The following is a 133,707-nucleotide window of genomic DNA, read 5'->3' as shown; positions in this document are numbered from 1 at the left end:
CAGCTGCACGTGCTGCTGACCCCTGATGGAAGCTCTGTGTAACCCAGGGGTGACAGTACTAGGCCGCACACCAGTTAACCAATGGGGGGGGGGGGCTTGGAGAGCCCCCACACTCAGGAGCACGGGGGCATATGACAGGGGAAGCCTTCATACCCCCTGGCAGGCGGCACCTCTCACCCCTCTGTGGGGACAGGCCATGTCTGTGAGGGGGATTTGGCGCCAATCCCGTCAGCACTCAGACACCGAACACAAAGCGCCACGCGCCCGGGCAGCACCAGCCAATCAGCGGCTGAGCTGGCGGCGGCTCGTCCGCAGCAGCCAATGTGATGCGGCGCCGCGGTGCTGTTACTGGGACAGAAGCCGCGAGGAAGCGCCGGCCCGGGGAGGGGGTAAGGGACGGAACAACACGCTTGACTAGAGCAGTGGCCGGGTCACCAACCCGTACTCGGGCAGCGGGTCCTCCTACCTTTCCGTTGGGAGCGTCGCAGTCTCCTCGGCCATGGTGATCCGTGAGCCAACAACAAGGATTCCTGGTACGAAAAGAGAAAGAGAGAAGGCGGCAGCAGCTCGTATCCCCCGCTGCCGGGAGCCGCTCTTATACCCGCCTACTCGCCGGGCACGCCCACTCCGCCTGCTCGACACGCCCATCTGCTTCCGATGACCTCCGACCTCCCGTCTCTTTCCCGCGCTTTGACTTCGCTATTGTCCCCGGCCCGTGTCACGTGGTGCCGCGCTCAGGTTAGATGTGAGTGTAGTAACAAGGGAGGGCTGGAGTGAGCAAGAGAAGTGGCCCATGGCAACCAATCAGCTGCTCTGTATAATGTTATATTATGCAAATTATAAAAGTTACTTCAGTGCTGATTGGTTGACATGGCCAACTTCTCCCCCTCTGTGTCGGGAGTGGTAAGGATGGACATCACATCATGATGGTCCTCTGCCATTGATATTTTTGTTCTGATGGTAGTATTTTTATTATATGATGGCAGCTTTTCCATGTTTGCCTCCATTGTATAATAAACATTTGCTGGTGTTGCAATGGTACCGCCCCCAGGTATCCGGTTTGACCGGTATTGGTTGAACCGGTATAGGTCCCAACTGTCCCGCTGTTCCTGCATCCTCCCTGGGGCCAGCAGTGTCCTGCACCTGGGGGAGGCATACCTCCAGTGTTGCCAACCCTCCCAGGATGGCCGGGAGGGTCCCGGAAATCGGGTCCCCCTCCCGGAAAGGGGGGCAACCCTCCCGGAAAGCTGTCTGACTCCCAGGAACCGCCCCCTCGACGGGGGGTCTGTGGGTCACCCACCGCAGTGTAATGCCTGAAATACCGTCATTACACGACAGGGGTGTGGCTAAATGACGCAGCCGCTTTGGGCACGCCCACAAGGCAGTCTGCCCCCACCACGCCCCTTTTCCACTCGTGCAGCAGCCCCGCCCCCCTTCCTCACTGAGCTGGCTGCCTTCTCCCAACTGTCCTGCTTATCGGGGGAACGTCCCATTTTTTGGGGACAATCCCACGGCCGGCAACTGACGTCAGGGCCCCTCCCTCCTCACAGCTGGGCCCACCTGTGTTTTTAGGCGTCACTCCCAGAAAACACTGGGGTGCTGCCTACAAAAGCCCCCTAGCTGACAATCAACTTGCAAACAGCTAGCGATGGCTAGCCATTGCTGGCTTTATTCACGAGGGGACCCAGCGCATATGCACAGTGTACCATGCGCATGTGCTGTCATTCGATAATCTGCATGGCTGAAAAAACGCATCCCTGCGGCAGGGTCAAAATTGGGCCCTAATAGTGTGTAAACTCGGTACAATTTGCCTTCCGATGTTGACGATATAGTCAACATCGTGTCGGCATTGCATGCAGATCGCAAGGGTTTTAACCCTTGCAATCCTGATGTGCGCTACCGTATTGCACGGCAGAAAGTCTTGGCTGCATTGACTATATAGTGCAGATCTGCACAATATAGTCAAAACTGTGCCATTGCATGCATGTCGGGAATCACATCGCACGGCACATCTGACCGTGTGTACACACCACGCAAGTCGATTTTGATTAATTTTTTGCTCCTGGTCAGGAATATGTCATGCTTATTATTTTTCAACTAGGTGATTCATCGTGCCCTACGGGCGCTCTTCACACCGTCGTAAGAGGCTGCGCCCCCTTAATTTGTGAACATTTGTATATGAGAAAGATGGTTAGAATTGTATGAAATATGCCTGTATTGCAACTTGAGTTATAGGTGAAATGTGTTAAATAGAGAGCATATGATGTGGAAGGGGGTGTGTATTGTTTTGTTTAATTAAAAAGCGGTTACAGAGTAAGATGTACATTGATAGTGTGGATGGTACAGTGACATTTGTGGGTGTGGGGGAGGCTGTGTGTGCATGTTGTTTAGGTGTGTGTGTGCAATAGTATAGTAGGGTGTTTCTGAGTCAGCGGCTCCCCACTGGCGGAGGTCACGACACAGGAAAACAGGAGGCTGGGTAGTGATAGGGGTGTGTGGGCATAAGGGGGACTAAAGAGGAGGGTGGGAGATACTGTGCAGCTTCTGCCAGTGGGTGAGGGTCCAGCGTGGCAGTACAGGAGTACAGGATGGTGGCCCTTAGTCAGTGTCTCCTCCTACTGGGAGGGAGTTCGGGTGCATGAGAGCAGGAGGCTGGGCTATGAGGCATGATAGGGGCATGTTGGCAAAACAGCGTCAGCTACTCCCCAGTGGTGGAAGTTACGGTTCAGGAGAGCAGGAAGCTGGGTAGTGATAGGGGTGTGTGAGTATACGGGGGACTAAAGAGGGGCTTAGGGGTGCCGTGAATTGCGGGAGGGGCGCGGGGGGTGCCGTGAATCAAGGGAGGGAGGGGGTGCAGGTGTCGGCGAATCGCGGGAGAGGGCGGGGGTCCGCAAAGCGTGGGAGGGGGCGTGAATTGCGGGAGGGGGGGTTGCGAATTGCGGGAGGGGGGGTGTGCGGGGGGTGATGTGAATCATGGGAGGGGGCGTAAATCGTGGGAGGGGGGGGTGCGCGGGGGGTCCGTGAATTGCGGGAGAGGGGGGCACGGGGCGCGATGAATCACCTAGTTGGTTATATATTCTTGTAGAAGGATGGTAGGATGTTGCTGTCATTCAGAATGCATTTACATAAACAGTAATAGTAGCAGTAAAAGATCTGACTTAAAACACCTACAGTAAAACAGAACAGGTGTTATATATTATACAAAGAATTGGTTGATGATGTATAGGTTGACGTGCACATAGTTGTCACTGGAAAAAAATTGCTACAAGAAAAAATCAACACAGAAAGGTCAACACATGTAAATGTTGACATAAGTGTGGCACTTCATTGGTGTCCATGTCAACACATGAGAATGAATATGAAAACATTCAAAAAGAAAAATAAATCTTCAAAAACTCATGTCAACCTTTTTCATTGTCGACCATAGCTGTGTCAGTGTTTTGCATGTGCCATTTAATCCTGGGGTTGCCGTGAATCGCAAGCGGGGGTGGGGGGGAGGGAGGAGGTGAGGGGTGTCCACAAATCACGGGAGGAGGGGTCGTGGGTGGATGCCGTGAATTGCGGGAGGGGGGGTCGCGGGGGGGTGTGGGTGCTGCGAATCGTGGGAGGGGGGAACGCGGGGGGTTGCAGTGAATCGTGGGAGGGTGAGTCGCGGGGGCGGGGGGTTTGCCGCAATGACAGGAGGGGGGGTCAGGGGGGAGAATCCCGGTAGGGGGGGTCGCGGGGGGTGGGGGGTACCGCGAACAGCGGGAGGGGGGGCCCGGGGGGTTGGCGCAAATCGTGGGAGGGGGGTCGCGGGGTGTCACAGGGTGGGGCCGCAAATCGCGGGAGTCGCCGCGAATTGCGGGGGGTGTGCTGCGAATCGCGGGAGGGGGGTCGCCGGGGGGTGCCGCGAATCGCCACAAGAAAAAATCAACATAGAAAGGTCAACACATGTAAATGTTGACATAAGTGTGGCACTTCATTGGTGTCCATGTCAACACATGAGAATGAATATGAAAACATTGAAAAAGTGAAAAATATATCTTCAAAAACTCATGTCAACCTTTTTCATTGTCGACCATAGCCATGTCAGTGTTTTACATGTGCCATTTAATCGTGGGGTTGCCGTGAATGGGGAGGGGGGGGTGCATACCTCCCAACATGACCCTCTCCAGGAGGGATACATTGCTCTGTTTCTGGACTTTCTTCTTAATTTATGGATTACCATCACCTGTGCTTAAACACCTTTTTTATCAATTACCCTGTTTAAAACAGGTGATGACAATCATATATTAAGATGGAAGTCCACAAACAGAGCATTCTGTCCCTCCTGGAGAGGGTCATGTTGGGAGGTATGGAGGTGTGGGGCGCTCACCTGGTGTGTCTGGTGAATAGCTGTGTCTTTGCTGTGTAACATGGAGAGGCAGAGCAGAGGGTGTCTGGCACTGTGGGCTCACTGGGCTGGTTCTCAGTCATGTGAGTCAGAGGCTCCACCCAGCGTTACAGCTTCAGACACACTTTGAGTGACAGATGTAGCCAAATATATAAGAGATTGGAAAAAAGTAAGGGACTGGTTGTTTTATTTATTTCTGAACATTAAGGGGTCCATTTATCATTCTATATTTGCAGCTAGATCGTTAGGATCACATTTGACTATTTACTATGGGTAATATTCCACCCTGATCGCATTTTAAATGCGATCATTGATAAATGGGCCCGAAGCCTGAACAAAAAGTAAAAGGGTTACAATTGTAATGGGGCATACACACGGGGCGATTAAAGCCCCATTTCTAAAGGCCCCCATAGGGACAACTCTGACCTGATCTCACCCTGCAGCTCCTTGGGAGGGGGACACACGATTAGGCACTGGATGTGCCAAGGTTTGCATATGATAAATCACATGGATTTATCATATGCAGTCCCTGGGGAGCAGCAGGAGGAGGGAGCCATGCGGGGGACATCAGCGGGTGGGACATCAGCGGGTGGGGGATGCCGGCTAATAGAGAGCCGAGCAGGGGGAGGCTGCATAGGGAGCCGGGCACTTGAAGCTGTTGTGGTGGGGTGACAGCGGGAGCAGGGTGCCGGGCAGGGAGGATGACGCTGGCTGCCGGGCAGCTGCTGGAGCCGAGAGCAACAACAGATAACTTGAAAAAAAAAAAAAGCCCATACAGATGACTAGCAAGCCATTGATTGGCTGAGACCTCTCTCAGCCAATCAGCGATTGGCTGAGAGAGGTCTCAGCCAATCAATGGCTTGCTAGTCATCTGTATGGGCTTTTTTTCCCCACCAAATCGGGTGAAATCGTGCCCAAATCGCATAGTGTATGGGGGCCTTAAGCGATCTGACTAGATCTGCAGCATGACCTTCGTTAACGACGTGTTCACTCATTTGAACATACAAAGACGATGGAGGTGGTCGTTAATGTTGGGTGCATACACACTGGGCCATATACTGAGCGTTATCGCTCAGAAGGGTTTAAATGAGCGATAACGCTCATTTTATCGCCCAGTGTGTACAGGGTTTAAGTCGATTCTGCTAAGTAAAGCAGCCTAGACTAGTAAAGTATTTCAAACTGAGAAAAAAATTGAATTTGAATTCATTTGAAAACTGGACCCAATTCAGATATAGCAAATATCTAATGCGAAAACAGGACCTGCGAGTACTTGCAAACCCATCTTAAATCCTTGGCAAGAAAAAAACATTTTTGTTTTGGTTCACCAGTGAAAATAGTGAAAAATTATAAAATTAATTTAGGTACTTGTTTCCTAGCAGGGCGCCCAGATTTCTTACGTACGCTCAGTAGTTAATTTAGTTAATTTATACACTGCGCCCGGAGTGAAATCGCATCGCATGGCCCTTTTTTGTGGCGTGCGATGTGAGATATGCGATCTCAGTAGTTAATATGGTAAAACACCACCACTCTCCACGTCACCCCGAAGCATGGCGAGCGGCGGCGGAGCGCGTCCTCCAACCTTTTCATACCCCCACTATCCACGTCGGCATGGAGTTGATTTTATATAGTGTGGCGAGCGCACGCGGAATACATGTAATCTGCGTATGCTCGCCACGCTTCGGGCTCGGTGGCTCGCTGCGCTCCCCACACTATATAAAATCCACGCCGACGTGGATAGTGGGGGTATGAAAAGGTCGGCGGACGCGTTCTGTTGCCGCTCGCCATGCTTCGGGGTGATGTGGAGAGTGGTGGTGTTTTAGGTGTTTTACCATATGAACTATTGAGATCGCATCTCACATCTCACGCTACAAAAAAGGGCCATGCGATGCGCGATGCGATTTCACTACGCAGAATAGCCCACTAGCAAATAGCTTAGTGGGCGCCCTGCTAGGAAACAAGTACCTTCATTTATTTTCTCCATTTGAAGTACCGGTACCTTACTTTCAGGAGTTCCTTATCCAAATGTCAATGCTACTCTTTCCTACTGTGATTATCACTGTGTAGCTACGGGTAAAATCTTACCCTAAAAAACTGATAGCTTTCTGTACACAAAGGTAAAGTGACAATGGCCCTTATTCTGATTGAGTCGGATGGCTCCGAGTTCGGTCGGACGGCCGATGTTTGGTGTTTGCGCATGTGCAGAGGCGTATCTGCGCACGTGCGAATGCCTCGCACGACAGAACACAGCGTGAGTTCCGTGCAGAAAACGATCGGTCGGAACCATCCGAACAGGGGGTGGAGAGGGGCGTGAAGGGCTATTTGGGCTCATTACCATATGTCTATGCCCCGAGTTTCATGGGCGTTCCCCATGGCCGTGACGCACGTGTTGGGGGTGGACAACTGACATAGCCGGATGTCAGCTGGCCGCCCATATCCCTGCTTTCATATGGGAAAATGTCTGAGTGGTCTGGAGCACTCGGTGCTGCCTGACCGCTCGGTCCGTCCTTCGATGGTCGGCGACCATCGAAGCATGGGGGAGGTTCCCACAGATGGAGGAGGTGTTCGCATGACACATTCACTCGCGTCCCGTTCGGTCGGCGTCTTACCTCATTCGGACGGTGTGAGCGATCCATACGGTAGGCGGGGCTAAGGACACCCGGTTCCTGTCCGAAATACGCATCCGTCCAATTCAACTAGAATAAGGGCCAATGTGACAATGTATGACGGGTAAAATAGCCGACGGGAACCCGGCCGCCGGTATTTTGACAGTCAGGATCCCGCCGTCGGGGGGATGCCTGTCGAGATTCTGACTGTCGGGACCCCGTCCGGCACCCGTCAATGGTATGCAAACTATTATAAATCCTGTATTCATATGCAGCCTTTGGGGAGTATGGCACCTTTTTTCTTACAAAAAAAGCACTTATTAATACAAGCTATAGATAGTACATTCTGAAACTAATTGTCATTTGTGGGATGAACAGTCCCTCTCTTGTGAATGGCCACACCCTTTAGTAGTCCCATATGACTGCATTCCTCATGGGTGTCATCTATGTGGATGTCTTGGCTAAAGGGGCATATTCATTTCCTATCAGAGTAGATGCAGGTAGATAAGAGTTGTGGGGCACCAATAACGGGAGGCAGGTAGGGATGGAGGCGGGCAGGGGACATGGGTGCCGGACGGGGTCCCGACAGTCGGGATCCCGACATGCATTCACCCGACGTCGGGATCCGACTGTCAAAACACCGACAGCCGGGTCCCCGACGGCCGCCGGCTATTTTCCCTCGTGGGGGTCCACGACCCCCATAGAAAGACAATAGAATAGGTGGCTCGCATATATAGGGTCCAGACAATAGGGTACAGTAAAGTTCTTCATTGGCCAAGAGGTCAGGTTTCGCTTCTCCTGATTGGTACAGTAAAGATACACAGCTGTGTCTTTGTCCAAGGCTTCGTCATCATATGTCCAGGGCTCATGCTGTGCATCCCGTTTCAGCTGGATCTTTCAGTTAGCCCTTCCTCATGGCAATGTATAACATAAGATATATATTTTGTCCATAACTTCTGGCTGGTAAATGCTACGCATTACAAACAAACACCGGATAGCTGCGAGTGAGAGACTGATCATATTGATACCAAAAATGTCCTGGGGAGATTGTGTATTACCATTTATACTATGTGTAGCGATATTAAACCATATAACTATATTTTATTATTTGTGAGTGTAGAGTATGGGTCTATGTGTATTAGTATGGCTGCCCTCTGAGTTCGCACAATATTCCTACTGGCTTCTATACTCTATTTACGTAATTATGCCAACCCAAAATGGCGGCCATAGTATGCTAGTGCGGCGTGGATGCAACACGACTTCGACAATATGGACATGATAATTATATGATGCATCATTGCTAAGTCATTTTTTAATATCTTTACAGATCCACCTCTGCACACTAAAATCTATCAAATGGGTAATAAACTATTATGTAGTACAATCTGAGTTTGATTTCTCCATGTCAGCCTTCTATGAGCGCTGTGAGGCAGTAAGGCCATTACACCATCCGTGGCAAGTGTCATTAAGGGGGGATATTATGGTTGATTCGCTCGGATGCGAATACGCATCCTTGCGAGTGAACCAGATCCCACCTTGTGAATGGTGGTACGCCGGCCCACCATTCGCAAGACGCGTACATTTGCACTGGCTGCGAATTGAGATGCTTTACAAAAACATCCATTACAGCCTGTGGGGTAACACCCACATCATTCAATGGTGATGTCAACTGCCCCCCCCCCCCCCCCCCCCCCTCACAACACCATCGGCCCATTAGCATGAGAACACCCAGCGTTCTCATGGGATCACCCATGAAAAGCTGGGCGTTCCCATATGCTAATAGTCGATACTTGTGTATTTGTAGGGCGCCCAATTTACATACGTACAGCACCGTGCATACGTGTATGCAATTTTGCTATGCGATGCGATTTTCCTTAATTTTTAATGCACTCCTGCCCGCGGATCGCATCACATACCATTTGCGGTGCAATTTTTCCTTGTATAAGCACCCATGCGTTGAGATGTGATGGTACTTCCTTTTAAAAGCACCCATGCACACCACCACTATCCACGTCAGCCCGAAGCAAGGGGACGCGGTTACGCGCCCTCCCGACCTTTTCATACCCCCACTTTCCACGTCGGCGGATAGTGTGACGAGCGCAGCGTGGCGAGAGCAGTGAGCCCGAATCATGACGAGGGGACGCGGAATACATGTAAAGTTATCCGCGTGCGCTCGCCACACTTTATAAAATCGACTCCACAACGCCGTGGATAGTGGGGGTATGAAAAGGTTGGGAGGATGCATAACCGCGTGCACTCGCCACGCTTTGGGGTGACGTGGATAGTGGGGGTGTACTACATCCCATTGCATCACATTGACATGTACACTGGGGGTGTTTTGCTAAATCGCATTCGATGCGATCGGTGGTCAGGGTGCAGTGAATAAATTAACTAGTGAGATGGCAGCGCACGGCACGAAAACATGCCATGCGATGCAATGCAATTTCACTACGCAAAATAGCCCACTAAGCAACAGGGCTGTGGAGTCGGTAGATAAATGTTCCGACTCCTCGTACTTCTGACACAGACTCCTCTGTATTAATATGCGAATGCATTTGATACATTCCTTGAAGGAAAGAAAGGCAACATACATATTATTACTACAGAAACTAGAGGCTGGGAAGCCAACAGTCTACTGCATTGAACAGTTTAAGCACAGGACAAACACAATGAAAACAAAGTTTTATAAAAAAAAATTATTAATTAATTAAATGGCTGGATAGTAGCAGTAGGTATAAACATCAGGAACAGGAACTTTACCAGTTCAAAGATAAAAACCACATTATTTGGTTGTTTTGGGAACAAAAACAATAGGAAAGGTTCAGAAGTGTGGAGCATGAGTTCCGCATCCTTTGTGACGACAACAAAAATCAACGAGCCACAATCTCCGCTGGTTTGCTTGCTCGTCACCATTCAATTCATGGACACAAGGAACGATTTATTTACTGAATCGTTACTGGTGACGAAAAATGGTGCCTGTACATCAATATGAACCAGCGTAAGGAATGGCTTAGCCAAGGTAAACAAACGACCCCGCGCATGAAACAAGATCTTTATCCGCGTAAAAAGATGTTGTGCGTATGGTGGGAGAGCTTGGTTGAATGAATTTTTCGAGTCTACACCAGGTGATTTCTACCAACGAGGTATTGAAAACCTTATTGAACGTTGGAAATAAGTTGTAAACTACAAGGGAGAATACATTTATAAGTATTGGTGCTCCGAATTGTGCGTTGCGTGCTATAGTGAAGCACATGAAAAGCATGCTTTTTCACGGTCACTTAACGTGTTCGTTTTGCGGTTACGTGAGGCACTGCATGCATTGGTCTTTATTCTTACAGTAGAGAAGTCATTAATTATAATTTTCGGAGTCGGTGCATTGTTTGCCGACTCCGACTCCAGGTACTCGAAATTCCCTTCGACTCCACAGCCCTGCTAAGCAAATCGCTTAGAATACTAATATGATTGTATTTTATAATGTTCCCTGGCCTGAATCTTATACAGTGTACTAAACACCCTGGCCACTGAATTATAAACCTTCTGCCAAAACCAATCCTCTAAAATTCCCTTTTGAATTATTTAGGGGTAAATGCCCCGCTATAACAGTTCCTGCTTCACCTCACTAATGGGGACACCGACAAGATGTATTAACATCTTGCCGGCCGAAGTGGGGGAGCGCTAACTCCCCCTCCGGCGATATCCCCTCCTGGAGACAGCACGGGTCGGGTGTGGTATAATTGACCGACAGTCGGGATTCAGACAGTCATTAGTCAGACTTCGGAATCCCGACTGCACAGCGTGGGGAGCGCAATGAAGCCCCTTGCGGGCTCGCTGCGCTCGCCACGTATTTTATTCTCCCTCTATGGGGGTCGTGGACCCCCACGAGGGAGCAGTCGGGATTCTGACGTCGGAGGAATGACTGTCGGAATCCTGACTGTCGGGGAGCCGTCCGGCACCCGTGCTGTCTCCTTCCCCCCGGCCAGCTGACTGCACATGCCCGGGATCTCGCTACTCAAGCGAGATCCCCAGCCCAGCTCAGAGCCAGCAGCAGGGACAGCGCTATCCCTGCTGTGGGCATAGGGCATCGCCGCCTGCAGCTGTTGAAGTCGATAGCTGCAAGGGGCGCCGTTCATAAATTAGGCAGGAGGCAGTCGCGCAGTACGAAATATCGTAGCTGCGCTATGCCTCCTGCCCTGCACTGCCACGCCACCCAGCAGGTGTCATAGATCAGGGGAAGCGCTATCCCCTGCCTTAACACATGGGGATAGCGCATATTCCCTGATCGACACATCATAAATCTACCCCTCAGTGACATATTGATTGGGAAGGGCCATCGTTAAATGCTATGGCCAGTTATTTCACAGAGGACGTCCGGTTACTCCACACCAGCATTTTTTGATGATGATGAGGATTATCTTGTTCATGACAGATTGACATTGAATAAGACTCCTGCCTCTTTGACAAGCAATGGAATATCGCACTATTTGTGACACCAGTTAGCTTGGCTGTCCACAACATCATGGCTCCGGGCAAACAAGCACCCACAAAAAGCCTTTCCCCAACTCTGACAGATTCATTGTTGTCCCCATTGTGATCAGCACGGTAACCGTGTACTGCTTAGCAATGTTCTTTTATCATTGCCATGGTCACGCACGTTCCCTGGTATGACATTTTCGGGCATCTACTTAAACATTTCTAATTCACGGACCGGGACACGCAAATTTCTGCTGCTGTTAGTACATACTCAGGGTATATAAGCCTCTGATAAGAACGCATTGTGCAGGGGGTGTTACTGGTCCCAGAACTTCTACAGGGCTTTGGGTAGTAACAAACCGACATAGGAGGGCCCTGCACGCAAGCTTACATGATGACCTTCCATATACAGCCTGTGTGGGAGCTACCTCATGCTATCCTTTCTCTAATGGGAAAAACCATGCTGCACTGCAGGTGGGGCAAATGTAACAGGTGCAGAGAGTTAGATTTGCCCCACCTGCAGTGCACATGGTTTTGCCTGTTAGAGAAAGAATTTGATTTTGACATCCGTACTAAATAACCCCCATGAACCAGAACCCCTACATATCTAAGCTATAGCAGCATCTTTTTGTGTGTGTAATGTAGACTCTTGTACACGTAACTGCACACAGAAGAAGGAACAGTGTTAAATACAATAACCGTAACTTGCCATTACCATACACTTTTCATTCATGAAAGAACTGCAGCCAGAAAACGACTTTGGAAAAAGGAACATTTATTGCATAGTCTGGAAACTGGGTTCTGGTCTGGAAAGACACAAAGCGGTGACTGCGCCTATGGAAGGACGGGCTGTACGGGAATACACCGATGCTGTAGCGGGGATCAGATACGGCATCAGGAGAGCTCAGCTTCAGAATAACCTTAGTAGGGATCGTTAAACGGATACATGGGGTGGCTGGCGTCCCTCGCAACAGACTTCCCATCCACCTATAAATAGATAAAGGAATTAAAGAGACAGAATGTGTAATACTTATTATTTGCCATGGCCCCAATTAACACAAGATATCACAATTACATGCCCCGTTATTGTGAGAATGGACTACAATTCCCTTGTGTTAAATATACAGGATGTGCAGAGATACAATTAGAAGGGCGTTTACCATCTTAAACATAGAAACCGAATTTGATGGCAGATAAGAACATCGTGGCATCTAGTTGTCCTTTTCCAATCATCTTTTTGGCAATTTCAACCCTATATGTTTTGCAGTGCTGGGTGAATGGATAAAGTTGCAGTCGCATGAGCAGTAGCGCTGGCTGAATGGATAAAGCTGCAGCCACATGATCAGCATCCCTGGCTGAATGGATAAAGCTGCAGTCATATAAGCAGTAGCGCTGGGTGAATGCATAAAGCTGCAGCGCTGGGTGAATGGATAAAGTTGCAGCCGCATTAGCAGTAGCGCTGGCTGAATGGATAAAGCTGCAGCCGCATTAGCAGTAGCGCTGGCTGAATGGATAAAGCTGCAGCCGCATTAGTAGCAGTGCTGGCTGAATGGATAAAGCTGCAGCCACATGAGCAGTAGCGCTGACTGAATGGATAAAGCTGCAGCCACATGAGCAGTAGCGCTGACTGAATGGATAAAGCTGCAGCCATATGAGCAGTAGCGCTGGCTGAATGGATAAAGCTGCAGCCACATGAGCAGTAGCGCTGGCTGAATGGATAAAGCTGCAGCCACATGAGCAGTAGCGCTGGCTGAATGGATAAAGCTGCAGCCACATGAGCAGTAGCGCTGGCTGAATGGATAAAGTTGCAGCCACATTAGCAGTAGCGCTGGCTGAATGGATAAAGCTGCAGCCACATGAGCAGTAGCACTGGCTGAATGGATAAAGCTGCAGCCACATGAGCAGTAGCGCTGGCTGAATGGATAGAGCTGCAGCCACATGAGCAGTAGCGCTGGCTGAATGGATAAAGCTGCAGCCACATGAGCAGCAGTGATGGGCGAATGCAGAAAGTTACAGCCACATAAACAAAAGCTATATTCATATCTGATTAAAACCATGTTTAATAACGTGAATAATTGGTGAGCTGTGATATATACTTGTATATGAAATCCTTAGAAAATGACAGTATAGGGTTTTGGTTTCTCATAGAATATTACCGTGATTAGTGGAATGATATATCTCCAGTTCTTGTTAAGGGCTCCAATTTGTTTCATCTCCTCCTCGGTCAGACAGAAATCAAACACCTGCCCAATTACAACAGAGAGTTCGGTTTAGTTCACAAATGCTGCGTCTGCTACTAAGCAGTAGTCGCTATGCAGAAGGGATGGCCATTGACGATTCACAATGATCGATGGTTTATGGTCAATGTAGAATAGTTTTGCCATTGATGGGGGGGGGGGGGGGGGAGAACCAGACAGTGTCCCCTCCATTGACATCAAATATATTTTTTTCTACCCCCCCCCCTCCCTCCCTAAGGGGCTGGGACACGAAGCATAGCTCCGGCCCCCGACATCTGTGAAGCCCCGCCCCCATGCTTTTTGTCGTAGTCTTTTTTGCCGTTTTACGGCGGGCTGATGACATCACATGACATCAGCGCCCACCCCCAATTCGGAGAAACCCGTGCAGCAGAAAAGTTAGTCCTGGGTTACTTTTCAGTTGCGAACAGAGAAGTCATTCAATGGTGACAACTATTGAATGATTTTTCCTTTGTGTGGGTGCTTGCGAGTGGATGTGTAAGCGCACACATCCTCTCGCAGCGTAGTGAGGGAATCCGTCCTGCAGGGGGGGGCATGTATTCGCCAGGGTAGTGTTAACCTGCTCGCTAGGCTCCGAAAATCTGCAGCCTAGTGAGCAGTTCCGAATCAGGCCCAATTACCGTTGGCGGGAGGGAGTAACAGACACACGGCCAAATGCACTAAGCTTCAAAAGTGATAGAATGCAGAGTGATAAACAACCAGCCAATCAGCTCCTGCCTGACATTTTTGAAACACAGCCTGTCACATGGCAGGTAGGAGCTGATTGGCTGGTTGTTTATCACTCTCTATTTTATCACTTTTGAAGCTTATTGCATCTGGCCCACAGACAGGCAGCGAGCACAGACCATGAGCAGGAGACATTGCTGGAATCATTTCATTGACTACACTACAGCAATCTAATCCATACTACCAGTTTCCCCAGATTGCTGTATATGGCATAGGATAGAGATCACCATAATTAAATATAGATTTGGATATTCCATTTTTTGCAGGTATGTTATAGACACGTACCTGGATATTCTGCAGGATCCGAGACGGGGTGACGCTTTTTGGGATTACGACAACCTTACGCTGCACCTGCCATCTGGTAGATCACAATGAAATGTTAAGTGGATTCCAAAGTAACTCTGTATGTAATGTAGAAATCTGCCGAATCACAAGGTTCAGCTTCCTAATCTACTGTCTACTAATACATCCTCTCCACAGTGCAGCCTTTAGCACTGTGGAGCAGCTGAAAAACTACTGCTAGGGTTATAGGTCATGGGTTTGAGTCCCACCATGACCCTGATTGTTTGGAGTTTGTATATTCTCCATGTGCTTGCGATTTCCTCCCGCAATCCAAAAATATACTGGTAGGTTCATTGACTCCCGACAATCAAACCCTTATGTGTAAAGCAGCCCATACACGGCCCGATACGGGCGTGCGTTGTGGGCTTGAATAGCACAGATCACATCACATTGCATTGCATGTACATGCGTTGTGCATGCAATGTGATGAGAACTAAGTACAAAAAGTATGTGCAAGCACATACTTTTTGTACTGTGCGATGAGGTGCCGCGGGAGCGCGCACCTCAAAGCAAGGAACGCACAGCCCGGCATCGGGCCGTGTATGGGCAGCTTTAGTGTTAATGTGTGTCCCCAAGGGCAGACTAGATAGACCAATTGGTAATGATCTGCCTTCAAATCCTTTGTTTTTATATATTTTATAAATAAATTATTTAAACATATTTTTAAAAATACATTCTAAACCATTTTTGGGGTGAAAAAAAATATGGTTCTACAGCTTTAATGTGCAAGATGCATCATGGGGAAGCTGCAGGTCCTTCCTACATACTATAATTTGTCAGTAAAGCCTTTTGCTGCCAGAGGCTAGTGCCATGTTTTTGGTTCCAGTGGCCACGTGATCTCTCACATCTTGCTCTGCAATTTTGTTACAGCGGAAAACAGACTTAGTAAGGTATGAAACCGGCTCTACAGGTAACTGAGGAATAAGTGGAGCTGCGCCCAGACACTGTCTGAGATTGGACGTTGAAATGTGAGTTTTGGTTGTCGGATATTGGTCGGAGCTACCTGTAATTTAGCACACCATTCAAAAGCCCCCCATTGCATCAGGATGCGGTCAGCGATTAACCTTCTGGGTGGTATGCCTGGAAATTTTCCGGGCTCAGCTACGCTGCCGCAGCTGGGCTCTCCCGGAAAGATCCGGGCATACCACTATACAGTAGGTCCAGCTGTGCACGACTGGCGCACCACCTCTTGGGCCCCCATCGTTCCCTCCTGTCGCTTCCCCCCAACACCGGAGTTCCCCTGTCACCTCCCCAGCCGCCATTTATAGCGGTGACGAAGGCAGCAGGCTCTGGGATGTTCGGGGAGGCTCAGGAGGACTCGGAAGCGCTCAGGAGTTCATGCGCCAGAGTCCTCCCGAGCCGCCGTGAACATCCCCGAGCCTGCCCCCTGTGGTCACTGCTGGGGCAGCGGCAGGGGAGGTGAGAAAGGGGCCCTACATTCTGTGGTGGAATTTGCTGGGGCAGGACTAACCTGCCCACCAAAACCCACCACTCAAGAGTTTACTGGACATGTCAGTGACAGGAGCACATGGCTATTCCCCCCCCCCACCCCCCCCACCCCCACCCCTAGGACAGGGATTATACATAAATTCACTACAATATCCAGGAGACCTGCGATTCACACAGGTTCTAGGTCTTGTACCTGAGAAGGATCTGGGCTTCAGATTTTCCGTATTTTTTGGCCATCTCCAGAATGCACGGTTCCTCCAGCAGTACAGGATCCTCCGGCTTTCTCCAACTCCGGTCTGGGGAACCCAGCGGACTGTAACCAGTGACGACAAGTCCGTTGGCATGACAGTAAGCGATCAGCTCATTCTGAGCTAGGTACGGGTGGCACTCCACCTGCAAGAGACGTCAGAGGGCAGGAGAGGTCCAATCAGATCATTTCCTTTGGGCTACTTCCTGCGATATTGGGCCACACACGGATATTGCAGTGCGCATAACTCTGCTCTGCAGATCTCTAAATCACTCATTTACTAAAGGTTCTAAAAATGAAAAGAGCCCATAGCAACCAATCAGATTTACCCTATCTTGCAATTTGGCCCAAGGCCAAATACATTCTACGGGAGAGATAGTCAAGACAGTCTATTTTTCTATTCGATGCTGACTAAATGGGGGCATGTATTGGGATCGAATGTGGACGAATACTGTGCGATTCAGACTAACTTTCTATTCGATTTTGACTATATAGCCAAAATCGATAGCTAGAATCGCACCCTGTGTACACAGCTTAACCCTAAATCAAATTCAGCATGGACCACTAATACCCCTTTCAGACAGAAAAATCCCAAAAACCCAGGTATTTCCCGGATACAAATACCTGGGTACAACTAGGCAGCAAGGGGCTGACCCCCTTTCACACAGGAGCAAAAACCCGGGTATTTCCCGTGTCGACCCCTTTCACACAGAAGTCGGATTTTTCCTGCAAAACTCTGTGTGTCATAAGAATAGGACAGTTTTAAAGGCACACAGAGATGTCCCTATAGATTGTAAGCTTGCGAGCAGGGCCCTCCTACATTTTGACTGTCTGTAAATACCCTGTTTTGTTTCACTGTCTGCTATTGTAAAGCGCAACGGAATATGCTGCGCTATATAAGAAACTGTTAATAAATAAATAAATGAGGTCATCAAAAGTGGGTGGTGACTGCTCACTGCATTGCATTAACCATGGCATGACACAAGGATATGTTGTAAACAAGTTTTATTGTTTTTATATACTGGAAGGTACATGTTTCCTCACATGGCTGTCAGTATATTTGCAATGTTTGAGTACACTGTGGCATCTTTGACTGTCCCAATCATCTGTTTGCCGATATCCTCCTCCCCTCTCACTGCCAGCAGCTCTCACCTCTTGCTTCTACCAGTGGGCCATGCTATCCTTTTTTTCAGCTTTCTAATGACCTCAGAGGCCAGCTCCATTGCCATGCCCTCCCAGCCAGAGAAGCCTATCCTGACAACCAATCAGCCAGCACCCCACCAGGAGAGCCAATCAGTGCCTAACAATGTGTAATAATCCCAAAAACCCGGGTCGTTTCCTTTCAGACAGCCGGCGACCCGGGTTTTTGGAATACAGACCCGGGAAAAACCCAGGTAAATACCTGGGTCGAAGTCCCGGAACTTTAGACCCGTGTTGACCCTTTCAGACAGAAGAAAAACCCAGGTCGACACGGCAAGAGCAGGGAAATTCCCGGGTCTTTTTTTCTGTCTGAAAGGGGTATTATTCACAAATTGAGCAATTATCATATGCCTGCTCATGCGTACTGTACACATCGCGCATGCCTCAGACTTACATTTGCACAGATGGCAAAGTCTCTCTGATGTTTCGTAAACTGCAAATGGATTTGCTAATGGATGGTGGTTAGTGTCCCATTCGCAATTCATTTGCATATTTGCACAGGGCACTTTCGCTTTCTGTCTGGGCGGCAGCTTTATGCAATTCACTTCGAATTCTCACATTAGCCATCCGCACTGAATTAAGCCTCAGGTGTCAATTAAGGTGCTCTAGAGCCTGATGGTGTAGCTTCAGACGATGGGCTAAATGGAATCGTTCTCCGTGTTCTGGAGGTGTGGGACTTTTAAAGTAGCAATCATCTACAGGGCAATGCCAACCTGGTGTTTGCCTGGTAAAGGATTTTGCTGTTCAAAAGAAAACCTGACAGACTTGCAGAAAAGTCTCCACAACTCCGGAACTCGAGGGATATTACAATTAGGGGAAGATTTTGGTCCATTCGTAATGAACCAAAATCTCCCCTGCCCCGATGGTCGGGGTTTGGGCACGTAAATAGGAAAATCCTGGCTGCAAACAGCCTTGGCTATTTACACGGTCACTGGGCCAATCGCAGCGGGGAGGGAGTGGGGCGGGGGCGGTATTGACCATGGGACATGGGAACGCCCATAGTTTCATGGGCGTCCCCATGAAAATGCTGGGCATTCCAATGCAAATGCAGGCGGACGAAGTGTGCCTGGGGCCCTTTCTTTGTCCCGGGCCTGCAAATATAAGTCAGTCTCCACAGACTGGAGCCCAGGAGTAATCATTTGATGGTTGCCGATTATTGAATGATTTCCCCTGCTGCGAGCACATGTGAGGGGATGTGTTTTCAGAATCCCCTCGAGGGGATACAGCGGAGGGGGGGGGGGGGCAGTTTTTAACCACGGCGTGCACTTACAGAATCGGGCCCCTGCAACATTGTGTCTTAGGGCCTTATTCTATTCTTACTCCTTATTCACTCTTTCTGACAAAATCCTTCTTAAGGCCCCCATACATTAGGCCAACTTGTCCTAGGGACAAGTCGGACCCAATTTACCTGCGAGCCGCCCGGCAGCTCCCCGGGAGGCTCACATACAATTTGGCACTTGATGTGCCATTTGGCACTTGATGTGCCATTTTTTACATGGGATTAATCGCATGCGATTTATCCCATGTAAAAAAAAACCCGGGGAGCTGCAGGGCGGTGAGGAGTAGTGGGGGCGGGCGGCGGCGGCGGTGGTGGGGGCGGGCAGCGGTGGTGGGGGCGGGCGGCGGGTGCGGTGAGCGCTGCTGACCTGTCCGGTCAGTGTACTTACACATAGCAGCAGCGGGGACGGGACGCGCAGTGGCGGCTATTAGATTTTTAAAATACTTGTCAAATGACCGGCCGCTCTCTGATTGGCCGGAGAGCTCTCAGCCAATCAGAGAGCGGCCGGTCATTTGACAAATATTTTAAAAATCTAATAGCCGCCACTACGCGTCCCGTCCCCGCTGCTGCTATGTGTAAGTACACTGCCCGGCCAGGTCAGTCAGCAGCACTCGCCGGCGCTCAGGGACCCGCTGCCCGCCCCACTGCTCCCCCGGTGTCTGCATGCATATGCCTGTCAGGTGGCAGGCATATGCATACAGGGAGGTCGGACGTGATCGTATGTACAGACCGTCCGACCTCCCTGATCCGGTCCGATGCGCACGGGACCGCGCATCGGATCGGATCAGATATCACACACCTACGATTTTGGGCCGATTTCACCCGATTATCGGCACAAAGTGCTGAAATCGGATGAAATCGTCCCAAAATCGCATAGTGTATGGGGGCCTTTAGATGTACAAAACCATGTGCACTGCAGGTGGGGCAGATGTAACTTGTGCAGAGAGAATTAGATTTGGGTGGGGTTTTACTTCAAAGTGAGATCTATATTGCAGTGTAAAAATAAAGCAGTCAGTATTTACCCTGCACAGAAACAAAATAACTCACCCAAATCTAACTCTCTCTGCACATGTTACACCTGCCCCACCTGCAGTGCACATGGTTTTGTCCATCTAAGAAGGATTTTGTCAGAAAGAGTGAACTAGAATAAGGCCCTAAGTACTTACTGAGCATAGAAAAGACATAAGAATCGTCCATGATATGTGGTACTATTCAGTGGTTGATACATTTCAATATGGGTTAACATCCGTTAGCCAACTCCTAGATTTTGGTATATAAGCCATTAGCCAAACAATGTCCTCTATCAGGACCTAGGGAAATGCAGCCAAACGGTGCCCGGCTGTATATGGATTGATCAAGGCACTGGATTAGGGATGCCAATCCCGGGATTGAGTTTATAACACCCCTCCTCTTCCCCCAAACTGGGCGTGGTGGGGTGGGCAGGAGGCCGTGCAGTGGGTAGGATCAGAGTGACAATTGGGTGGATGCGGGGCGGGCTGCACAGCATGTCCTCCGATACAGCTGGGTTCCGGAGCAGCATCGGAGCGAGTATTCAACGCTACCGGCATTAGATTTGTGAATGCACTGGCTAATCCCGGAATCCTGGGATTGGAAACTCCAATCCCGGTATTGAAATCCTGTTGATTTTAGGGCCCAATCCCGGATCCTGTCAACCCCGATCCTGGGATTGGCCGCAGTAAAGGGGCTTGTGGGGGAACCATACCCTATGTTGAAAAGAAGCTGATTAACCTGTATTACGTGATCATATAATGTATATAAAGAATAACCATCTATTTATTCAATTATTTAAAATGAAGTATGAATTGATTTTACTAAGTTCATTTGTCACGTGTAGTAATATTTACTTCAATCAGAAGACAGCTGGATGAACAGTATCCAACTTTATCTTAAGATCGCATTTGCGTCTAGCCAAGCACAATGACAATATACAACTCTACCAGATAGAACTACAGGGCTGAAAAGCACAGATGGAAACCAGAAAGGTAAAGCAACATGATTGGTACAATTTGCAGGATGGCGTGTACAGGAAGATCACGTGGGAGATGTATCAAAGCCTTCTGAAGAGGGGACAAGTGGGAAAGTGACAACATCGCCCATTGCAACTAATTAACTACCAGCTAGCATTTGTCAAAGACATTCACGTAGAAGCTGTGGATATGGGCAACCTACCCACTTGGCTTGATACATCTGCGAAATCATCAAAGAATGAAAGAAAGATTTAAGATCATTTTCCTCTGGGAGAAGTCCTCCAGTGCGACACAGATAATCCCTGTCGCTCTTTCCAGGTACAAAACTAAATTATGGATTCTGATAATGAGGAATAGAGGCCCCTAATCTGGTTCTTTCGCAGGGGCCGCGAATTCGCATGGGGACCGATGTTTTGCGTATGCACGGCAGCATTTCTGTGCATGTGTATATGTTGGGTGCCTGCAAACTCTGCAAAGAGTCTGTTCCCAGAGTGCACGCTCCCTGCCTTGCGATCTGGGGGATGGAGAGGGGTGTGGGGTGCCGGTCTGGGCCATTAGCATATGGGTGACACATGTGCGGGGGGGGGGGGGGGGGGGGGCGGACAGCTGACATAACCGGATGTCAGCTGCCTGCCCAATTCCCTGCAATTGTACACACATACTGTATGTAAGGGTGGTCTGGGTCACCCTTACATATGCGTGCGCCTTCGCCATCATTTGATGGTTGGCAACCATTGAAAGATGGGGGAGGTTCCCACTGGCATGCAAATGGATCTTCAGGTTAAACATCCATTCGCAAGCCTTGCGAACGCATCCCGTGTGCCGCCGGCTGACCATTCACAAGGCGGGGTTAGTGTGACTCGCAAGGATGCAAATTCGAGTCAACCAGAATAAGGGCCAGAGGCTGCAACATCCAAACCTCTGCCATGGAGAGGATAAGAGATCTTATGCATCAGCCATGGAGGACGGACCTCAGTTTAAGCCACAGGCCCAGAGACGCCCTGTATGAGACAGGTGTATGCATTGCTGCAGATGTAGGAGGGTTGGAGAGATTCCTACCTGTAGTACAGCCGGCTTTATGGTGGCAATGCTGAGGATATCATCAATTTGCCTTTTGTTAAAGTTGGACAGACCGATGGCCTTGGTCAGCCCCTTCTCTATCAGCTTCTCCATTGATTTCCATGTATCCTTGTAGTCGGTGTAGTCGTACTGCAGTGACCCATCTGGGTTTTGTGGGAAGATGTTATCCCCTCTCCTGTAACAAAATATCTTAGTTTGTACAGCTCACCAGATGCCACTTCCACTGGTTACACACTGTATCTCTACTGCCAACACCGGACATCTGGTTCCATATCGCAGTGTGCGTGCGGTACAATACACATTAGTCTGACTGGTGTCATCAAACCTGGCTGGGGTCTGACTGGTGTCATCAGATGTGGCTGGGGTCTGGCTGGTCCCATCAAACGTGGCTGGGGACCTGGCTGTTCCCATCAAACGTGGCTGGGGGACTGACTGGTCCCCTCAAATGTGGCTGGGGGACTGACTGTTACCATCAAACGTGGCTGGGGGCCTGAATGGTCCCATCAAACGTCCGTCCTTGTGCCTCATATTTGCACTGTTACAAAATTTCTGGGCAACTTCTCTGCCATTGTCTGGCATTATTTTCTGCTCCTCCGCAAACTCCTCCAGCTTCGTATTGGAAACCTACACAAAGAGGTACCGAAACCGCACCATATACTGGCCGAACTTTACTGCCTACAGAAAAGACTCGGCCATTCACCAGTCTGGTAAAGAGCAGATAACTAGCTTTCATATTATATTAGATGATTACTAGCAAACCCCACCCTTGCCTTACATAACCTCCTTCAGATCCTTCCCCCACCCTTCACGCTGTCCTGCCCCATCCCCTGCTCTATACAGCCCAGCCCCCTCTGTCCACTCCACCCCCCATACCACTGGTCTGTCCCATTCTCCCTAGGCCTTCACCTGTCGTGCCCCCTCCCTCTCACCGCTGTATCCTTGCCTCCCGGCAGGTCCTTCCCTCCTGTCACTCTAGCAGCGGGAGCCATTGGAGATATAGCACAATCCCTGGCTTCCACTGTGCAGGCATGTTGGGGACAGGACAGACCTCTGCAGATCATCATGCAGACTGGACTCTAGAGCACACACTCACTTGAACGCATATGGCCAGTGCATGAGATACAGGTCCAGATATTCCAGACTGAGGTCTTTCAGTGACTTCTTCAAGGCACCTTCCACATCGTCAGGGTGGTGTTTGTTATTCCATAGTTTAGAGGTGACGAATATATCTTCACGTTTTAAACCCTGCACATAAAGTCAGGATAATGCATTACATATAACATACAAAGCACTGTCGTGTAATACATGTTCTGGGATAGAGATCTAACTAGGAGGTGAACAGATTGGTAATATGAACTGAGGCACTGTTTGCAATAATGTGGTATAAGGTATACTGGCAGACCTACAATGTGACATAACGGGAACCACGGCACTACTGTGGGGCATAATATAAACCAGGGCACTACTAGGAGGCATAACATTAACTAGGGCACTACTATGAGACTATGCCATATGCATTGGCGGATTCCCCCCCCCCCCCGGATCCGCCAATGCATAGGGCACAAGAGGTAGGTCAGCATTTATTGACACCACTTACATGAATATTTTAGCTAAAGGAGAGCTGTCCTTTGAGATGATTGGACTTCTGTGTTTATGACTCGGAGTCTAGGAACACACACCGCGGGGAGTGCTGGGAGGGATCCGATTGGATCCTCCAAGCAATATGGAAGCACATAGGAACGATTTCCATTCATCATTTTTTTGGGGGGGGGTCAAAAATAATGCTGCCTTTCCATTTTGGAAATTTTAAATCTGTATCAGCTGGTTCCAGATTTGAAAATGAGTTTATTCATGTTTGGGAGGAGGGGCTGCTACTCTAGATTCAGATTTGTGTGATTAGAAATACATTTTAAGCCCGATATGTTAAATCAGCTGTGATTGGCTCCCTCCATTACGGGATTAAAGGTGTTTATGAGTGAGAATGGACGGAGTGTCATAGCCTTACCATTCTTCACACTCCTGTACTATGGGCCGTAAAGGCCAGTTACTACCTCTGCGTTATACAGACAAAGCACAGCTAGTAGTATGATAATGGTCCTAGGACCCTCCTGACACATGTGCGTAGTGTGATTTCAGAAGTATCATCGTTCTGTACATAACAGTTTCCAGGTTTGTGGCTCCAGATGGGAGAATTGTGTCAACTGGAAGATATATGTCAAAAGTTATGGTGTCCACTTTCTTAAAATGTCAACATGCAATATGTCGACGGGGTCAAAATGTCAACATTAGGGTAAGGCTGCAGGTAGGATCAGGTCCATTACTGCTGGGCTACCAGGGACAACAACAGGTCAACACTTCATCACTGTCTTCGGTGACTTGCATAGTCGCTGAGCAGTACGCCAGCATCAGGGGGGGGAATGGCTGGAATGGGGCATGCCCATAGGAACATACCTGGGCAGGCCGACGCCTGCCGGGAGGCGGGCAGCTGATGTCACATGACTGTCAGAATCAAAATCACCATATTTTAACCCTAACAGTCCCCTCCCACAGCTTAACCCAAATCACTCTCCCCACACCCGAACCAGCACCCTGGTGGCTAACCCAGTACATAGCTTTAGGATCCGTCGGGTTTCTGACCATTGGGATTTAGAGCGCCGGAATAAGTGGGTATTATGCAATTCTATGATTGATGTCCGTCAGTTTTACCTTGTCAGATGACAGACTTTCTTTGATAGCTTCTCCCACTTCAGTTTCATTTCCATACACTGAGGCGCAGTCTATGTGGCGGTAGCCAACTCCGAGCGCGTATTTCACCGCTTCTTTCACCTGTCGCCAAAAACAACACAGCGAGTCAGTCTTTTTACTAACTACAAGCACTGCAGCTATTGGGATCAATCATTACTAAAGAGATGCTGAATATTAAATTATTTTACCAATAAAACCACTGATGCAACTGGCCTACCCTAAATGCCATGTCACAGGCAGCAAATCTGCCTGTCTGAGCATACACACATCCTAAGTATTTATTTAACATCAGATATCTGTTGCAAGTTTGATTCGAGGAGAAAATTGAATCTGAAAGTCATTCTATACAATGGTATTGAAACAGTTAAAGTGGTGCAGTTTGTTGATGGACCACAAGAGGTCACTCTTGCACAGGAGCCTTGAATTCTACATTCACATTAGGATATTTACCACTACCATGGTTACCAATCATTTGTTCCCGGTGACAGACATGTGATTAATTTTTCCATGATGCACTACTTTTAAAATACTGTGTTAAAACCAGAGTCAAAACAAAAATGTATTTAATTGGAAAACCAAAGTAAACTCCAGATACGTTGTTTGATATGCCTTATATTATTGCAAATTAAGTGCCTGATTCTGAGGGGGATATTTACTAAGAACGAATCGGTATGAATACACATATTCGTACCCATTCAATTTTAAATTTGGTCATTTACTTACAGCCAAATTCATCTTATTTGCCGTATTTTGGTTTATGAATGAATACACCATTAACAGAACGCGGCCATGATTTCTATGGTGATGTACTCATTTTCTATCATTCGCACTGCTAAATTCGGCCGGTAAGTCAGCAGAAAATACGACTGGAAAATAGTAGTAGGAGTAGGGGTCCCGTGTATTTCGGAAACCAGCACCGGACTCAAACAGCCAGTGGCGTCATGCCACAGCCGGGGGACACTATTAACATAAGGTCCCCCAGCCAAAGCATGATCCCCATGGCCCCATGGGGGGAGCGGAGATGGGAGCGAGACCCAATAAAGGGGTCCCCCCCACCCCATGGGAACCCTGGTCAGGGCTGATGGAGTTAAGTGTACAAATTAGAAGAAAGTATTAGGGTCTGTTGTGGAACAAAAAGTCCCAGCAAGCCTCCCCCGCATACAGTTGACACTTGCAGCCCCTCTCTCTGAGAATGAGGGAATCTCCAGTGACGGCAGTCACCGGTTCTTCCCTCAGCCAATCAGGAGCAGGCTCCGGGGGAGCTCCGCGTCTGATTGGCTCCATGCGACTCCATATTATGAATTTAACATGGGCTTCTATAGTGGGAACAGCAAGTGCCCTCAATGGGGATCACCTTGCAGTCAGGCTGAGTTGTCAGTTCCCTCCATAGAACCCCATGTTAAATTGATAACACAGGCTTCTATGGAGCCGCACAGACCCAATCAGGCTCAGAGGTTGACAATAGACAACATTTACTCATCCTTGCTCCCATTTGCTTTGATTTATGCACAATTACAGCTTACAAAAGGTGTGCTACACACAATCAGACCCTCCCGTCCGGCAGTACCAATAACAGGCATCACACGCAGATGTCGTTTATGTTTTACTCTTTTCATGTATTCACTAACAGCCATTGTTCTACATCTAATATCGTTTCATGCCATAAACAGGCCGGTCGCGGCCTATAAGGGCTTGATGCAGATTCTCATTAATACAGAGAACCAGCAGCTGCAGCCTCTGAGCTCACAGAGCGGAGACTTTATTCTGAGATCAAAGGAGGTGACCGGGAGAGGTTCCAGTGATAAATACCGGACTCATCTCAGAGGAGGAAATATGCTAATTTCTCTATGGATTAAACTCATCCTTTCAGAGAACTAATTACAGTCCATACATAATGAACCATCTACTCTAATGATGTATTTGAAGTTCCGTTTCCATGCCGCAGTCTTTTGTCACCGCACGGTATCCAATTAGCCGCTATAATTTTTCACCTGAAAAAAAAATATGCTCTAACAGCCTGATTTTTGATTTATGGTCATTATCGGCCTATGCAAATAGCTCAAAGGATAAAATTGTCCAGTCTTTGGGCAATACCACATGGGATCCAGTATTAGTATCCAGACCCATGTGTTATTGAGACTTTGAGGGCCACTTATTGAGGATTATGCTTTGAGTGCTCGAGGCATGCGCAGCATAATCCCTGAGAAATGACGGCTATCTGTGCTAGCTGGATTGCATGGGCAAATGCGATTCTTGGATACTGCCCACAGAGAAAACGTGGTCTTTTATACCCATTCCAAAGGGTTTAGTAATACCCCTTTCAGACATAAAATCCCCAAAAACCCAGGTATTTCCTGTGTCAACCGCTTTCACACAGAAGCCGGATTTTTCCTGCAAAACTCTGTGTATCATAAGAAAAAGACAGTTTCAAAGGCACACAGGGATGAGGTCATGAAAAGTGGGAGGTGTCTGCTCACTGCATTGCATTAAACATGGCTGACAAGTTGCAGAACCTGGAGGTCATGAGTGCTCTGTGTGTTTTGCTGTTTACAGCAAATCAGAGCATTATGCAGATGCTTACACTGTGCTACCTGGCACAGTGTTATGCCAGGAGGAGAATGGCACAATTTTTGGTGCAGTGGGCTTCCACTCCACGCAGGTATTTGCGCCCCCGCAGGTATTTGCGCCGGAGGAGAGCCCTGATTTGGTCTAGTGTTACCTCCATCCTGAAGTCTACAAGTGCCTCAAACCGGTCGTTGTGGGCCAGAGACCGCAGGCATGGAGAAGCTTTCTGGGTGACTGGAAGCTTTTGCACCCGAGCAGTGGCTGGCACATTTTGGGATGTCACGAGCTACCTTCAACTACCTGCTGGAACTGGTCACCCCGGCACTTACAAGGGGATGCACCAATTATTGGAAGACCATCGAGCCATGCAGGAGACTGGGGATTGGGTTGTGGTGTTATGCAACCCCCGGAGAATACCGTACCATCTCATGTCTGTTTGGTGTGGGCATTTCTACAGTGTGTGTTCTAGTGCGGGAAGTGACACAGGCATTGTTGGAGAGCCTTTACCACCGTTTCATCTGCTTATCCTCTGACCGCCAGCAGCTCATGGACCTCCTCGTCTTCTCGGTTTTTATGCAGTGTGAACGGGTCAACCCGTGTCGGCATACCTGGATCACAAACACAGGTAAAAAGAAGGGTTTTACCCGTGTATGAGATCCGTTCACACTGCAAAAAAAACCCGTGTTAAAGGCAAATTTCCAGGTCTACATGCTAGACCCGGGAATTTGCCTGCAGTGAGAACGGGGTATTACAGGCTGTGTTTGAAAAATGACAAATAAGGTGGAAAGACACCCACCCCCGCTGATTATCTGGTAGTAATACCAGCAGATGAGCGGAAGCGATCAGTGATGATGCGGAGGTGTACATCAGTGCTCATTGCCCAGCCTTCAGGAGCTGCTTTCATAAGTACCTCCCTAGATTCTTTACAGATGATTTCACATGAAGGAACGACTTACCTGTCCAGGTGCACTCTTCCAAGTGCCGAGTCCTATCACTGGTATCTTCTGCCCGGTGCGCAGAGTCTGGAATGGAACAGCGGTCGCCATGTTTGCCTTAAATGGGAAATATTAAAAATAAAGAGATGAAAAGGAAGGCAAGTCATGTTGACAACATATAAGCAATTAAACAAAATGCGTGCTTACAGATTAGGAATAACAAGGCTGTGGTATAAGGCCGCGCCATATGTACAGCAGATGTATCTTGTCCACGTACAACTAGGCGATGTCAGAATATTCTGCATCCCATCTGAGAGAGATCACGGAGAGTTGTCACATTACACAACCTGGAGGCGATTAACAATTTATATCGGAGTCATTGGTTCAGGTCAATAGCAGTGGCACACCTAGGGGGGGGGCAACTCCATCTACCCTGTATTGTCATACCCCATAGTCCTGGCAGAGTAATATAAGAAGCGAGTGGCGGCGATTGTATAGAGTGCGGTTGTATGTTGTACAAACAGACACAAGTCCAGTCTTGCCAGATGCCAGCATTTGGATGTGAGCATAACACAGGAAAAACTACCAGGTGTGTCAGGTGAATTAAGGTGATCTGGTAATACACAATAGGGGCTGGAGCTGGATTCGCGACACTCCCATTACAGAATAATATATAAGGCTAATGCTGGCATTTGTACCAGCAAGTGAGTCCCTTTAACCCTTTGAGTGCCAACATCTGAGAGATAAAATATACATTAAAAATGCCAGCGCCGCTCTCATTTGTTATATAAATCAAATATTTTGATACTTTGTGGTGCCGTCGTTCAATAAAGCTTAGCATAAACAGTCTTCTGAAACTCTCATGGTTCTGCTTTCTCCGTCTTCTCTGTGGAAGTTTATCCAGGTATATAAATAGAGGCAGAAAATTCCAAAATAGTAGAACACTTGTTTATTCATAAGACATTCGCAATGTCAGAGGTAGCGCAACGTGCCAGATAAAGGGGTACAAAGCACAAGAAAATAAACTTATGGGCAAAAGTCAGGTACCACACGGGAGTATCCGGAATGCTGGAAAACAACATCTAGGTCAACACCATATGGTTGATATGGAAACTGCCGACACATGAAAAGGTAGACACTTTTTTTGTACTTTTTATTACTTTATCATCTGCATGGACTGGGAACGATAAAATAGGGCGAAGCATGGAGAGCGAAGACAAGGTACACTATTGGTCCACATGCTCAACTATCGATATTGACACAATTGTGTTTTTTTTTTAAACTCATGGCGACTTTTCCTGTGTTTAACTTGTAAATGCCGACTTTTTGAGTCCAACTGATTGGCTGTTGACCTAGACCACACCCCCTCCCAGGATTGGAAATCCACCATGAGTGTTTTGATCTGGATCAGCAGTCCTCCTCCTGTATTCCACCAATGCGTTTAGGCTTCCTGGAGCCTTTATCATGATGTATTGGTCTATAGGACTGGAGATCTTATTTATCCACCTCTGAATTCCCATTGGTGAAGTGACCTTTACAATAAACAGCACATCACAAAGATCCCCATATATATCCTAACCGCGGTTTGCGCTGAAGTCAAACTTTGTCTTTGTACATCTGAATAATGGTGTCCAGGCCTCGTCTGGAGCACAAAACTTTGTTATTCATTGTGATGGTTATTTACACTCTAGCATAGATTTGGGGTGTAAAATATTCTTATTTTTAAAAGCCAAATCTCTCATCACCCTAAAATGCACAGCGCTGAACACTCCGTTTACTATGACCATTGCTATGTACTAATGTAGGTGATATTTTGATGGCTCCTCCTTGAACCTACACAAATAAAATCAGCTAACTACAAGCTTGGGTGGCAGCTGCCTAGGTTATCATTAATGATCCATAAAACAACTCATCTGCTCAGCTGGAACCTAGACATTCCACAAAGTCATCACCTAATACATAACAGCACAGAATCCGGGGTCCGTAGGGCATGGTCCTACCAAAGTCTCATCCCGAGAGAACCAGAATAACACAGCAAGGATGCTTGGAGCTTATGTAATCTTGGATCTAGGCATTTGTTCTTTAGCATATACGTTTCTATAACAGGTACTTAGATAAGTCCGGAGGGACAACTCTACTTTGTGAACACCTGGTACGGTCTAAAATAAAGTGGATATACCGGATAAACCCTGTATTTCCGGTATGGTGACTGCCAGCAGCTGCTCCGGGCATGGGGGTGAGAGGACAGGCACAGGACAATTTATACAATAGTCAGACAGTGATAGACAGGATGGCAGCTATAGATTACTACAGTGATTAGTATAATGAATGTGATTTATAGTAATGGATAGATTCATAGCGATGGGCTGACATCTATAGACAAACCCCAATATAACAGCGCAAGAAGCAGAGACCCTCTCCCTGCATATAACAGAGACCCTCCCTCCCCAATAGAACAGAGCACTAGTGACCCTCCTTCCCCATTGAACAAAGCCGCAGAGACCCTCCCTCCCCATATAACAGAGCAGCAGAGACCCACCCTCCCCATATAACAGCAGCAGAGACCCACCCTCCCCATATAACAGAGCAGCAGAGACCCTCCCTCCCCATTGAACAAAGCCGCAGAGACCCTCCCTCCCCATATAACAGAGCAGCAGAGACCCTCCCTCCCCATATAACAGAGCGGCAGAGACCCTCCCCATATAACAGAGCAGCAGAGACCCTCCCTCGACCATATAACAGAGTAGCAGAGAGAGACCCACCCTCCCTATATAACAAAGCAGCAGAGACCCTCCCTCCCCATATAACAGAGCAGCAGAGACCCTCCCCATATAACAAAGCAGCAGAGACCCTCCCTCCCCATATAACAAAGCAGCAGAGACCCTCCCTCCCCATATAACAGAGCAGCAGAGACCCTCCCCATATAACAGAGCAGCAGAGACCCTCCCCATATAACAGAGCAGCAGAGACCCTCCCTCCCCATATAACAAAGCAGCAGAGACCCTCCCTCCCCATATAACAGAGCAGCAGAGACCCTCCCTCCCCATATAACAGAGCAGCAGAGACCCACCCTCCCCATATAACAGAGCAGCAGAGAGACCCACCCTCCCCATATAACAGCAGCAGAGAGACCCACCCTCCCCATATAACAGCAGCAGAGAGACCCACCCTCCCCATATAACAGAGCAGCAGAGACCCTCCCTCCCCATATAACAGAGCAGCAGAGACCCTCCCTCCCCAATAGAACAGCGCAGCAGAAACCCTCCCTTCCCAATAGAACAGCGCAGCAGAAACCCTCCCTTCCTATATAATAGAGCAGCAAAGACCCTCCTCCCCATATAACAGCAGCAGAGAGAGACCCACCCTCCCCATACAACAGAGCAGCATAGAGAGACCCTCCCTCCCCATATAACAGAGCAGCAGAGACCCACCCTCCCCATATAACAGAGCCGCAGAGACCCTCCCCATGTTGCAGAGCAGCAGAGAGACCCTCCCATCCCATATAACAGAGCAGCAGAGAGACCCACCCTCCCCATATAACAGCAGCAGAGACCCTCCCTCCCCATATAACAGAGCAGCAAAGACCCTCCTTCCCCATATAACAGAGCAGCAGAGACCCTCCCTCCCCATATAACAGAGCAGCAGAGACCCACCCTCCCCATATAACAGAGCAGCAGAGACCCTCCCTCCCCATATAACAGAGCAGCAGAGAGACCCTCCTTCCCCATATAACAGAGCAGCAGAGAGACCCACCCTCCCCATATAACAGCAGCAGAGACCCTCCCTCCTCATATAACAGAGCAGCAGAGAAAGACCCACCCTCCCCATATAAGTTATATAAAAGAGCAACAAAGACCCTCCTTCCCCATATAACAGAGCAGCAAAGACCCACCCTCCCCATAGAACAGAGCAGCAGAGACCCTTCCTCCCCAATATAAAGCACAGCAGAGACCCTCCCTCCCCAATATAAAGCACAGCAGAGACCCTCCCTCCCCAATAGAACAGCGCAGCACAGTCTCCCTTCCCATAATACAATGGGGCAGGAGACCCTCCCTTCCCACCTGTGGAGCACAACAAGTAGACAGGCAGAGTGCCCCTGCGGCAGGCCTGCATACACAGCACACACTCACCTGTGTATTAGGGAGCCCAGAGTTCGGTCACTGAGTGCAGCACCAGAGAGGGTGTGCAGCAGGATTTGGGCACAGTGAGAGGGGAGGGGACAGCTGGGAGGGCAGATCCTGCACAGTATTAACCCCAGATGTAACCAACAGCAGCAGCAGAGCCTGTTCTGCAGTGTCAGCAACACAGTGGGAAGGATGCAGAGCAGACCCTTAACCCTTTCATATCCCCCAGTGTCAGGACCAGAGAGATCACTTCCTTCCTGATTCATATGAATCATGTGACAAGTCTGGAAGTTTTACCTCCCCCAACCCATAATCTTTTATATGCTATATGTTATATATTCAAGTATATTGTTCTGCAGCTCTTATGAAACTACAAGTACCAGCATGCACTGACAACCTCTACCCTGAGCCACAGAGCTCACACTCTACCATAGGGAAACAATACAAAATAATAACACTGTGCAAGGGATTAAGTCATTAGTTAATCACTTATTAGTCTTTATTATAGAATAGCTGCCCTCTTTACACATTACACTTTATCACACTACAATTAATTTATATATATAAAGACAAACCATACATGCAAAAAATACACAAATAAAACTAAATTAAAAACAATTAGTGTTAACAGCCATCTTATATCATGTGGCATAAGGCAGTATTATCACTAATTAAGTTAAAAAAAGGACATTAAAAAATGTAAAAATTGGCACGTGTTAGAAACATGATTACACCACAGAGGACAGCTCTCCTGATAACTGCTGCCCCTGTTATAGAAGGTCTACTGGGTTTAGGACCCAGGAGTTTGGATGGCCATCGTTGATTGCCTGTGGGCCAATCAAAACATGGAGGCGGGGCTTCATGGGGATCAGGATGGAACTGTGCTCAGTGTCCCTGCCCCTTGGGGAAAAAATAAATAAATAAATATATAAATATATATCCTGCGCATGAATAGAGTGATGCAGAAGCTTATTGGATCCCTCTGAGGGGAAGATGAAAAAAGTCCACAGAATTCTATAGGGCAACGCCATCTGAAGAAGCAGGATTGCCTACTTTCTGGCTGCCAGTTCCTTGAGGCAGGGAGGCGGGGCCGCTGAAGAGATGCAATAGGGGAGGGACAGGGTGGAGATAAGGATGATCGTCATGTTTTGGGGGCATACATTTTAGGCATTACCCAGTGGTGGGCAGCGCTACAAAGGCGCAATTTGCTTCACCTGGTCCTATGGCGGCAAATATTCCAGGAGGCTTGCCCCCCTTTCTGGAGGCGCAAGGAGGGGGACATGATTTCCGGGACCCTTCCGGCCGTTCCGGGAGGGTAGGCAACCCTGTGAAGAAGGAGTTCACATCGTGCCCAAAATCCGTAATGTATTGAATTCCAGAGTTTAGTACATATAGAAAAAAATTGTCCAAAACTCAGAAAACAAGATGTATAGAGCTGTGGCTGCATTTTCTGCTGTAGTAAATCCTGCCCTAGGTTTGATAAATGACAGTTGCTGATTCGTTGGCACTGTCTTTTGCCATGCACAGGAGAGTTAATCTGTGTTGCTGGGTCAATAATTATCAAACCTGCATCCACAGGCAGAAATCCCCCGGGCATGACATGATAACTTGAAGGCTAAGAAAAGTGCAGCTGTGCCAGAACAGACACACGGGAACATTGACTAACTAATTACCACAGTACTGTATATGTCGGATTGCAGTATCAGTCAAAAACAGACAACAATGTTCGTTGCTTTTGTCGTAAGTTTTGACATTTGATAAACACGACAACAAAACCGTCCTGAATAGACCAACACTTCCTGGCGGCTTTCTATAGGGCAAAGCAAACCACATGCCATTTCATGGAATAGGTTGTGGCACCTATTTATGTGAAACTCTGCCCTATTCTTAATTGTTCTTAGCCCAGTGTACAGTCTACGTCTCCTAGGGCATCATGACCCCTGGCCGGCAGCGCAGAAATAGTTTGTTAAATCTAGCAAGTATTGTTAATAACAGCGCTGCCTGCAACATTATATTTATTTGTTTGCAACTATTTGCTGTGCAATGTATTTTCTTCTCACTCAGCACACATATATTATATATATACACATATATGCCGGAGAAGCCAAAATTACTATTAAAACATTCTCACACCCACAACAGATAAGAAGACTACCTTTACACAGACTTGTTCTCTGTTGCAATGAGACTAAAGCTGGGTACACACTATCCAATCTGCATGAACGATATGCATGTTAACGATATCATCGTACATATCGTTAACTCTGTACCCACTATATAGTTAACGATGCACACACCCACAGATCGTTAACGATAACCCCGATTGGCTGAACATGCAGTCCAACCTAACAATATCGTAATTAGCTGCATGTTTGGCAGGGGTCCTGGTGACAGCATTGAACGATATCATACCCACAGGTCATTCATTTTCACAGCACTGTCGCATATTGTACAGTGTGTACAGACAAATCACAATCCTTGCAAACTCCTTGGTGGTACTCTGGCTGCAGTATATAGGGCCTGATTCAGAGTCGATCGCTTATGTGCGAATTCTCAGTTGATCGATTGACTGTGAATGGGTATGGATTGAGTGCGAGTCCAAACAGCAACAGAAATAGTATGGATCGTTACCGCAATCACCCCCCACAGTTTGACTGGCCAGCGTTTGAGGGTGGAAAAGTGGCATTTTCTGTGCTTGACATCACTGCTGGCATCGATCAGCCGACCTCTGTCACAAATGACCGGTAAGGCGCTTTGGGTGACCATAGAAATAGGCAAGAAGGCGATTCTTCGTATAGGGGTGATCTACAGACCACCAGGTCAGGAAGAGGAACTTGATAAGAGCCTATTGCAGGACATCAATACAACGGTATTAAAAGGAGAGGTGATAATCATGGGAGACTTTAATCTACCTGATGTAAACTGGGAGCTGCCTGTTGCAAGTTCCACCAGAAGTAGGGACATTCTGAATTCCTTGCAAGGAGCATCCCTCCAGCAATTGGTGAGGGAGCCCACTCGTAAGGATGCAATATTAGACTTAATACTTACAAATGGTGACAGAATATCAAGGTTTCTGACCCTCCCAGAATTTGCAGGAGTCTCCCGAAAATCGGGTCCCCCCTCCCGGTCCCCGGAAGGGTGGGCAACCCTCCCGGAATCAGGGGGACCCCCACTGAGCCCCCCCGATCGCGGCATTTAAATGCCGCAATCCGCGGGTCTCAGAGGAGGGGGTGGAGCTAAAATGGCACAATCTAGTCATTTTAGCCCCGCCCCCTCCATGGAGATCAGTTATTGCGGCTATTTGCCTTAATGGGGGCGGGGCTTAATGACATCACCATTAAGCCCCGCCCCAAACTCGTAATTAAAGATTCCTCTCCAGGCTTCTCCCGGAGAGGATTTTTTTGCACGTCGGCAACCCTGCAGAATATCTGACACCATATGGTTCAAAATAAAGACAGAGACCGACTCATCGCACACAAAAACAAAGGTGTTAGATTTTAGGAAGGGTGATTTTGGCGAGATGGGAAACTCTGTAAGGGATTCTTTGGCATAGTGGAGGAACTTGGAAGGAGTGCAGGAGAAGTGGGAAAAATTAAAAAGTGCAATACTAAAAGCAACAGAACTTTGTGTCAAAAGAGTTAGGAAAAACACAAGGAAAAGGAAGCCAGTGTGGTCTGCGAAAGAAGTAGCAAGTATTGTAAAAGCAAAAAAGTTGTTGGCCTTTAAGAAATTTAAGAAGACGCAGAAGAATGAGGACAAAGAGGTGTATCTTGTTAGACAGAAGGAGGCTAAGAAGGTAATCAGATGTGCAAAAGCACAGGCTGAGGAGAAAATGGCCCAGTCAGTGGGTAAAGGGGGGCAAACTTTTTTTTAGGTATATAAGTGAAATAAAAACATAAAGTGGAGTAATGAGACTAAAAACAGAGAGTGGAAGTATTCTCGAGGGGGAAAAATGTAATAGCAGATCATATTAATAATTATTTCTGCTCAGTATTCACTGCTGAAAGAAAGGGGAAGGGGCCACAGTTAAGTTGCAAGTATAGTCAGAAAACTGAGGGAGAAACAAGTACATTTACAGAGGAGAAAGTCCTCACAGAACTCTCAAAACTGAAAGTGGATAAATCAATGGGGCCAGACAGGATACATCCAAGGATACTAAAAGAGCTTAAAGGGGAGCTGGTAAAACCATTACTAGAATTATTCAACTAATCACTAGCTACTGGAGTAATCTCAGAGGACTGGAAAACAGTGAATGTAGTCCCACTGCACAAAAGTGGTGGCAAGGAAGAGGTAAGCAACTATCAACTAGTGAGCCTTACATCAGTAGTAGGGAAACTGATGGAAACACTCTTAAAACAAAGAGTTGTAGAATATCTCAAAACCAGCAATTTACACGATCCAAAACAGCATGGGTTTACTGGTGGAAGATCATGTCAAACAAATCTTATTGATTTTTTTGACTGGGTGACTAAAGCAATAGATCAAGGTGGGGCTGTGGATGTAGCTTATCTAGACTTTAGTAAAGCTTTTGACACTGTCCCACATCACAGACTGTTAAATAAACTTGAAAGCTTGGGATTGGATTATAAAATAGTTGAATGGATAAGAGCGTGGTTGCAGGACAGAAAACAGAGAGTTGTAGTAAACAGAGCACAGTCAAAGGAGGGAAAGGTTACAAGTGGAGTACCCCAGGGATCTGTACTTGGACTGGTGCTTTTTAATATCTTTATTAGTGATATTGCAAATGGAATTAAGGATAAAATGTGCCTTTTTGCAGATGACACAAAGGGGTACTTGTTTCCTAGCACGGCGCCTGCGATTTTGATTGTATCCATCGGGTCCTAAAAAATTGTGTAGATTGCATCGCATGCAACCAAATCGCATGCGATGCGATCGACGCGATTGTTGCGATTTTTACATCGGAACCAATGTAAAATGGTCCCTGAGACCCGATTTTACATTGGGCCCAATGTTAAATGCCCCCCAGACACCAATTTTCATTGTATACCCACCCTGATGGGTCAAATGCCCCTCCATTGTTAACGCCACCCCACGATGAACGCCAACCCGAAGCGTAGCGAGCGCACCGAGCCCGCGAGGGGCGTCGGTTCGCGTCCTTCGACCTTTTCATACCCCCACTATCCACGTCGGCATGGAGTTGATTTTATATAGTGTGGCGAGCGCAGCGAGCCACCGAGCCCCGCGAGGGGAAGCGCATTACTTCACAGGTATTACGCATCCCCTCGCGGGGCTCGCTGCGCTCGCCACGCTTCGGGCTCGGTGGCTCGCTACACTATATAAAATCAACTCCACGCCGACGTGGATAGTGGGGGTATGAAAAGGTCGGAGGACGCATACCGCCACCCCTCGCAGGCTCGCTGCACTCGCCACGCTTCGGGTTGGCGTTCATCGTGGGGTGGCATTAACAATGGGGGGGGGGGATTTCACATGTAAAATACCCATAAGGGTGGGTATACAATGAAAAATCGGGTCCATTGGCCCATTTAACATTGTTCACTATGTAAAATCACGTCCATCGCATCGGTCGCATCGCATGCCTTAACTTAAGGCATGCGATGGACGCGATTTTTTAATTGTCGGGGAAAAGGCTAAAAATAGCCCTGAAATCGTGTAGGTCGCGTCCATCGCATACCTGAAGTTAAGGTATGCGATCACCTGCGACGGGCGCCGTGCTAGGAAACAAGTTCCCACAAAAGTATGAAACAGGGTAGACACACCAGGAGGGGTAGAACAAATGATTGAGGATCTAGGTAGATTAGAGGAATGGTCAAGAGCATGGCAACTACATTTTAATGCCAAAAAATGCAAAATCATGCACTTGGGTCTCAGAAATCCAAAGACTAAATATAGTATATATAGTAACTATTTTAGTTGCCTTTCTTTTAGTGCATGGCCTACATCACAAAACTTACCTGGAAAGACTAAAAGATATTAATATGTATACTTTAAAACAGAGAAGGGAAAGGGGGGACATGATAGAAACTTTCAAATATATCAAGGGCTTTAACAAGGTGCAGGTGGGAGACATTCTTCACAGGAAGAGGAGCAACAGAACACGAGGACATGCACTGACACTAGAGGGAGGAAGATTCAGGGGAAATTTGAGGAAGATTTACTTCACAGAAAGAGTAGTGGATAAGTGGGCCCATCATAGATTGTGTGATCGTCTTGGTAAATAATGATACGTGGGGCAAGTTCAGCGGCAATTTGAGATTTTTGCAGAACTCTGACATTTTTTTTAAAGGGGAATTAACTTACAAGGCATGGTATTGCCTTGTAATTGAATTCCCCTTTAAAAAAACATCCGAATTGGGCGGACATCTCACACTGCAGCTGGAGACGGGCGGCATTAAGTATTGCCCTTGGTGTATAGTGTAACCCAGTGGCATACATGTTGTATAGCGTGTGGATTTACTTCATACTTGCTGTGGGTGGCTTGCAGTTACATCAGCCAACCACAGACAGACAGACATACAGAAAGGCCCACCATCCACAGGGAGGGCATTCTGATTTGTGACTGCCTTTGCTCCTAGGGGGGAATTCAATTGGGAGCGAGGCAGAGGTGTAACTCTGGGAGGCAATGGAGTCATCTGCTGCCGGGCTCCTGCTCCTAAGTGGGCACCTCTCCTTCTCTGCTAGTTTGAATCAGTTCATTGAGAGCTGCCTATATCACTTCTGTGGCTGACTCCCCCTCCTAGCAGTACCATAGATATCACACTCTCTTTGTTTTAAACATAATATACATACATACATACATACATACATACATACATACATACATGTATTTATATAAGGTGCTGTGTGTGTGGGTAGTGGTGGCGAACTTATGCCACTGGAGCGAGGTTTAATGAGATGAAAAAAAAAAAGCGTAGGTTACTCATAACGAATTTTGAATTGCTGCGGTTCTGTGTGTTCCCGATACCCATGGTATCAAATTTTGAAGGGTTTTCAGAGACGAAAAACCCCATGGCACAAGTGAAAAAAAAAAAAGAGCAATGGTCTCCTCTCCATCTTTAAATTGGGGTAGGGACTGATGGGAGGCTCAAGAAATGCTGAGTCCAGAATCTGGTTTTCGACTGACCGGGTCTGTGTGAGATGACTGGACTTGAGCTGGTTTAGTACTGTAAAGGGTCATAAACCACTATAGACACTATTCCCTGTTGAACAAGAGCAAGGACCTCCCCTCGTCCATGCACCCCCTAAGTGCTGCCTCTGGATCTCATAAGTGGGCAAGTATGTTATAATTATAAGGGGGAAAGAGAACAGTATGATGAAGAGATGAAGCTTGGTACTGAAAGCAAAGATTAGTGAGGTCAGTCTCTTTATTAAAATATTATCCAATAGATGGTTTTCTGTGTGGTGAGCCCTGTTAATTTGTCATCTGAAGCTTGCATTATTATCACAGAGCTCACTGAACAATGAGGAGAGAGCGCTTGAATGAGCAAGAGCACGTGTAAACCCCTAGAGCAGTGGTAGCCAACCCTAGCCCTCGAGAGCTACCAACAGTTCACATTTTCCAGACAACCTAGCTTCTGCACAGCTGCACTCATTAAATACTGACACATTTTAAAAGATACACAGATGGAGCTAATTAGCTCACTTGTGATTCTGTGAGGAAACCTGCAAAACATGCACTGTTGGTAGCTCTCGAGGACTAGGGTTGGCTACCCCAGCCCTAGAGCATGTGACAGGGAGGACTGTCTCATGAGAAGTGCAAGGTTAATGTTTTGTGGTGATTTAGCCAATCAGGGTTAAATTTGGGGGTGTTTAGTGTATAGATGGCCATCCATTGTTGGTCAACATCGATGGTACCATTCAGTGATGGAATTTACACTAGGCATGTGAGGCACAATACATACATCAATCATGAATCATATGTATGTATCGTGCCGCAGTTGAATGCAGTTGGATGCTGTGCTGACTCTGAGCTAGGATAGGTGCCCTAGAACATTGTCCCAGTGATACAAAGGATTCAGCCCATTCTCTGCTCCAACAGGCAATGGCTACCCAAACCCAGACCAGACCCAGACCATTCAAACTATGTATGAAAAAATAAACATAACAATATATGCCTCCTAGGTATTTCAGAATCTGTAATCTGTGAATGACTTTCAACTTTATCACATTGTATGTGTGTTAGTCCCACAGGCCCTTGGAATCCATGATCACAGTTCTGACCCGCAAGTGGAAAGGGAGCATAGAGTACTAATCAGGACTTTTGAGTGGAGGGTCAGCGTATATATTAATATTACAGGATTTTATTCATTAGACCCTGAGCTTTAATTAGAAAGCGTAGCAGCATCATGAATTTGCCATTATAATGCACTTTTCTTTTATGAAAAATAAAATTGCATACAGAAAATCGACTTTGTAAAAAAAAAAAAAACATTTATTGCATAGACTGGAAGCCGGGTCCTGGTCTGGAAATGCGGAGCCGGAAACGTTACACAGTAGAAAACGGTGACTGGGCGTAGGGAAAGACGGGCTGTATGGGAATACACCGAAGCTGTAGCGGGGATCAGATATGGCATCTTCGGAGCACTCCGCTTCAGAATAACTTTAGTAGGGATCGTTAAATGGATACATGGGGTGGGTGGTGTCCACTGGGACAGCCTTTCCGTCCACCTATAAATAGATAAAGGAATAAAAATGAAACATAGAAACATAGAATTTGACGGCAGATAAGAACCACTTGGCCCATCTAGTCTGCCCCATTTTTAAACATGTTACCTCAAACCATATTTGATCCTAATTTTTTTGTAAGGATATCAATATGCTTACATACCTCCCAACTTCTGCCGAGCTCGATGCGGGACACAGCTGCTGCGCGCCGGAGGCGCGTTGAAAATTTCGGGGGGCATGGCCTAATTTCAGGGGCGTGGCCTATACTTGCGGCTCTCCCGCGAGGCCATGCCCCCATTTTGCCGCTATGGGGGCATGACCCAGAGGCTCTGTGAGCCTCTAGCCATGCCCCCAGCCCCCTGGCTGCGGGAATAGACGCTGTGCGCATGCGCACAGCGTTTATTCCCCGCTGCTTAGCAGCCGACAGGGGGGACTCCCAACAGCCCCCCCTCACCGCGGGACACTGCCGCACTCGGGTGGGACAGCGGGACAGGCCCTGTTAATCGGGACTGTCCTGCTGAAATCGGGACTGTTGGGAGGTATGTGCTTATCCCAAGCATGTTTAAATTGTACTACTGTATTTGCCTCTACCACCTCTGATGGGAGGCTATTCCACTTATCTACTACTCTTTCTGTGAAGTAATTCTTCCTCACATTTCCCCTGAATCTTCCTCCCTCTAGTTTCAGTGCATGTCCTCGTGTTCTGCTGCTCCTCTTCCTGTGAAGAATGTCTCCCACCTGTACCTTGTTAAAGCCCTTGATATATTTGAAAGTTTCTATCATGTCCCTCTTTCCCTTCTCTGCTTTAAAGTATACATATTAAGATCTTTTAGTCTTTCCTGGTACGTTTTGTGATGTAGGCCATGCACCATTTTAATTGCCCTTTTTTGTACAGTCTCTAATGTATTTATTTCCTTCTGGAGATATGGCCTCCAGAACTGAACACAATACTCTAGGTGAGGTCGTACCAATGACCTATACAGTGGCATTATTACTTCTTTCTTTCTACTGCTGATACTCTCCCTATGCAACCAAGCATCTGACTTGCCTTCTTCATTGCTTTGTTACATTGCCTACCTGCTTTTAAGTCCCCTGAAATAGTGACACCTAGATCCCTCTCCTCCTCAGTAGTGTCCATTATAGTGCCATTTATACTATATTGACTCTTTGGCATTAAACTGTAGTTGCCATGCTCTTGACCATTTCTCTAATCTACCTAGATCCTCAATCATTTGTTTTACCCCTCCTGGTGTGTCTACCCTGTTGCATACCTTTGTGTCATCTGCAAAAAGGCACATTTACCCTCAATTCCATGGACAGAATGTATAATACTTATTATTTGCCATGTATCATGAGGACATGACCCGGTGGTGTGAGAATGGCCTATCAGTCCCTTGTAATCAATATAGGACGTGCAGAGATATATTTAGAAGTGCTTTTACCATCCTATAAATGGAGTGTACACAGGACAAGGGGTCTAGGCAGCCAAGCCAATACACCATACAGCAGGGGCCCCCAAATGGATTGATTTTGGTCCAACTTGCCAATAAATCTGGTCACCCATTGTCACATGTGGGGTGACCTGCCGACCAGGGGGCATCTTCCAAATGATCTGTGATTATCACATTCTAAATCAGCTGTCAAAATGGCGGCTGACAGTTTTGAGCCCATAGACTCTCCATCCCACCCCCAGTCCCTATCTGCTCCTACCTCCAATCTCTGTCTCCACCGCTCCCTCTCTCCATAGCCAGCAATTTTGAAACAAATCAAATTGCTTTCACTTTCTGTTATGACATCTTGTAGCACACAAAGGAGTCATTTAGGGGCCAATTCTCATTCATTCGCTTTTTAGCGAGTTCGGCCCCGTCCTGATGTTTTGGGGAATGCGCATGGTCTATTATGCGCATGTGCAGCCCCCCTTTGTGAATAGCTTTGGTGACTTGCATAGTCGCCGAGCTGCTCACAATCATCGGGCGGGTCGGGGGCGGATGGCGGGGGGGGGGGGGATGGGGATTGCCCATGGGAATGGGCAGCATTTTATGGGCGTCCCCATGAAAACAATGGCCGTTCCCATGGGTTTGCGGACAGGCCAATGCCTGCTGGGGGTGGGCTACTAATGTCACAGGACGTCAGCGGCTCGCCCCATCTTCGCCCAGCCACACACTAATAACAGTCAATTTCCACTGATTTCTAGTAGCGAAGGCAGGAGAAATTATTTGAAGGTCAGCAACCATCTCCTGCAGCGGAAGCATGCGTTACACAAGCCCCTCGCATGGTACCAAAGGGAATCGGCGGCGGTCGGGATTACTGAGCAAACCAGAAGCAGGGCCGTAGTCAGTTGAGTGGCCTCTAGTAGTCACTGTCAGTACTTCACCTCATTGAGATGAAAAGTTAGCCTTAGATACTGTAGATCAGGCATGTCCAAACCATACCTCCCAACTTTTGAAGTTGGGAGGTCGGGACGTTTGCGCGGCGAAGCCGCGCGCGCTCCCGAAAAGGTGGCACGGCCTCGAGAAAAGGGGGCGTGGCCTTACGGGGGTGACGCGAACTCTGGCCACGCCCTCGTTTTCGCCGCTCGTCGGCGCTGAATAGACGCTGTGCGCATGCGCACAGCGTCTATTCTTGGCAAGCTGGGGGGCTCCCAACTGTCCCCCCCACCGCGGGACAATGGCGGCCCCGGGCGGGACGCGGGAACGTCCCCGAATATCGGGACATTCCCGCGGTAAGCGTGACAGTTGGGAGGTATGCAAAACTATGGCCCTCTAGCTGTTGTGAAACTACGAGTCCCATCATGCCTTGCCACAGTTTTGCTATTACAGAATGCTAAAACTATGGCAAGGCATGCTGGGATGTGTAGTTTCACAACAGCTGGGGGGGCCACAGTTTGGACATGCCTGGGGTAGATAATAGATAGATAGAATATAAGTAAACCTGTGTATTCTATGAAGTAACAGACCCCCCCCCCCCCCCCCCTTTCACAATGTATCATATCACAGATACTAGGCGGTAAATGTACAAGTGTGAGTTTTTAGAAATGAGAGATGTTGCCCATAGCAACCAGTCAGATTCTAACTATTATCCTCTAGAAGGTACTAGCTAAATGATACGGAGAATCTGATTGGTTGCTATTGGCATTATTCTTATATTTACCCCTAGACGTCACACGTGATTCTTGTAACATGTATAGAATTCTATGGCCATGTGTGCCTTTATATGACCTCTAACGTCCCTATAATATACAGTGTAGGGCTTTGGTTTCCCATATAGAATATTACCGGACTGTGAGGAACGATATATCTCCAGTTCCGGTTCAGGGCTCCCATTTTCTTCATCTCCTCCTCGGACAGACAGAAGTCAAACACCTGCCCAATCACAACACAGTTATGTTTAGTTCACAAATGCTTTTAGTTTTCACCCCAAAAAACATATGATCAGAGTCCCTGCATTGGATAACACCTATTTATTATATATCTATCTCGCCAGAATGGTGCCTTTGCCAACACTCCCAGAGTCTGATTCAGACCAGCTCGCTAAGCAGCGTTCTTTCGCCGGGGAACAAACGCCTACCCCCCTTGGCCGACCGAGTGTCCGCACCTAAATGTGAATGCATTTGAATGCGGCCGTACAGAGGAAAAATCATTCACTGGTCACCGACCATCGGATAATTTTCCGCCTGCTCGCAGATAAAAGTCAGTCTGACCTGACCTGGGCCGGAGATGGACGAAAAGGGGGTGGGTGCTGACATCATGTGATGTCAGCCACCAGTCCCAAGCAGACGTCGGCCCACCTGCCTTCCTAGGGGAACACCAAGGGAGTGGGAGTTCCCCTGCCCACTTTCCGCCCCGTTCCCTCCCCTTTGTGTGTGAACGTCCGCCAATACGCATGCGCAGACCGACATCATCGGTACCCGTACCGAATGTGGTGATGACAGAGCCAGCCTGAATCACCCACACACCCCCTTCAGTGCGGATTACCAAACAGGCAGGGTAGGCATAAAGCCCTAAAGGCCCCCATACATTAGTCCAACTTGTCCTAAGGGCAATTCGGAGCTCACATAAGATACGGCACTTCATGTGCCAGTTTTACATGCGATAATACTACTCCCAGGGAGCTTCAGGCGGGGGCAGGAGAATTTAAAATAAAAACCATTCAAGATAATGGTCGGCTGCTGATTGGCTGAGAGTGCTCTCTCAGTCAATCAGTGGTCTCCCATTCGGGCAGCCCCTGATTGGCAGAGAGAGCTCTCTCCGGCAATCAGCAGCTGCCCATTCTTTTGCGTGTTTTATTTTTTTAAATTCTCCTGCCCGCTGCTTGTCGCCCACCAGGGATGCAGAGCAGGGAGAACGCCTCTCCTGCCTGGCGCTTCCCCGCTCTGCAGATAGATGTGTTCCAGCAGTGCGGTACCGCTGGCACAAACCTAGTATCGGATACGATACATCACAGGTTCTAAAAAGCACTCTGTGCCGCTTGCATGGGACCGCGCGTCGTATAGGATGTCATGCCCATGCCATTTAGGACAATTTTACCTGATTTCTCGGGCTGATCCGCCGGAATCAGGTGAAATCAGTCCCAAATTGCATAGTGTTTGGGAGCCTTAAGGGCCTGCACCTTTAAGGGGCCCTGCCACAACGGATCCATATAATATTAGTTTAATCTTAAAAGAATTGCGTCCAAAAGATATCAAAAATTAATCCATTCATAAAGAGAAAATTACTGCATTAATGTAATGTACACATCAACAACTTACAGTGCAAAATAACCAAAGACCATAACCATACTATGGTTACCATAGACATTAGATTCACAATATTGTTTCCAGATAGTTGGTTAATAAAATGAAAAACAAATCAGGAGATAATTTACGAGGGGCCTCCAAGATTTGGACTGCCTGGGGTCTTCAGTGGGCTATTACATTTGGGGTGGAGGAGTAACAGCCACAGACAGACCATAAGCAGGAGACGTTGCTGAAATTATTTCATTTTCATTCACTACAGAAAACTTCTAAAGTATAAAATCACCTTCTCCAGATTTCTGTACAAGATATAGGACACAGATCATACACAAGAATATAGGGTACTTGTGTATTATCTGGGTGCCCGATATATCACATCGCATGCCACTAGTTAAGGTATGCGATGCGATGGTACCCGATTTTGAGCCTTTCCCGGGAGGAGTGTACAATTTTAATATCGCGTCGCATCGCATGCCTTAACTAGTGGCATGCGATGCGACGCGATTATACCCGATATAACATTGTACAGGCCCCCTGATGCCTGATTACAATATTAAATGCACCCCCAGCCCCGATTTTTAATTGTACACCCACCCTGATGGGTGATTACTATGTGAAATGTCCCCCACATTATTAACGCCACCCCAGTATCAAGGCCAACCCGAAGCGTGGCGAGCGCTGCGAGCCCGCGCGGGGCGGCGGTACGCGTCCTCCGACCTTTTCATACCCCCACTATCAACGTCGGGGTGGAGTTGATTTTCTATAGTGTGGCGAGCGTAGCGAGCCACCAAGCCCGAAGCGTGGCAACGGGCCGCGTATTACTTCACATGTATTCCGCGTCCCCTTGCGGGGCTCGCTATGCTCGCCATGCTTCGGGCTCGGTGGCTCGCTGCGCTCACCACACTATATAAAATCAACTCCACGCCGACGTGGATAGTGGGGGTATGAAAAGGTCGGAGGACGCGTACCACCGCCCCTTCAGGTTGACGTTGATAGTGGGGTGGCCTTAACAATGGGGGGCATTTAACATAGTAATCACCCATCAGGGTTGGGGGTACAATCAACAATCGGGTCTGGGGGGGCATTTAACATAGGAATCAGGCATCTGGGTGCCTGTGCGATTAAAAATCGGGTCCAATCGTGTCGGATCGCATCGCATGCGATATGATTGTATGCGATGCGATTTTTTTTATGTGCAATGAAAAAATCGGGCATCCAGATAATACACAAGTACCGAATATAGATTGGGATATTATATTTTTTGGTGCCTTGGGTGGATCCATGTAGCACATCATAGACAAGTACCTGGATATTCTGCAGGATCCGGGACGGGGTGACACTTTTTGGGATGACGACGACTTTACGCTGCACCAGCCACCTAGTAGATCACAATGAAATGTTAAGTGGATTCCAAAGTTAATTCTGTATATAATCTAGAAATCTGCTGAAACACAAGGAATCAGAAGCCTGGTTGGCTTAGATTGCTCAGAGCTATCTGTAATTTACAATTTCAAAAATGCCCGCAGTTTTATCATGATATGATCAGTGGACATGCGGGTGCCAGGAGAGAATGGCTACCTGCCAGGACAGGGACCCTACGTGTACCTGAGAATGATCTGGGCTGGAGATTTCCCATGTTTTTTGGCCATCTCCAGAATGCTCGGTTCCTCCAGCACAACAGGTTCCCCTTCCTTTTTCCAACCTCGATCTGGAGAACCCAGCGGACTGTAACCAGTGACGACAAGTCCGTTGGCATGACAGTAAGCGATCAGCTCGTTCTGAGCCAGGTATGGGTGGCATTCCACCTGCAAGAGATGTCTGTTTGTTACACCGGCTACATGCTGTGCATGCAATGAGTTGGAGGACAGGAGACGTCTATTGACCAATCAGATAATTTTCTATTAGGCCACATACTGATATTGCAGCGCATATTAGTCCACACGTTCAGTGGACACCAGTGCTGGTAATGTTCCCCACACATGTACTAACCACAGAATTTGTAGGTCACAACTCTATAGCACCAACATTCCGGGCGTGGGGGGGAATATGAGATAGACTCGGGGAAATTTACTAAGAATAGGAATACAACTTAGTCGTATTTGTATTCTTAATACGTCTGTCATCGGTCATAAATTACGCAAAATACAATTCATAAATAGGGAAGATTTACTAATCTGCCGTATTTACTGATTCTTATTTTGCAGATGTATTCCGCCGTATCTGTATTCATATTTAGCGGCCGTATACACGGCGCTAAATACAAACCAGCTAGCATGGTAATGCCACAGCCGGGGGAAACTTATGATATAAGTTCCAGCGGCCAAAACATTACCCCCTGACCGGTCAGCTCGGGCAGGGACCCTAGGGGAGTGGGGACAACACCAATAAAGGGATCCCCCCACTCCAGGGTAAACCTGCCCAAGCTGAAGCCTAAGGGTTGTCCCCAGTACCCCTTTGTGGTGGGCATCGGGCTGATAGCCATTGTGTAAAAGATAGATTAACCATTGGGTTCTGCTGTGAAAATATGAGTTCCAGCAAGCTTTAGGCCACATAGCAGAAAACGCGGCTCCTGATTGGCCGCTAGGCGGAAAAAAGTGCTATTCGGGGGGAGGAACCGCAGAATGTAAACAAACACATGTGCGGCTCCACCAGTCCATGCTGGCATCGCATACAGGTGCTTTTTTATTTTGCCAAGTAACGTGGATGCCTACAGGGACCCAAGAGGACGTGATCTTCTCCGGGGGACCCTGGTGAGTATAATTTCCTTCCACAGGTAACTACATATGGATTACTACAGGATAAGGGGACCGAAGCTACGGGTCAAGGAGTAGGTGAGTATAGTATGGGCTCTGTGTGTATTAAAGTTTTATTTTTCTGGTATCTTTGTGTATTTATGTGGCCCCTTTACACCGCACAGTGACCCGGGTCAGTACAATTTGCAGGATGGCGTGTACAGGAAGATCACGTGGGAGATGTATCAAGCCTTCTGAAGAATGGAGATGTGTACTATTGTAGCTAGCATTTGTCATGGAAATACATTAAATTGATAGGTGAAAGCTGGTTGGTTGGTTGGTTGCTACAAGCAACCTGCACAATCTTTAGAAGGCTTGATACAATCTCCAACAAAATCATCTAAAAGTGAAGAACCGATTTACAATCTCTTTATTACAAACCCCATTGGGAGAAGTCCTGCAATGGTGACACTGATGATGTCTGTCTCTTCCCTTGTACAAAACTGAATTATGGGTTCTCACAATGAGGACCAGAGGACACAGCGTCCACACCTCTACCGTGGAGAGACCTAGACCGACAACCCCAGTACCAGCTGCAGTTAGTAGCGCACCGATCATAATTTCTTTTCTATAGTGAGCCCAGAGACGCCCTGTATGAGTCAGGTATATGCATTGCAGCAGGCGTACTGTAGGATGGTCAGGGAGATTCCTACCTGCAGTGCCGCCGGCTTTACGGTCGCGATGCTGAGAATATCATCAATTTGCCTTTTGTTAAAGTTGGACAAGCCGATGGCCTTTGTCAGCCCCTTCTCTACCAGCTTCTCCATGGCTTTCCATGTATCCTTGTAGTCAATGTAATCGTACTGAATTGCACCATCTTTGTGTGGGAAGTGGTCCTCCCCACACCTGTAATAAAGGAACAGCTGTTTGTGAATCTCACCAGATTCTACGCTGGTCACACACCGCTACTTCACTGCCAACACCGGACATCTGCTTCCATATCACAGTGTGTGTGTGTATGTGTGTGTGTCGCACAAAAATATCTAAACCTCAGTCTGACTGTTCCCATCCAATGGGTCTGCCATTACCCAGTGTGGTAAAGAGCAGATAACTAGCTTTCTTGGTGCACCCTTATATAAACTGCTCCAGAACTTGCACCCACCTCTCGCTATGTCCTGCCCTGTCCCCTACAGTCCAGCCCCCTCTGGCCATTTCTCCAACCTGACTGGCTGATCTGTCCCACTCCTCCCCCATTTCCATCCTGCTCACGGTTACAAGCTAACCTCCGAGTCCCGATGGATTCTATTCCCCTGCTAGGGTCTGTCCTGTGACTGTAGCAGCGGGAGCCATAGGGCATATAGCACAAGCCCTGCACATGCACGTTGGGGACAGGACAGACCTATGGGGATTATTATACAGACTGGACTCTAGTAGAGCAGTGGTTCTCAACCTTGGTCCTCAGGGACCCCCAACAGTGCACGTTTTGCAGGTCTCCTCATAGAGGTGATATAATTAGCTCCACCTGTGATCTTTTAAAATGTGTCAGTGAGTAATTAGTGCACCTGTGTATCTGTGAGGTGACCTGGGAAACGTGCACCGTTGTGGGTCCCCGAGGACCGAAGTTGAGAACCACTGGTCTAGAGCTCGCCTCACACTCACTTGAAAGCAAACGGGAAGTGCATGAGATACAGGTCCAGATACTCCAGACTGAGGTCTTTTAGAGTCTTCTTCAAGGCGCCTTCCACATCCTTAGGGTGGTGTTTGTTATTCCACAGCTTAGAGGTGACGAATATATCGTCTCGCTTTAATCCCTGCACATGAAGCCAGGACAATGTGTTACATATAACAGTGCTGTGTAATACAGGTTCCGGGACAGTAGGAGAGATTTACCCTAACAAATGAGGATATGGATTAATAAATCACAGTACGAAGACATAGAAACATAGAATTTGACAGATAAGAACCATTCGGCCCTTTTAGTCCTTTTTTAACCATATTGTTACCTCTATTTAATCCTTATTTCTTTGTAAGGATGTCCTTATGTCTATTCCATGCATGTTTAAATTGTTCTACTGTCTTAAGGCCCCCATACATTAAGCCGACTTGTCTGAAGGGCAAGTCGGACCTAATTTCCAGCAGCTGCCCAGGAGAGCTCACTACGATTTGGCACTTGATGTGCCATTTTTTACATGGGATGCGACACCCAGGGCAGCCGAGGGGGGGGGGGGGGGGTGATTGCCTGGGCCCAGGCTTACTGGAGGGACCCTGCAGGGGCCCTGGTCCGACCCCTCCCTTCCCCCTCCATCCCTCCCAGGTAGCAACAGCAGCACACACTTCTACAGCATGTGCTGTGCTGATAGCAGGCTCAGCATGAGCATCTCACTGACAGCGTGTGAACTCATGCTGAGCCTACTATCAGCACAGCACATGCTGTAGGTGTGTGCTGCTGCTGCTGCTGCTGAGTTTAGAGCTTTTTCACCCTCCTCTAAACATTTCGGGGGTGTGGCCTAAGTGCGGGAGGTGGCCACACCTCCCACACTTAGGCCATGCCCAAAATTTTTTACCGGGGCTCGGCTTTCCTCTCGGCTGCCCTGGCGACACCTTGCAGATGACAGCTGAGGAATAAATTGAAGGCCTAATTTATTCCATGCTTGTTAGTTATCACCCATTCTGATGTACTGTGGGAGGATGGGGGGGGGGGGGGGGGTAAAGTTCTTAAGGTGACTGCCTGGTGGCTGTGCCAATGTAACTTACTGATTGAACCATTACTCCATGTTCATTGTGCTACAGGGCCAGCTGGGCAGCCTAAAGCCAAAGTCTCCTTCACACGCCACAAGCATTAGATCCTACATGCCCGGTGTATTAGTATAGGGCAGGGTTGCCGACCCTCCCGGAATTTCCGGGAGTCTCCCGAAAATCGGGTACCCCCTCCCGGCCCCCGGAAGGGTGGGCAACCCTCCCGGATTCAGGGGGGACCCCCGCTGACCCCCGGATCGCGGCATTAAAATGCCGCAATCCTCGGGTCTCAGAGGAGGGGGTGGAGCTAAAACGGCACAATCGCGTCATTTTAGCCCCGCCCCCTCCATGGAGATCCCTGAATTCACTGCTTTTAACAGTATGGGGCGGGGCTTAGTGATGTCACTCGTAAGCCCCGCCCCCTGAGCGGCTGCTGAAACTCTCCACTCCGGGCTTCTCCCGGAGAGGAGAATGTTAAAATCGGCAACCCTGGTATAGGGGCACACAATATACAATACAATACAATACATATATAACTAAGGGACCAATTATAAATACGCTACTGCATTTGACCCATCTAGTCTGCCCATGTACATCCACTCTCCATGCATACAAACTCCACACAGTTGGGACCTCCACTGAGGTAATGGGAATTGAACCCATGACCTCAGTGCTTTGTACTGCTCTGCAGCCTGCAGCCAATTTTTAGGTCCAATAACTCACTGGACACAGAAGCATGGATCCTTCTTAAATCGCCATCTATATTGATACTGCAACCTGCCATCGATAGTACCAAACTATGTGATGGATAACTAGCGATAGTTTTAGCTATTGATGTTCATCCATTTTCTTTGACTAACTGGCCTGTGGGCTAATCAGAACATGGGGGCGGCGCTTCACGGTTGTCGTGGGGCGGAGCTATGCTCCGTATCCCAGAACCTTTGGGGGGAAAAATAGAAAAACATTGGTTCTGCTGTGCCATCGATGGAGAGAAACCACCTGGTTCTCCCCCATCGATGGCACAAGTATTCAACATCGCCCATAAATTTTGAATCATCGATGATCGATGGCCATCCCTACTAAAGACAAAAGGTGGCGTAAAGAAGGACCTGATTTGATTTGGGAAAAAGTCAGAGCAAGTAACTGTTATTGGTGGCCCTCAACCCCTGCTTTGATGGGTGGGTTTGAAATGGCAATTATAACTATAATTAGCAATATACACAAATACCGATCTTTAGTAAATACATTCCCATGAGTCACTGGATATATAATTAGGAATAAGCAGTTCTACATTAGACATTTTACCTTGACACATGAGAGACTTTCTTTGATAGCTTCTCCCACTTCGGTTTCGTTTTCATACACCGCGGCGCAGTCTATGTGGCGATAGCCAACTCCCAGCGAGTATTTAACGGCTTCTTTCACCTGTCACAAAAGACGGCACAGTTAGTTGGTATTGTTACTGAATGCATACACTGCACCTATTGGGATCAATCATTTCTAGACAAATGCTGAATATCACATTATTGCTGCAATAAACCACTTGCAGATTTTAAATGTTCCTTCATTTTTCTCAGTTATACTAATAATATTACAGGCAGCAACTCATCTGCCCTCCTGAACGGACATTATTCTCAAGTATTTTTTTACATGAGATTCTGTCATGTTATTGAGTTGAGGAGGTAATAGAATCCTAGGGTGAAATTTAATAGGATGAGAGATTCAAAAAGTGAGAGATTTGGGCCCTTATTCTGGTTCACTCGCAATGGCAAATTCCTTCTCAAATGGACAAAACCATGTGCACTGCAGGCGGGGCAGGTGTAACATGTGCAGAGAGAGAGTTAGATTTGGGTGAGTTATTTTGTTTCTGTGCAGGGTAAATACTGGCTGCTTTATTTTTACACTGCAAATAGAAGTAAAACCCCACCCAAATCTAATGCTGCGTACATACGGATAGATTTGGCCAACGATTCAATCTTGTTAAAAAAATCCGGTACTTATGTACTAACTGGGCTGCCGATTTTGAAATCGGGTCCATCGCATCGCATCCGACCATATCGCATGCGATGCGATGCAATGGACCCGATTTTTCCATAGGATTCAATGTTAAAATGGACTGAGTCCATTTTAACATGGAATTCAATGGGAAAAGGGGTCCTTTTCATACCCCTACTATCCAAGTGAGCATGGAGTTGGATATAAACCTGTCGCTCGCCACGCTTCGGGCTCGGTACGCTCGCCACAGGTTTATATCCAACTCCATGCCCACTTGGATAGTAGGGGTATGAAAAGGACCCCTTTTCCCATTGAATTCCATGTTAAAATGGACTCAGTCCATTTGAACATTGAATCCTATGGAAAAGTCGGGTCATCGCATCGCATCGCATCGCATCTGATTGTATGCCTTAAGTCAGCGTTCGCCAACCCGTTGCTCGCGAGCGACGGGTAGCTCGCCGGGTGTTTTAGAGTAGCTCGGGGCTCAGTGACCTCCTGCCGCGCAGCGGGTCCTTGCTTGGCGGCAGGAGGTCAGGAAGTGAGTAAATGCCGCGTTTCTGGACCTGGTCGGCGGCAGTGACCTCCTGCCGCGTAGCGCTTCCTCACTTGACGGCAGTGTGACCTCCTGACGTCCCCAACATGCCGCACATGCCGCACTTATCGACGCCACAGCCTCTGCTTAACTCGGTCAGGTAATTTTTTTTTTTTTTTAAACTGTGTGTGCGCAACTGTTTACTGCTTGAGGTATAATGGGCATCATGTGTATGGCATATGTTTAATGAGTCATTAAACATATGCCACACAAATAATGCCCATTAAACATATGCCCCACACCTTGATACTCATTAATTAATAATCATCAAGGTGTGTGGGGCATATGCCACACACATGATGCCACACACTTGATGCGCATTAATAATGAGCTTCACGCTGTGGGGCATTTGTATAATGGGCATCATGTGTGTGGCATATGCCCCAGATACCTTGATGATTATTAATTAATGAGCATCAAGGTGTGGGGCATATGTGTAATGAGCATCACGGTGTGTGGCATATGTATAATGGAGCATCACGGTGAGGCATATGTATAATGGAGCATCACGGTGTGTGGCATATGTATAATGGGCATCACGGTGTGTGGCATATGTATAATGGAGCATCACGGTGAGGCATATGTATAATGGAGCATCACGGTGTGTGGCATATGTATAATGGGCATCACGGTGTGTGGCATATGTATAATGGGCATCACGGTGTGTGGCATATGTATAATGGAGCATCACAGTGTGGCATATGTATAATGGAGCATCACGGTGTGTGGCATATGTATAATGGAGCATCACGGTGTGTGGCATATGTATAATGGAGCATCACGGTGTGTGGCATATGTATAATGGATTATCACGGTGTGGCATATGTATAATGAGCATCACGGTGTGTGGCATATGTATAATGGAGTATCACGGTGTGGGATATGTATATTGGGCATCACGGTGTGCAGCATATGTATAATGGAGCATCACGGTGTGGCATATGTATAATGGGCATCACGGTGTGTGGCATATGTATAATGGAGTATCACGGTGTGGCATATGTATAATGAGCATCACGGTGTTTGGCATATGTATATTGGGCATCACGGTGTGCAGCATATGTATAATGGAGCATCACGGTGTGGCATATGTATAATGGGCATCACGGTGTGTGGCATATGTATAATGGAGCATCACGGTGTGTGGCATATGTGTAATGGAGCATCACGGTGTGTGGCATATGATTAATGGAGCATCACGGTGTGGCATATGTATAATGGGCATCACGGTGTGTGGCATATGTATAATGGAGCATCACGGTGTGTGGCATATGTATAATGGAGCATCACGGTGTGTGGCATATGTATAATGGAGCATCACGGTGTGTGGCATATGATTAATGGAGCATCACGGTGTGTGGCATATGTATAATGGAGCATCACGGTGTGGGGTATTTGTATAACGGAGTATAACGTTGTTGGGCATATGTATAATGGGCATTGTGTGTGTGGCATATGTATAATGGAGCATCACGGTGCGGGGCATATTTATAATGGGTATCACGGACTGCACTATTGGGGTCATGTGTATCTGGCACTGCACTATTGAGGGCATATGTGTATCACACCCCCATTTTCCATGGCCGCACCCCATGTGGCTACAGCTCTTAGAGAGCTGACCATGCCCCCATAGCGGAAAAAATGGGGGATGTAGCCTCGCAGGAGTTCCACGGTAGTAGCTGGACCCTCTAATTTTTGGCGCGTGCCTTCGGCATGCGCAGATGTCTCTTCTCCTCTACCTACAGTGTTGGGAGGTATGTTTGTGACATATTGGACATTGCAGTGTGTGCAATATTATGTCTGGGGCATTGCAGTGTGTTTTTTTTTTATATTATGCTGATTTTGTAACATTTTTTACTTTAGTAGCTCTTCGGGTGGTTTATTTTGTCGCGAGTAGCTCCCGACCCAAAAAAGGTTGGAGACCACTGCCTTGAGTTAAGGCATACAATCAAAAAATCGTCAGCCCAGATAATACATAAGTACCAAAAATCCTCTGAACCTCCTGCACAAACGATTGGTGACAAATGATGAACGATTGAACAACAGATTACACATGAAGGATTGATCTTTAACGATGGTGGAGGGAGATGGAGCCAGTCAATCAGCCTTACCAAATCGTTCATCGTGCATACACATGAAACGATTGGTACACATCGTTAACGATTGGTCGCTGATCTTTCTGCATGCAGGAAAGATCAGCGACCTCTACTAACGACTGGCGGGTACGCGCATCGTCCGATATATCGTTCATACACACGGAACGATTTGAGCGATTGGTCGTTTCAATCGGTCGGGAACGCCCAGATCTTTTGTCAAATCTATCCGTATGTATGCACCTTAACTCTCTCTGCACATGTTACATCTGCCCCACCTAAAGTGCACATGGTTTTGTCCATTTGAGAAGGAATTTGCCTTTGCAAGTGAACTAGAGTAAGGGCCTTGGTAAGAAATCTCAGGGTTTTTTTTTAAAGCGGCAATCAGTTACACTTCAAAATCACTGGTTTTGCCGTGTAAATGATTGCCGCTTGAAAAAAACCCTGGAGATTTCTTACCACATCTCTCACTTTCTGAATCTCTCATCCTATTACATTTCCCCCCTTATCTCTGCATATTATAACATAGAGGGCGGGATGTATTAATGTACATCACCGCCCTTCGCCGGCTGTCCGCTGCGATGCCAGCGCATATGTACTAACATATGCGGCTGGCATCGCGGTGCGGTAACGGAGCCCCCCGCAATACCTGTACTCTGGTCTGCAGGGGGTCTCCGTCACCTCCCAGCCGGCTCCTGATGCCTACACGCCGGGGACAGCTAAGCAGGCTGTCCCCGGCTCCTCCTCCTCCCCCTGCAGTCGGAAGGACGTCCGGCTGCGTTGATAGGGGGAGGAAGGACTTACCTTCCAGGGTCCAGGAGGACCTGCAAGAAGGTAAGCCCAAGGGAGGGGGGGTCGGCGAGGCGGCGGGGTTGCGGCGACGCGGCGAAAAGAAGCCCATAGGCTTCTATAGGGTATCGCCACCCAAAGGTGGCGATACCTTGCTCTGCGATAACGGTGCGGCCGGGTAATAGTACATAGGAAAATGCGGTAAAACGGGGGTTTTACCGCATTTTCCCTTTGGTACATCCCGCCCAAAGCCCCTGGTAGCCATCTGGTTGTTGAGGCTAACCACTGGATGGTTTTCAATATGGTTTTCACAATTTCACAGCGCATTTGTCATGGAAAGTTTAGGTGTGTTAACAACATTAATCTATGACACTAGAGAGCCGAACAGTGAAGATTTTAGTCATGAGGGTAAATTTGTTGATGGCGAAGTGAAAACACACACTTCAACCACTAGAGAGCAGTGTTGGATTATTATATTTTATGGAAAAGAAAGCACATTGCTAAGTAGCAAACAAAATAAATCAATGTTACAAGAAAATCCACCAGCAAAAATAAATCTACATTGCGTTCTCTTTAACTCTACATAGTATACAATAAAGTCCTTCATAGGCGGCATCTGCTTGTTTAGGCTAATTGTGAAAATGACTGGACGGATTTTGATCTTCTAAAGAGCATTTATTAAGGTTTAGGTGTATGAAGCATTAATCTATGACAAAAGGGAGGCCAGCAGTGATGATTTTAGTGTAGTCTAAAAGTCCAAGAGTAAACTAATTTCTTGTCTTGAGCTGCCTATCATGTAAATGTACGCACAAGGTCCATATCATGGGAGTGTAGCCTCCTATGATGACATAATTCTATGCATAAATATATGCACAGAAGTAAATCCAGCTCCCACTGCGGTCCGCACTTGTGCACACTCTATTTAAGCATAACTCCCAACTTTGCAGTGTGCCGAGGAGGGACAGTTGGCGCATTGTAGTTGCGCGGCAAAATTTGGGGGGCATGGCCTAGCAATACGGGGGTGTTGCCTATACTTGCAATGCTACCGCAAGACCACACCCCCTTTGTGCCACTGCGGGGGCATGTCCATCAGCTCCGTGAGCTCCTAGCCATGCTCCCAGCACCCCAGGCTGTATGAATAGACGATGTGCGCATGCACAGGTGACAGGGGGAGTGGACTCCCAACCTCCCCCCCACCGCGGGACACTCCAGACATAACCAATTCAATGTGGCTGTTTTTGGGCTGTTTTTCCACCGATGCAGTTTAAAAAAAAATAGCCGGGAACGCTTGTTATCACCGGGAGTGGCTCAGATCTGTAATTTTTCAAACCCAGTCTGTAACTTGAGAGTTAGAGAGAGAGATTGGCTGGTGCTTTATCGCCTTCCACTTTATCACTTCACCCTTAATACATCTGCCCCTATCAGTGATTGAATGTCATGGTCCTGCATGTTTTAATCATTTATAACTTGCAAAAGCGGGATTCTGACACTGATACATCCTGTGCAGAGCCATCGGAGCTGGGAGGGCAGATGGAGAAGTGGCGTTAGGTGATGGCGGAGGGGTGGCGTTATAGACACACACAGAAGACAACACTTATATGTACCTTTGTTCCCTTATGGTTTCATTTCAACACAATTAGCACTTACAAAAGTGTCATCCAAACGGAAACGCAGAATTTTCCAATTTGCAGAAATGACCAGGTGCAGACGGCAGAGTCATCTTTGTATTGTGTCGCCACCACAAAAGCGTATGTAACAGACAATCAGACCCTCTCGGCCGGCAGTACCAATAACAGGCATTACACGCGGATGTCCTTTATGTTTTACTCTTTTCATGTATTCACTTACAGCCATTGTTCTACATCTAATATCGTTTCATGCCATAAACAGGCCGGTTGCGGCCTATCAGGGCTTGATGCAGATTCTCATTAATACAGAGAACCGGCAGCTGCAGCCTCTGAGCTCACAGAGCGGAGACTTATTCTGAGATCAAAGGAGGTGACCGGGAGAGGTTCCAGTGATAAATACCGGACTCATCTCAGAGGAGGAAATGGGACTGATGCTTGGAGCCAGCACATACCAGCTCTGGGAAACAATAAGTTTGGGTAGGTATTTACTATAGCCTGTGAAACTACAATTCCAATTTTAAGGTGCCCATACTATTTGGCCCTTTTCACCCAATTCTAAAGGATCGGGCATGAGAAATCGAATGAAAAATGGCTAAATCATCATATGTGCCTAACCTCCGATTCCGGTCTGATGCGCGGCCCTGTACTCACCGGATCCAGAAATCGCAAGTGCAGCGCGTACGTTTTATCGGATCTGGGAGGATCCAGGAGCACTTGCTGGGGTTCGCATACAATACATCTTATGCTAAATGACCACATACGATACATCCCCTAAGGGCAGTTACCAAGGTATCGTGGGCGAGGTTGCATGCAATACCTCAGAGTGGGGTATGGCCAGCTTAGTCATATTTGCCTATCCTCCTGCATTCTGTAGGAGACTCCCTGAAATAGCACCAATCTCCCCGTCTCCCTGAAGAGTCTGGAAATCTCCCTGATTTCACCTAGCCCACATTACATTGTTACATTTTTGGAATGAATCAGAGATATATACATTCAGATTGGATTATCCGTGCCATTCCCCTACATTGGTTATGAGGGACAATGGGGTGATTCTGGTTGACTCGCTAAGCAACGAAAAATGGCTGCATAGCGAACCGTTTTACACCGCCCACCGGATGAGTGAATGCCCGCCCCTCACCATCGTCCGAACATCCCCTCCGCTTTGTGTATGGATGGTTTGTGAAAATATCCATTCGTAGGGTAGCGTATGGGGGCAAAGTAATTTGATAGACACCAACTATCAAATGATTTTTTTTCTCTTTTTGCAAACATAAGTCAGTCTTGACTGACCTATATCTGCGTCCTCCGGGTACAAGAACGGTAAAGAACGGTACGGATGCCTTCGGTGTAAAGTGATAAAGTTGTGATAAAGCGGTGATGAAGTGAAAGGGTATAACGCACCAGCCAATCATCTGTGTTGGAAAACTGCTAGGAGCTGATTGACTGGTGCGTTATCCTTTCCACTTTATCACTTCACCCATTGCGCCAGCTACTCTAATGTTGTGTTTGATATTCCTTTTCTATCTGATGATATCTGTTCTCACCACAGCTTCAGAGAGAAACACGGTCCCGTAATTTGTTCTCCTGATCCTACAGTAAAAAGACGGCCTTTTATATCCATTCCGAATGGCTTGATAACCTGTTGACAGTACTCATTCCCCTGTACTTAAGGGCTCACCCAGATGATTGAAAAGAAAAATCTCAGCATTATTCAGTGACAAGCAGTACATAGAAGACTCACTGACCGTGACCTCCGGCCTACTGGCGCAAATGATAATAATCCCTTCTTCTGCAGGGCAAATAGGAGTTACATCCACAGCAGTGACATAGTCAGTCTCTCTCTACATTCTCCTCCTGCGCAGAGGATTTCATGCATGACGGGGAGACTTACCTGTCCTGGTTCGCTCTTCCAAGTGCCAAGTCCTATCATCGGCATCTTCTGGCCGGTGCATAACGTCTGGAACAGCTGAACAGATTTCGCCATGTTTGCCTTAAATGGAAAAGATTACAGATAAAATGGTTATAATATGGGACGGTGCAGCGAGTCGTATAACTCATCAGCAGCAATAGAAATATTGTGTGCATGCAGATCAGTTATAAAGGTAACGAGGCTGTGGCCTAGGGCGGTGCCATGTGTTTGTACAGCGGACGTGTCTTGGGCACCGTATTATTTGTCTAGTTATTGAGCAAATATCTTTGGGTTGATTACGGCAAATGGCAAAGTCACCGATCATTTGGTCAGCAGCAGAAATAGGTGACGGCAGAATATTTTATGTTCTGCTCCTGGTGTAAAGTTACTGTTTAAATGAGGCCTCATACAGGCCAAATACGTCTCAGCTATGAGATCACTGAGAGCTGTCACTTTACATTGCACAATCTCCCACAATGCCCTGCAGGATCAACCTGCCAGCACTGCGCTTGTGATTGAGCGATAAACAAAAAGACAATTTACAATTCTTTATTCATATAACACAGGTTGGACAGTGTCAGGAATAACCATAATCACAGGGCTTAAAGTGGTCCAGGAGAGGTGGTGGAACTCATTTACACAAAGCCCCCCCCCCCCCCCCCCCCTCCTCCTAACAAAATCTCATTCACATTACACGGCATGTAGTGCCCCCAATTCATATTACACCACAAAGCAGTGCCCCTTATTTACATTGTGTCTATCAGAAGTGCCCTTATTCATGTTATGCTGCACAGTAGTACATGTTACTTATTCACAATGCCCACAACAGTAGTAGTGCCCCTTACACATAATGCCCACAGCAATAGTACTTTTTGATGGCTTGAACTCACATGCAATGTACCAAACAAGGAAGCAGCTATGACAGTATTATCTGCTATAGTCTGCCCAAAGTGTACTCTATGTAATACAGAAGTCAGGCATATGCAAGCCCATTGATGACGGTAATCCACTTACCAGATTCTCTCTCTGGTGCGATGATAAAGCGCTAGGATCCACACACACAGCAGACTTGGTAGGAAAATCTACTACCACTTGTTCTGCAGCTACATTGTGCCCTTTATTCTGCCTGTAGTGGCTGCTGGCCAGGCGTTGGAGAAGGTGGCGGGAGGCAGCGAGGAGGGGTTCTGGGCAACTGGAAACCCTCCCTGCATTTGCCTATAAGAGTGCGGTTGTGTATTGTGCAAACAGACCCGAGTCCAGTCTTGCCAGATACCAACGTTTGGATGTGAGCGTAGGATACACACTGTAACACAACCAGGTGTGTCAGGTGAAGTAGGGTTATCAGTGTTATACACAATAGGGGATTTAGATGGAATCAGGACACTCCTATTAGATAATGATTCATTTGGCTACTGCTGATATTTATACCAATACGGGAACAATAGTGCCCCATTATACTGTTATACCAACAGGAGGAGCCTGAATTCTGGGCACTGACTGACTATAGATTCAGGAGCCTGTAATAATGGAACAGTCCAGGAGATACGGACACACAATAGACCTGAACTTGGCTCACACTACAATAAACGAGTACAGTGCAGTGAAAGTAGCGAAGTCATTCCATATACAGTAGTTGTGTACAGTATTGCTTAGAGGAAGTACAGTACATGTTTAAAAGCAGAAATGTTGCCTTCTCATTGCAGTTCAATGCAGTCTCAAATGCAGTCAAGGGGTGGTATGCAGGCAGGGGGTGGTATGCAGGCAGAGGGTGGTATGCAGGCAGGGAGTGGTGTGCAGGGAGGGGGTGGTATGCAGACAGGGAGTGGTGTGCAGGCAGGGGGTGGTATGCAGGCAGGGAGTGGTGTGCAGGGAGGGGGTGGTATGCAGACAGGGAGTGGTGTGCAGGCAGGTGTTGGTGTATGCAGGCAGGGGGTGGTATGCAGGCAGGGGGTGGTATGCAGGCAGGTGTTGGTGTATGCAGGCAGAGGGTGGTATGCAGGCAGCGGTGGTATGCAGGCAGGGAGTGGTGTGCAGGAAGTTGTTGGTGTATGCAGGCAGGGGGTGGTATGCTGGCAGGTGTTGGTGTATGCAGGCAGAGGGTGGTATGCAGGCAGGTGTTAGTGTATGCAGGCAAAGGGTGGTATGCAGGCAGGGGGTGGTATGCAGGCAGGGAGTGGTGTGCAGGCAGGGGGTGGTATGCAGGCAGAGGGTGGTATGCAGGCAGGGAGTGGTTTGCAGGGAGGGGGTGGTATGCAGACAGGGAGTGGTGTGCAGGCAGGTGTTGGTGTATGCAGGCAGGGGGTGGTATGCAGGCAGGTGTTGGTGTATGCAGGCAGAGGGTTTTATGCAGGCAGGTGTTAGGGTATGCAGGCAGGGGTGGTATGCAGGCAGGTGTTGGGGTATGCAGGAAGGGGGTGGTATGCAGGCAGGTGTTGGAGTGTACAGGCAGAGGGGGTATGCAGGCAGGGGTGGTATGCAGGCAGGAGGTGGTATGCAGGCAGGGGTGGTATACAGGCATAAGGTGGTATGCAGGCAGGTGGTGGGGTATGCAGGCAGGGGCTGGTATGCAGGCAGGGGAATGTATGCAGGCAGGGGGTGGTATGCAGACAGGGGGTGGTATGCAGGCAGGAGGTGTATGCAGGCAGGAAGTGGTATGCAGACAGGAGATGGTATGCAGGTTGGGGGTGGTATGTAGGCAGGAGGTGGTATGCAGGCAGAAGGTGGTATGCAGACAGGAGGTGGTATGCAGGCAGGGGGTGGTATGCAGGCAGGAGGTGGTATGCAGGCAGGAGGTGGTATGCAGGCAGGGGGTGGTATGTAGGCAGGAGGTGGTATGCAGGCAGAAGGTGGTATGCAGACAGGAGGTGGTATGCAGGCAGGGCATGGTATGTAGGCAGGGGTGGTATGCAGGCAGGAGGTGTTATGCAGGCAGGGGCTGGTATGTAGGCAGGAGGTGGTATGCAGGCAGAAGGTGGTATGCAGACAGGAGGTGGTATGCAGGCAGGGAATGGTATGTAGGCAGGGGTGGTATGCAGGCAGGGGGTGGCATGTAGGCAGGGGTGGTATGCAGGCAGGGGGTGGTATGCAGGCAGAGGGTGGTATGCAGGCAGGTGTCGGAGTATGCAGGCAGAGGGTGGTATGCAGGCAGGAGGGCATGTAGGCAGGAGGTGGAATGCAGGCAGGTGTCGGAGTATGCAGGCAGGGGGTGGTATGCAGACAGAGGGTGGTGTGCAGGCAGGGGGTGGAATGCAGGCAGGGGGTGGAATGCAGGCAGGGGGTCGTATGCACCTCCTCCTATATTTGCATTTCTATGGATCGCATATGATAAGTTGCTACGAGCAGCTTATCATGTGCAATTCAAGCTGAATCAGACTCGGTGTCTGGTTACTATACACAGTTTATTTTACCTTCATTACTCAGAGCTGAATATTTAGATTTTAGTGTTTTTTTGCAGAGTTTTCCAACCCCTGAATGCTGCATCTAATTATTATGTTTATTTTATCTGACTCACAGTGCTGGCTGCTCCTCATCCCAGCGCTTGGGTCATGTCAGGCAACAACACAAGTATTTCACTACAGAAGACTTATACGCCCATATTTACCAAAATTATGTTTACTAGAATAATATGAACTGGGGTGTTTTTACACTCATTTCACATTTAGCATTGAATGTACATGGGCAATTGGAGGTGAATTCGCAAAGTTAGCCACCAAGCCCTTAAATTCAATTATGTAGGGGGTGATTTAGTTACCAGATCACATTTCCCATACTTAATGGGGAAAACAATCTGCCCAGATTTACTAAAGATAAATTTCAAAAATACACCATAAGGGGGCTATGTGATAATAATGACATCTTCAGATGGCGTTGTCCAGGCTACCCTCTAAATCTCTAATTCCCCTACTCCTGCAAAGTTTCTGTTCCTGAAGGCTGAGCTAGTATCCATGTTGGTCTGGTTTCAGGATGAGCCATTAGTCGCGCAGGAATTTCTCATGAAAAATACCCTAATTGTTATAAGATGATTCACAGGGACAGATCTCTCTTGCAAGCTTTGTCAGTGCATGTGATATTTGATACAGCCTTAACATTTATTCAAAATATATCACATTGTGGATTTAAGGGAATTTATCACATCCCATCCGCATCCGAGAGAAGTCTCATACTGAGAAAATATTAATTATATCACATCCATAGTTTTTTTTGCACCCTTCACCTAATCAGAAACTATAGCGATACATCATGTCTAACGTTTAGCCCTAGAATGAACACTAAGCAGAGCTAGGGTTCAACTGGGAGGGAAGGGGTGTGTATGGAACGGAATAAATGTCACTAGGTTGACCACTAATGGTCGACAGGGACTAGATTGACACCTTGAAATGGTCGACATACCAGTGTGTAGGGATACGCACAACCACCACCATCTGACTCACACGTGGCGGTCACATGACTGCATGGACCAGGTTAGTGGTGGCATGCAGTGTTCCCTCTAAGCTGTGCGCGCGTGCGCGCGCACACAACTCGACGAGCATGCGCACAGACATTACAACAGAGCGCACAAAGCAGCAGTGGTCCCTTTTTGCAGTTGTGGACTCAATTTATGTGTGTTTCATCCATTAACTACATTGTGTACTGTGTTTTGAATGTTTAAATGTTTAATATAATTTTAAAGTAAAGTTAACACAAATGCTGAACGTCATTTTCCAGTTATATATATGTGACGCACAAAAATTTAAATTTCCTTTAAAGTTGCACAGCCAAAATCTTTTGCCGCACACAGCCTTTGTAAAATTAGAGGGAACATTGGTGGCAGGGCAACCAGGGACATGAGATCAACGTTCCATCATGTTGACATGATTAATATCGGCATGGTTACTGTCAACATGGCGACATTCTCATGTCAACATGTTGCATTAATCCCTAACATACCAAACCCCCCTGCCACACACTGCTCTGGTAGGTGAATAGATGCTGGCTGAATGTGCAATAGATGTGACCTCAAGAACGCAGCAGGACCGCCATCTTCCCAGAGGCCTTCACATATGCAGTAGACTGTGCCCGAGACTATTGTACCGCCAGAAAGGAGGGGCCCAACTGGACCCTGCACTCAGTCCTCCTCTCTTAAGGCACCCTGCCCTGAACATTACTCAGCAATTTATATTATTAACGCTATTGTATCTGTTAGCAAGATAGGGCCCATCCCGGTGTAATTACTGAGTACACAGAACCGCTGGCAGCGGTCACACCCCAAGCTCTGATACAACGGTTACTTGCTACAGGACTGTTAGTATAAAGATATTATACTCCGAAGGTTATACTTAGAGCGCTTAAATATATAGTATTACGCGGTACGCGTCCTCCGACCTTTTCATACCCCCACTATCCACGTCGGCGTGGAGTTGAGAATAGAATAGTGTGGCGAGCGCAGCGAGCCACCGCGCCCGAAGCGTGGCGAGCGCAGCGAGCCCCGCGAGGGGACGCGGATACCTTCACAGTTATACGCGTCCCCTCGCGGGCTTCACAGGTGTCCGTGGCGACGCGGACACCTGTGAAGCCCGCGAGGGGACACGTTTACCTGTGAAGGTATCCGCGTCCCCTCGCCACGCTTTGGGCTCGGTGGCTCGCTGCGCTCGCCACACTATTCTATTCTCAACTCCGCGCCGACGTGGATAGTGGGGGTATGAAAAGGTCGGAGGACGCGTACCGCTGCCCCTTGCGGGCTCGCTGCGCTCGCCACGCTTCGGGTTGACGTTGATCGTGGGGTGTCGTTAAAAATTGTGGGGGCCATTTCAGACTTCAGGGGGACTATTAGGGCTCTGTGGCCCATTTAACATTGTTTCCTATGGAAAAATCGCGGGCATTGAGGCATTGAACACTAAAATCGCATCCAATCTCACTTTTAACATTGGTCCCTATGGGAAATCGCGGCCATCGCGGGCATCGCATCGCACCCGTTTTTTAGTGCATTCGATGGTCGCGATGGTCGCGATGGGCGCCGTTCTAGGTAAAGAGTACCCTTATTTGTATAGGTGCTGTCCGGCAGCCAACTTTTTTCTTGCCTCCGGGCATCCTGGATGAACTTACGCCACTGGTTAGATTGGAGGATCATTAGCTGTTAATCATATCAGATACCAGGATGTTGAAGAGAAGCATTTAGCAATCAATAACTTTGTCGGGTCAGGGAGGGTTCAGATATAACTTTCCCAGGGTTCAAAGAAAGTGGCAACCTTGGACTCTTTGGCCCTTATTCTAGTTCACTCTTTCTGACAAAATCCTTCTTAGATGGACAAAACCATGTGCACTGCAGGTGGGGCAGATGTTACTTGTGCAGAGTGAGTTAGATTTGGGTGGGGTTTTACTTCAAAGTGAGATCTATATTGCAGTGTAAAAATAAAGCAGCCAGTATTTACCCTGCACAGAAACAAAATAACTCCCCCAAATCTAACTCTCTCTGCACCTGTTACATCTGCCCCCTGCAGTGCACATGGTTTTGTCCATCTAAGAAGGAATTTGTCAGAAAGAGTGAACTAGAATAAGGCCCTTGTTCCCTGACCACTTTTTAAAATTGAAAAAATTAATTGATTGAATAAAGAATTTAAAAATGTAATTGCAATGCCGGTCGGAACCTCTCCGACCCAGGTCTGACACTTTCAAACTAAAACCAGGTCACCCATTATACACAGGGCGACTTGGGTTTAACACTTCTGATAATCTGAATTGATATGGTCGACTCGGGTTATTAGGTTTTAGCTTTCACATCGGACCTCGAACAAGCAACAACCCAGCAATAACCCGGGTTACTGCCGCGATGTGAAGGGATATGGTCATTACGTCTACAACAACTAGGTCGCCAAGCATTGGGTCGACACCACTAGGTCGACATGCAGTAAGGTCGACATGGGTGAAGGTCAACATGGGTCTAGGTCGACATGACATTAGGTCGAAACAAGCATTAGGGGTTTTTCACTGTTTTTTCAAACCGACATGTGCCGACAGGCAGTATTTCATGTCCTACCATCCACTAGGGTGTGGTGGGAGAATAAAATAGTAGCGAGGCACCGTGCCCGAAGCATCGCTAGCAAAGCGAGGGGCTGCGGTTGACTTCCAACTGTGTCCATGTCGACTGTGTCTACATTTGGATAAAAAAAACAGTGAAAAACCCCTTTGACTGTCGACCTAGCCCATATCGACCTAATGTATGTGTCGACCTAATGTCATGTCGACCTAGACTCATGTCGACCTTAACTTATGTCAACCTTGCTGCATGTCGACCTAGTGGTGTCGACCCAATGCTTGTTGACCTAGTTATTGTAGACCAATTGATCCACACCCGATGTGAAGGGGGTATTAGACACCTACTGTATCAGTTGGCAATAACATTAGATCACTATCAGACCACTGGCTGCGAGGAGGATCACACTTATGTAGAAGATGCTATAATACATTGTTTGCAGATTTCAGCATCCGGGCTGGCCCCTTCCTCCGAGCTGCTGAAGAACCTCTTAGTTAATAAGGGATTATACACTTTTACGGACTCCTGAGTGAAGATTGATTCGGAACCACAGAGACTGTCAGTGATAAGCCCTGTACACACGCTTAGATTTGCTTTAGATTTGATGTTAGATTTGATTTTCTATTAGATCTGGCATTAGATCATCCCATTCGATTTGGCATTAGATCTGTACTTTTGCATTTGATTAGATTTCGATTTCACAATGTAGGCACAATGTACTCATTCGATTTACTGGGTCGAATTCGAGATTTCCTTGGCTGCACAGTCTATTTTTCTATTTGATTTTGAGAAAACGGGAGCGCGCATCGAATCGAATGCAGATCGAAAGTGTCCTAAAAACCATTCGATGTGGATTCGATTTTGCTTCTATAAGCAAAATCGAATCGAAACAGTGAAAAATGTAAGTGTGTGTACAGGGCTTTAGAGTGACGGTAATGACAGACTGATACTTACAGATACACATAATGACAGTGATTTATAGTGATGGACAGATTGATGGTGACAGGCTGACAGAGACTGACATCTCTAGACAGAAGACAGTGACAGATATATTGTCAGTGACTGTGGAGGTTATTCTGATCGGTGCGGCCAAACGTGCGTACGTTCCATATTAGCGTACGCTCTCCGTACGCGGCCGTTGAGGTTAAGTCCACCCACAAATCAGCCGCATACGTACGGCCAGAAACAACGTCGAAGGGGAGTGGCGTACAATTGAGCGTACGCCAACGTACACGGACGGATCAGCCCTTAGACTCCGACAACTGGCGTACAACAGAGCGTACGCCACCGTTTACGGACGTCTCTCATCCGTCTTCCCGCCGACTTCTTGCGGAAATCTGAGCGTACGCCAGCTTGCACGGACGGGTCGCTATTGTTTTCAATGGAAAACTCAGCTTATGTCACCGCTCGTGAGAGTGAGCGTACGTCCGTGTACGCTGGCATACCCTTCACATGTATGGACCTGCAAATCTTGCCTTTCAACTATAATTATGAAAGTTAATTAATTGATTGAATTAATTAATGTGCAAAATAGTGGGCATGGGCTTAAAACATTGCTGAAACATCCTTTGTAGGTGTTAGATGTGGTTTATGTTATTGTATCATAAATACAAAACCTATGTTTGTATTAGAGTGAACACGTTGACACATGTCGACTTGTGTAGATTGAGTGTGCTACTGTGTAAAGTCTATGAAAGCACGTAGTGAATGTGTATAACTGTTTAACAAATACCTACCTTAGCATATATAAGCAGGTCTTAAAAAGATTCTTACCTTAAATTAAACAAACCTTTAAATGTAGAGAAGTATAGAAAGATAAGCTTCCAATGTGTTTGAGTGCTGTGTGTGGCTTGCAGGTAGTGAAATCATGGTTTGGACTTAATAGACTGCAGCATTGCTTATTACATTCAGGTGTATGTGTTTGAGTAGTAATCAGCGTTAATTAGCAAACCCAGGCGCACGCAGGCATGCGGTATCTGTAGGGGTGGTCTGAGCTGGCGGTTGGCGGGCGCCTGTTTTGTGTCCGAAATGAACGGTGCTTTAGCCGATCGTGCGGTAGTAGCACCGTTCATTTTTGGTGCACACCCCCGTGTACGCCCATATTTACGCCCATTTTCCCTCATTATTTCGGCCGCTCCCCTCATCACGCCCCTATGCCGCCCCCAATGCCCGTACTCTCGCGTACAGGTTTTTTCGCACGTAGAGACCCGTCCGTAAGCGTTGTGGAGTGTTCGCGGCTGCGCATTGGAGATGGTACGCATGCGCAGATCATTAAAAACCCCGGAACGTACGCGTACGGCCCGGCCGCACCAACCAGAATAAGGCCCTGTATCTGACAACCTTGCAGTCCCCACTTTTATAGGAACTAAGTAAAAACCAGACCCGGACAAGACCCTGGATCACCGGACCAGACATAAAACTCTGCATTCCGGAGCTTGTAGTGTCCAGTCCGGGGGTGTCCCGTCCGGGGGGGTGTCTTGTCCAGGGGGGATGCATGTGATAGCTATCACCAGGGACATGGGATAGGAGAGATTACAGCCTCCCCGTGTGGTCCGGACCGTCCGGTTTTTGCTACATGCCCGGACCATACAGGGAGGCTTTATTCTCTCCGTCCTCCTCTTCCTAGTGACAGGACACCCCCAGACGGGACATCCCCCGTACCGGACACTACAAGCTCCAGAATGCAGGGTTTGATGTCCGGTCCAGCCTTCCAGGGTCTTGTCCGGGTCCGGTTTTTACCCATACCCACTATTATATGCATCAACATGTAGATGCTTGCAATGGTATTAAGGGATTTTAAAGACCCCCATTTAGCCTAAAATAAAACAGAAGCAAAGACAGCCCCCATTGTTATATAACAAAGCAGGAGACTCCCCCCCCAAACCTAATAACATAACGCAGCAGAGACCCTGTGGTCGCCAATATGTATGAGAACAGCAGTGACCTCCCCAATCCAACAAAACAGCACAGACTCTTCCTCCCTAATATAACAGAATCCTCCGGCTGGTAAATGCAGCAGCGTAGCACAAGTATAACTAGGAGTACAGACTGCTCCTGTATGTCCGTCCCCCCCCCCAAGCCTCCCTAAGGACCCCTGCATAACAGCACACTCACCTGTGTATTATGCAGCCCACAGTCCAGTCACAGAGTGTGCCCGCCACGCAGGAGAGGGTGTATTTTGGGCACAGTGAGTGAGGGGTGTGGATGTAGCTGGGAGGGCCGCGCCTGCACAATATTAACCCATAGTTGCCAACTTTCCCTGAATGACAGCAATGCTCAGTGAAGTAGTAGCCATCTCCCTAACTCCCTGATGAGTCCAACAATCTACCTGATTACCCCTCATTATGTAGCTGACAAACAGAAATCCGGCACAACTATTCATTCAGATAGGATAATCAGTGCCGTGTCCCTGCATCTATATATATATATATATATAAAAGGCTAACTACTCCTCACCTCTATGAGGCGAAGAACCGCCACTGACCACTAGAGGCAACTCAATGGTCCAAATTACTCCTTTGTGTGCTAAAAGATGTTATAACATAAAGTGAAAGCAATTTTTGCAGGGACACTGATCTGTTTTAACTTGCTGAATATGGAGAGAGAGAGCTGTGAAGACAGAGTTCGGAGGTCGGAGCAGACAGGGACAGGAGGTGGCGTTGAGAGTTTGTGGACTAAAGACTGTCACAGCTCAAAGTGGAGGTAAAAACTGTCACAGCTCAAAGTTTAAGTACATTGCAGAAGCTATCATTTTGATCGCCAAGCATTTTCATTTCATTGGCCACTTATATGGAAGCCCTTGCTAGTGGTACACAATGCATGAGCATACTTGCCGACTTTTCAAGTTCACTTTGCGGGAGACCAGAGAGAGGGCAGCTAATTAGGGGGCGTAGGAGCTCTCAAATGTAATTTGGATAGCTCCGCCCATGGTCACCCCCATTTACGGTATTAAAAATGGGCATGGCCATGGGCGGAGCTATGGAAATTACATTTAGTACATCTAGTACCGTAGCACTTTCTAAAGGAACCCTGTTAAAGAAAAAATAGTGCGGAACAGAGGGAGAGGAGCAGGACAGAAGCACGAAGCAGCCAGCCGCTATCTTACCATCTCACCTGCGGCGCTGCCTTCTGCTGCTTGTGCCGCTCCCTCTGCTGCTCCTGCTCCCATGTCTGCCCCCTGCTGCCGCTGTAGCCACTGCCTACAGATCCCCGGCTGGATTAGCCGCGACGTCTGCCCGGGACTTCGTGACTTGCGCATGCGCAGTCCTTTTTTTTTTTGGGCCAGGCGGGCTAAAAAACCGGGAGGATCCCACACATTACCAGGAGACCGGGAGGAAAGAACAATAAACGGGATACTCCCGCTAAATGCAGGAGGGTCGGCAACCCGGTGCATGAGCAAGATGTGAAAAGTGTCCGTGCATTTTCATAAACATGTGAATATTACTGAGCAACAACGCTCAGTAACACTGATCACAATCACCTTAAATGCCAAGTATGCCGTACGGTCTATGGGTGTATTTCCAGTGTTGCTTCTAACTATGGGGGTTATTCTGGTCCGAATTCGCATGCTAGCTCCATGTTTGTGAAGTGTGCCTGAGCATTTCTGCACGCACCGGTGCCCGCAGCCACTGCGAACAAACTGTTCGCCGGGCGCACGCATCCAAAGCTGCAGGCGTGGGGCAGCGGGCCGAGGGATTCACTCATGGGAACGCCCAGCATTTCATGGGCGTTCCCCTGAAAATCGCCCAGTGATGCGGAGAGTCCTGAGAGTCACTTAGATATGCATACACCTTCCACATCATTCCATGGTCGGCGTTTCCCCATGGGCTGCGACTGGACGTTTATGTTAAAGATCCATTCGCAGCCGTGCAAGCAAACCGGCCGTGCGAAGTGTCAGATGGCGTCTGGGGGACTCACAAAGCTTCAAATTCACAGCCTTGCAAGTCAACCAGAATAAGGGCCTATATATATCATCTGTTCTCTGCAATACATAGCTTTGTTAAGTAGCAATTCATATATACTTCCCTTCCCTTGTGGAGCGATCGGAATCAGTGGGCTACCGCAATCCTGTTTTCTGCTGCGATCCTCTGTCTTACCGCGGAGTCGTTATGGTGGTCCCATCTGTGGCAATACCACTGGCAGAGTAGCGGAGCATCAGGGTTACAGAGCAGGAACCCATGGAGAGAACAGACTAGCTGTAAACAGTTGCCCATTCCTTAGCTAGGGATGGCCATCGAACAATGATTCACAGTCATCAATGGTTTATGACCAATGACAATGACCAAGGTTTTTGCCATTGATGGCAGAGAACCTGATGTTTTCCCTCCAACAAGGCACAGAATATACTTTTTTTTTGTTGCAAGGTGCCGATATATGACACCTACTGTATGTAGCCCCACTCTCAGTCTGATTGGCCTGTCACTGTCAGCCATTCACTAAAAGAACAGGGATGGGTGGAACCATTGATGATCTCACACATATAAATAAACGAACTACAGTACTACATACCCTCCAACATGACCCATTCAATTAGGTACAAAATGCTCTATACCTGGACTTCCCTGCTAGTGGCAGTAACAGAGGTGGGACTCCAGCACAGTCCAAATTTCAAAGGGGGGGGGGGGGGGGTCACATCAACTGCCAGTGAGTCCAGGACAGTGATGTTTGAGGTGGCATTAGGGAGTTTGCAGGTGCCCATTTCATCTGCTCAAGAGCCGAAGGAGAGACATCCCTGTGTGAAAGAGATGGACGCGATAACTCCACTGAAGATTGCATCGATGCCCCCCCCCCCCCTGCTGAAAATGTCTGCGACATGGACATTTGCCCCCGAGTGTCCCTGGAAGGATGAGACCCCTGGAAAAGATTATTTCCTGTTAAAGACGGATGTGAATGACCGGGAGGTGAAGAAGCCCACTGTAAGGAAGAGCGTTAAGAAGTCCAGAAGTTCCCGAGTTTGGAACAATCCTCGTCCTGGCCATTTGAAACTGGAGTGTCCTGAGGAAGTGGAGAAGAGTCCAGACTTGGAAGTGTTCACCATGCCCAAAGAGCGTGGCTGACAGGATCTGGAGCTGTGTTCGCAGTCTATCACCCTCCATGAAGAAAATGAGATAGACCACCTACCGGAAGTGCCGAGTTGGATGGAAAAAGGGGAAGGAGATGATGGTGATGCCATGGGAGGAACCATTCCAGAAGAAGACATAGAACCGGTGGAAATGACCCATGAACAAACTTGTCAGATGGTGATGGTTGGCCAGGAGGAAAAGGATGCCCTGGAGGAATTCACTGTTGGGTAGTGAACAGCTCCACCACATCCAACACACGCTTCATCCAACACACCCCACTGCACCGATTGAAGAAGATTCTCCCTGGTGGCCTATGGTGAGTGGCCATAACAAGCAAACACTTCCACAGAGGATCCGAAGAGTGAAGTCAGGGGGTACTGTACAAAGATGAGGAGTCCAGAGCCAATAGAAGATGGTAGTGGGGTCGCAGTCGGTCCAGGCTGGGCCCTCAAACACAACCACGCTGTAAGGACCTTGGAGTGCCCTGACTCTCGTATACCAAAGGAGAAAGGGGGGGGGGGGTGTTGTAAAGGTGTGACAGCTTCCCTGCTCCCAGCACCGGAGCAGCAGCAGCAGTGCCAGGAGGAGAGTGAGCTGTGTCCTCAGCAGGAACAGCTCCAGCCGGCGCAGGAATCAGCTGCATGTGAGCTTTTATATTTATAGCTCATTGTGCGCTTCTCCATTTATTTTCATATATATATATATATATATATATATACGGTAACTCCAATGTGGGAAATGTAAATATGGAGCCTGCCGACGTTTCAGTCCTACAGGACCATTCTCAAGGCAGTAAGTATCTAGAGCAGCAAAAACAGCATAGGTATGGGGTAACAGGGACAGGGAGCTGGTGCCTGGTGCCCTGCTTTATAAGGGAGTGTGCACTCCCACCTCCAAGGGCGTTCCACAGCGTGGAACGCATGATGTCACTTCCGGGTGGGACCGGAAGTGCATCACCGCGATGCAGAGCGATTAAGACCTTTACCCGCTTGGTCACTAGAGACATCACACCGAAACAGACCCACACCAGATTTGACAATTTGAGTCCTAATGAGAGGACTGCACTCCTCAATCTCAAAAAGAATAACTCATTGGTTATTAGGCCAGCTGACAAAGGGGGTGCGGTGGTAGTTCAAGACTGGACCTACTACAACCATGAGACATTGAGACAGTTAAGTGACAGTAGCACTTACATCTTAGTGGACTCTAACCACATACCCAGGTTCAAAACACAGGTGGACAGTACCATCAAATTTGGCCTCACCAGTGGCTGGCTTGACCAATCCACAGCAGACTACCTGACGGTTACACATCCCATTTGTCCCATTATATACACCCTCCCTAAAATACACAATTGCGCCTCTCACCCACCCAGTAGACTGATAATTTCCACACGGAATTCGCTCTTGCAACCCCTTGCTATCTATGTGGATTCATTCCTCCAGCCGATAGTACAACAGGCCAAATTGAATGCAGTAACATGTGATCTGTCTGATGTGATCTTGGCGACCATGGATGTGGGATCATTATACACCATTATCCCCCATGAGGAAGGCCTGGAGGCACTACGCCAGGCACTCAGCATACATCACCAACATACACCACCCACCGAGTTCCTGCTAGATCTGAGTGAGAAGGTACTGAAATACAACCATTTCCTTTACTTGGATGCATACTACGTCCAACGGTCGGGAACCACTATGGGATCAAACCTAGCGCCTTCGTATGCCAACATATACATGAGCCAATATGAACAGATGCACATCTATCCCGGTTTTGGGGAACATCTACGTTTCTACAAACGATTCATCGATGACATGTTCATTATGTGGCACGGGACCACTGAGACATTCACGGATATGGTGAAAACATTGAACACTTTGGACCACCCGGTTAAATTCACATTTGAAGCAAGTGAACACTCTGTCAACTTCCTGGACATCTCTATCAGTCTACATAATGGACAGCTGAACACCACCCTATTCCGTAAACCTACAGACAGGAATACCCTGCTACTTGCATCTAGTCAACACCCACCTGCGTTAAAGAACAACCTGCCCATCTCACAATTTATGCGCGTCATGCGCAATAATTCTGACGACACAATGATGGAAATGCAATTGAGCGAGATGTCCCACAGATTCCGTGAGAGAGGCTACCCTGCATCTACAATCAAAAGTTGCCTGACTAAAAAAAAACAACGGGAGGGTAAAACCTGAGAGGATGGTCTACGTGGCCACCTTCGACAATATGGCACCGAAAATCAACAAATCCATTCGCCAGCATTGCCAGATTGTCCAGTCGGACCCCCAACTCGACCTGTCAAAGGTACCACCACCCATGATGGCCTACAAAAAAGGCCCCAATCTAAAGCAACTACTAATGAGACCAACCGCACAACCCGACAATCCCCAGAACAGTACATGGCTTATGGAGAGAAGACCTGGCTGTTTCCGATGCACATGCAGGAGTATGATCACTGGACCTACGTTCCCCCACCCCCACACTGGACAGCAGATCAAAATTAGATACAAGCTACACTGCATGATGGACCACCTGATCTATATCTTAATCTGCCCCATGCGGCCTCTATTACGTGGGGATGACATCCAGGAAATTTAGAGAGAGGATGGCCAATCATAGACTCTCCATCCGCCAAGCCATCGACTCTGGCACAGCAGATCTTCCTGTCCCTAGAAACTTCATCAAAGCTCGACACAATACACCGGATCTAATGTGTAAACTTATAGACTGGATACCACCGCCACCCAGAGGAGGGGACCGCACCCTACAACTACGCAAAGCTGAGAGCAAGTGGATCTATAGGCTGGACACGATTTCCCCAAGAGGGCTGAATGAAAATAACCCTTTGTCTATTTTTTTTGGCTAAGAGGACCTGACTACACTGAAAGTGCAACTATTTTTTTCATTTATTTTTCATGATTTATTTTTCATGATTTTTCACAGTTTTTCGGGATTTGTCTTCTAGACTTTTTTTCCCTTTTTTCTCCCCCTTTTTCTCACTCCACTTTATTTGTCACGAGACGCACGCACCCGAAGGTAACGGACGTGCGCCCCTTCGATTACGGTTGGGCCCCCCCAATAAATCTGTTCATCTCACCATAATATAAGCTCACCACGACCCGTAGTATATACATCCAATGAGAAGGGAGGCATACATGGAGACACCCCCTGTAGCATTGTTTACCATGACCTTATCCCACTGTGTTTAAGTGGTGAGTCTATTCACACATGTATATATGTGTGCCTATGTGTATATATATGCGAATGCTTGTACATATGGACTTATACACCGACACATATAGATTATGATGTTCCCCATGTGCCTCTCCAAATTACCAATGATTTATATCTGTCCGTCCCCTAGTTTCTATGAAGCCCTTCAGGGCTATGGTTTGTTTATCCATGAAGGGGGTATATCATGGAGTCCCACCCATAGGCGAATCTAGGGGGTGGTCCGGGGGGCTTTCCAACGAGCCCAGCCCCGTGTCTCTAGCCCCTTGGGAACCGGAGATACTGCCAGGCAAAGCTGGAACGTTTTCCCTATAGGATAATTCCGACCCCCACCCAGGTTCCCTCTTCGGCATCACTGAAGCTTGAGGTTGATCTCAGTCGAACCCAAATCGTTGGGCCTTCAATCTGATACCAGGCTGGATCCATGGGTTCCAGGGATATTGAGGTTAAACCGTTTTTTTCCTTTCTTAAATGTAATTTCATGACTGTTTATGTTCTTTGAGGGCAGATTTCTCTGGAACCAAACAGCCCAGTTTCACGGGACCAAAATCATTCGAAGCCAACTCAAAAGTTCTTCAATATGATACTGGTCTCATGTAAATGGGTCAGTTGTTTCCGAAGATATAGCTGGTTGGTTAAAGGGGGGTAGGGAGAGGGGAGTGGTTGTCTCTCCCCCTCACACCAGAAAATGCAGGGACTAGGCTGGTGTATAAGGGGTCAGCCTGGGAATGTCCCTGCATGATCCTGGGACCATATTCCCGGGTAAATCCCTGCATTTTCTGTTGTGAAAGGGGTATTATTTCAAACAGCCGTGACCTGCAGTGCTCTGAATACAACCGGCAGCTCCCTGCTCTCTGCCCAGCTGTCACCCCTGCAGCTTCCGCTCCAATTCTTCTCCCCGCTTTCACCTCAGCCCACCCACCCCCCTTTTAATCATGTGGTGCCGGCACCAGGCGTGCTCCCCCGACGTCACGCACAACAACAGCGCGCACAATATTTCAAATGTCCCCTCGGCTAGAGGGGACACCAGGAGGGGAGTGGGAGCGTGCTCTGCGCTGCGCTCTGCTCCTCTCCCCATAGAAGCAGCTGCACCGCTCTCCATCCCTCCCTGCAGCGAAGGCTCATATAAAAATTTACAGTTAGTGGCACTTTTGGGGGCATTGCTTAAGGGACGCTACTAGTGGCGGTATGTGGGGGCATTACGCATAATGTGTGGCTTAATGTGTAAGGGGAATTACGGTGTGCAGCATCATGTGTAAGGGGCATTATGTGTGCAGCATCATGTATAAGGGACATTATGTGTGCAGCATCATGTGTAAGGGACATTATGTGTGCAGAGTCACTACACACATGACCCAGAGTCACTACACACATGCGCCCCTCAGCCACACATCAGCAGCGCCTGTTATACTTGGATGCCCGCCACTAATTGCCATAACACCGGCAATCGGGGCCGCTCTGCATCGCGGCGACACACTTCCGGTCCCACCCGGAAGTGACGTCATGCTGTGGAAGGCACTTGGCGGTGGGAGTGCACACTCCCTTATATAGCAGGGCACCAGGCACCGGCTCCCTGTCCTTGTTACCCCATACCTATGCTGTTTTTGCTGCTCTGGATACTTACTGCCTTGAGAATGGTCCTGTAGGACCGAAACATCGTCAGGCTCCATATTTACACGATTAAACACGGGACACCCAAATCCTGATGACATATTACTGAACGAAGTCTGGTGAGTGCTGTTTTCCCACATGGGAGTTACTGTATTTACATAGCACTGTTTTTCCACATACACTATTTATACGGCACCCCATCGGCTACCTAGACACAGGGGTGAGAGTGCAGTGTGGAGTGCAGTGTGGCTTGGCACTCTCCCTCTCTGTATAGTCTCTTACCCCGGGGTCCATCCAAACAATGTAGAATGTGTAATAAATGAAGGAGGCACTCAGGAATTTCCAGAGTGTAATGTGACAGATAACAGACCAGCGTTTCGGGGTCAGGTGTACCCCCTTTGTCAAGGTCTGTCAGGCCTGATTAACCTGTTGACCTTGACAAAGGGATACACCTGACCCCGTAACGTTGGTCTGTTATCTGTCACATTACATGACTTTTTGGAAATTCCTCTGAGTGCCTCCTCCATTTATTACACATCATTGACCATGTACCTGTAGGTATATGAGGGGGTGACAGGGCCAAGAGACTTCTGGATTCAAAATGGATATTTTTTCTTAAAACCTTAGCACCATGGGGGCCTCAATGAGACATTGGAACTTGGGGCCTTATTTTGGTTCATTCTTTCTGACAAAATCCTTCTTAGATGGGCAAAACCATGTGCACTGCAGGTGGGGCAGGTGTTACTTGTGCAGAGAGAATTAGATTTGGGTGGGGTTTTACTTCAAAGTGAGATCTATATTGCAGTTTAAAAATAAAGCAGTCAGTATTTTCCCTGCACAGAAACAAAATTACTCACCCAAATCTAATTCTCTCTGCACATGTTACATCTGCCCCCCCTGCAGTGCACATGGTTTTGTCCATCTAAGAAGGATTTTGTCAGAAAGAATGAACCAAAATAAGGCCCTTGGTGCTTTCCTGTGATAATGCTATAATATTTTATATTCAGATTAATATGGAATGTATGTGCCTGAATATGTTACAGTATATATTTTGCTACAGATGGATCCAAAAGGAAGATGTTGTCTGCTCTAACCTGTCACCACTAGATGTCACTACTCTTACATGTCTACCTTAATTATACATCGGAGCAAAAATAATGAGTAAAAAATAATGTGGAACCCGATGCCATTGGAAATGCAATCCTTGATGGAAGTGTATAGTGTATTGTAATGTCATTTTGTTATTGTGTTGTTTTTTCAGTGTTTTATATATTCTTGTTCCACTTATGTATTTGTATATTTGTATATCTGGATAACAAATGAGATGTGTTTCATATGTCTTGATTAGAGACGAACACATCAGTGGCGGCACAGCACCCGGACAGTGTATAGTCTGGGAACACCACCCGCCTGGATTCTGGGCTTCATTACCGGACTCTCCGGAGTAATCCTGGATGGGTGGTAACCCTAGGGAAAATTAAGATGGGTGTTCCATTTCACATGGGATGTTGCTATGGGCAACCAATCAGATACTATTATCTTCTAGAAGGTGCTAAATGAATAAATGGATTCTAATTGGTTGCCCTTAGCAACATCCCATGTGAAATAGAACTCAAATTTCTTCCTCCAAATCCTTTTCACTGCTCAGCAGAGACACCTTGTGGCGACACACTGAAACACATGTCATAATGTGAGTGGGTGAAGATGGTCACGTTCACATAAAGATTTATTTCTTATTTATATGACTTTTATGGTCTGCCTAAATATCCAACCCCCAACACTGTGACTTTCCTTATGGGAAGAACAGTAATACATTCCTCTCTCTACATTCCAACAATGGACCCAATTCAGACATGATTGCATTGGTGCGAATTTGCAGGACGGGCAATTATCTGCCATTATTTGTGCCTGTATACCACCCCTGCCTGCATACCACCTCCTGCCTGTATACTGCTCCCGTGCATGCAGAGGGGGGGGGGTTCTGAGTACCTAGAAACCCCCGACCAACCCCACCCCCCGCCGAACTATCAGTGCCGCTGAAGGTTATATATATATATATATATATATATATATATATATATTAATCAGAACCTTAGCTGTCAGTAGCTGCCTCCTGTTACATTGACAGGCTGCCGCTGCTCCGGCTGAAGGTAGAGGGAGCTGTAAAGATAATGTACAGCCAGTTACTTCCAGGCAGATTTACGTGCACTGTAGCTGCGGGTAGGGATGGCCATCGGTGCAGTCACCATCAATGGTAACTCTGCACCGAGCCATTGATAGTCATAAACTATGTGATGGATAACCCTCGATAGTTTTAGCTATCGATGGTTATCCAATATCTTTCACTGAATGGCCTGAGGACCAATCAAAAGGTGGGGGCAGGGCTTCTGGGTGTCGGGGGTGGAGTTAAACTCTGTGTCCCGACACATTGAAAAAGAAAAAAACATTGGTTCTCCTTTGCCATCGATGTAGGGAAACCATCTGGTTCTCCCACATAGATGGCAAATGTGTTCAACATCGGCCATAAACCATCAATGATTTCAAATCATCGATGGTCGATAGCCATTCCTAGCTGTGGGAGAGAGCTGCCAGGTGGTGCAGGGACCGACTGTCCTCCGAAGCAACAGGCAGGTGGGTGTGTTATGGGCTGTGGGCTATACTAATTATGCTGGTGTGTATAAGATGTGTATATATTTGCTATGTATGTGTATATGCTGTGTGTGTGTGTGATTATATATATATATATATTTATATATATATATGTATGTATGTTATGTGTATATGCTGTGTGTGTATACAATACATGCTATGTGTTCATGCATATGCTATGTGTATGTATGCTATGTGTGTGTGTATGCTGTGTGTATGTATGGTATGTGTGTGTACATGCTGTGTGTATATATACTGTTTGTGTGTCTGCACTGTGTGTATATATATATGTGTATGTATATATATATATATATATATATATATATATATATATATAGCGCGTTATCCACCACCCTATTTTTGGATGAATACAAAGGACTGTGTACAACTGATAATAATAACAATTATATTGTTAATAAATAAAATTCTTCATTCAAATTCCATGATTCACATCTGTTTTTTCCTTTCAAAACGAAGGTTCAAACCCTACGCGTTTCGTCTGTCTGTAAAAAGACTTCATCAGGAGTTCAGACTGCAGGTGGTAGATCTGTCATAGTAAATCATACAGAAATTCGCTGTATCCATAAAATATCATACACAACAAGATCATTTGTACATACCAAATAAGTAATAAATCATAAACATGATGCAAATAGATCCTTAAAACTTATTTTTTTTCATAAGATCCCATGATCTAAAACAGGTTTAAAAAAAAAACTATATTATTAATCATATGTAAATATATCCCCCTTGAAAAACAAAAAGGAAGAGATGGAGAAGAGCAAGCAAAAAGAAGAATGAGGGGAGGAATTAAAGAGACACATTGCTAATATACCTACATCGAGGTGAAGTGTCTCATACATCAATTAAATAGTAATGTGCATTAATTTCAAGATGATTTGTCAGATAAATTTCGAAAATACGATGGAGGGTCTGTGCCTATAAGGTGAATATTGGATTTATTTAAAAGATGCCCGCTCCAAAATTAGTGGAGCATATAGCTGTAAAAAATTTAAGGGTACTTGTTTCCTAGCACGGCGCCACCGATTTGATTTGTATGACATCGGGTCGGAAATGCGACTGATTCGACCCGATTTTTACATTGGAACCAATGTTAAATGCCCCCCAGACCCGATTTTTTTATTGTATACCTACCCTGATGGGTAATTACTATGTCAAATGCCCCCCATTGTTAACGCCATGGCACGATCAACGTGAACCCGAAGCGTGGCGAGCGCAGCAAGCCCGCGAGGGGCGGCGGTACGCATCCTCCGACCTTTTCATACCCCCACTATCCACGTCGGTGTGAAGCTGATTTTATATAGCTGGGCATTCAATATGATACCAGGCTGGTCCAAATCGGTCAATCGGTTCCAGAGATATTGCGTGTAAACCGATTTTTTTATTTTTGAAATGTAATTTCATGGCTGTTCATGTTTTTGAGGGCAGATTACTCTGGAACCAAACGTTCCAGTTTCACTGGACCAAAATCCTTCAAAGCCCACTCAAAAGTTCTTCAATATAATACTTGTCTCATGTAAATGGGTCAGTTGGTTCCGAAGATATAGCCAGTTAAATGAGATAACTGGTTAAAGGGGGGAGGGGTGGTTTTCTCTCCCCCTCACACCATAAAATACAGGGACTAGGCTGGTGTAAAAGGGGCCAACCTGGGAATGCATTTTCTGGTGTGAAAGGGGTATTATTTCAAATAGCCGGGACCTGCAGTGCTCTGAATACAGCCAGGCTCTGCCACTGTCAGTGGCTATCACTTCTGCCTGGCGGCAGCTGTCCCCCATTTACCACGAGCATGTATTCCCCCTTGGCAATGAGCATGTAATCCCACATGGCAACGAGCATGGAACCTCTGGCAATGAGCATGGAACCCTTGGCAATGAGCATGTAGAGAAGCAGCACTTATGTAGCATAATTTTTAATAGGCATTATGGTGTTTGGCATAACACATAATGGACATAATGGCATGTAACTTAACGTGTAATGGTATGTATGTATGTAATGTAAATGTTTAATGCGCGCCTTTGGTGGACAATGTCCCTGTTTATGAAGTGTATTGTGAATTTTGGCTTTATCTGTGTGGCATTATGTGAATTCTGGCTTAATCCATGTGGCATTATGTGAATTTTGTCTCAATCCGTGTGGCATTATGTGAATTTTGGCTCAATCCATGTGGCATTATGGGAATTTTGGCTCAATCCGTGTGGCATTATGTGAATTTTTTCCCAATCCGTGTGGCATTATGTGAATTTTGGCTCAATCCGTGTGGCATTATGTGAATTTTGGCTCAATCCGTGTGGCATTATGTGAATTTTGGCTCAATCCATGTGGCATTATGTGAATTTTGGCTCAATCCGTATTGTAGGAGCCGGACTGGAGGCAAAGCCTGGGGGTAGGCTCCCCTGACAGGGTTTGTAGGGAGCTGACTAGCTGGACAGTCATAGAAGGGGTGTCTAAGGAGAGGGTCATAGGGGGAGGGGCTTAACGGGGTGTAGTAAGGGTATATAAGCAGAGTGCAGGCAGGAAATAGGGGTCACTGGGAGATTTTTCTGAACAGCTAAGCAGCACTGCATCTCCCATGGCTTCCCCAAACGCTGATGCTGAGGTATCTGCAGCGCTGGCTGCCCTCAGGGAGGCAGCAGGCACCAGAGGGACAGAGTGGCTGCAGCAGCAGATGTCAGGTCTGCTGGGGGGACTGGGAGCAGCAACGCAGGAGGCTGCTCCAGCGGGCGCACGGCCTCGGAGGTCCAGGCCTCCGGAGCGCTTCAGCCCATCCGTGTCCCCCAGGGTTCAGCGCCGTTCTAGGAGCCCCGTCAGGGACCCTCCAGGCCAGGCTGCGGGCCTGGCACCTTCCGCCCGCAGGACCAGGTCTGGGAGGAATCCAACATGCAGGCGGAACCCTCCGCGCGGGGGGAACCCCCCCCACGTGCAAGAAGATCCGGCGTCACGTGGGTCTGGACCTGGAGCGGCGGGGCATGCGGGGCATGCTGCTGCCCAGCGCGGGGTGAGTCGTGCCAGGGGGGCAGAAGTACAGGCTGCGGACCGCAGGCCTGGTACACGGAGCGAGAGACGCACAGCTGGCTCCGCCTCCAATGCGGTCACGCCGGCTGGTGCTATACCTGAAGGTCGGGAGGACAGGAGAAGAGAGATGGCAGCGTCAGCAGACGATGGAGAGATACCTGGTCCTTCTTCATCTGGGACCCGTCAGGACACTGGACCTGCGGCTGCTGGGTTCACAGCCCCCAGGCAGCCTGGTGAGTCTGTCTCTATGTCTATTAATGCTTTAGCACAAAGTCAGGGGGGGGGGGAGGGTTAGCCCCCCAGGGGGAAATGAGTAGGGGCTTTACCGAATTATTGAGTGGTTTTGCAGATTGGCTGGTGGGTTTGCGGAAGGGGGCGGGGCCGTCCCCGGCGGCAGCATGGGCACTGCAGAATTCGGGTACACCAGCTAGCATTAGTGTGCCGGTCAGTAATAGTGTGCCTGTTAGCAGTGGGGTGCCGGTTAGCAGTGGGGTGACGGTTAGCAGTGGGGTGCCGGTTAGCAGTGGGGTGCCGGGGAGCAGCGTGGTGCTGGTATCCGGCGGGGAGCAAAGCAGCAGCAGGGCAGGGGCTGAAGGGGGCAGTGTGGTGACGCAGGATGAGAGTGGGAGGCTTAGTGACACTGCGAAAGGGGAGGTGTATGTATGTTTTGAGGGGCCATTGGGGGCCCACCTGAAGCAGGAGGTGAGGGAGAAGATTTGGAAAGGGGAATATGTGGATATATTTTCATTACTACCCTTAGAGCGTTTTAACCTGGATAGGCCCCGCAAGGAGGAGAAAAAGGAGGAGGAGGAACGGCGGCGGTATCGGCTGATACCGCGGTCATTCACAAATTGGTTACAGGCATTTGCTATTTTAGCTAGTGTGATTGGGGAGAAGGCACCTGACAATTGTTCAGGCTTATTCTGTTACATGGATGCGATAGGAGAGGCATACCGTGTGTACGGGGGCATGGCCTGGCTCAGGTATGATGAGCAGTTTAGGCAGAGGAAGGCGGTTCGCCCCAACATTCGTTGGGATCATAAGGATATTGCTTTATGGTTAAAGGTAACGGCCCCCATAAAAAGTGGGCAGCCCTTTCGTGGGGATGGGGGGGGGCCGAGAGAGGCCACAAGCGGGACGGCCATGCAGAAGGGACTCTGCTTTGCCTTCAACGACGGGTCATGCCGGTTTGGAGCAAAATGCAAATTCAAGCATGAATGTTCATCATGTGGAGGGAACCATGGGGCAAATAAATGCTTCAGAGGGAAGTCCCGAGACAGTAGTTCAAAAGGGGGCGACACCAGTTCGGCTGGAAAGGATGCTGGGTTATCTGCGTAGGTATCCTGACCAGCGGACAGCCGCCTTGTTGGAGGAGGGGTTTAGGGAAGGTTTTAAGATACCTTCTGACGTGCAGGTGTCAGGAAGTTTTAGGAGGAATTTGAAGTCTGCTAGGGAGCATCCTGAAGTGGTGCAGGAAAAACTGTTTAAGGAGGTGCAGCTGGGTCGTATGGCTGGACCGTTTAGGGCGGCACCGTGGCCAGATTTGATAGTCTCTCCGTTGGGGGTGGTGCCAAAAAAAAGGAGGCGAACAAGTTTCGTCTGATACACCATTTATCCTTCCCAAAAGGGGCGTCGGTCAATGATGGCATTGACCCCGACATCTGCTCGGTGGTTTATACATCCTTTGATGCGGCCGTTAAGTGGGTGAAGCGGTTTGGGAAAGGGGCCATGTTGGCAAAGACTGATATTGAATCGGCATTCCGGTTGCTGCCTGTTCATCCAACCAGTTTGCGCTTGTTGGGATGTTGTTGGGATGGGGAGTTTTTTGTTGATCGTTGTTTACCGATGGGGTGCTCCTTGTCGTGTGCTTATTTTGAGGCCTTTAGTTCCTTTTTGGAGTGGGTGGTTAAGGATGTCTCTGGGTGCAGTTCAGTTATTCATTACCTAGATGATTTTTTATGTATTGGTCCCGGGGGGACCGGTGTATGTGATTTATTGTTGAGGACTGTTGAAAGGGTGTCGGCAGACTTTGGGGTCCCGCTTGCTCCGGGAAAGACGGAGGGCCCTGCGACTGTGATCAGTTTTTTGGGTATTGTCATTGATACTGTGAATATGGAGTGTCGCTTGCCTGAAGAAAAGTTACTGGGTTTGAAGGCCGAGGTAGGGAGGGCGTTGCTGTTGAAGAAAATCAGATTGAGGGAATTACAGTCCTTGCTGGGTAAGTTGAATTTTGCGTGTCGCATTATGCCGATGGGCCGCATTTTCAGCAGGAGGCTGGCAGCAGCGACAGCAGGGGTGGTTCTTCCTCATCATTTTGTCAGATTAGGTAGTGAGTTGAAAGGGGACTTGCGGGTGTGGGCATCTTTTCTGGAAACCTTTAATGGCAGGGCGTTGTGGCTGTCAGACACGTGCGTGGCTACAGAGCTAGACCTTTTCACAGACGCCGCTGGGAGTGGCGGTTTTGGGGCTTATTGCCAGGGACATTGGTGTGTGGGCCGGTGGCCGGAGTCTTGGGTGCAGAGAGGCTTGGTTAAAAATTTAGCATTGTTGGAATTGTTTCCTATTTTGGTTGCAGTTGTTGTTTGGGGTGAGCTGTTCCGCGATAGGAAGATTTGTTTTTACTGCGATAATTTGGGGGTGGTCATGGCTATTAATCAATTGTCGGCATCTTCACCTCCGGTGGTTACTATTTTGCAGCAGTTGGTATTGGTATGTCTGGCTTTGAATTTGTGGGTTGTGGCTAGGCACGTTCCCGGTGTCTCTAACGGCATTGCGGATTCTTTATCTCGTTCACAGTGGGAACGATTCCGGGAGTTGGCGCCAGAGGCGGACAGGGAGGGGACCGGGTTCCCGAGTCGGCTCTGGGCTCTGCTGGACGGGTAGTCGATCAGCTCATCAGGGAATCCTTGGCCCCAAATACATGGTCGGCATACAATCAGGAATGGCGGAGCTGGTTAGAATGGCGTGAGGTAGTAGGTTTGAAAGAGGATGATGACGAGTTGGCTGTCTTGCTATACATAGGCCATTGTAAGGAGATTGGTTGGTCGGTGGCTAAGATCACGCGCTGTATGGCGGGCTTAGCTTTTGGGTTTCGTGCAGGTGGGAGGCCTGATGTCACAAAGAATTTCCTGATTGCGCAGGCTTTAAAAGGCTGGAGAAAAGGACATGTAGTACAGGATCAGAGAAGGCCGGTGTCCTTCCAGTTGTTGCAGAATATGGGCAGGAAGTTGGGTGAGGTCTGTAGTTCCAATTTCGAGGAAAGGTTGTTCGGGGTAGCCTTTTCGCTTGCCTTCTTCGGGGCACTGCGGATTGGTGAACTCGTGAGTCCAAGCGTCTCCAGGCCGGGAGGTTTGTTAGGGGAGGATGTGGATTTATACTCGGATAGGGTGGAGCTAGTGGTGAGGAGGTCTAAGACGGATCAATTAGGGAGGGGGAAGAAGGTAGTTCTCTTCTCTGTACCGGGCTCAGATATGTGCCCGGTAGCACGGCTGAGGATATTTAAGGAAGTCAGAGTGGGCAGAGAAAGGGATCCTTTGCTGATGCATGCGAATGGGTCCTTTTTATCACGGTTCCAGTTCACAAGCGTGTTTAGAGCAGTCCTGCGGACGTTGGGCCTCAAGGGGGAGGAATACGCGGGTCACTCTTTCCGCATCGGGGCCGCAACTGAGGCTGCTAGGATGGGTTTGGGAGATGAGCTGATTAAGCACATTGGGCGATGGGAATCGTCTCATTTTCGTTCATATGTTCGTTTAGGGGATTGTTGAGGCTGATTGTGTTCTTTCTAATTTTAGGGCATCCCCCGTGCCTGATTTGGATTTTAGGACATTCATATGTCTTTTGGGGAGCTTTGCGGGCTGATGTCAGACCGAACGGCCGCCAGCTAGGTTTGGATAGAGAGGAGGCAGTGGTTCGATGGCTGGGGAAGCGCGGTATGGTATGGAGTGGAATGTTACAGGAATTTCACCGTTTTGTTCGGCTCGATAGGGCTCCCGACATATTAGTGTTGCACGTGGGAGGGAATGACCTTGGGAGCAGACCATTTAGGGAGTTGATACGGGATATCAAGTTTGATCTCCTACGTTTATGGGCAATGTTTCCAGAGGTGATCACAGTTTGGTCGGATATTGTGCCGCGCCGTTATTGGAGGGATGCAAGGTCGGCTGACAAGATCAATAAGGCACGGATAAAAGTCAACAGGGCAATTGGGCGTTTTATGGCTAGAAACGGCGCGGTGGTGGTGAGGCACAGGGAACTTGAGTCTGGTGCCGGTGCTTTTTGGAGAGGAGACGGTGTGCATTTGAACACTGTAGGGATCGATGTTTGGTCCTTGGGACTACAGGAAGGGATAGAAACAGCGTTCCGGATGTGGGGGGGTCGCCCGGGGTCAAGGGCTTAACCCCGTGCTTGGTGGCGGAGGGGGGTCCTCGAGGTTGGTGGCATTGAGGCTTAATTATGCGGCGGGGAGGGCCCCATGAGGGGGCTGGACTCCCCTGGGTGAGGCTAATTAATGAGCACTGGGTGTTGACAATTGGTGCCCTCGAGCCAATCGCTATCGGCTGGGGGTAACAACTCCTGGAAGTGCTTAGAGGTGTGGATTGATTTATTGAGGGCCTCGGGGACCACCTTCCGTGGGGAATGTTTTTGATTATTGTTAATTTTGTATTGTTTCAATAAAGATGGCTGCTGTGGCCAATTTTATCCAACAAGAGAGTTATGTCATTTGTGGGGGGATAATTGGGCACAGCGATTAGACAATACCCTGTCATGTAGGAGCCGGACTGGAGGCAAAGCCTGGGGGTAGGCTCCCCTGACAGGGTTTGTAGGGAGCTGACTAGCTGGACAGTCATAGAAGGGGTGTCTAAGGAGAGGGTCATAGGGGGAGGGGCTTAACGGGGTGTAGTAAGGGTATATAAGCAGAGTGCAGGCAGGAAATAGGGGTCACTGGGAGATTTTTCTGAACAGCTCCCACCCACCCTCCCTAATTTTATAATTTTTAGGAAGAATTATTGATAGGTTGTCTTTTGTCACAGTGGCCTGTGCGGAGGGGGGTCCTCGAGGTTGGTGGCATTGAGGCTTAATTATGCGGCGGGGAGGGCCCCATGAGGGGGCTGGACTCCCCTGGGTGAGGCTAATTAATGAGCACTGGGTGTTGACAATTGGTGCCCTCGAGCCAATCGCTATCGGCTAGGGGTAACAACTCCTGGAAGTGCTTAGAGGTGTGGATTGATTTATTGAGGGCCTCGGGGACCACCTTCCGTGGGGAATGTTTTTGATTATTGTTAATTTTGTATTGTTTCAATAAAGATGGCTGCTGTGGCCAATTTTATCCAACAAGAGAGTTATGTCATTTGTGGGGGGATAATTGGGCACAGCGATTAGACAATACCCTGTCAGGCATTTTATGCATTTGGCTCAATCTGTGTGGCATTATGTGAATTTTGACACAATCCATTTGGCATTATGTGAATTTTGGCTCAATCAGTGAGTGTTATTATGTAAATTTTGGCTCAATCCATGTGGCATTATGTGAATTTGACACAATCCATGTGGCATTATTTGAATTTTGGCTCAATCCATGTGGCATTATGTAAATTTTGGCTCATTCCATTTGGCATCATGTGTAAGGGGCAAGTATAATGGGGTCTAGTATTTTGTTGCATAATGTGTAGAAGTTGTATATGGTGTTGACACGCCCCCTGTTGAGTGGCCACACACCCTTTTCCAGAGTGCGCCTTTGGCGCGCGCACAACTACATCCTTCACTTTTGTCGCCATGGTGGGCCTGCGTACTTTAAATGCCAGGGCCTATTTTTAATTCCATTCCCACCCTCTCCTGCCGCTCTCTTAGCATGTACACTGGCACCACTAACACCGCCCCTGACCCACCCAAACCCTTTTTTATCATGGTGCCCCCCCTGTCATTTTATCCTGGATCCGCCCCTGGTCACAGGGTAACAATATATTGTCGAACCCCATTCAATGGATAATCCCCATTGGGGCTACTTTTATGTAGGGTATGATCTTAATGAACCACATACAGAGAAAACCAGATCTTTTATACAGGACTGTAATGCACACCCGCAGAAAATACATACATACAGGGTATAATACATACATTGTGATGTCTAATATTGAGACACACATTAAGGGGGAAATTTACCAAGAATACGAATACAAAAAATTGTATTCGTATTCTTGATACGAATGAATACGAATGCATACGTCGTATGCAAAGTCGTGTTCCAGAGGGGAATTTACAAAGCAGTCAAATACGACTGCTTTGTAACCCTCCGATGTCGTATTAATTCGTATTAGCTGGCCGTATATACGGCCGCTAATACGAAATAATGTAGACAGTCTGCACGGATCAGTCAGATCTGTGCAGGCTGCAGAGTGTAAAAAACAATAGAAAAATAAATAATAAAATAAACGGCGTGGGGTCCCCCCCCACAGCTTTAACCAGCCCCAGGCTTAAAGAGCCAGGGCTGGTAATAAAAAATCAGGAAACCCGACAAATAGGGGTTCCCCGGTTTTATACAACCAGCCCCAGGCTCCAGGTCCGGGACTGGTTCCCAAAATACGGGGGACAAAACGACTAGGGGTCCCCCGTATTTTAAGAACCGGCCCCAGGCCAAACCAGCCAGCAGGGTAATGTCACAGCCGGGGGACACTTATTAGATAAGGTCCCGCGGCCAAAACATTCACCCTACCGACCAGTCAGCCTGGCCAGGGGCCCTGGGGGAGTGGGGACACCCCCCCCCCCCCAATAAAGGGGTCCCCCCCCTCCAGGACTTACCTGACCAGGCTAAAGCCTGGTGCTGTCCCCGGTGGCCCTGGAGCGGTGGCCACCGGGCTGATTTCAGTGTAAAAAAATAGAATAAAAAACTATTGTTTTTAACTGTGGAACTATGAGTCCGAGCAAGCCTCCCCCGCAAGCTGGGACTCGGAGAACCACAAGTCCCAGCCTGCGGGGCATTAAAGGGCCCACTGGCACGTGTAGTTCCACAGTAAAAAAAATCGTTAAATAAACACACACTGACAACACAGAAAAATAAAACTTTAATACATACATTACATACACATACTGATACTTACCTTTCTTGAGCCCGTAGGTAGGTCCCAGGGTCTGGGGCTCCAGGGCTGCTGAGTCGGGGATCCGGGGCTCCAGGGCTTCAGAGTCCGGGGCTCCAGGGCTTCAGGATCCGATGAAATCCATAGGGGGAACCTGTGGAAGGAAATCCTACTCACCAGGTCCTGTGGCGAAGATCTCGTCATCTTCTCTGTCTCCGCCGTAGTCCACCGCATCAGCCGCCGGTACCCCGCTCACGGACTGAGAGGCGCAGAGATCTTTCATCTTCCGCGCCTCTCCACTGAATGATTCTATTGGCCGCCTAGCGGCCAATCAGGAGGTGGCTTTCTCGGCCCTTTAATGCCCCGCAGGCTGGGACTTGTGGTTCTCCGAGTCCCAGTTTGCGGGGGAGGCTTGCTGGGACTAGTTCCACAGTTAAAAACAATAGTTTTTTATTCGATTTTTTTACACTGAAATCAGCCCGGTGGCCACCGCTCCAGGGCCACCGGGGACAACACCAGGCTTTAGCCTGGTCAGATAAGTCCTGGAGGGGGGGGGGACCCCTTTATTGGGGAGTCCCCAGGGCCCCTGGCCAGGCTGACTGGTCGGTAGGGTGAATGTTTTGGCAGCGGGATCTTATCTAATAAGTGTCCCCCGGCTGTGACATTACCCTGCTGGCTGGTTTGGCCTGGGGCTGGTTCTGAAAATACGGGGGACCCCTAGTCATTTTGTCCCCCGTATTTTGGGAACCAGCCCCGGACCTGGAGCCTGGGGCTGGTTGTAAAAAATCGGGGAACCCCTATTTGTCGGGTTTCCTGAGTTTTTATTACCGGCCCCGGCTCCTTCAGCCTGGTGCTGGTTACGGCTGTGGGGGGGACCCCACGCTGTTTTTTTTAAAATTGATTTATCTATTTCTCTATTTTTTACACTGAAGCCTGCACGGATCTGACTGATCCGTGCAGGCTTCTGCCAAATACGACAGGAACATAAAGTGTATTTTCCTGCCGTATATTCGTGGCAGTTTCACGCCAATTAGCGGCCATATTTTCAATACGGCCGCTTAGTTAATCAGGAACCACCATTCTTTTGACTGGTGATTTCTGTAGTATTCTATCGATGGTGTATTCATTCGTATTTGTAAATACAAATACGAATGTCCCATCAATATGAATACGAAAATTCGTATTTTTGGCATAGTAAATGCCAAAAATACATATACGCCGAAAAAAATCGTACGAAAATACGATTTTTTTTCACAAATTTTTGTTAGTAAATTTCCCCCTAAATGGCTAAATCCATCAAAAAGCAACCTTACCTGGAGAGAAAGTACATGCAAGCACCTCTAGCAGCCAGAGTATCAATGTCAATGTAAACCAGCAAACTCCCATATATACCGGTGACCACATGAGGTCATTTCCTCAGTTGGGGGGGTTGGTGCGGGGCGTTGCTCACCTGGCTCCAAAGGGGGGGGGAGCTGCTCCAAAATGCGGCCCACCAGTGGCCGGCACCCCAGGCAAATGCCTTAAGCTGCCTAGTGGTGGCGCTGGCCCTGGTCCCAATCCAAATGACACCACACAGTAGCACAATCTTATTCATCTTACACATCACCAGTGCCATAACTAGCCATTTTGGTGTCCTGTACCAGAAAGGGAATTGGGGACTGCCTCTCCACCACAGTTGAAATTGGGAGAGTGCGAGCCGAAGGAGTGCAGCAAAATGTGGGAGCTTGGCTTCATGGGGAAGGCGAGTGGTGATATATAAGTAAGTAAATAATAACACTGTAATGCCTATAACACATTATGCCACACACCATAATGCCCATATGACATTATGACACACATTATGATACACGTAATGCCCAGAGCACTCCTGCATATGCCCACAGTAGCAGTGCTGCTCATACATAACGCACACAGTTGCCGACAGTAGTAGTGCTGCCTATACATATGCCCACACCCAGTGGCGTAACTACCGAGGGTGCAGGGGGTGCAGATGCTATGGGGCCCGGACTGTCCCAGGGGCCCACTGCATCCCCTGCACCCTGTCACACCAGACCAGTCAGCAGCGAGTGTGCACTGTGCAGAGCAGAGCGCAGGAGCGTGCCGGGGAGGTGTCCGTCATGGAGGGACAGGCCCGCCCTCCTGCTGCAGCGCACAGAAACAGAATTATGAATTATCTCGGCGGCAGGCTCAGAGTCGGCAGTCGGCACTGGAGGGGGAAGTGTTATTGGAGGAGGAGGACTTTGCGGTAAAGCAGCAGCGGCCCCGCCAATAGGACTGGAGGGAGCCAGCTCTCAGAAGATGGACGGGGCGGGGGAGCCGGAGGAGAGGAAGGTGGAAGTGGCAGTGCCGGTAATTTTGAATGCTGGGGCAGCAGTGCGGACGGGACCCCAGCGCTCAGCACCGTTCACTGACCTGCTGTTAGTGGATGGGACCTCTAATGCTGAGGGCTGGGGTCCCGTCCATGCTGCTGCAGTAGTGATATTGTAACAAACACTTTTCTCCACATCGCTATCACTCAGTCGATCTACCGTCCCTACTCTCTCCCCCCCCAATCACTTTCACCTTCTTACCCCATCGCTGGGGGGGGGGGGGGGGGGCATGAGGGTACTTTGCTATGGGGCCCATGAGGTTCTGGTTACACCCCTGCCCAGACCATTTGCCGACAGTAATTACACTGCCTATACATATGTCCACACCAGTTGCCAACAGTAGTAGCGCTGCCTATACATATGCCCACAAAAGTTGCCGACAGTAGTTACACTGCCTATACATATGCCCACACCAGTTGCCAACAGTAGTTACACTGCCTATAAATATGTCCACACCAGTTGCTGACAGTAGTTACACTGCCTATACATATGTCCACACCAGTTGCCGATAGTAGTAGCGCTGCCTATACATATGGCCACACCAGTTGCCGACAGTAGTTACACTGCCTATACATAGGCCCACACCAGTTGCCGACAGTAGTAATGCTGCCGATACGTATGCCCACACCAGTTGCCGATGGTAATAGAGCTGCCTATACATATGGCCACACCAGTTACCAACAGTAGTACGCTCACATTTTACTCACCTAGTACAGGCTGGCAGCTCATCCTCTCCTGCCTGCTTTTTTCCATCAGTCTCGCTCCCCTGTAGCTTCGCCCCCTGTGCTTCATGTACCCTACCACTCTGTGTAGCCCCGTCCCTTCTCTGCCTTCCACTGACAGACCAGGGAGTGAGGAGCCAGGAGGGAGCTCTGTGCTGTTGGCCCCTCTGCCTGTCATGCACTATGAGGCGCACCAGCAGCCAGCAGCCTCAGAGCACAGCAGGGATGTAGAGCAGGGAGTGCGTCTCTACTGCCCGGCACCTCCTGCACTGCATGCTCTGCTGAGCAGGTAGCGCCAGCCCTGGTACCACCTCCTGCCTGCATACCACCTCCTGTCTGCATACCAGGGCCAGCGCTACCCACTCAGCGGCTCCTGCAGTGCAGGGAAGCGCCGGACGGAAGAGGCGTTCAAGCCTCCCCCTGCAATACCACTCTGCTTCTGCCGGGACACGGTGCCTCCTATACTGCGCCTGTCATACAGACAGCGACAAGCACAGCAACAACGCAGAGCTGACTACCGCATCGGCTATCGCTTAATCGGGTCTTCCCCACCGCGAGTGTCCCAGTTACCAGTATTTTTTTAGCAATAGGCCAGGGTTGCCGACCCTCCCGAAATTTCCGGGAGTCTCCCGAAAATCGGGGCTCCCTCCCGGCCCCCCGGAAGGGTGGGCAACCCTCCCGGATTCAGGGGGGACCCCCGCTGTCCCCCGGATCGCGGCATTTAAATGCCGCAATCCTCGGGTGTCAGAGGAGGGGGCGGAGCTAAAATGACACAATTGCGTCATTTTAGCCCCGCCCCCTCCACGGAGATCACTGAATTCGCCTGTTTACCAGCATGGGGGCGGGGCTTAGTGATGTCACGCTTAAGCCCCGCCCCCTGAACGGCTACTGAATCTTTCCTCTCCGGGCTTCTCCCGGAGAGGAGAATGAGAAAGTCGGCAACCCTGCAATAGGCTGGACACCGCTGGGGCAGCTGCAGTGTTGCTGTGCTTTGTGCTGCCTGTGTGACATGCGCGGGACACGCCTGGAGCTGCAGCTACAGCATGGACCAGCCCTGCTTTCTCTTCACTGCCTGGGGTAGGTGTACTGTGCTGGCTGCCACCAACCCCCAAAACTGCTGGGAAAGGGGGGAGGGGTAGGTTGTCTGGTAATAAACACTTGCTGAGTGCTTTCACCCTAGACCACCAGGGAAAGCAGAGTTATAATAGATAAACTGCTTATTTTAAAAGCAATTAAATATGCTTATCTAAAACCACACAAAATTAAATGTAAGAAATCATTATTTATATATATATATATATATATATATATATATATAATATATATATATATATATATATATATATACACATGCACATATATATTGCCTGACCCTAACCCCCTCCTTGCCCCAGTACTGCCAAAACTGCTATCTACCTTTACCATATAAGCATTTAATGGTAACTCCGTGGCAACAAGCATGAAACCCCTAGTAAGGAGCATGTAACCCCTGTATTTGAGCAAGAAACCGCTGGGGGGGGGGGGGTTGTAATTCCTGGCAATGAGCATGTAGGTAAGCGCCACTTATGTGGCATAATATATAACCGGCATTACGGTGTGTGGTATAATATGTATTAGGCATTATGGCATGTGTTATAATATGTAATAGGCATTACGGTTGTGGCATAATGTGTAATAGGCATTACAGTGGGTTATAACATGTAATAGGAATTATGGTGTGTGACAATGTGTTAAAGCCCAGAGAGGATATCTGACAGCAGCAAGTCAGGGGGGTGGGGCAGGCAGACGTCACCAAGCCCTGCCCCCATGACAGGGTATTGTCTAATCGCTGTGCCCAACTATCCCCCCACAAATGACATAACTCTCTTGTTGGATAAAATTGGCCACAGCAGCCATCTTTATTGAACAATACAATTTTAAACAATAATCCAAAAACATTCCCACGGAAGGTGGTCCCCGAGGCCCTCAATAAATATATATCCACACCTCTAAGCACTTCCAGGAGCTCTTACCCCCAGCCGATAGCGATTGGCTCGAGGGCACCAATTGTACACACCCAGTGCTCATTAATTAACCTCACCCAGGGGAGTCCAGCCCCCTCATGGGGCCCTCCCCGCCGCATAATTAAGCCTCAATGCCACCAACCTCGAGGACCCCCCTCCGCACAGGCCACTGTGACAAAAAGACATCCTAGCAAATATTCTACCTAAACTATAAAAAATAGGGAAGGGTGGGTGGGAGCTGTTGAGAAAATCTCCCAGTGACCCCTACTTCCTGCCTGAACCCTGCTTATAAACCCCTCCAACACCCCGTTAAGCCCCTCCCCCTATGACCCTCTCCTTAAGCACTCCTCCTATGACTAACTGCTAGTCAGCTCCCTACAAACCCTGTCAGGGGAGCCTACCCCCAGGCTTTGCCTCCAGTCCGGCTCCTACATGACAGGGTATTGTCTAATCGCTGTGCCCAACTATCCCCCCACAAATGACATAACTCTCTTGTTGGATAAAATTGGCCACAGCAGCCATCTTTATTGAACAATACAATTTTAAACAATAATCCAAAAACATTCCCACGGAAGGTGGTCCCCGAGGCCCTCAATAAATATATATCCACACCTCTAAGCACTTCCAGGAGCTCTTACCCCCAGCCGATAGCGATTGGCTCGAGGGCACCAATTGTACACACCCAGTGCTCATTAATTAACCTCAACCAGGGGAGTCCAGCCCCCTCATGGGGCCCTCCCCGCCGCATAATTAAGCCTCAATGCCACCAACCTCGAGGACCCCCCTCCGCCACAAAGCACGAGGTTAAACCCTTAACCCCGTGCGCCCCCCCCCCACATCCGGAACGCTGTTTCTATTCCCTCTTGTAGTCCAAAAGACCAAACATCTATCCCCACAGCATTCAGGTGCACACCGTCACCTCTCCAAAATGCCCCGGCACCAGACTCAAGTTCCCTGTGCCTCACCACAACAGCCCCATTCCTGGCCATAAAACGCCCAATCGCCCTGTTAACTTTAATCCGTGCCTTATTGAGCTTGTCAGCCGACCTCGCATCCCTCCAATAATGGCGTGGCACGATGTCTGACCAAACCGTGATTAATTCCGGAAACATTGCCCATAACCGTAGGAGATCAAACTTGATATCCCGTATCAACTCCCTAAATGGTCTGCTCCCAAGGTCATTCCCGCCTACATGCAGAACTAATATGTCGGGAACCCTATCGAGCCGAACGAAACGGTGAAATTCCTGCAGCACTCCACTCCATACCATACCGCGTTTTCCCAGCCAGCGAACCACTGCCTCCTCTCTATCCAAACCCAGCTGGCGGCCGTTCGGTCTGACATCCGCCCGTAAAGCTCCCCAAAAGACATATGAATGTCCTAAAATCCAAATCAGGCACGGAGGCTGCCCTAAAACAGAAAAAACATGGTCAACCTCAACAATCCCCTAAACGAACATAAGACCGAAAGCGAGACGATTCCCACCGCCCAATACGCTTAATCAACTCATCCCCAAATCCCATTCTAGCAGCCTCAGTTGCGGCCCCAATGCGGAAAGAGTGACCCGCGTATTCCTCCCCCTTGAGGCCCAACGTCCGCAGGACTGCTCTAAACACACTTGTGAACTGAAACCGTGATAAAAAGGATCCATTCGCATGCATCAGCAAAGGATCCCTTTCCCTGCCCACTCTGACCTCCTTAAATATCCTCAGCCGTGCCACCGGGCACATATCCGACCCTGGTACAGAGAAGAGAACTACCTTCTTCCCCCTCCCTAACTGATCCGTCTTAGACCTCCTCACCACTAGCTCCACCCTATCCGAGTATAAATCCACATCTTCTCCTAACAAACCTCCCGGCCTGGACACGCTTGGACTCACGAGCTCCCCAATCCGCAGTGCCCCGAAGAAGGCAAGCGAAAAAGCTACCCCAAACAACCTCTCCTCGAAATTGGAACTACAGACCTCCCCTAACTTCATGTCCATATTCTGTAACAACTGGAAAGACACCGGCCTTCTCTGATCCTGTACGACATGGCCTCTCCTCCAACCTTTCAAAGCCTGCGCAATCAGGAAATTCTTAGTGACGTCAGGCCTGCCGCCTGCACGAAACCCAAAAGCCAAGCCCGCCATGCAACGCGTGATTTTTGCCACTGACCAACCAATCTCCTTACAATGGCCTATATATAGCAAGACAGCCAACTCGTCATCGTCCTCCTTCAGACCTACTACCTCACGCCATTCTAACCAGCTCCGCCATTCCTGATTGTATGCCGACCATGTATTCGGGGCCAAGGATTCCCTGATGAGCTGATCGACTACCTGTCCAGCAGAGCCCAGAGCCGACTCGGGAACCCGGTCCCCTCCCTGTCCGCCTCTGGTGCCAACTCCCGAAAACGCTCCCACTGTGAACGAGATAAAGCATCCGCAATGCCGTTAGAGACACCAGGAACGTGCCTAGCCACAACCCACAAATTCAAAGCCAGACATTCCAATACTAACTGCTGCAAAACAGTGACCACTGACGGTGAAGATGCCGACAATTGGTTAATAGCCATGACAACCCCCAAATTATCGCAGTGAAAACAAATCTTCCTATTGCGGAATAGCTCCCCCCAAACAACTACTGCTACCAAGATAGGAAACAACTCCAACAATGCCAAGTTTTTAACCATGCCTCTCTGCACCCAAGACTCCGGCCACCGGCCTACACACCAATGTACCTGGCAATATGCCCCGAACCCACCACTCCCGGCCGCGTCTGTGAAAAGGTCTAGCTCAGTAGCGACGCATGTGTCTGACATCCACAAAGCTCTGCCGTTAAAAACTTCCAAAAAAGTTGCCCACACCCGCAAGTCCCCTTTCAACTCGCTACCTAATCTGACAAAATGATGAGGAAGAACCACCCCTGCTGTCGCTGCTGCCAGCCTCCTGCTGAAAATGCGGCCCATAGGCATAATGCGACACGCAAAATTCAATTTGCCCAGCAAGGATTGCAATTCCCGCAATCTAATCTTCTTCAACAGCAATGCCCTCCCTACCTCGGCCTTCAAACCCAGCAATTTCTCCTCGGGCAAGCGGCACTCCATATTCTCGGTATCAATGACAATACCCAAAAAACTGATCACAGTCGCAGGGCCCTCCGTCTTACCTGGAGCAAGCGGGACCCCAAAGTCTGCCGACACCCTTTCAACAGTCCTCAACAATAAGTCACATACTCCGGTCCCCCCAGGACCAATACATAAGAAGTCAACTAGGTAATGAATAACTGAACTACACCCAGAGACATCCTTAACCACCCACTCCAAAAAGAACTAAAGGCCTCAAAATAAGCACATGACAAAGAACAACCCATCGGTAAACAACGATCAACAAAAACTCCCCGTCCCAACAACAACCCAACAAACGCAAACTGGTTGGGTGAACCGGCAGCAAACGGAATGCCGATTCAATATCAGTCTTTGCCAATCTGGCCCCTTTCCCAAACCGCTTCACCCACTGAACAGCCGCGTCAAACGATGTATAAACCACCGAGCAGATGTCAGGGTCAATGCCATCATTGACCGACGCCTCTTTTGGAAAAGATAAATGGTGTATAAGACGAAACTTGTTTGCCTCCTTTTTTGGCACCACCCCCAATGGAGAGACTATCAAATCTGGCCATGGTGCCGACCCAAAAGGTCCAGCCATACGACCCAGCTGAACCTCCTTACGCAGTTTATCCTGCACCACCTCTGGATGCTCCCTTGCAGACTTCAAATTCCTCCTCAAGCCCCCTGAAACCTGTACGTCGGAAGGTATCTTAAAACCTTCCCTAAACCCCTCCTCCAACAACACGGCTGTCTGCTGGTCAGGATACCTACGCAGATAGCCCAGCATCCTTTCCAGCCGCACTGGTGTCTCCCCCTTTTGAATTACCGTCTCGTGACTTCCCCCTGAAGCATTTATTTGCACCATGGGTCCCTCCACACGAGGAACATTCATGTTTAAATTTGCATTTTGCCCCAAAACGACATGACCCGTCATTAAAGGCAAAGCAGAGTCCCTTCTGCATGGCCGTCCCATTTGTGGCCTCCCTCGGCCCCCCCCCCGTCCCCACAAAAGGGCTGCCCACTTTTTGTGGGAGCCGTCACCTTTAACCATAAAGCAATATCCTTATGGTCCCAACGTATGTTAGGGCGAACAGCCTTCCTCTGCCTAAACTGCTCATCGTACCTGAGCCAAGCCAAGCCCCCATACACACGGTATGCCTCTCCTATCGCATCCATGTAACAAAACAAGCCTGAACAATTGTCAGGCGCCTTCTCCCCAATCACACTAGCTAAAATAGCAAATGCCTGGAGCCAGTTCGTGAATGACCGCGGTATCAGCCGGTACCGCCGCCGTTCCTCCTCCTCCTTCTTCTCCTCCTTACGGGGCCTATCCAGATTAAAACGCTCTAAAGGGAGCAATGAAAATATATCAACGTATTCCCCTTTCCAAATCTTCTCCCTCACCTCCTGCTTCAGGTGGGCCCCCAATGGCCCCTCAAAGCATACATACACCTCCCCTTTTGCAGTGTCACTGAGCCTTCCACTCTCCTCCTGCGTCCCAACACTGCCCCCTTCTGCCCCTGCACTACTGCTATTTTGCTCACCGCCGGGTACCGGCACCCCGCTGCTCACCGGCACCCCACTGCTAACCGGCACCCCACTGCTAACCGGCACACTATTACTGACTGGCACACTAATGCTAGCTGGTGTGCCCGCATTCTGCGGCACCCATGCTGCCGCCGGGGACGGCCCCGCCCCCTGCCGCAAACCCACCAACCAATCTGCAAAACCACTCAATAATTCAGTAAAACCTCTATTCATTTCCCCTTGGAGGGCTAACCCTCCCCCCCCCCTGACTCTGCGCTAAAGCATTAACAGACATAGAGACAGACTCACCAGGCTGCCTGGGGGCTGTGAACCCAGCAGCCGCAGGTCCAGTGTCCTGACGAACTCCAGCCAATGAGGAAGGACCAGGTATTTCTCCATCATCTGCTGACGCTGTCATCACTCTTCTCCTGACATCCCGACCCTCAGGTACAGCACCAGCCGGCGTGACCTCGTTGGAGGCGGAGCCAGCTGTGTGCCTCTCGCTCCGTGTACCAGGCCTGCGGTCCTCAGCCTGTACTTCTGCCCCCCTGGCACGACTCACCCCGTGCTGGGCAGCAGCATGCCCCGCATGCCCCACCGCACCAGGTCCAGTACCACGCAACGCCGGATCTTCTTGCACGTGGGGGGGATCCCCCCCGCGCGGAGGGTTCCGCCTGCTGGTTGGATTCCTCCCAGACCTGGTCCTGCGGGCGGAAGGTGCCCGGCCCACAGCCTGGCCTGGAGGGTCCCTAACGGGGCTCCGTGAATGGCGCTGAACCCTGGGGGACACAGATGGGCTAAAGCGATCCGGAGGCCTGGACCTCCGAGGCCGTGCACCCGCTGGAGCAGCCTCTTGCGTTGCTGCTCCCAGTCCCCCCAGCAGACCTGACATCTGCTGCTGCAGCCACTCAGTCCCTCTGGTGCCAGCTGCCTCCCTGAGGGCAGCAAGCGCAGCGGATACCTCTGCATCAGCGTTGCCTGGGGAAGCCATGGGAGATGTCACGCTGCTTAGCTGTTGAGAAAATCTCCCAGTGACCCCTACTTCCTGCCTGAACCCTGCTTATAAACCCCTCCAACACCCCGTTAAGCCCCTCCCCCTATGACCCTCTCCTTAAGCACTCCTCCTATGACTAACTGCTAGTCAGCTCCCTACAAACCCTGTCAGGGGAGCCTACCCCCAGGCTTTGCCTCCAGTCCGGCTCCTACATGACAGTCAAACAATGTAATTTGCGGGCCCGCGAATTGGGGGAGGGGCTAAAATGATGCGAAATGATGTGAGTCACGTAATTTTAGCCCCGCTCCTCGCCGCGGACCCGCGAAAAACCATATTCAGATCTGATCTCAGTACAAATTTGTTCTCAAAATGGGCAAAACCATGTGCACTGCAGGTAGGGCAGATGTAACGTGCAGAAAGAGTTACATTTGGGTGGGGTGTTTTGAAACTCAAATCTAAATTGCAGTGTAAAAATAATGCAGCGAGTATTTACCCTGCACAGAAACAAAATAACTCACCCAAATCAAACTCTCTCTGCACATGTTACATCTGCCCCACCTGGAGGGCACGTGGTTTTGCCCATTTTGAGAACAAATTTGTACTGCGATCACATCTGAATAAGGGCCCTAATGTGTGTGAATCGCCATTGTCTGTGTTTGGGAGCAAATGGTTACTCTCGTGTGCACTTACAGCACATGTTGTGATCTTATCAGTGAGAAACACTTTGCGTCCTCCTAGCAGCACAATGTCCATTCTCAAACTATAGCCTGTTACCTCTGCCCTGGTGATGAGAATTTGGATTAACATATCCTCATCTGTCCCAGTCCCCATCATGGTTTTTGTATGGATCCTTGGCATAATATCCTTGGCGGTCCTTAATGCATTGTACTGCAGAAAGAGAGGACATGAGCTGGCTTATTACAAGGTAACTGTACATGGTTAGTATATTTCTCCTGATTATAAAACTGCCGCGAGAGATGAAGCAGTATTCACACTATACTAAAGTAATTAATAATTTGGCCACTGGAGGCGCACTTCCACTGGCATCTGTGGGCAACATATATTTTCTTTCAGAACTAATACAATTGCTCCCACTGCTGTGTATGGCTACAAACTTGCAGAGATAAAAGGTTCTTTGTGCCTATTAACTTTTATCACGTAAATAAGTAAGAGGTAAGACATCCCAGGGGGATCATAAGCATACCCTCCAACATGACTTGACTTCCTTACCAGTGGCAATTACAGAGGTGGGGCTCCTGCACAGTCCAAAATTCAAAGAGGGGGGTCACATCAACTGTCAGTGAGTCCAGGACAGTGATGTTTGGGGTGGCAGTAGGTGTGGCTCCCCTCTTTGAATATTGGACTGTGCTGCAGCCTCACATCTGCAACTGCCACTGGCAGGGAAGTCCAGAAACAGAGAATTTTGTACCTAATGGAATGGGTCATGTTGGAGGGTATGCATAAGACGATACCACTTCTGTAACAGCAGGCCCTGAATGAGATACATAGCAGTGCCCTTCTGCCACATGGCAGCTAGTGATGTCACAATGGGCCGATGATGTCACAAGGGGCCGATGATGTCACAATGGGCTGTGATGGGTAGAACACTGGCAGCTGACTGCTTCCTGAGTCATATCTGATATTACTGGACTTGTGCAAACACAGATAATTTTTCACTCTTTTCTGAAGATTGAAGTTTGATATAAAATGAAGAAGGCGAAAGCTAATAAAGCTATAGACCACCAAATGACTGTCGCTCTGCGCATCCGTCCCGTTAATTTGACGGAGACTAAGAACCGCGCCCGATGCATCACACACCAGCTCGGACCGCAGACAGTTCTATTGCAGGACCCCGGTGAGGATCCTAACGATGTCCTGCGCTCCACCAGGACAAGAGAAACAACATTCCAATTTAACCAGGTGTTTGACCAGGCAGCTACCCAGGAGACTGTGTATGATTCCACAGTAAAGCCCTTATTGGGTGACATCCTGTCCGGGTACAATGCTGCCATATTTGCCTACGGCCCCACAGGCACCGGAAAGACCTTCACCATGATGGGTAAGGATCGCGACCCTGGAGTAATATATCGCACCCTGAAGGACCTGTTTAAAGCCATTGAGGAGACTGGGGAAAAAAAGAATTTCTCCGTATCATTTTCATACGCGGAGATCTATAATGAAACCATCCGAGACCTATTAAGACCTTCCTCTAGGTCTTTGGTCCTCAGAGAGGATCCCAATGGCAACACCAACATAGAAGGGATTTCTACATTCTCCCTTAGCACTCCTGAGGAAGCCATGGCCCTACTAAAGAAGGGCAACAAGCAGCGCACAGAAGCTCCCACAGCCGCTAATAAGACCTAATCCTGCTCACATGCAGTATTGCAGGTCACCATAAAGAAGACAGCCAGTGATAGTGTGAGCACAGGCAAGTTGTACATGGTAGACCTTGCGGGATCAGAACGAGCAAGCCAGACTAAGAACAGCGGCCAGACCATGAAAGAAGGAGGTTACATCAACCGATCCCTTCTTACCCTCAGGATGTGTATCATGGCGCTGCGTGACAGACCGGGCAGCCATATAAACTATCGGGACAGCAAGCTGACCTGGCTGCTAAAGGGAGCACTGAGCGGGAAAAGCCGATTGGTTATGATCACGCACATCAGCCCTGCGGATAGTGCTTATGAAGAATCCCGCAGCACAATGACCTACGGAAGCAAGGCCAAGTTTATCAAGACGCGAGTGGAGAGAAACCGTGTCTGTGTCCCCAATAAGACTTCCGAGGGCGTCAGAGGGACCACAGTGCTGCCGGAAGTCCCTCATCCTCCAGAGCCTGGCTGTGGGATCCTGCCCAGGTCTGGGAATATTTATCAAGTGAGAAAAAGTGCAAGGCCGCTGCGTGATTTTCCTCCCTGTATCCAGCAAAGAATCCCCAAATGCAAATTGAGACCAACGCCACAGCATCTTCCGGTGTACACTCCTTTCAAGGTTGGTCACTACACATTGCACACATGAACAGCAATCGGGCCGGCAGTAAAGGGGCCCATACACGTTACAATTATTGTATACAACATTATATACAATGTTGTATTCAATAATTGTAACGTGTATGGACACTTTTACACTTGAAGGAAAACTGGGGAATAGGGCTACTGGCGAAACCCCAACAAAAAAAAACGACACTTAGCAGCCACCCCATGGGTGTGTTGGAAGAGCTGCCAATTATTTATAAATGATAACCGTTATATCCAACTCATTAATAATTTAATAACTCAAAGGCTTAAACCAGGACAATGCCAGGTACATCAGTCAGTTATACATAATGTGTGCTGTTAGTGGTTTTATTGTATTCTTGTTATGAAATATGATGCATAGATATTTTAATAATTATGCTAGGACACTACCAGTAGATGGGTGATGGGGCTTCATAGCACATTCCTGACATCCTCAATTATTAAATTATTAATTAATATATTTTACTTATACATTACTAGTACATTCCATTGCGCTTTACAATTGGGAACAAACAGCAATAGAATAAGACTGGGTAATATCCGACGTACAAGCTCAGAGGGCCCTGCTCACAGGCTTACACTCCTTTATGCACATGGTTGCCACATATTGCAAATTGGTTGAGCCACATTGCAAAGGCTTTTGGTGGGCTCTATGATAGAGTCACACAGCAATATTGGGGTCAGGAGGATGTGTAAGCGAAAAAAGAGATGATATGAGTTGTGTGTTTACGCTATAGAAACCTGCAAATAAACCAATGGTTTTGACTATGTCCAAGAGGGAAACATTCTTCAAATAAAGAGAAGTATTAGAACACTAGGAAATGCACTGATACTGGGGGGAGGTTCAGGGGAAATCTGAGGAAAAATTACTTCACAGAAAGGGTAGTAGACAAGTGGAGTAGTCTCCTGTCAGAGGTGGTGGAGACGAGCAATTTAAACATGAACTGAGAAATACTAACTCGAACCCCCGGAGCAGGGCCGGCGCTACCCACTCAGCGGCTCCTGCAGTGCAGGGAGGCGCCGGACTGAAGAGGCGTTCAAGCCTCTCCCTGCAATACCACTCTGCTTCTGCCGGGACACGGTGCCGCCTATACTGCGCCTGTCATACAGACAGCGACAAGCACAGCAACAACGCAGAGCTGACTACCGCATCGGCTATCGCTTAATCGGGTCTTCCCCACCGCGAGTGTCCCAGTTACCAGTATTTTCAGCAATAGGCTGGACACCGCTGGGGCAGCTGCAGTGTTGCTGTGCTTTGTGCTGCCTGTGTGACATGCGCGGGACACGCCTGGAGCTGCAGCTACAGCAGGGTTGCCGACTTTCTCATTCTCCTCTCCGGGAGAAGCCCGGAGAGGAGAGAATCAGTAGCCGCTCAGGGGGCGGGGCTTAAGCGTGACATCATTAAGCCCCGCCCCCATGCTGATAAACCAGCGAATTCAGTGATCTCCATGGAGGGGGCGGGGCTAAAATGACGCGATTGTGTCATTTTCGCTCCGTCCCCTCCTCTGAGACCCGAGGATTGCGGCATTTTAATGCCGCGATCCGGGGGACTGCGGGGGTCCCCCCTCAATCCGGGAGGGTTGCCCACCCTTCCGGGGGGCCGGGAGGGAGCCCCGATTTTCGGGAGACTCCCGTAAATTTCGGGAGGGTCGGCAACCCTGAGCTACAGCATGGACCAGTCCTGCTTTCTCTTCACTGCCTGGGGTAGGTGTACTGTGCTGGCTGCCACCAACCCCCAAAACTGCTGGGAAAGGGGGGAGGGGGTAGGTTGTCTGGTAATAAACACTTGCTGAGTGCTTTCACCCTAGACCACCAGGGAAAGCAGAGTTATAATAGATAAACTGCTTATTTTAAAAGCAATTAAATATGCTTATCTAAAACCACACAAAATTAAATGTAAAAAATCATTACATATATATATATATATATATATATACACACATGCACATATATATTGCCTGACCCTAACCCCCTCCTTGCCCCAGTACTGCCAAAACTGCTATCTACCTTTACCATATAAGCATTTAATGGTAACTCCGTGGCAACAAGCATGAAACCCCTAGTAAGGAGCATGTAACCCCTGTATTTGAGCAAGAAACCCCTGGGGGGGGGGGGGGTTTGTAATTCCTGGCAATGAGCATGTAGGTAAGCGCCACTTATGTGGCATAATATATAACCGGCATTACGGTGTGTGGTATAATATGTATTAGGCATTATGGCATGTGTTATAATATGTAATAGGCATTACGGTTGTGGCATAATGTGTAATAGGCATTACAGTGGGTTATAACATGTAATAGGAATTATGGTGTGTGACAATGTGTTAAAGCCCAGAGAGGATATCTGACAGCAGCAAGTCAGGGGGGTGGGGCAGGCAGACGTCATCAAGCCCTGCCCCCATGACAGTCAAACAATGTAATTTGCGGGTCCGCGAATTGGGGGAGGGGCTAAAATGATGCGAAATGACGTCAGTCACGTAATTTTAGCCCCGACCCTCGCCGCGGACCCGCGAAAAACCATATTCAGATCTGATCTCAGTACAAATTTGTTCTCAAAATGGGCAAAACCATGTGCACTGCAGGTGGGGCAGATGTAACGTGCAGAAAGAGTTACATTTGGGTGGGGTGTTTTGAAACTCAAATCTAAATTGCAGTGTAAAAATAATGCAGCGAGTATTTACCCTGCACAGAAACAAAATAACTCACCCAAATCAAACTCTCTCTGCACATGTTACATCTGCCCCACCTGGAGGGCACGTGGTTTTGCCCATTTTGAGAACAAATTTGTACTGCGATCAGATCTGAATAAGGGCCCTAATGTGTGTGAATGGCCATTGTCTGTGTTTGGGAGCAAATGGATACTCTCGTGTGCACATGTTGTGATCTTATCAGTGAGAAACACTCTGCGTCCTCCTAGCAGCACAATGTCCATTCTCAAACTATAGCCTGTTACCTCTGCCCTGGTGATGAGAATTTGGATTAACATATCCTCATCTGTCCCAGTCCCAATCATGGTTTTTGTAAGGATCCTTGGCATAATATCCTTTGCGGTCCTTAATGCATTGTACTGCAGAAAGAGAGGACATGAGCTGGCTTATTACAAGGTAACTGTACATGGTTAGTATATTTCTCCTGATTATAAAACTGCCGCGAGAGATGAAGCAGTATTCACACTATACTAAAGTAATTAATAATTTGGCCACTGGAGGCGCACTTCCACTGGCATCTGTGGGCAACATATATTTTCTTTCAGAACTAATACAATTGCTCCCACTGCTGTGTATGGCTACAAACTTGCAGAGATAAAAGGTTCTTTGTGCCTATTAACTTTTATCACGTAAATAAGTAAGAGGTAAGACATCCCAGGGGGATCATAAGCATACCCTCCAACATGACCCATTCCATTAGGTACAAAATGCTCTGTTCCTTGACTTCCTTACCAGTGGCAATTACAGAGGTGGGGCTCCTGCACAGTCCAAAATTCAAAGAGGGGGGTCACATCAACTGTCAGTGAGTCCAGGACAGTGATGTTTGGGGTGGCAGTAGGTGTGGCTCCCCTCTTTGAATATTGGACTGTGCTGCAGCCTCACATCTGCAACTGCCACTGGCAGGGAAGTCCAGAAACAGAGAATTTTGTACCTAATGGAATGGGTCATGTTGGAGGGTATGCATAAGACGATACCACTTCTGTAACAGCAGGCCCTGAATGAGATACATAGCAGTGCCCTTCTGCCACATGGCAGCTAGTGATGTCACAATGGGCCGATGATGTCACAATGGGCCGATGATGTCACAATGGGCTGTGATGGATAGAACACTGGCAGCTGACTGCTTCCTGAGTCATATCTAATATTGCTGGACTTGTGCCAACACAGATAATTTTTCACTCTTTTCTGAAGATTGAAGTTTGATATAAAATGAAGAAGGCAAAAGCTAATAAAGCTATAGACCACCAAATGACTGTCGCTCTGCGCATCCGTCCCGTTAATTTGACGGAGACTAAGAACCGCGCCCGATGCATCACACACCAGCTCGGACCGCAGACAGTTCTATTGCAGGACCCCGGTGAGGATCCTAACGATGTCCTGCGCTCCACCAGGACAAGAGAAACAACATTCCAATTTAACCAGGTGTTTGACCAGGCAGCTACCCAGGAGACTGTGTATGATTCCACAGTGAAGCCCTTATTGGGTGACATCCTGTCTGGGTACAATGCTGCCATATTTGCCTACGGCCCCACAGGGACCGGAAAGACCTTCACCATGATGGGTAAGGATCGCGACCCTGGAGTAATATATCGCACCCTGAAGGACCTGTTTAAAGCCATTGAGGAGACTGGGGAAAAAAAGAATTTCTCTGTATCATTTTCATACGCGGAGATCTATAATGAAACCATCCGAGACCTATTAAGACCTTCCTCTAGGTCTTTGGTCCTCAGAGAGGATCCCAATGGCAACACCAACATAGAAGGGATTTCTACATTCTCCCTTAGCACTCCTGAGGAAGCCATGACCCTGCTGAAGAAGGGCAACAAGCGGCGCACAGAAGCTCCCACAGCCGCTAATAAGACCTCATCCCGCTCACATGCAGTATTGCAGGTCACCATAAAGAAGACAGCCAGTGATAGTGTGAGCACAGGCAAGTTGTACATGGTAGACCTTGCGGGATCAGAACGAGCAAGCCAGACTAAGAACAGCGGCCAGACCATGAAAGAAGGAGGTTACATCAACCGATCCCTTCTTACCCTCAGGATGTGTATCATGGCGCTGCGTGACAGACCGGGCAGCCATATAAACTATCGGGACAGCAAGCTGACCTGGCTGCTAAAGGGAGCACTGAGCGGGAAAAGCCGATTGGTTATGATCACGCACATAAGCCCTGTGGATAGTGCTTATGAAGAATCCCGCAGCACAATGACCTACGGAAGCAAGGCCAAGTTTATCAAGACGCGAGTGGAGAGAAACCGTGTCTGTGTCCCTCATAAGACTTCCGAGGGCGTCAGAGGGACCACAGTGCTGCCGGAAGTCCCTCATCCTCCAGAGCCTGGCTGTGGGATCCTGCCCAGGTCTGGGAATATTTATCAAGTGAGAAAAAGTGCAAGGCCGCTGCGTGATTTTCCTCCCTGTATCCAGCAAAGAATCCCCAAATGCAAATTGAGACCAACGCCACAGCATCTTCCGGTGTACACTCCTTTCAAGGTTGGTCACTACACATTGCACACATGAACAGCAATCGGGCCGGCAGTAAAGGGGCCCATACACGTTACAATTATTGTATACAACATTATATACAATGTTGTATTCAATAATTGTAACGTGTATGGACACTTTTACACCTGAAGGAAAACTGGGGAATAGGGCTACTGGCGAAACCCCAACAAAAAAAAAAACGACACTCAGCAGCCACCCCATGGGTGTGTTGGAAGAGCTGCCAATTATTTATAAATGATAACCGTTATATCCAACTCATTAATAATTTAATAACTCAAAGGCTTAAACCAGGACAATGCCAGGTACGTCAGTCAGTTATACATAATGTGTGCTGTTAGTGGTTTTTTGTATTCTTGTTATGAAATATGATGCATAGATATTTTAATAATTATGCTAGGACACTACCAGTAGATGGGTGATGGGGCTTCATAGCACATTCCTGACATCCTCAATTATTAAATTATTAATTATTATATTTGACTTATATATTACTAGTACATTCCATTGCGCTTTACAATTGGGAACAAACAGCAATAGAAAAAGACTGGGTAATATCCGACGTACAAGCTCAGAGGGCCCTGCTCACAAGCTTACACTCCTTTATGCACATGGTTGCCACATATTGCAAATTGGTTGAGCCACATTGCAAAGGCTTTTGGTGGGCTCTATGATAGAGTCACACAGCAATACTGGGGTCAGGAGGATGTGTAAGCCTAAAAAAGAGATGATATGAGTTGTGTGTTTACGCTATAGAAACCTGCAAATAAACCAATGGTTTTGACTATGTCCAAGAGGGAAACATTCTTCCAATAAAGAGAAGTATTAGAACACTAGGAAATGCACTGATACTGGGGGAGGTTCAGGGGAAATCTGAGGAAAAATTACTTCACAGAAAGGGTAGTAGACAAGTGGAGTAGTCTCTTGTCAGAGGTGGTGGAGACGAGCAATTTAAACATGAACTAAGAAATACTAACTCGAACCCCCGGAGCAGGGCCGGCGCTACCCACTCAGCGGCTCCAGCAGTGCAGGGAGGCGCCGGACTGAAGAGGCGTTCAAGCCTCTCCCTGCAATACCACTCTGCTTCTGCCGGGACACGGTGCCTCATATACTGCGCCTGTCATACAGACAGCGACAAGCACAGCAACAACGCAGAGCTGACTACCGCATCGGCTATCGCTTAATCGGGTCTTCCCCACCGCGAGTGTCCCAGTTACCAGTATTTTCAGCAATAGGCTGGACACCGCTGGGGCAGCTGCAGTGTTGCTGTGCTTTGCGCTGCCTGTGTGACATGCGCGGGACACGCCTGGAGCTGCAGCTACAGCATGGACCAGTCCTGCTTTCTCTTCAATGCCTGGGGTAGGTGTACTGTGCTGGCTGCCACCAACCCCCAAAACTGCTGGGAAAGGGGGGAGGGGTAGGTTGTCTGGTAATAAACACTTGCTGAGTGCTTTCACCCTAGACCACCAGGGAAAACAGAGTTATAATAGATAAACTGCTTATTTTAAAAGCAATTAAATATGCTTATCTAAAACCACACAAAATTAAATGTAAGAAATAATTACATATATATATATATATATATATATATATATATACACATGCACATATATATTGCCTGACCCTAACCCCCTCCTTGCCCCAGTGCTGCCAAAACTGCTATCTACCGTTACCATATAAGCATTTAATGGTAACTCTGTGGCAACAAGCATGAAACCCCTAGTAAGGAGCATGTAACCCCTGTATTTGAGCAAGAAACCCCTGGGGGGGGGGGTTTGTAACTCCTGGCAATGAGCATGTTGGTAAGCGCCACTTATGTGGCATAATATATAACCGGCATTACGGTGTGTGGTATAATATGTATTAGGCATTATGGCATGTGTTATAATATGTAATAGGCATTACGGTTGTGGCATAATGTGTAATAGGCATTACAGTGGGTTATAACATGTAATAGGAATTATGGTGTGTGACAATGTGTTATGGGCACTACGGTGTGTGGTAATCATGTGTAATAGGATTTACAGTGTAAATTTTGCCAATTTGATTTTTTAACACAGGGCATCAAAATGTCTACATATGGTATTGCTGCTACTAAGCCCATTATGTGTTTTTTCATCATACGCCTTCAGCAGGCATTGAGGGCACAAATTTTAAGTTTGCAGGGGGGCGCCGAACACCATAGCACCGGCACTGCTGCATACCATCCCTGCCTGCATACCACCTCCTTCCTGCATACCACCTCCTGCCTGAATACCACCTCCTGCCTGCATACCACCCCTGCCTGCATACCACTCCCTGCCTGCACACTGTCCCCTGCCTGCACTCCACCCCCTGCCTGCATACCACCCCGTCTGCTTACCACCTCCTGCCTGCACACCACCCTACCTGCATACCATCCCTGCCTGCATACCACCTCCTACCTGTATACCACCTCCTGCCTGCATACCACCCCTGCCTGCATACCACTCCCTGCCTGCACACTGCCCCCTGCCTGCACTCCACCCCCTGCCTGCATACCACCCCGTCTGCTTACCACCCCCTGCCTGCACACCACCCTATCTGCATACCACCTCCTACCTGCACACCACCTCCCACCTGCATACCACCTCCTTCCTGCATACCACCTCCTGCCTGCATACCACCTCCTTCCTGCATACCACCTCCTGCCTGCATACCACCTCCTTCCTGCATACCACCTCCTGCCTGAATACCACCTCCTGCCTGCATACCACCTCCTTCCTGCATACCACCTCCTGCCTGCATACCACCTCCTTCCTGCATACCACCTCCTTCCTGCATACCACCTCCTGCCTGCATACCACCTCCTTCCTGCATACCACCTCCTGCCTGCATACCACCTCCTTCCTGCATACCATCCCTGCCTGCATACCACCTCCTTCCTGCATACCACCTCCTGCCTGAATACCACCTCCTGCCTGCATACCACCCCTGCCTGCATACCACTCCCTGCCTGCACACTGTCCCCTGCCTGCACTCCACCCCCTGCCTGCATACCACCCCGTCTGCTTACCACCTCCTGCCTGCACACCACCCTACCTGCATACCATCCCTGCCTGCATACCACCTCCTACCTGTATACCACCTCCTGCCTGCATACCACCCCTGCCTGCATACCACTCCCTGCCTGCACACTGCCCCCTGCCTGCACTCCACCCCCTGCCTGCATACCACCCCGTCTGCTTACCACCCCCTGCCTGCACACCACCCTATCTGCATACCACCTCCTACCTGCACACCACCTCCCACCTGCATACCACCTCCTTCCTGCATACCACCTCCTGCCTGCATACCACCTCCTTCCTGCATACCACCTCCTGCCTGCATACCACCTCCTTCCTGCATACCACCTCCTGCCTGAATACCACCTCCTGCCTGCATACCACCTCCTTCCTGCATACCACCTCCTGCCTGCATACCACCTCCTTCCTGCATACCACCTCCTGCCTGAATACCACCTCCTGCCTGCATACCACCTCCTTCCTGCATACCACCTCCTGCCTGCATACCACCTCCTTCCTGCATACCACCTCCTGCCTGAATACCACCTCCTTCCTGCATACCACCTCCTGCCTGCATACCACCTCCTTCCTGCATACCACCTCCTGCCTGAATACCACCTCCTGCCTGAATACCACCTTCTGCCTGCATACCACCCCTGCCTGCATACCACTCCCTGCCTGCACACCGCCCCCTGCCTGCATACCACCTCCTTCCTGCATACCACCTCCTTCCTGCATACCACCTCCTGCCTGAATACCACCTCCTGCCTGCATACCACCCCTGCCTGCATACCACTCCCTGCCTGCACACCGCCCCCTGCCTGCATACCACCTCCTGCCTGAATACCACCTCCTGCCTGCATACCACCCCTGCCTGCATACCACCCCCTGCCTGCATACCACCCCGTCTGCTTACCACCTCCTGCCTGCACACCACCCTACCTGCATACCATCCCTGCCTGCATACCACCTCCTACCTGCACACCACCTCCCACCTGCATACCACCCCCTGCCTGCATACCACCCCTGCCTGCATACTACCCCTGAATGCATACCACTCCCTGCCTGCATACCACCTCCTTCCTGCATACCACTCCCTGCCTGCATACCACCTCCTTCCTGCATACCACCTCCTGCCTGCATACCACCTCCTTCCTGCATACCACCTCCTGCCTGCATACCACCTCCTTCCTGCATACCACCTCCTGCCTGAATACCACCTCCTGCCTGCATACCACCCCTGCCTGCATACCACTCCCTGCCTGCACACCGCCCCCTGCCTGCATACCACCTCCTGCCTGAATACCACCTCCTGCCTGCATACCACCTCCTGCCTGCATACCACCCCTGCCTGCATACCACCCCCTGCCTGCATACCACCCCGTCTGCTTACCACCTCCTGCCTGCACATCACCCTACCTGCATACCATCCCTGCCTGCATACCACCTCCTACCTGCACACCACCTCCCACCTGCATACCACCCCCTGCCTGCATACCACCCCTGCCTGCATACTACCCCTGAATGCATACCACTCCCTGCCTGCATACCATCCCCTGCCTGCATACCGCCCCCTGCCTGCATACCACCTCCTGCCTACATTTGTAATCGCTTAAAGCAGTGATCTCATCATAGTACTAGAGGGACATCAGGACCATTGGCCTGATGCTCCTCTGTGTCTTCAGCCTGAGTAGAGCTGGATACTGGACGATAATCGTTACTATTTTGACACATTTGAAATATCGTCCAGTGTGTAAGCATAATGTCACTCCTGCATGTCGTCAGCATTATCCTCAATTGGCCTCCCTGGAGACATCACTAGAAGGCAGCACAAATCACAAATCATGCAGTGTGTACCCATCTGAAGTCTGACCTTACTCAGGTTGCCCGTCGCAGGCAGCTTGCGAAGCCAAGCAAAACACTGGGCAACCTTCGGGAACCTGCACAACTGATTGCGTATCCGTATCAGAGTCACAGCTGCATTTCAGATATACTGCGTTCCAGATATACTGGGCCTGATTCTGGTTTGGAAGTGGTGGCTATTCGGATACTCTGGGATGTTCCGTGATATGGGCATGCTATGATACAGTATGTGGCTGCAGTAACGCATAACCGGTTACATTGCAGGCCATAATCTCATAGAGAATCTGCATTCTCCATGGGGACTGGAGCAGGTTGTTATGTGCGACAGGTGGATGTACCAGGTCTTACGGTGAGGGCGGGAGTGGTACCACGGTTTTCTGGAGACTCCTGCACGATCCATGAGAAAAGGCAAGTATGTAATTGGCACATTATTTATTGCAGTGTCTGTTGTCTTTGACATTATTCTGGAAATTCAGTTTATATATAAAAAAAAATCCAATAAGCAAAGCGGCAGAAATATTTCCCATACTCTGTATTTCCCTACAGGAAATTACATTCTCTCTGTGTTCTCTTCTGTTGATATTAAAGAAAGGGAGAAATGTATCAATAAAGTGGAGAAGTTGGTGAATTCAACCAATCAGATTCTGTCATTTCAAATACCGTGCTAGATAAACAACTGTTAGAAACTGATTGGTCCCTTTGGATAACGTCTCTACTTTATCACTCTTCAAGACCTTATACTAAAGATGGCCATCGTTGTGGACTCCATTGATGGTTGCCATTGATGGCGATAGTACAAACAGTCATCGATGGCAGCATAACATCTAATGGATGGCCATCAATGTTTTTGACCATGTTTTTGATGGTCATCTATTTTCTTTGACTGACTGGCCCATGGGCCAATCAGGACCTGGGGGTATGGCTTCACAGGTGTCGGGGGTGGAGCTATGCTCTGTGTCTCTGCACCTTAGGGAGAATAAAAAAATAAAACTATTTGGTTATGCTGTGCCATCGATGGAGGAGAACCATCTGTGAGTGGCCCTCGATTATCACCAACTATGCTATGGGACACCATAGATGGGAGTACTACTTTGTAGCATAATATGAATAAGGTGCACTACTACGTGGTGTAATATGAATCAGGGGCACTACATGCGGTGTAATGTGAATATGATTGTGCTACTGTGTGGCGCAATTTGAATTGATGATCATCATCCTCCAAGTGAGACCACTGTCCCTGCCTGAGGGCGGAGCTTTGTGGGTGTTGAGGCTGGAGCTATGCTCCGTGTCCCGGCACCTTGCAAAAAAATACAACCAAAACATGTCATGGATGGAGGGAATTGATTTGGTTCTCTCGCATTGATGGCATATGCATTTGTCATTTTTCATAAACAATCGATGTTTGTGAATCATCGATGGTCAATTGCCATCCCTACCTTATACATCTCCCCCAATGTTGTGTGTGAGCAGTGCTGGCTGGACACAGTGACAGTGCTAGTTGTCTCTGTAGAATCCCTCGCTGCCCCTTCCCTGCGGGCTGTCTCCTCCGCAGAGATGGGTAACAATATGCTGGAAACTCATTAGCGGATCTCACCTTGGTGTCGCAGCCTCATTAATGTTGTATGAGCCTAACAAGGGCTGACATGTTTCTTCCTGGGGAGCCCGGAGAGGACACAAATAACATAATTACCATCATAGGTGGCGATTTATGTATCCACATGTGTAATACACTCTCGCTAAGATACTGTGGCTGGTATAATGCAAACTCCCGACTCTGGGCCTGAGCTGTAGATAAATTAGGGGTTATTCAGACCTATTTGCACGGATGCAAGTTCGCAGGCTGGGCGATAATCGATAGACGGTGCATGTGTACGGATCATGGTGAGAATGCGCGAGGCCGTCCTGCGATAAAATTCAGCTCCTTTTTATTTTTGCTGGCCATATGCAAGTTGATTGACAGGATGCTGGCTTTTGTGGGTGGTAACCGGAAATTTTGTGGGAGTGTCAGGGAAAACACAGGCGTGCCCGGGCATTTGAGGGGAAGTCTTGTGACGTCAGCTCCAGCCCCGATCAGCATGTTTCTATAGCTGCCCAGTAAGTCCTGGGCTACGCACTGGGCAGTATTCAATGTAAAAAATTGCTGTGTGCAGGATTCGCTGCACACTCGCTGTGTGCAGGATGGCTGGCTGCCACTCGCTCTCCCAGTATTCAACGTCGCAGGTGCTCGTAGGGAGCTGTGGGACGGTGGCAGGCAGGGAGATTGAAGTCTCCCTGCCTGCCCCAGAACGTATGTGGAGGGGAGGGGGGCTCCCCGGGACCCAGGCAGTGAATATATGAATATATGAATATCTAATGAGCGTCTCTCGGCTCCGGCCCCCTGCTGGCTGTTATGTGTAAAAAAAAAATATATATTTTTTTTTTATTAAATATATATGCATGTGCTATAAGCACATGAATAAAAATAGCATGCCCCTTCACAGAATAAAATTCCTGATTTTTTTACACCAAAATTAAAAAAAAACTTTTAATTTAAAAGTTCACTTTCCACTTCTCCATGAAAAGATGGAGAATTTCTACATGGAGAGACACGGCAAAAATCACTTAGAAAGACGGCGAAAATATCACATTGAATAGGGTGGTTCACTTTTTGAGACCAAAATTCTCCGTCCAATGCGAAAAAAGCACAAATTCGCCATAAAACGCGGCAAATTTTTCTCATTGAATACTGCCCACAGACTGCACATAGTAGAAGAATCATTCGGTGGTGAGTGATTGTGAATGGATTTGAAGCTAATCACAGCCTTGAACAGGGCAGCTTATACCTGATCGCAGGGCTCTGTAATCAATAGTATCTGCGATCAGGTCTGAATAACCCCCCCTTGCAGCAGGAAATCTGTAAGTGGATACTGTGGGAAAATATGCTACTGTCGCAGTGCCTGTATCTGCATCGAGGCGCCCTCCCGCGGCTTTGCTAGTCCCACCGGCTGCGTACAGTAGCCCTATGGTTGCACAGAATGGCAGCAGGCAGGAAGTGGAGGCATTGCGGCTGAGAGGCCGGAGCTGACGGTCACACACCCTCCCCTAAAGCGCTCGGTTTTCCCTAGGCACACCTAGCGTTTTTTTTACTGGCACGGCTCCGTTTTTCCCTAGCACTCCCACTAAATGGCAGCTACCACTCCCCAGGCGCCGGCTTCCTGTCCGCCAAATTGCGAGTTGATTGCGATTAGATAGTTTTGCTCTTTCTGTCGCTATTTTGGCTTGCGCATGCGTGCAATAATCAATACACATTCGCAGTAATTTGAAAATCGATAGGGTTGTGAATTCGCACAACAGCGATTGACTCTGAATAATCCCATCTGTCCGCAGTCGGCACAATGACAGTCTCTGAACTCAGGGACAGTGCGGATGTAGGCATATAGCTTATCAGATAAAGGTTGTTACATTGTTCCTAGGAGTTCAGTAAGGATGTCATGTCATTCGCTTGGCAGTGACCTTTCAGCTCCCAGTGTGTGTAGTTTGCAGCATCTCCCATGTAGTATGCAAGCTCTCCCGAGCAGGGCCCTCTTTCCTTGTGTGTGTTTCCTTCTCTTATTTCAATCACATTGGATGGCGCTGCAGATCCCTTGTGGCGCCATATCAATAATGTATAATTATAATAATATTGATCTTTTAACCCCTTCCCGACATTTGACGTACATTTACGTCATGGTCGGGATGTACTTCCCGACACATGACGTAAATGTACGTCATGACTTCAAAGTGTCACCGCGTCTAGGGACGCGGTGACAGAGGGACGATGTCTGCTGTCCCTGACAGCAGACATCTTCCCTCATTGCCCAGGGGGGGCAGCGATGCCCCCCGCCATGGGCGATCGCTGCGATTGGCTGTTCAAACGTGAACAGCCAAAAGCAGCGTTTACTGTGTGATGTGCATAATTTTGACTCTGCTGCCCCCTAGTGTCCAAAAAAATTAAAAGCAGGTTGAAATAATGATGTAATAATAAAGTATAGATATGGTCTTTGTTAGTTATTAACTATTTTGAGTGGTATGATTATTTGTCTCACAAGCAGAAAATGTAACATTTTGCAAATTGCAAAATGTTCATTTTTTTTACGACATTTTGGTATTTTTCACAAAAAAAAAACTGTTTCGACCAAAATTTATCACTAACTTAAAGTACAATGTGTCACGGGAAAACAATCTCAAAATCACTGGGATAAGTAAAAGCAAAAAAAAGTTATCCCCACTTAAGTGATACATGTCAGATTTGAAAAAAAGGCCTCTGTCAGGAAGGCAAAAACATGCTGCGTCGGTAAGGGGTTAAGAGCAGGCTAAGTGGCCGGTTGCACTTGTGTCCCGTTCTCGCATCCAGTGAACTCCCAGTCCTGTGACTGTAAGGGATGATTACTCAGCTGTGTTATTACCTACGGGGCCCCACAGTACTCACAGTACTCACAGTACTTACTATAGACCGAAATAACTTTCCCTTTCTGGTTAATCAGGTCTCAGCTCCAGAAATATTTGAGCTTACAATGACCCCATTCATTTTCTTCCCTGAGTTACACAAGGCGAATGGAGATGGGATTATCCCTACATTTTTACCTATCTCTAACTTCCAGAGCTAGAACCCAATTACATTAACCCCTTCCTTCTTCTCCCCTGACAATGTCATCAGTAAATTGTATATAATTTGTTTTTGTTTGTTTTGTATAGGAAATACAGTCAGATTATATCTGTTATCTTCTAGAATAGTCATTTTCAACCTTTTCAATTTACGGCACATCAGATTTTAAAATTGCTAAGGGACACCATCAGACCACCACAGAAAAAAAAATTTGTTCCCCATATGAAAAAAAGAATCACATTGGTCCCCACAGGAAACAAATAAAAAATACATTGCCCCTCACATGAAAATAAATATCATATTAATAAATTGCATTGTTCCCTATAGAACACAAGAAGAAAACAAATTGACCCCCAGATAAACGGGAAACGGTTATCTGTCAGACCACACTTTGGTCGACAGTCATTAGGTCGACCCCGGAAGGTCGACTGGCCCCAAGGTCGACAGGGTTAAAGGTCGACATGGGTCAAGGTCGACATGACTTAAGGTCGACATGGGCCAAAGTCGACAGTCATTAGTCATCACTGTTTTTTGAGCCGACATGTGCCGACAGGCAGTATTTTATGCCCTACCATCCACTAGGGCAGGGGTGGGGAACCTCCGGCCCGCGGGCCGGATACGGCCCCCGCACCCAGTATGTCCGGCCCGCCCGTCTATATTACTCTTTAAAGTACAGCCACCCGCACTGATTTATCAGCCGCCCGCCTATATCACATATCAGCCGCCCGCACGGATAATCTGCTGCTGCTGCCGCCGGGGAGATGTACAGAGGACGCGCCCGCCAATCACAGTGGCTGTGGAGGTGATGCGCCGGCGGTGATTGGCGGGCGGTAGGGAGGGGGACTTGCGAGGTTTTGGATGCGCCCGCCATTCACTGCATGGGCGGGAGCATCGGAAGTCAAAGTCAGAGACTGTACAGCAGCAGCCCCCACGCTGTGCTGCTGCAGCTTAATCAGTTTAAACTTGAAAAAGGTAAATGCCGCTCCTCTCACCCTCCCTTCCCCAGTGACTGACAGATCCAGGGGTTGTCATTTACCCCTGGATTTACCCCCAAACAGGTTTATGTGATTATGTCTGATTATCATAATCAGACATAATCAAATTAACCTGTTTGGGGGTGACACCCCCCCCTTCCTCCACACTGTCACTCTTTATGAATAAATGACAACCTCTGGATCTGTAAGTCATCCATATCACCCTCACAATGCTGGAAATTAATTAGCCAGCCCTGTTGTTGCTGCCCGTGTGTATAATGCCCACATGTATATGTCGCTGCCAGTGTGTATAATGCCCACATGTATATGTCGCTGCCAGTGTGTATAATGCCCACATGTATATGTCGCTGCCAGTGTGTATAATGCCCACATGTATATGTCGCTGCCAGTGTGTATAATGCCCACATGTATATGTCGCTGCCAGTGTGTATAATGCCCACATGTATACATGTATATGTCGCTGCCAGTGTGTATAATGCCCACATGTATATGTCGCTGCCCGTGTGTATAATGCCCACATGTATACATGTATATGCCGCTGCACGTGTGTATAATGCCCACATGTATATGCCACTGCCCGTGTGTATAATGCCCACATGTATATGTCGCTGTCAGTGTGTATAATGCCCACATGTATATGTCGCTGTCAGTGTGTATAATGCCCACATGTATATACCGCTGCCCGTGTGTATAATGCCTGCATGTATATGCCGCTGCCCGTGTGTATAATGCCTGCATGTATATGCCGCTGCCCTGTGTATAATGCCCACATGTATATGCCACTGCCCGTGTGTATAATGCCCACATGTATATGCCGCTGCCCGTGTGTATAATGCCCACATGTATATGCCGCTGCCCTGTGTATAATGCCCACATGTATATGCCGCTGCCCTTGTGTATTATGCCCACATGTATATGCCGGTGCCCTGTGTATAATGCCCACATGTATATGCCGCTGCCCTGTATATAATGCCCACATGTATATGCCACTGCCCTGTATATAATGCCCACATGTATATGCCGCTGCCCTGTATATAATGCCCACATGTATATGCCGCTGCCCTGTGTATAATGCCCATGCGTATATGCCGCTGCCCGTGTGTATAATGCCCACATGTATATGCCGCTGCCCACATGTATATGCCGCTGCCCTGTGTATAATGCCCATGCGTATATGCCGATAATTGATAATTTTTATATGGCCCCCGAAGGGTTTTCAAATTTTCAAAATGGCCCTCGGTAGAAAAAAGGTTCCCCACCCCTGCACTAGGGCGTGGTGGGAGAATAAAATAGTGTGCCGAGCGTAGCGAGGCACCGTGCCCGAAGCATTGCGAGCAAAGCGAGCGATGCGAGGGGCTGCGGTTCAACTCCAACTGTGTCCATGTCGACTGTGTCGACATTCGGTAAAGAAACAGTGAAAAACTCATGTCGACCTAATGACTGTCGACCTAAACCCATGTCGACCTTGACCCATGTTGACCTTAAGTCATGTCGACCTTGACCCATGTCGACCTTTAACCCTGTCGACCTTGGGGCCAGTCGACCTTCCGGGGTCGACCTAATGACTGTAGACACTAAGTCTGGTCTGACAGATGTACCGATTCCAGATAAACACAGTACAGTCTGTGTCAGGCTAAACTGCCTGCATAACACAGGAGAGACCATGTACCAATGTCAATTGTTTTCATCGTAACGTCAGAAAAGGGTGGTCTTATATGCCCAGGCTACAAAAGGATAAATTAACTAAAGGTTCTAAAAGTGAAAAGTGGGGATGTTGCACATCATTTTTGGTCAAAGAAATGTGCGAATTATGGTAACGGAAATGTGTTTTTTTTTGAACATGTGTAATTGTTGACACATGGTAATGTGCAGTTTTTGGTAATAATAGAAAAAAAAAAAAAAACAGCTTGGCCCAAGCCAGTCCCAGACTCATTGAGCTGGCCCTCATTCCAAAAATATGGGGGACCAAAAAACTGGGGGTCCCCCATATTTTGGAACCAGCACCAGGCTCCAACAGCCAGCAGTGTCATGTTACAGCCGGGAGGTACTTTTTATATAAGGTCCCCAGACCATACCATGAGCACCGTGGCTGGCCAGCCCTGGAAGGGGTCTATGGGGGAGTCAGAACACCACCACCACCCCTATTAAAGGGGGGACCCCCATACCATACCTCCCAACTTTCATAAGATTAGAATAGGGACACTCGCGCGGCTTCGCCCGAAAAGGGGGTGTGATGTATGCAAATGAGGGTGTGGCTTATGCAAATTAGGCCACATCCTCGTTTTTGGTCGTTTTTGGTCGCATGCGCACAGCGTCTATTCTGTGAGATTGGGGGGGGGGACTCCCAACTGCCCCCCCCCCCCCCCCCCCCCCGCAGCGGGACACTGCCGGCCGCGGGAGGGACGTGGGAACGTCCCCAAAAATCGGGACGTTCCCGCGTTTAGAGGGACAGTTGGGAGGTATGCCATCCGGTGCTGTCCCCGGCATCCCAGGGCAGTGGAAGCCAGGCTGATGTGTGTAAACAAGAAAATAAAAAAACAGATTGCTTTATACAGGAGAAATACAAGACACAGCATGCGAGGCATTAATACGCCCGCTGGATCTTGAAGTTTACCTGTAAAAGAATGAGTAAATAAGGAGACACACACAATCTAAAGAAGAACAAGACACTGATCATCTCATACCCCTTTCACACCAGAAAATGCAGGGACCCACCTGGGAATATGGCCCTGGGATCATGCCGGGCCATTCCCGGGTCGGCCCCTTTCACACCAGAAATGTCCCTGCATTTTCTGGTGTGTGAAGAGGACGGGAAGGAGGCGGGGAGGAGGCGGGCAGGTGGCTTGATGGCAGCGAGTACTCACCTCAGTTGCTGGTCCTAAGTGCAGGCCGGGGATCCACACAGGCGGCGGGAGCGCATGACAGGGCAGACGGCAGGCGCAGAAGACTCAGCTCTCCAGCTGCAGTGAGGGCACCGTAGAGCTGCGTCATCTATATACGCCGCCTGTCCTATCCTCTGTGCCCGTCTCCTGTGTGGATCCCCGGCCTGACAGCACACGAGGACCGGCAACCCGGATAAGTACCCCTACCCCTTTCACACTGGGAACAACTCTGCTCCATAGCTGGGAATTTAGGCTGGTGTGAAAGGGGTATTAGTAAATAAGCGTGTGTGTGTGTAAATGGTAAATGAACAAGTTGGTTTTAACAAAAAAAGCATGAAAAACACATGTCAACTTTTTTAATGTTGACTTTTTTGCTTGTGTTGACCTTTGCATTCTAGTTATTAATGTGGTAAATCATCATGCATGGACTAGCAAATTTCTGTGGCAGCTGGCCACACCCCTAAACATGGGCCTTAACCACTACATTCCCCGGTGGGCCCTTCCTGCCCCACTCCGACACTGGCCCCAGTAATGCCATTACCACAGGAGACCATACAAACCATTACTGCGAGCGCCGCTGATTGCAGGCGTAATCTCAGGTATTTATTGCTTTACAGCCTTGTCAAATAGGATCAATTCATTCTGCTTTACACAGACAGTGACAGCCGTTTCCGATTGTTGGGGCAGATTTATTAAGCTCGGTGAAGTGATCGGTAATAATGCATTAGCCAATCAGATCCTAACTTTCGTTTTTCAAACCATGGGCCAGATGCATTAAGCTTTAAAAGTGATAAAATGGTATGAGAACTTACCGATTGCTGTTTTAAGTAAGGTGGGTCTACTTTTCACGCCTTTGCAAATTTTTATTGCAAAATAAATTTTATTGATTATAGGTACAGCAAATACAGTCTAATTCAGTTACAAGGTTGTCAAGTAGAGAATAATATATTTGCAAAGTAATGTACACAAAAACTGGTGCGAAAACAATTTGTACAAACCGTCGAACATTATCAACCGAGGAAAGGGTCAGCAGAAAAGTAAGCAAGAGGAGGGGCAGAGGAGTTCCAATTCGCTGGGAAGGGGAGATACTAAGAGGATTGGGACGCCATAACTTCTTTATAGGTCCTGGTATCTCTGAAGAGCAGCCAACGGGACTAAGTATTCCTAAATTAGGCGTGTCTGTCATCGACAGAGGATATGATGTCCTCCATGTCCATGTAAAAGTCTATTTTTTTGAACCAGTCCTTTATTGTTGGAGGAGAGGAGAGGAGGAGCGCCATCTCACCGGGATAACCGACTTAGCGGCGTTGTTCAGGTGGCATAGCAGGGAGTTTTTATATCTCGAGAGGGGGGCTGGGGAGAGGTGGAACAACCAAAATAGTTGGTCGGTGGGGATCTGATCGCCAAGAATAGTCTTAGATAATCTAAAGATCTCTGACCAAAAAGGCAGGATGAGAGGGCACTGCCACCATATGTGCAGTGGATTCCCCGGAGCCCCGGAACAACGCCAGCAGATGTTGGGAACTCCAGTACCCATTTTGGAGAGGGTGTCTGGGCATCTATACCATCGGGACATTAATTTGTATTGTGTCTCGCGTACTCCCACATTAGTGGAACATGCGTGTGCCAGGCAGAAAATATTTTCCCAATTGGTGTTACCTATTTCTTTTCCCAATTCGTGGTTCCGCCTTTGAAATTTTTATTAGCGCGAACCCCCTTGGTCACACTTCCCCCCCTTCTGCAACAGGCTCGCAGAGTGTGGTTGGCGGTGGGGGTCATATTGGGCAACCCAGTGGTAGACTCCTGTTCCCCTATCTGGAGGAATAAGGACTTTCCTGAACTTCACAAACTAAGGGCTGGTCCGGACTGGACGCATTTTGGGGTCTCTGAGATTGGACATCTTTTCCAAGATGGGATACTATACTCCTTTGAACAAATGGTGTCTGTGTTTGCAATTCCACGCCACTATTTCTATAAATATCTCCAACTTAGATACGCGATAGGTGCGCAGTGGAGGGGGAATGTTCCTGAACTTGTAGAGTGTCCAGTCCGCGCGATGATCCATAAGTTCCCAGATCGGAGGAGGGTTTCTGCTCTGTACTCTCCTCTCCTCACCTTCTCTGGTGTAGATCAACTAGGTACTTTGCAAGCTAGATGGGCATTGTATATAGGGCCCATTGAGGGTGAGGACTGGTCTCATATGCTGGGTTCCCCTAGGGGCAGGGGCGAATTTAGGGGCCAGGCCGCCCCTAGGCACAACATTTTTTGCCCCCCCCCCCTATTTTAATGCAGGGTTGCTGACTTTTTCTGTCGGAGAGGAGACTTCCAGCTGCAGTTCGGGGGGCGGGGCTTGAGCTATACATCATTAAGCCCCGCCCCCAGGATGGTAAAAACCCCAATTCACAGATCTACGTGGAGGGCGCGGGGCTAAAATGACACGATTTTAGCTCCGCCCCCTCCTCTGAGACCCGCGGATTGATGGATTTCAATCCAAAGGTATGGGGAAGACGCCGCAATCGGGGGGTGGCGTGGGGGTCCCCCAGAATCCGGGAGGGTTGCCCACCTTTCCGGGGGGCCGGGAGGAGGACCAGATTTTCGGGATCCTCCCGGTAATTCCGGGAGGGTCGGCAACCCTGTTTTAATGTAATCATAAATGTATATATATTTTGTTATTTATATATTTCATAAAAATTTAACTGTAGCCCACCTTCATATTTTTTTAAGCACTCTGGACTGCTCACTGTACGGAGGACCCGGAGGGAGGCACTTATTAGTACAGTGATTAGCACAGTGTCTCCATCAGTCTCTCTCCGGCTCACACACTGTGACTGACTGAGCGCAGGAAGGATCTGCGCGCCAATCAGCTCAGCTGCTGGATACACAGCAGCCAATAGACTGTGTGTGTGGAGTAGCCAATGGGCGGGAGCCGGCAGCAATGAGCCATTTTCGGACGCGCAGGGGGACCGTCGGATCCAGCCACTAAGCGGTGATGTAATGCATGGCAGAGTGGTGGGCAGTGGCGGGTGATGAGCGGCGCTGCCGCCGACATAGGATAATTTGCGACGGCGGCGCTCGTCACTCGCCACTGCCCACCCGCTGTGCCATTTAACAGAATGTCAGCCTGCCTGCCGCCCTTAATTAGTGCCGCCCTGAGGCCGGTGCCTCACGGGCCTAGGCACAAATCCGGCCCTGCCTAGGGGTGCTACGGCGTTTGCCAGGTTCCAGCAGATTCAATTGTACATCCTGCACCGAGTTTATTGGACCCCACACAGATTGGTGCAGATGGGTGGTACCGGGTCCGACGCCTGTCCTAAATGTCTGGGGCTAACTTCTGGCATTTGCTGTGGCGTTGCCCACGGGTACATTCCTTTTGGGAGACAGTCTTAGCAAGCGTTCAAGTTACAGGAGTGCAGGTCCCACTTTCTAACCCTCGCATTTGTATCTTTGGTTTGGAGTTAGAGGAACTACTCCCTAAATACCACAGAATATATGTTAATAATCTTCTCTCCCTGGCCCGTGTATGCATTGCTAGAGCCTGGATGAGTCCTGCCCCTCCGTCTTCTAATATGTGGGTTGCGCTTGTTAACACCACTATTTCATATGAGCGATTTATGTATACCAAACGGGATTGTCTAGGAAAATTCAGTAAAGTTTGGGACCTATGGCAGACCTCTGCATTGTATTTACAAGATCCCTGCCCGTAATTCATCAATACTATCTATATGTTTAGAAAGGATAACCTGTCGTCTGTACCCAAGGCCTGCCCATTTGTCTCCCGCTGTAAACACATTTCTGATCGTACAGTAAATGATTTTTTTGAATGATGCACCACTCATGTAATGTTTACGTTTTTTTGTTTATTTTACATATATTGTTTGTATTTTTAAAACTCAATAAAAATACATCATTTAAAAAAAAAAAAAGCGCTAAAATGGAGAGTGATGAACAGCCAGCCAATCAGCTCCTGTCTGACATTTTTCAAACACAGCCTGTGACATAGCAGGTAGTAGCTGATTGGCTGGCTGTTTATCACTCTCCATTTTGTCACTTTTGAAGCTTATTGCATCTGGCCCCAAGCCTGAAACTTGACAGTTGGGGCTGATGGCTGCTGCATTATCACTTTACACTTTGGGCGAGATGTATTAATATACATCGCCACCCCTCACCGCCCGCCGCAGCGATGCTAGTGCATATGTCCCCGCAGGCTGTCCCCGGTGCCTCCTCATCCCCCCTGCAGCCGGAAGGACGTCCGGCTGTTTTGCTAGGGGGAATAGCGGTTTACCTTCCGGGTCCAGGAGGACCCATAGAAAGGTAAGCCAGGGGGAGGGGGAGAGGGGGGTCGGCGGAGACAGCTGGCGGCGATAGAAGCCCAAAGGCTTCTATAGGATATTGCCATCCAAAGGTGGCGATACCCTGCCCTGCGATTACACGGCGGTCGGGTATTCATACATTAGAAAATGCAGTCAAACCCCCGAAAATAGGGGTTTTACCGCATTTTTAGCTTAGTACTTCCCGTCCCAATATCACTTCACCAGGCTTAATAAATCTGCCCCAGAATAACTTAACAAATAGGCCCAGTAGTCAATGACTAAACACCGACAACACCACGGAGGAGGTGTGTTATATAACATTTATAACAGCTAAACATAACGCCACCATAATAGATGTAAACCTGAACTCAGCACAATAATACAATAAATGGTACTGATTTTATATTCTAAATTTGGGATACCATATTAGACAGAGAACAATTATGCTAATATAAAGCATGTGAAACAGAAACATATTTACAATCATTATTATCTGTCTGCATCTACCGAAGAACCAGTTCTTCCTGTTTGCCGTAAGAGGATTCACAGGCAGCAACAGGATCCGGCCTTCACATAAATGTGCAGAATAATATCATAAATAAAATGACCATATAGCTGGGCACGTAGGCTGGAAAGTGCCAAGTCATGCTGGCTGTGCAGCCATTGTGAGCAGGGGGGGTGGGGGGGGGGATATGTCTGAGGAGATCGAACAGGAAATAAGGGGACGACATGATCTCTGCAGAAGCTACTTCAATGTTACTGAGGAATGGACAAGGAAAGAGTCGTGAGAAGAGCTGACGCACACTGACTCTGGGGATTGTGCAATGGCTTCGGGAGGACAGACATCACCATGCTAAAAATGTGACAGGATCAGACAGCCCTGACAGGCTCAGCCAGAGCCTCACAATTCAGCATTGGCCAATTATACCAATTTGTGATATAAAAATTCACCTTACTACGTTCTCTGTTGATCTTCAGGATTTTTCCCAAGGCCAACTGCTAAATGAAAGGTGTCATGTAGCAGTAATCTCTTCCTTCTGCCATCTTGGAGCCGTGACTGGGCCTCCCTAGTAGGCCTGAGACTCCAGACAGGCTGACACTTGTGGTACCTGTCCCTAATCCCTATCATTGCCAGTGAGTGTGGCAAGCAGGGCCGGCCTTAGGCATAGGCAAACTAGGCAATTGCCTAGGGCATTTGGAATGCCTAGGGGCATCAGCAGATTCTGCTGATTAAAATGATATGCAGCATGCCTATATTCTGTGTGTGAGTGAGGCTGTATCTGCATATGAAATAGTGTATTCATGGAAATCACTGTAACATAGCATTCCGTATGCAGGTACAGCCACAGTCGCACACAGAATATAGGCATGCCACATATCATTTTAATCATCGGAAGCTCCTTGTGTGTTTGTCATAACAATGCAAAGAAGACGAATTTTCAGCAAAAAAGGCCCCCAACGTTAGCAGAACTCGCCAGGAGCTGCATGGCCTATTGAGACATGATGTATGAGGAAACATCTATATCCAAGCAGAAGCAGAGGTCACAGTGTTAGCGGCTGTGCGAGTGCTGACTGCGGGTGGGTTGGTTGTGCAATAGTGTTCGGCATATGTGTAAGGGGCATTATGTGTGTCATGTATAAATGCATTAATAATGTGTGACATATGTGTAACAGGCATTATGTGTGTCATGTGTATAAGGGCATTAATAATGTGCAACATATGTGTAAGGGGCATTATGTGTGTCATTATGTGTATGAAGGGCATTAATAAAGGTTGGCATAATGTGTAAGGGGCATTATGGTTATAAGGACATTAATAATGTGTGTCATGTGTAAGGGGCATTACTGTGTGGTATTATCAGGGGTGCCGAGAGAAAGGGGTAGGGGGTACAAATTACCCAGGCCAAAGTCTGATGGGAGGGCCCAGTGGTGGCCCCGGGCCCCCTCCCCTTAAGTGACAGCAGCAGCTGCAGCTCTTCTCCTCTGCCCAGCACACACTGCTTTGTGCTGGGTTGCAGTGTGGCCATGGAGGTGGTTAAAATACAATATTTTCTCAGAATTTTTTTCTAAGGGTATAATGTGAGGAGTAATGTATATAAGGTAAAGTGGTACTACTGTGTGATGTAACGTGAATAAGGGACACCATCGAATTATATAATGTGAATAAAGTTGCACTACTGTGTGGCATAATTTGAATTGGGGGCAAAATTGTGTGGCCATGCCCCTTCCCTGTTTGGGCTGCGCACCAAATGTGTGCACTGTTTCTATTTAAAATATTGCGGGTAGGAGCACCAAAATGATGACTGCTATGATGAGGGTTGATGGTGCTGGTAAAGGGGAGCAGGGTCAGAGGCGGAACTAGTGGCAGTGCTAGGGGGCACCAGCCAAAATCTTGCCTAGGGCATCATTTAGGCTAGGGCCGGCTCTGGTGGCAAGTGACAGGTGCAAGGGGTAAACCTGGGAGAGCAGGAGTTTTGACAGAAAATGTTAATGTTTGGGCAGCATCCTGGAACAGTAGGGAGCATTGCTACCTCTCAGCGCTTGGGCTGTCAGTTCAATCTCTGAGGAGTTTTTGGCAGCACAGTTCTGGGTTTTTCGGACTGTCCGCATCCCGCCCGGGGCTGGCAGTGTCCGCTGCTGGTAGGGGGGGGGGGGGCAGTTGGGAGTCTCCCCTGCCCCCCTCAGCAGAGAAGCAGTGGATACACACTGTGCACATGTTCAGAGCATCTATTAAGAGACACAGAGGGACTGGGGGCATGGCCTGCAATAGCAACTCACAGCACAGGCCATGACCCCATGGGGAAAATGTGGGTGTGTCCTTGCAGGAGCACTGAGATAGTAGGCCACACCCCAAAAATTTTGGTGCGTGCCTTCGGCACACACATATGTCCCACTAATACCAATGACAATGTTGGGAGTAGGTTGGACAATTTCGGGATCGGTGGGATCCTGGGATTTGGCCCTAAAATTGACGGAAATCAAAACACAGGGTTTGGAGTTTCCAATCCTGGGATTAGACTACGCATACACAGTCAAAGCACTTACTCAGGCGCAGCCCGGTTGCTCCCATCTCTGGCTGTGCGGCTCTGCGCGACATGGTCAGAGGAAAAGCTATGATGCCGCTCTCCCGCAAAGCCATATCGCTCCCAGACGCTCTCCCACACGCTACTCCGGCACCGCCGCTCAGTGTCCTGAATCGTGGGATTTCAAGAATGCCCCGGGATTAGCATCAATAGAAGGTATGATATTCTTAAAAAGCTGGCAAAGGTATTCTATGAGTTTTCGGGTGCGTTTAGGAGCCCATTTACTATTGAATATTTACAGTGGCTGCAAATATTAAGTGTCCCCCAAATGAAAGACGGAGGCACCGCAGCAGAAATCTCTACTCCCTGCTGTGATCCCATCTGCCCCGCTCTCAGCTGCATCGCCTATAGGTTACTATGGGAAATATGATGCTGCACGATGTATTAATATCGGGCAGCCTCGGGTCGCCGGGCTACCACCATTCTGAGATGGCGGTAACCCATTGTAGCCTATGGGCTACAAAACGCACTGCCGGAGGGGCAGTGCAGTCAGCGGAGGTCAGCGTTAACCATGCAAGGGCATTCCGCCCCAGCACAGCAGGGAAATACATCCCAGCGATAGGATCACATCTTACAATGCAATCCTGGGCGCTAACTTCGCATTGATCGTGACATTAATAATAAATGGATCCTGTGCAGCCTTAGTAGTGCAATACTATTCTTCACTGTCAGTGGAAACAGCAAGGAAGCCATAACTGTACTTGCCCACTATCAGGGCCAGTGCAATCTCTGTGGAAGCCCTGGCAGTACCCCTATGCCTGCCCACGTTACCTGCCCCCACTCCCTCCCAACACCACTCACACTTTCCAGGGCTGGGCAATTGCGGCCCTCCAGATGTTGATGAACTACACATCCCAGGATGCTTTGCATTAGTTTTGCTATGTGGCCATGCTGAAACTGATGCAAGGCATGCTGGGATGTGTAGTTCATCAACATATGGAGGGCCGCAATCGCCCAGTCCTGCTTTACACTAACATCCATGTGACTGTCTGGACTCAAAGTTCCCAGCAGAACATTGCCCAGACCAACACACTGCCTCCGCCAGCTTGCCTTCTTCCCCTTGTGCATCCTGGTGCCATCTCTTAACCAGGTAAATTACTTATGCGCAGCCGGCCTTCCACATGAAGGAAAGGAACATGGGCGGTACATATCGCCACCCACCACATCACTAGTAACCGCAGGGGTTGTCACACCAGGCCATTGTGATTTGTCACACCAGTCCATTGTAGGTGGACACAAGTCATCATGGGTACCCTGACTGATCTGCAGGTACACTGCCCCATATGCACAGTGCTTTTTGCCCATAGGGACCAGACCAGGTAAGAGGGTGGAGGCAAGGAGGTAGATTGTTCCTCTCCCAAACATAAGCAAGGCGCCGATGTACAGGTGGAGCGATGTGTGATCAGGTGAAAGAGCATTACACCTTCCCAGCCTTTTCTTGCTATATAATGTGCAACAGAAATCGAAAGCGAAAGCTATTTTTGCAGGGACACTGATCTGTTTCATATATGCTGGATATGGAGAGAGGGAGCTGTGGAGACAGAGATTGGAGGTAGGAGCAGACAGGGACTGGGGGTGAGGTGGAGAGTTTGTGGGATAAAAACTGTCACAGCTCAAAGGGAAAGAAACTGTCACAGCTCAAAGTGAAAGTGTAAATTGGACAGTAGTACTGCGCTCTACTCCTAGGTAAATTGGTGTCTATATTGCAAATGAATCACAGAAGATGGGTGTGGTATGCTTATACTGCCAGGCTGGTCACCTGCTAAGTACCACTGCTAACTCCGACCATCCCGACTCACCAACCAAACGAACCCAAAGTGAAAGTACATTGCAGAAGCCGTCAACTATAATTTGTCATAAACAAAGTTGACATTTTCCTTGAAGGTAAAGTAGTTCGGCCAGGTCCTACTAAGCATGTTGGGGTTTTGAGAAAGGTGATGGGGAGGGGGAGGGGGACACAATTACTTGTCCCTGGTATGTGACAAGTGATTGTCTAGTCTGCGTGGTTCATACGGTATATGGGGAAATTTACTAAGATGGGAGTTCTATTTCACATGGGATGTTGCTATTGGAAACCAACCAAATACTAGCTATTATCTTCTAGAAAGTGCTAAATAAAGAAGCAGCTTCTGATTGGTTGCCCATAGCAACATCCCAGGTGAAATAGAACTCCTTTTTTAGTAAATGTCCCCCACCCAGCTTATATGCACCACACTATTATACTGTATTACTTTTTATGTATTGCACCTTCCCTGGTAGATCAGTGTGTGCAGCATGGGGCCCCTAGTGAGTGCAGCATGGGGCCCTTACTCTGGCGCTGGTATATGTGATGGATGTAATCCTGGTATTATGTCTCTGATGCTGGGAGACATGCCAGCTACATGCGGCCACTAATGCTGCTCACATCCTCTTCCTACTGCACGCACTGACTGGACTTGGACTAGAGAGATGTGTGTCTGTGAGATGCTGCAGATTCACTCACTGTCACAGGAGGGGGTGAGTCAGATGCTCTGCAGAGAGGGGAGGGGTGAGATGCTCTGCAGAGGGGAGGGGGGAAGGCGGAGTCCCCGGCGTTTGCCGGATATTATAAATTGCTGCTAGCGCCGAGATCGCTTTCTCCTTCTCCTGCCTCCAGCACTGACCGAGCTCCCGCAGCGCCCGGTAAGTTATAGCCGCCCGCATCCTGCGTCCCCGGGTCACTGCATGTGGGTGACATGGGGTCCGTCACCCGCTCCCTGCCACCCACCCCGCCTGCCTGCTGATGCCCTAGCCTTTGCCCTCTCATGTACTTTCATACACTGCCTGTGCCTCCTCCTATAACTTATGTATGTGCCACCCCCATCCCTTGCCTTCCTGTACCATGTGCCCTCTCCTCCTGTCTGACATTTGCACCCTGCCATTGCCCTCTCCATGTGCCCTCATCCACTGTTTATGCTCAGTGCTATTGCCTGTACCCTACTGCACCCCTCTATCCATGTGTCCTCTCTCACTGCCAGCTACCTGTGCCTACCTCATCCACTGCCAGTGCCAACCTCCTGCCTCTCTCTGCCTCTCTGTACCTTACCATCTGCCCTTTCCT

The 133,707-nt window shown here is 48.4% G+C and overlaps 4 protein-coding genes across 5 annotated transcripts in view; 1 reads left to right on the top strand and 3 right to left on the bottom strand.

Annotated features, from left to right (window-relative positions):
* Positions 1 to 625, bottom strand: part of NASP (nuclear autoantigenic sperm protein) — an 8,534-nt gene extending 7,909 nt beyond the window's left edge. Inside the window, exon 1 of the mRNA XM_083157517.1 lies at positions 467 to 625. Within this exon, the coding sequence (XP_083013643.1) occupies positions 467 to 501 (35 nt within the window). The 5' untranslated portion in view covers positions 502 to 625. The remainder of the gene's footprint in view (positions 1 to 466) is intronic.
* Positions 626 to 12,206: 11,581 nt separating this feature from the next.
* Positions 12,207 to 32,568, bottom strand: LOC146026674 (aldo-keto reductase family 1 member A1). Of its 2 annotated transcripts, none has more exons than XM_083157515.1 (9): positions 32,390 to 32,568; positions 28,281 to 28,376; positions 24,721 to 24,840; positions 23,108 to 23,259; positions 21,994 to 22,189; positions 16,414 to 16,613; positions 14,715 to 14,787; positions 13,605 to 13,691; positions 12,207 to 12,435 (listed from the first exon to the last, which is right to left on the bottom strand). In XM_083157515.1, the coding sequence occupies exons 2-9, from the start codon at positions 28,368 to 28,370 to the stop codon at positions 12,370 to 12,372; spliced, it is 984 nt and encodes a 327-aa protein (XP_083013641.1). In that variant the 5' UTR covers positions 28,371 to 28,376; positions 32,390 to 32,568; the 3' UTR covers positions 12,207 to 12,369. The 2 variants fall into 2 exon arrangements, with proteins under 2 accessions (XP_083013641.1, XP_083013642.1); XM_083157516.1 differs by lacking the exon at positions 32,390 to 32,568 and adding an exon at positions 28,467 to 28,520.
* Positions 32,569 to 40,673: 8,105 nt separating this feature from the next.
* LOC146027175 (aldo-keto reductase family 1 member A1-like) lies at positions 40,674 to 70,494 on the bottom strand. Its single transcript, XM_083158138.1, has 9 exons — positions 70,356 to 70,494; positions 60,215 to 60,313; positions 52,532 to 52,651; positions 50,150 to 50,301; positions 49,204 to 49,396; positions 47,364 to 47,563; positions 47,064 to 47,136; positions 44,302 to 44,388; positions 40,674 to 41,029 (listed from the first exon to the last, which is right to left on the bottom strand). Exons 2-9 carry the CDS (start codon positions 60,305 to 60,307, stop codon positions 40,964 to 40,966), a joined length of 984 nt encoding a protein of 327 aa, XP_083014264.1. The 5' UTR covers positions 60,308 to 60,313; positions 70,356 to 70,494; the 3' UTR covers positions 40,674 to 40,963.
* Positions 70,495 to 133,165: 62,671 nt separating this feature from the next.
* The window catches only part of PRDX1 (peroxiredoxin 1), a 17,595-nt gene continuing 17,053 nt past the window's right edge, over positions 133,166 to 133,707 (top strand). Inside the window, exon 1 of the mRNA XM_083157514.1 lies at positions 133,166 to 133,289. The gene's annotated coding sequence lies outside the window, so the exon portion shown is untranslated. The remainder of the gene's footprint in view (positions 133,290 to 133,707) is intronic.

The sequence above is a fragment of the Crinia signifera genome, chromosome 8 (genome assembly GCF_055691185.1).
Source record: "Crinia signifera chromosome 8, ASM5569118v1, whole genome shotgun sequence".
Classification (NCBI taxonomy): domain Eukaryota; kingdom Metazoa; phylum Chordata; class Amphibia; order Anura; family Myobatrachidae; genus Crinia; species Crinia signifera.
This window is presented reverse-complemented; position numbering and strand designations above follow the sequence as displayed.

Coding starts and splice junctions, on each gene's coding strand:
- LOC146026674 (XM_083157515.1), bottom strand. CDS start 28,370: ATGGCGACCGCTGTTCCATTCCAGACTCTGCGCACCGGGCAGAAGATA. Junction 24,841..28,280: donor GGAAGAGTGCACCTGGACAG/GTAAGTCGTTCC, acceptor TTTTGGCGACAG/GTGAAAGAAGCGGTGAAATA. Junction 22,190..23,107: donor CACTGGCCATATGCGTTCAA/GTGAGTGTGTGC, acceptor ATTTTGTTACAG/GAGAGGGGATAACATCTTCC.
- LOC146027175 (XM_083158138.1), bottom strand. CDS start 60,307: ATGGCGAAATCTGTTCAGCTGTTCCAGACGTTATGCACCGGCCAGAAG. Junction 52,652..60,214: donor GGAAGAGCGAACCAGGACAG/GTAAGTCTCCCC, acceptor CTTTTGTGACAG/GTGAAAGAAGCCGTTAAATA. Junction 44,389..47,063: donor GGATCCTGCAGAATATCCAG/GTACTTGTCTAT, acceptor GTGATTGGGCAG/GTGTTTGACTTCTGTCTGTC.